Source organism: Giraffa tippelskirchi, chromosome X, assembly GCF_054371585.1.
Source record: "Giraffa tippelskirchi isolate mGirTip1 chromosome X, T2T-mGirTip1v1.2.pri, whole genome shotgun sequence".
Lineage (NCBI taxonomy): Eukaryota > Metazoa > Chordata > Mammalia > Artiodactyla > Giraffidae > Giraffa > Giraffa tippelskirchi.
In genome coordinates this window covers 36,434,463-36,578,641 of record NC_137289.1, presented here as the reverse complement: position 1 = coordinate 36,578,641, position 144,179 = coordinate 36,434,463, and the positions used below count along the sequence as shown (strand labels likewise).

At 39.9% G+C, this 144,179-nt stretch overlaps 1 protein-coding gene and 1 pseudogene across 2 annotated transcripts; one reads left to right on the top strand and one right to left on the bottom strand.

Moving 5' to 3' along the window:
• The first annotated feature begins 33,344 nt into the window (after positions 1–33,344).
• Positions 33,345–130,189, top strand: LOC145536418 (uncharacterized). Of its 2 annotated transcripts, XM_081565766.1 has the most exons (5): positions 33,345–33,717; positions 61,493–61,847; positions 102,593–102,641; positions 114,666–114,795; positions 128,778–130,189. In XM_081565766.1, the coding sequence occupies exons 1-2, from the start codon at positions 33,426–33,428 to the stop codon at positions 61,747–61,749; spliced, it is 549 nt and encodes a 182-aa protein (XP_081421892.1). In that variant the 5' UTR covers positions 33,345–33,425; the 3' UTR covers positions 61,750–61,847; positions 102,593–102,641; positions 114,666–114,795; positions 128,778–130,189. The 2 variants fall into 2 exon arrangements, with proteins under 2 accessions (XP_081421892.1, XP_081421893.1); XM_081565767.1 differs by lacking the exon at positions 114,666–114,795.
• Positions 130,190–132,084: 1,895 nt separating this feature from the next.
• On the bottom strand, positions 132,085–133,322 carry LOC145535604 (putative RNA-binding protein 15B; annotated as a pseudogene).
• Positions 133,323–144,179: the final 10,857 nt, after the last annotated feature.

The following is a 144,179-nucleotide window of genomic DNA, read 5'->3' as shown; positions in this document are numbered from 1 at the left end:
CAATAACTAAGAACCAGAAGTGCTTCCCTGGTAGCTCAGCTGGTAAAGAATCCACCTGCAATGCAGGAGACCCTGGTTCGATTCCTGGGTCTGGAAGGTCCCCTGGTGAAGGGATAGGCTACCCACTCCAATATTCATGAGCTTCCCTGGTGGCTCAGACAGTAAAGAATCTGCCTGCAATATGGGAGACCTGGATTTGATCCATGGGTTGGGAAGACCCTCTGGAGGAGGGCATGGCAACCTGCTCCAGTATTCTTGCCTGGAGAATCACCATGGACAGAGGAGCCTGGCAGGCTACAGTTCATGAGGTCGCAAAGAGTCAGACACAACTGAACGACTAAGCACAGCACAGCAAGAACCAGAAACATAACAAGAATAAAAGGAAGTGAATGGAGTTGAAATCTGCTGGTCTCTGGAGCATGTAGTAGCTGCCAGGAGTTTGGCTCTTTTGAAGTGTGTTCCACATGAGATGGGATCAATGCCAGTCTCTCACTATAAAGCCAGTGGTTGGGGATGAGGCACACTATTCACTAAAGGGAGGAGAGACAAGTACCCTCACCAAACATGTTTAAATACATGCATGTACTTTGTTAAATGAATTAGCAGCTCAGGGGGAAGAATATTTTTTAGATGGAGCTGAAAATATTTGCTATCTACTTTCCCAAAACTAAATCACATAGCTATGCCTCATCTTATAGGTAAATAAATGTCAACTGGATTAAGAATTTAAAAGTCCAAGACTCAACTTTATTTTTTTTAACTTTTTATTTTGTATTGGGGTACCGCTGATTAACAATGTTGTCATAGTTCCAGGTGGACAGCAAAGGGGATCAGCCATACATATACATGTATCCATTCTTCCCCAAACTCCCTTCCCATCCAGGCTGCCAAAGCACAACTTTAAAGAATAAGATACAGGTGAATATCTCTCTAACCTTGAGTATAAGGGAGGCTTTCTAAAACAAGCCATACTTAACACCAGAATTAAATAGTTTGATAAATTTGAGTATATTAAAACAATGAACTTCTGTCCATTAAAAGACAATCTAGATACAGAGAAGGTATTACAGCACAAACAGATGACAAAGGATTATCTGAGAATACAGCAAGAATTCTTGTAAACTCAAAAGAAAATAAGAAAAAGAAAACATACCAAATCATGAACAAATATTTTGTAGAGGAGAAACATTTGTGAGGATATATTTAAACATTAAATATATGTTTAACTTAACAAAGAATGGACTATAAACCAAGACCAAATTGTGATAACAGTATGTACCCACTTCGATTAGTAAAGAGTCAAAATTACTGAAGAGGATATAGTGTTGAATGAACAGAATCTCTCATATATCACTGTTGAGAGTATAAACTAGTACAACTATTTAGGAAAACAAGTTGCCATTTTTGTGAAGATGAATATTCATACACTCTACAAAACAAAAATGACATGAAAACTCTGGCACACATTTATAAGAATGTTGATAGCAGTACTGTTACGTGTAAAAAAAACTAAAATGACAAACAAAATATTCAAATACTTAGTGACTGAAGAATGGATAAATTATAGTATACTCATATAAATACATCCTAGAGTTGCATGTACAGAATAGACGACCTTTAGTAGCATACTGTTGAGTGATAAAACAACATTTTGTGTACTATTATACCTTTGAAAATGTACCAAAAATCCAAATATGTAAAATGTTACACGTTTAAGCATACATACACATACAAATTAAATTTTAAAATGGCATTCAGGATAGTAACTAGCTTTGGTGGGACAGAAATAGGATAGAGAAGTAGTACATAGTGTACATTACAACTGACAGATGGGCAGATAATAATAAAACAACTTATTGCTTTTATACTAGCAAATGAAGGGAAAAAGGAGCTCATACAAAACATTTTCAATCTAAGCTATGGTGAGAATACATACAAAAAAGTATGTACAAAAAAGATCTTCATGACCCAGATAATCATGATGGTGTGATCACTCAGCTAGAGCCAGACATCCTGGAATGTGAAGTCAAAGGGGCCTTAGGAAGCATTACTATTAACAAAGCTAGTGGAGGTGATGGAATTCCAGTTGAGCTATTTCAAATCCTAAAAGATGATGCTGTGAAAGTGCTGCGCTCAATATGACAGCAACAACGCATGAAACACAAAGAGATATAGGTTCAATTCCTGGGTCAGGAAGAAGCTCTGGAGTAGGAAACGGCAACCCATTCCAGTATTCTTGCCTAGAAAATTCCATGGACAGAGGAACCTGGCAGGCTACAGTCAATGGTATAGCAAAGAGTCAGACACAACTGAGCAACTGTACACACACATGATTTTTCCTGGAGTCATGTATGGACATGAGAGTTGCAAAATAAAGAAGGCTGAGTGTCAAAGAATTGATGCTTTTGAATTGTGGTGCTGGAGAAGATGCTTAAGAATCCCTTGGACAGCAAAAAACTCAAACCAGTCAATCCTAAAGGAAATCAACCCTGAATATTCATTGGAAGGGTTGATGCTAAAGCAGAAGTTCGAATACTTTGCCCACCTGATGCAAGGAGCCAACTCATTGGAAAAGACCCTGTTGCTGGGAAAGATTGAGGGCAGGAGGAGAAGGGAACAACAGAGGATGAGATGGTTGGATGGCATCACCAACTCGATGGACATGAATTTGAGCAAACTCCAGGAAATTGTGGAGGACAGAGGAACCTGGTGTGTTGCAATCCATGGGGTTGCAAGGAGTAGGACACAACTCAGCTACTGAACAACAACAACAAACAAACTGTCACAGGAAGTTTAAAATTAAGAATAACACACAAAAATGTTATGGTAAGCAAATACTGGGACTTCCCTATAGTTCAGATGGTAAAGAATCTGCCTGCAATGCAGAAGACCTGGGTTTGATCCCTGGGTCAGGAAGATCCACTGGAGAAGGAAATGGCAATCCACTCCAGTATTCTTGCCTGGAGAATCCCATGGACAGAGGAGCCTGGCAGGCTACAGTCCATGGGGTCACAGAGTCAGACACAACTAAGTGACTAACACAAAGCAAATACTAACCCCACTGGTTCCAAATTGGAAAAGGAGTATGTCAAGGCTGTATTCTGTCATCCTACTTACTTAACTTATATATAGAGAACATCATGCGAAATGCTGGGTTAAATGAAACACAAGCTGGAATCACGATTGCTGAGAGAAATATCAATAACCTCAGATATGCAGATGACACCACACTTATGGCAGAAAGCACAGAACTAAGAGCCTCTTGATGAAAGTGAAAGAGGAGAGTGAAAAAGTTGGCTTAAAACTCAACATTCAGAAAACTAAGATCTTGGCATCTGGTCCCATCACTTCATGGCAAATAGATGGGGAAACAATGGAAACAGTGACAGATTCTCTTTTCTTGGTCTCCAAAATCACTGCAGAGGGTGACTGTAACCATGAAATTAAAAGATGCTTGCTCCTTAGAAGAAAAGCTATGACAAACCTAGACAGCATGGTAAAAAGCAGAGACATTACTTTGCCAACAAAGGTCCATCTAGTCAAAGCTATGGTTTTTCCAGTAGTCATGTATGGATGTGAGAGTTGGACTATAAAGAAAGCTGAGCACTGAATAATTGATGCCTTTGAACTGTGGTGTTGGAGAAGACTCTTGAGAGTCCCTTGGACTGCAAGGAGATCCAACCAGTCAATCCTAAAGGAAATCAGTCCTGAATATTCATTGGAAGGACTGATGTTGAATCTGAAACTCTAATACTTTGGCCACCTGATGTGAAGAACTGAATCATTGGGAAAAAAACCCTGATGCTGGGAACAATTGAAGGTGGAAGGAGAAGGGGACGACAGAGGATGAGATGGTTGAATGGCATCGCTGACTCGATTGACATGAGTTTGAGTTGGTGATGGATAGGGAAGCCTGGCAGGCTGTAGTCCATGGGGTGGCAAAGAGTCAGATATGACTGAGCGACCGAACTGAACTGAACTGAAGGCTGACATTTCAAAAAGATTCATAAAGTGAACAAAATTTTCAAACAAGATTTGAAAAAAAAATCTTGTAAGCTGAAAACCTAAGAGAAGTTGCTATATCTAATTAGAAAAGATACTCAGGTAACCCCTGAATGCTTGAGAGTAACTTTTACCCTTAGAACTAATGAGACTTGAGAGTGAGCTATAATTTTTAAAAAAAAAAAAATGTTCAGTATTCTAATAAAGCCATCATAGTGTCACTTCACACCTTCAATATATTTAGCACCTTTAACAGTTCACATAGATGATCTCATTTCTGGAAATTAAGAAGAACAGGATGTGCACCTGTCATGGGTGTGAAAATGCTCACAGGGTACTTGAAAGAGAATTACTGTCAGATGTCACGTTCTTGCAGTCTTCTGAAGAAAAGGGCAGCAAGCCAATGTCCATAAATTGCTTCCTCTTGAAGAAACTACAGTTACATGATTAGATAGATAGATATACTCTTGGTATTAAGATGTCAAAAAAGAAAGTAAATTATATTCATAAATTCATTTTTACAATCATAAAATTCATCATAAAAACAATTAGCTGGAGATTTTCTGTTTACCTGCTGCATTAAAACTTAAGAGAATTTTACTTGCTCATTTGGAAAAATGTAAAGATAAAATTCAAGATTATATTGCTTTATTGAAGTGACTCACACATTCCAAACTAGCTATTTGGAATAGACTTATTATAACGCTTGGCTTTTATTTTTAACAAAATATTTTACTTTGTTACAATTTCATTTCCTTTCCTTATAGGTGACTTTGCAATCACAAAGAATTCTTGATACCATATATGAATGAAATCATTGCTTACACTTTCGTCTTCTACATGAAATATATTTTTACAAAAATAGAAAATGTTAACATAAATTAAAGAAAAGTCGTTCTGTCAAAGAAATAATATAAGATTGTTTCTAGTCAATGAATTTTCATGAGTGTAATTATTTTTTTGACCATAAAAGAGAATGCTCTTGCTTTCATATGATCTCGGCACACACACAAAAAAGAGTGGCTTTAAAACATCGTATCTGACAGCTGCTGTCACAGCCGCCTCTCCTGATGTCTTCTAAAATGCCTGAATACATTTTTTTTTAAAGTAAAACACACAACTTTTGAGAAAAATTATTTTACAGACAAACTTTGCCAAAATTAAGGAATTTGCACTAACTTTAATGTAATGGAATTTGATTAAATACACACACACACACCATGGTGTCCTTCCCGAAGCAGAGTAGTTGCATTTTAAAAATGGAAAAAGAAAAAATAAAGATAAAAATGGAAAAAGATTAATTGAAGACCCTGAAAAGCCTCAAAATATCATTTCACAGAATGTGAATAATTGGAGCAGTCCCTGCTTAATACAAGCTGAACAGAACCCCCTAATTTGGAGGATGTGGGCTGGAAGTTGGGTAAAAATGGGGACAAATGTAGAACAGGAACTTTGACCGAATTCATTACTGTGGATCCACACCACATGGAATCAGCTGCAAGTGGGCCACAAGGTCAAACCTAACAGAAAACCTAACAGTGCTGTGACTTTGCTTCTCCTGACTTCCACCTTAGCAGTAATGGACAGGAATACTAAGAAAATGCCCTGACTTAGCCACATTCTGTAACTGGAGGAGAGTTTAGACAGAGCAGAGAAAAACATCCACAACATTTTAAATCATGGAATAGCAATTCACTAAATGATGAAGAGGAAGTGTGCAGAGACAAATCTTCCCTGAAAGACAGACCCCAAACTCCAAATTCTTCCCCACTCAAGCTCAAGTGGCTTTTCTTGCCTGGGAAATCCCATGGACAGAGGATCCTGGTGGGCTGCAGTCCATGGGATCTCAAAGAAGTCAGGCATGACTTAGTGGCTAAACAACAGGCTTCAGTATCATTCGAATATTTGGTCATATAAAGACACATCAACCCACGCATCCTGCAAAACTTCTGAGTCATTAAGTCCAATAGTACTCAGACACAGTGAGGGAATCCAAGGGAAATTCTTATACACTAATTTAGGTCAATGACCAGTTTAGTATAGACTTGCCCCAATTAAAAGATACATACTTACTTTGAGAAGCCAGCATGTGACTTATGAAAATATTCTGCCAAATAAAAGAAAAAGGTGAACATGAGGTTTAAATAGATATAAAGAACAAAGAAAACATTCAACAGAGTGAAAAGGCAAAAATGAATAGCCCATTTTTTTATGTTTCATTTTGCTTTTATTTATTTTTAATTGGAGGATAATTGCTTTACAATATTGTGTTGGTTTCTGCCATACATCAACATGAATCAGCCACAGGTATATGTACGTCCCCTCCCTCTTGAACCTCTCTCTCACCTCCCACACCATCCCACCCCTCTAGGTTGCCACAGAGCACTAGATTTGTGCTGCCACATCATAAAACAAATGCCCGCCAGCTATCTAATTTTACATATAGCAATGTATATGTTGCAATGCCACTCTCCCAATTTGCTCTACCGTCTCCCTCGTGTGTCCACTAGTCTGTGCTGTATGTCTGCATCTCCATTAATAGCCCATTTTTGAATAGACATCCCCCCCAACTTTAAAAGAACCCTACGAATGGCCAGCAAGAGTATGAAAAGATGCTCAACATCACTGTCATCAGAGAAATGCAAATCAAAATCAAAATGAGCTATCACTTCATATCTGTTAGGATGGACATTATTCGAAAAAATAAATAGAAAATAACAAGCATTTGTGAGGATGTAGAAAAATCAGAACATTTATGCACTGTTGAGGGAATGTAAAGTAATGCAACTATTATGGGGAAAGGTACAGAAGCTCTTCAAAAAATTAAAAATGGAACTACCATATGATCCAAACAAATTTCTGGGTATATATTCAAAGGAAATAAAATCAGTATCTCGAAGACTCCCATCTTCAGTTGAGTTCAGTCGCTCAGTTGTGTCTGACCCTTTGCGACCCCATGGACTGCAGCATGCCAGGCCTCCCTGTCCATCACTAACTCCCTAAGCCCACCCAAAACTATGTCCATCGAGTCGCTGATGCCATTCAGCCATCTCATCCTCTGTCGTCCCCTTCTCCTCCTGCCCTCAATCTTTCCCAGCATCAGGGTCTTTTCAAATGAGTCATCTCTTCGCATCAGGTGGCCAAAGTATTGGAGTTTCAGCTTCAACATCAGTCCTTCCAATGAACACCCAGGACTGATCTCCTCTAGGATGGACTGGTTGGATCTCCTTGCAGTCCAAGGGACTCTCAAGAGTCTTCTCCAACACCACAGTTCAAAAGCATCAATTCTTCAGCGCTCAGGTTTCTTCACAGTCCAACACTCACATCCATACATGACCACTGGAAAAACCATAGCCTTCACTAGATGGACCTTTGCTGGCAAAGTAATGTCTCTGCTTTTTAATATGCTATCTAGGTTGGTCATAACTTTCCTTCCAAGGAATAAGCGTCTTTTAATTTCATGGCTGCAATCACCATCAGCAGTGATTTTGGGGCCCAAAAAACAAAGTCAGCCACTGTTTCCACTGTTTCCCCATCTATCTGCCATGAAGTGATGGGATCAGATGCCATGATATTAGTTTTCTGAATGTTGAGCTTTAAGCCAACTTTTTCACTCTCCTCTTTCACTTTCATCAAGAGACTCTTTAGTTCTTCTTCACTTTCTTCCATAAGGGTGGTGTCATCTGCATATCTGAGGTTATTGATATTTCTCCCAGCAATCTTTATTCCAGCTTGTGTTTCTTCCAGCCCAGCGTTTCTCATGATGTACTCTGCATAGAAGTTAAATAAGCAGGATGACAATATACAGCCTTGACGTAGTCCTTTTCCTATCTGGAACCAGTCTGTTGTTCCATGCCCAGTTCTAACTGTTGCTTCCTGACCTGCATACAGGTTTCTCAAGAGGCAGGTCAGGTGGTCTGGTATTCCCATCTCTTGAAGAATTTTCCACAGGTTATTGTGATCCACACAATCAAAGGCTTTGGCATAGTCAATAAAGCAGAAATAGATGTTTTTCTGGAACTCTCTTGGTTTTTCGATGATCCATCGGATGTTGGCAATTTGATCTCTGGTTCCTCTGCCTTTTCTAAAACCAGCTTGAACATCTGGAAGTTCACGGTTCACGTATTGCTGAAGCCTGGCTTGGAGAATTTTGAGCATTACTTTACTAGCATGTGAGATGAGTACAATTGTGCGGTAGTTTGAGCATTCTTTGGCATTTCCTTTCTTTGGGATTGGAATGAAAACTGACCTTTTCCAGTCCTGTGGCCACTGCTGAGTTTTCCAGATTTGCTGTGCAAATATTGAGTGCAGCACTTTCACAGCGTCATCTTTTAGGATTTGAAATAGCTCAAGTGGAACTCCATCACCTCCACTAGCTTTGTTCGTAGTGATGCTTCCTAAGGCCCATTTGACTTCACATTCCAGGATGTCTGGCTCTAGGTGAGTGATCACACCATTGTGATTGTCTGGGTCATGAAGAACTTTTTTGTACAATTCTTCTGTGTATTCTTGCCACCTCTTCTTAATATCTTCTGCTTCTGTTAGGTCCCTACCATTTCTGTCCTTTACTGGACCTATCTTTGCATGAAATGTTCCCTTGGTATCTCTAATTTTCTTGAAAAGATCTCTAGTCTTTCCCATTCTATTGTTTTCCTCTATTTCTTTGCATTGATCGCTGATGAAGGCTTTCTTATCTCTCCTTGCTATTCTTTGGAACTCTGCATTCAAATGGGCATATCTTTCCTTTTCTCCTTTGCTTTTTGCTTCTCTTCTTTTCACAGCTATTTGTAAGGCCTCCTCAGACAGCCATTTTGCTTTTTTGTATTTCTTTTTCTTGGCGATGGTCTTGATTCCTGTCTTCTGTACAATGTCACGAACTTCCATCCATAGTTCATCAGGTATTCTGTCTATCAGATCTAGTCCTTTAAATCTATTTCTCACTTCTACTGTATAGTCATAAGGGATTTGATTTAGGTCATACCTGAATGGTGTAGTGTTTTCTCCACTTTCTTCAATTTCAGTCTGAAACTGAAGACTGAAATTGTAGCATTATTCACAACAACCAGGAGGTGGAAGCAACCCAAATGTCCATCAAAGGTTGAATGGGTAAAGAAGATGCTGTATATGATACAATGAAATACTATTCAGCCATAAAATACAAGGAAATCTTGTCATAGGCAAAAACATAGATGGACCTTGAGCGCTTTAGGTTAAGTGATATAAGCTAGTCACAGAAGGACAGATAACTGCATGATTCCATTTATACAAACGAGGTATCTAAACACTCAAACTCATTGAAGCAGAAAGTAGAATGTTGGTTACTAGGGAGGAACTGGGAAGAAGAGTAAAAGGACAGTTGCTACCCAATGGGTATAAGGTTTTAATCATACAAGATGAATGAGTTGTATAGACCCATCACACATTGTGTTGTATAGATCCATCATACATTGTGCTTACTGTTAACAATACTGTGTTGTACACTTAAAACTTGTTAAGAGGGTAAGTCTCATGTTATCGGTTAGAGGCTTTTAGCTTGGTATAGTTGTAACTGACCTTTTTTTAAAAAAAAGTCTGTGAGTGAAATCCATATTTTGCAAGAGTATATTTTTGAAAATATTGTCAGATCCCAGAAACCAGTATTCATATCTGCCAATGGCAAACATGTGAAATATGTAAAAATTTAAAAGGCAGCTTTTAGGGGTATTTTTATTATTTGAAATGATCTGATGCAATTAATAAATTTTCACCTTATTTTTTAATCTGAAAAAATTTTAAAAGAGGACACTTTTAAAACTATTTAGTAGAGTAAGCAGAAATAATTTTTAGAAAATATCTGCTTCCTACTTTCAATAAAATTTAAATAAACAGTGAATCCATAAGAGAAATTTTGAATCTTGGAGAAATAATGCAACAGATTCATAGGAAAATGGAGATAGCAATGTTTTGGAATGAATATAATTAAATAAGTAATAACATGACACAGAATACAGTGTTTCTAGAAACACTAAACTACTAGAGAATCAATCAGTAAGAAAACATAAAAATATTCTTAAATGAAATGAAATGTAATGTAAAAAATACAACCCAAATAATATCCACAGAAATAGGAAAGATTGTGGTAAAGGAAGCAAAATACAGTAAATTTTTAATGAGCCCTACCATTTCCTCCTCCAGGGGATCTTCCTGACCCAGGGATGGAACCTGTGTCTCTTGACCTGGGTTCTTTACCGCTAGTGCCACCTGGGAAGTCCCTTTCAAAGAAGATTAGTACATATTAATAGTAAGAGACTCAGTGAATATTTTATACATGAAGAAATGAAAGACTGAGGAATGATTAATCTAACCCTAAGTAGTACAAGTACATAACTTAAGGTTAAAAATGAAGCAATACATATGCATCTAAAAATGTATTTTCTTTGTTTGAACCTCAAGTAAAGAGGTTTCAGTTACTGTAGTCTTGTTTCTTAATTTATAATGCATTATCATTATTTGTGAGAGAAGTCTTTATTTATTTTTCCTTGTTTAAGCTTCATACTCCACTTCCTTTCCCTTCTACCTCATAAGCAAGTATGTTAGTAAGTTAAATGTATATCTGCATATTTGAAAGAGTGTTTTGCAAAACGTGTATTTGTGTATGTTTTTCTAATTTGTGTAAATGGTACTATCTTATATCATTCTGTTTTTTATTTATTTTATTTGAACCAAGTATTGTGTTTTTAAGATCCATTCATGTTGCTCTGTGTATATCTGAAGCATGCATCTAACTGTTGCATAATAAATACTCCACGTGTACACTGACCACATTTAACCAGTGATCAGGATTGGGTTGCCTCTTATTCTCCTCCTTAACAATATATTTCAATAAATATCTTTGAATATATCCCCTTATGAAGCTATATTATAATTATTTGGGGATATATATCTAGGAAAGGAATTGGTGGGCCATAGGATACACATATATGTAATTTACCTATATGAATATTGCTAGATTTCCCTAAAGAAAGGCTGCACAGTTACATTCCTACATGCAGGATATGATGGTGAATATCTTAGCTAAAGTTCCCTAAAAGAATGAGACAAGGATTTATGTACAGATAATTTATGGGGGAGGTGATCTCAGAAAGCAGCATAAGCCACTGGGGAGACAGAGACAGAGAAGGAAGGAAAGCCAGTAATGTGTGTATTAATGACTTAGTTCTGATAGGGACAAAGAGGACTCAGTTTTGCTAGGAATATCTGAAAGCATACAGAATCACCCCCGGTTATGTTTGACAGAAAGACCAAAGGCAGAAGCATTTGTCAGTTTATGACATTCACAGGTCAGTGTTTGTTCCTGGTGGTGTTAACCCCACCTCTCCTTCTCTGGCCCCTGCACTTCTGATCTGTGCATGCCCTTGGGACTAGTGAGCTTCTATAGCTGTCCAAACATTGAAAGAGCCCAGCATGGAAAGCGGAGACACGGATGTGCATGAGATGAGCTGAGCTGCAAGTGTTCATAGATGTGTACCAAGAGGATTAAAATCAGAAGTGAGGCAGAAAGGTGTGAGTCAAGACACCAGAGCATCTGGCATAGTTCCCGCATCGCTATTTCCTTACCAACATGGCTTATCCAGTCTCCTAATTTTTGCTGTTACGTTGTGTTAGTCGCTCAGTCGTGTCCAACTCTGCGACCCCATGGGCTGTAGCCTGCCAGGCTTCTCTGTCCATTGGATTTCCCAGGCAAGAATACTGGAGTGGGTTGCCATTTCCTCCTCCAGGGGATCTTCCTGACTCAGGGGAACTTCCTGACGCAGAGTCTCCTGCATTACAGGCAGATTCTTAACTGTTTGAGCCACCAGGTTAGATTTAAAGTGATAGCTCTTCATTATTTTAATTTGTATTTCTCTCATTTCTAATGAGCACGAGCATCTCTTCATACACTTGCTAACCTTTGATGTTTCCATTTCTGTTAACTGCTTGTTTGTATTCATTGATCATTTTTCTACTTAGGTTCCTGTCTTTATCTTATTTTATATAAATTAACTATTTGTGCAGTTTTGAGAGAGTCAGTTTCTAGGCAGGTTGATAACAAGTCTGGAGGAGAAAGAGGTCTGGGGTTCTCAAGGAGGAGATAGGGGTCTGGAATTCTCAAGAAGGAGGAAAGGACAAATTTTTTTTTCTATACTCCTTAGCAAAGATTATACAACAACAATGTATCTTGCTTGAGGACATGTTTCTCCTTCTTAAGAACCTTCTGACTAATCCTGTTATCTTAAAATGTAAATTGTGGGAGTGGATCTAGTAAGATTTTTACAACTTTGAGACATTCTTTTGATTTATTGTAATAACCAATTGAAAAAGTATATAACTCCCTTTTCTAAGACTAGCAAGTTGGGCACTCTCCATCCCCCTTCTGATGTCTATGCCAGAAGCCTTCTCTGTCCCTCTTTCACTTTAATAAAACCCTGCTACACAAAAGCTCTTGAGTGATCAAGCCTGGTCCCTGGTCCTGAAGCTAAATCTTCTGAGATCAGGAATCCAACATCCTTCACCATGAGCTATCAGTTTTAAACACTAAATATATTTATTTCTACTGTTATTGTCACTTATCTTTGTCTATTGTGTCTTTTGTTGAACATAAACCTTGAATTTTAATTTAATTGGGTCATTTTTCTGCTTTATGAAGTATAGTGGTAAAATATCATTTTAACAGTCCTTTCACAAACTTCCCTGGTGGAATCCTCCTGCCAATGCAGGAGACCAGGGTACAATCCCTGGGTCAGGAAGATCCCTCGGAGAAGGAAATGCCAACCCACTCCAGTATTCTTGCCTGAGAAATCCCATGGACAGAGGAACCTGGCGGGCTACAGAGTCCATGGGGTCGCAAAAGAGTCAGACACGTCTTACCGAACAAACACAAAACCGTCCTTTCTTTGCCTGCCCCTGGGACACACAAATATCTCCTTCATTCCCATCTACTAACATTATAGTTTTATCTTTCATGTTTATGTCAATAATTCATCTAGAGTCCAAATTTTTTTATGTTTTGTTAGCTAATTTCATCTTTCTTCATAAAGTGATCCAGTTTTCCCAAGATTATTAATTAAATAGTCTTTCGTGTGTTCATTGATTTATGGTAACCATTTAGACAATATGAATTTTGGGCTCTCTTCTGCTCCAGTGGTCTACTTACTCACCAACACCACACTGGTGTTACTGCTGTGATTTCATTATGTCAGTAACTGGTGCGACAATCCTGACTTTTCTTTTTAAAGATTGATTCAGCTCCTTACAGTACATTATTCCTTCATATGAATTTTGGAGTAATTAATAAAGCCCCTCAAGAAATAAAATTGAAATATTTGTTTTGAATGCACTGAATTTAGTGGTCATTTTAAGAAAGAATTAACATCTTTATAGCTACTAAACCATATCATCAAAGAACATAAAATATCTCTCCATTTGTTTAAATGATCATACGCAATTTTTTCCAGTTTCATTAAGGTATACTTGACAAATAAACAGTTTTATATATTTAACATGTGCAACATTTTGACATATCATTGTGAAATGATTACCACAATCAGTCCATTTAACATTTCCATCATGTCACATACTAACTGTTTTTTGTGTGTGTGGTGAGAATGTTTAAGATCTACTCTCTTAGAAAGTTTCAAGTATACAAAAATGTATTATTAAATATAGTCACCTTGTTGTACATTAGATTTCCAAAACTTATGTACCCTGCATAACTGAGACTTTGTAGATTTTGACCAACATCTATTTACCCCCACCCCTTACTACCACTATTCTATCCTCTCTTTCTGTAAGTCGGTATATTTAATCTACCATAGATATGAAATTTACAGACATGCCTTTATCCAATTTCAATAAAGGCCAGGTTTTAAACTTCAGGGGCTTTCAAAGCAAGAAACATTCCAGAAACTGTTTGCTGCTCTTTACCATCTGTCTTTTCATGACAATATCATCCATTCACAGGGTGGGAGACTTTCCAGTTTTGCTCTTGACATCTGGTCACATAATTTAGGTCTACAAATGGAAATCAAAATGCAGAATTGAGCCTATTATCAAAATTATTCTGCCTTCAGTCTCTCTGCACCCCAAGACCTAAATAAAATCCAGAAAAAATGCATGAAATATTCACAAATACAAAGCAGAAGTATTTGATAAGCTTTCATCAAAATAGTGAAAATAATTGCCCTTCAATTCATACTAAAAGCTTTTTTCCTCGATGTATAGTTCTGTTTCAGGTGGTTTGAATATATTAAAAAAATAGCTCATGAAGAAAGACAAAATATATCAGGAGAAATGCTACATGTTTAGTGCTGAAGGAATGTTGATTAAAAGGTCTCCTGGGAGATTAAAAGATCTCCTAATAACTGGGCACAGAATAAAGTCAGTGAAGCAGAATTTCATAATGGTTGATGATTATAATTCTGATATTAACCAAACTGATGTAAATTGATTGAGAAAAATAAAGATTCCAAACAGTGGCAGTGGCATTAATAAAGACATGGTGGCAGGAGGCAACAAGATGTATTAATGATAGTGATTTGACTGAAGAGATGGGCGATATTATGAGAAATGAAAAATACATTTATGGAGATGATAAGAGTGATAGAATAAACTGATTGAGAACTTTACATGTTTGGCTAAGGATGTATAACCTCCATTTCCAGAGGTAAAGTGAAGTAGGACAGTTTTACCAACCCTCTTACTCTGAAAACAATCAACCCAGAAATATGGTTTTAAAAGAAACAAAACAACCCTCTGATGTAGGACACAATGGCATAAACACATCTCTTTTGGCAGCTCTCTACTAAGTACAAGTGAAAATACTGGTAATACTATTGTAAAATAGACAGTCATGGAGAATCCTAACAAGTTAAAAAGAGAAAAGAGACTGCCCAGGGGACTGCAGAACTTGAGGGAAAATACAGCTACTCAGCATTTGACCACCCACCTGGGGAAGAAGCAAAACCAGGCCCAAAGTCTCTTGGCTCTACAACAGACAGAAAGCATGCCAGGTTCAGTGTCTTGATGGAGTGGTAGCCCCACTGGCATCATATAGTCAAAAGAACAGGACCTGGGAAGCACTCTCAGTTCCACAGACCTAGCTGCTCCCAGTAGGACCTGGAGGCACCCAGTAGGCCAATGAAGTATTGGACTGGCCAAAAAATTCATCCAGGTTTTTTTTTTTTGGTAATATCTTGGCCAATCCAATATATCCTATGCTTTCAGGCAGCACTAGGAAGGATCAGAGGGAGCTCCACCAGCACCAAGTGACCTGGCAAAGTGTGGTCCACGTGTCCCATCAGGCCCGATGTCTCCCATCTCCACTAGGGGCATCATGCCTGGGGAAACACATTGAAAGAATAATTGGCATGACATTTTACACATTCTTTTTCAGAAAGCAACCAGAAGTGGATAGAATACTTTTAAGCTTATTGAAGAACTAAAGATCCTCTTGATGAAAGTGAAAGAGGAGAGTGAAAAAGTTGGCTTAAATCTCAACATTCAGAAAACTAAGATCATGGCATCCGGTCCCATCATTTCATGGCAAATAGATGTGGAAACAGTGGCTGACTTTATTTTTCTGGGCTCCAAAATCACTGCAGAGGGTGACTGCAGCCATGAAATTTAAAGACGCTCACCCCTTGGAAGGAAAGTTATGACCAACCTAGACAGCATATTAAAAAGCAGAGACACTACTTTGTCAACAAAGGTCCATCTAGTCAAGGCTATGGTTTTTCCAGTGGTCATGTATGGATGTGAGAGTTGGACTATAAAGAAAGCTGAGCACCAAAGAATTGATGCTTTTGAACTGTGGTGTTGGAGAAGACTCTTGGTCCCTTGGACTGCAAGGAGATCCAACCAGTCCATCCTAAAGGAGATCAGTCCTGAGTGTTCATTGGAAGGACTGATGTTGAAGCTGAAACTCCAATACTTTGGCCACCTGATGCGAAGAGCTGACTCATTTGAAAAGACCCTGATGCTGGGAAAGATTGAGGGCAGGAGAAGGGGACAACAGAGGATGAGATGGTTGGATGGCATCACTGACTCAGTGGACATGGGTTTGGGTGGACTCCGGGAGTTAGTGATGGACAGGGAGGCCTGGCGTGCTGCTGTTCATGAGATGGCAAAGAGTCGGACACGACTGAGTGACTAAACTGACTGGATACCAAAATCACATAATGGCAGTACGAAAAATGAAAACTTCAGACTAATAGGTGTCATAAACTTAAACTCAAAATATTTCAACAAAATATTAGCAAGACATTATGTAAAAGTAAGTTATTCATTCTTCTTAAACTGTTTGATAAAATTCTCCAGGGAAACCATCTGGACCTGGAGATTTCTTTTTCAAGATCTTTTTAATTGCACATTCAGTTTCTTTAATGGTTAGAGGGCTATTCAGATTGTTTATCTTGTTGAGTTCGGTACTTTGTGATTTTTAAGAAATTGGTTCATTTCTTCTGAGCTGTTGAAATTATGACCCTTCAGTTGTTTACAAAATCATCTTATTATCTTTTTAATGGATGCAAGATCTGTAGTTATATCTTCTAGTTTATTTCTGATATTGGGAGCTTTGTTCTTTTTTTCCCCCAATCTTGCTTAAGTTTTACCAATATTATTAATTTTTTCATAAAACCAACTTTCTCAGATTTCCTTCATTGTTTTTCTGGTTTTTTTTTCATTGATTTCTATTCTTATGGTTATTTCCTTCCTTCTCTTTGCGTTGGTCTTACTTTACTCTTTCTAGTTTCTTTAGTGAAAACTCATTAAGGATTTGAGGACTTATGTCACATAATTTCATAACATTTTTTAAATCCACAAACAAAAAACTAAAAATATTAGGGGATAATATCTCCAATGGGAGGCAAATGAACCAGTCCAAATGAGCCACATGAAGTGATTAGCAAATTATTTGTACAGATAACTCAGACCAATAAAATCTTTCACAAGAATTTGTTGCAAAAGTAAATATTCCCTTGAATTATCCTAATGTTTTTCTCAATTGTCCAATTTATATTGACAGCAAAGAACTTAAAATAATATAGAATTTAAAGTAACATAAAAGGCAAATAGTCTTTAAAAATACTGTATACTGAGAAAAAGGACAGAGACAAGTGAATAGAGAACACAAAAGAATATCTCATGGTATTTGCACCCAACGCAGCAGAGAGGATTTCAAGGGCGAAAAGAATCACCAAGAATGAAAAAATCAACAAGTCTAAGCAGAAATGAGATTGATAAAGAAACTTAGGAGCACCAAAGTTAAGAAATGAGATTCAGTTTACATAACAGAAGATAAGAAAACATGAATAAGAAAGAGGAATTAAGAGTAATTATAAAGATGAGGAGCTTTAATTAAGAATGATGGTAGGGGCTTCCCTGGTGGGTAAAGAAGCTTCCTGCCAGTGCAGCAGACATGGGTGTGATCCCTGATCTGGGATGATTCCACATCCCAAACAGCAACTAAGCTGGTGCGCCACAACTATTGAGCCTGTGCTCTAGAGCCTGGGAGCTGCAACTACTGAGCCCATGTGCTCTAGAGCTCTAGAGCCTAGAGAAGTCACCACAATGAGAAACCTGTGCACTGCAACTAGAGAATAGCTCGCCACAATTAGAGAAAAGCCCGCTCAACAAAGAAGACTCAGCACAACCAAAAATAAATAAATAAAATTATTAAATTAAAAAAAAGAATGTTGGTGAGGCAGTGAAGTCTAGTAGTTGATAAAGCTTGCCAGGAAGCTAGACTCACAATTTGCCATTTACTAGATGTGAGAATTAAGACAAATTATTTATCTTCTTTCAGCCTTTGTTTCTTCATCTGTAAAACAGGGAATGATAAAAGTTAAAACTTGACAGGGTTGTTGTGAGGATTAAATGAGATAATGTATAGTCATTTAACTTGATGTTTACACATAGTAAACAAGGAATATTAGCTATAATTATAATTCTGTCCACATCTTTATATGTCCTCAGTACATATATTGAGTATCTACTAGATCTTTACAGTTCCCCAAATGTTTTTATTGTTTTCAGGGTCATCGTCCAACATGTCTCTACCACAGTCTCTTTTCCTGACCATAACTTTACATGTGCTAGTTTGCTTGTTCAGCAGTTTCTACTATGGCCATTTTACAGGAAAAGAAACTGAGGCCCAGGGAAATCAGTAAGTTGTCCAAAGGCATCCGGATGACACTGGGTGCAACTTTGTAGAGATTTATTACCTGGTGAGAAAATAGATGGAGGAAAGTAAAGAATTAAAATCTTTTACAGCTTTAAAAGTTTAACTATGATAAGATAAATGGGGAAAGCTGCACATCCATAAGGAGGAAAATGTCAAACATGACTCAGAAAAAAGTATTGGCTGATTCCTTAATAGTCTTTGTAACCCTGAATTTCCTTAGGATTTTGTTAGCTAACATTGTGAAATGTCTTGACTGTTAGTTCAGAAAACTGAGAATCTATAAGAAGATAAACAGCATCTCTTAAGACTGGAAAAATATTGGCTGATTGAATTAGTTGACTTAAGATGGTATCAGTACAGTGATTTTTTCCATTAGAGGATTGGATAGTATGGGTGGGGCTTATCATTATTAACTAAAGCATTATTTTTCAGATTACATATATATCTATATATCTGTATCTATATCTATCGATCTATCTATCTATCTCTATATATATATCAAGGGATTTGGATACCAAACAGCTTAAAATGTCATTCAATATGCAACTTAGATGTGCAAAAGGACTTTTATGTGTCTATAATTGTTATTCATGTTCAACTTGAACCTTTGTTTTGCCCTATGGGGATAGACTCAATCTAGTGAATTCAGAGTAAACTCAGATAATTTGTGATTTTCTCATCTGTTTTAGGGTAAATGCATTACATTCATGATTTGTCTGTCTTTTTTTTTCTTAATATGCATTTTCTTAGCTTGATTTCTTTGCACTTTTATGTTTTAAAAATCAAAAGCCAGAAAGTTTGAGATTAACAAACTTGTTCTTGTAAGTTGCTACCTCTCTGATGAACTTCAAAGCCTATTTTGAAATCTCTTTTGAAACTCAAAAGCTGAGAATTGATTCTTTCCTGTTTGAATTTCTGTCATAATTGTACCTTGAAGGCGGTGAGTACAGAATGATACCCTTGCCTTTGCATTGATGGGATGGAGTTGGGAGAGCAAAATGCATACTATGTCATATTTTACAAATTTACCAAATAAAATTAAAATATTTGTCTCAAGTCCTTCCAACCAATAAGGTGTTCTACATGTAAACTTGAACAAAGCTAGTGGAGGTGATGGAATTCCAGTTGAGCTATTCTAAATCCTAAAAGATGATGCTGTTAAAGGGCTGCACTCAACAGGCCAGCAAATTTGGAAAACTCAGCAGTGGCCACAGAACTGGGAAAGGTCAGTTATCATTCCAATCCCAAAGAAAGAAAATGCCACAGAATACTCAAACTACCTCACAATTGCACTCATCTCACACGCTAGCAAAGTAATGCTCAAAATTCTCCAAGCCAGGCTTCAACAGTACATGAACTGTGAACTTCCAGATGTTCAAGCTGGATTTAGAAAAGGCAGAGGAACCAGAGATCAAACTGCCAACATCTGTTGGATCATTGAAAAAGCAAGAGAGTTTCAGAAAAACATCTACTTCTTTCTTATTGACTATGCCAAAGCCTTTGACTGTGTGGACCACAACAAACTGTGGAAAATTCTGAAAGAGATGGGAATACCAGACCACCTGACCTGCCTCCTCAGAAATCTATATTCAGGTCAGGAAGCAACAGTTACAACTGGACATAGAACACAGACTGGTTCCAAATCGGGAAAGGAATACGTTAAGGCTGTATATTGTCACCCTGCTTATTTAACTTATATGCAGAGTACATCATGAGAAATGCTGGGCTGGAGGAAGCACAAGCTGGAATCAAGATTGCCAGGAGAAATATCAATAACCTCAGATATGCAGACGACACCACCCTTATGGCAGAAAGTGAAGAAGAACTAAAGAGCCTCTTGATGAAGGTGAAAGAGGAGAGTGAAAAATTTGGCTCAAAGCTCAACATTCAGAAAACTAAGATCATGGCATCTGGTCCCATCACTTCATGGCAAATAGATGGGGAAACAATGGAAACAGTGAAAGACTTTCTTTTCTTGGGCTCCAAAATCACTACAGAGGGTGACTGCATCCATGAAATTAAAAGATGCTTACTCCTTGGAAGGAAAGTTATGACCAACCTAGACAGCATATTAAAAAGCAGAGACATTACTTTGCCAACAAAGATCCATCTAGTCAAAGCTATGGTCTTTCCAGTAGTCATGTATGGATGTGAGAGTTGGACTATTAAGAAAGCTGAGTGCTGAAGAATTGATGCTTTTGAACTGTGGTGTTGGAGAAGACTCTTAAGAGTCCCTTGAACTGCAAGGAGATCCAACCAGTCAATCCTAAAGGAAATCAGTCCTGAATATTCATTAGAAGAACTGATGCTAAAGCTCAAGCTTCAATACCTTGGCCACCTGATGCAAAGAACTGACTCATTGGAAAAGACCCTGATGCTGGGAAAGATTGAAGGGGGAGGAAAAGGGGACGACAGAGGATGAGATGGTTGGATGGCATCACCGACTCAATGGTCATGAGTTTGAGTAAGCTCCAGGTGTTGGTGGTGGACAGGGAAGCCTGGCATACTGCAGTCCATGGGGTTGCAAAGAGTCGGACATGACTGAGCAACTGAACTGAACACGTAAACTTGAACTGGACCGACAGCCAGCAAGCTAGCTAAGTTGCTTCAGTCACGTCTGACTCGTTGTGACCCTGTAGACCGTAGCCCGCCAGGCTCCTCTGTCCATGGGATTCTCCAGGCAAGAATACTGGAGTGTGTTGCCATTTCTTCCTCCAGGGGATCTTCCCAACTCAAGGATCAAACCCATGTGTCTTGTCTCCTGCTTTGTCAGGCGGGTTCTTTACTGTTAGTGCCACCTGGGAAGCCCCTAAGCTTTCTTAACAATTACATTTATATAGCAGCAAGCCTGGTCAGCCCAGAGGTGGATGGGATAAGAAAAGCAGAGAAATTAATAGAATAGATAATAATAGATAATAAAAGCATGGCAATACACTCCAGTATTCTCGCCTGGAGAATCCCATGGACAGAGGAGCCTGGCGGGCTACAGTCTACGGGGTTGCAACGAGTCAGACGTGACTGAAGCAACTTAGCTAGCTTGCTCGCTGATGGTCCAGTTCAAGTTTACATGTTCAGTTCAGTTCAGTTGCTCAGTTATCTATCATCTATAATAACAGATAATAAAGGATTCAAGCAAGAGGTAAGTGGTAAGGGTAAGAGTGGAAGTCAGCCGCAGCAACTCTGTTTTAGAGACAGGCCATCAGATACCAAAATTTCTACTGAAGAGATAGTCCTTTCCTTACTCAATTATTGTGAAATCCATTTCTTGTTCAAGGTGTAATTTATTTTGGACTCTTCTAGAAAATCGTTGATATGAGTGTTACTGATGTTTAGCCAAATACCTAATTCTGTTTATAATATCTCAGAGCTGAGCATGACTTAAGTGTCATTTCCACAGAATGTAATCATTTATTTTCATTTCCCAATTGCCTTGAGTAGTAATTATTGTTGAAGTGGTTATTGTCAAAACAGTACATAAATTATGTCAGTTGCTGTATAGATATTCAGATAAATAGAGATGTACATAATTTCTTTTATCATACTTATGTTATTGGTTAGGACAAATGATCATAACATGCCATTCTCCCTGCTAACCCAAGGAAGAATAACTTTCCTGGAGAGCCATAGACCCAGTTGAAGATTTAGCACTGGAGCTGGCAAATTTGTCCTAGTTTTTGTGACTTGCAGGAAACTATATATCCTGTTTGTTGGCAAATCTAATCTTTGCATTAACCTAGCAGAAAAAAGAAATCCACAAGTAGCTGAGAATCTGATTGATATGCAGCTGCATTAAAATAAGGGAAAATGTAGTGCTGTTTGCTGATGGTTTCCTTCAGTCACCATAGGGTAATAAAAGCAACATATTTTTTAATTACCATTTCTTACTAGAATGTGAAAATATTAGCCTCCAGATACCCATTTAAAAGCCTGAAACCAGATGGTGGAAAAGATCCAACTGAATCGAAGCTGAGGGGAGAACAATCTGAGTAAAGTGATTTGGAGACATCTGATACATGGAAAGGGGGCATATAAAGATTCTGAGAGAAAGAAAAGGAAGGCAGAACTAAACCTCTAAAACCTCTGAAAGTGTCAGACATATTTGAGAAAATCATATCAAGTCAATAATGACCAAATTCACATCTTATTTCAGGGAATGGCTGGAAATCATAGGCTGTAATTTCTAGCATCAGATGTGAAATTGCTCCTTTAAGTGAAAGTAATTTTGATACCTTAAATTTCCATGATGTCTTTCCTTTCAAAGAAAGTTTCTCACACTGAAGCTTGCAAGTACACAGAGTTAGTTGTCAGCAGAAATTTGCAAAGAAGAAAATGTCCTGAGCCATGTTGTCCTTTTTCTTCTTTCTTCTGGCTCCGCTTCACAACCTTCACCACATATTACCCCAAGCTCAACTTCCATATACCAAAAGACAAACACAAAATATATGCTATTATACATATAAACACTGCTTCTGGAGTAGAGGAACAAATTGTTCCCAGAATCAACTCTTTGTTCTCAGGGATCCTACGATATCCATTCATTGAGTAAAAACATATATTGAGCAGCCATGTTTTGCCAGATACTTAAAAGCCCTATAGGATAAAAACATGAGCAAGGTATATGGTTGGCCCTCTCTATCTGTAGATGCCATATCCACTGACTCAAGAAACTGTGGATTTTAAAAATTTGGAAAAAAAAATTCTAGAAAGTTCCAAAATCAAAACTTGAATTTGCCTATGTGGCAACTATCTACATGTCATTTACATTGTATTTACATCTATTTACATAGCATTTACATTGTATTAAGTATAGTGCTTATGGCAAAGAATACACACATGAAAAAACTCAGACGATTTTGACACACTGAACAAAATCAAGTATGGTTAAAGTATTTCAAGAATGAAAGTGTGAAAGATGAGGTATTAGATTAGGCAGAAATCAAAGCCACCTTTCTTTTTTTTTTCAAAGCACCTTTCTGTGCCTTGAACATACCAAGCAAGCTCCAGCCTCCTTCAAAACTCCACCTGGCTCTCTCTCTCTCTCACACTTCATTGTAGCCTATGCTCAAATGTTGCTTAATCAGAGAGGCCTTCCTTAGCCTACCAGTCTAAGAGAACTTCCTTCCTTGTCATTTTCTGTCTGTTGATTTGCTTCATTTTTCTTCAATGCTCTTACCACCATCTGATATTTTATTTATCATCTTTCTTCCTACAGTAGAATACAAGGAACTTGAGAGGACTTTTATTTGTTCTTTTCATTGCTATATCCCCGGTACCTAAAATTATTCCTGGCATATGCAGTTGTTCAATAAATATCTGATAAGTGAAGATATGAAAAGCACTTAGAAAAGTGCCTGACAGATAATGAGTGCTTAAAAGTGTTATTAGCTATTTTTATTACGAAGTGTAGATGAGGTAGAGGAGATCATAAAAAGATAAAATAAAACTTGAGTATTTGAGTATCACAGTATCTCTGACTGGAAACCTGGGTTTGAGTTTCTGCTTGAAAGCTCCCATAAACGGAGAGACTTTGTTATTTCCTGCAGCAAACTATCTCACCAATCAGACCAAAGGTCTATTCATTCAAAGGTTTTCTCTTAGATTGACCTGAAATCTGTGTTTGTAGCTTCTTCCATCTCTTCCAACCTTCTTGAAAAACACAAAGCAAATTTCTTCCACAGAGTTTAAGTCTGCTATTACATGTTTCTTTACATTTAATGAGAGCAAAAATATTCAATTCCTTGAACTTCATGAATTTCTGTTAGACTTTTAAAATATTCAGACATATGATCTGACTTTCATTGGTCCCTGGGTTGTCATTATTAATGCAATTTCTGATTCTATAAGCATTTTAATAACTGTGTTTACTGAAGTAGTTATATAATTGTACATGAACACTGATTCATTTTAAAGTGTTTTCTCTAAAAGATGTATACTTTACTGATTCCCTGGTTGGCTCAGTCAGTAAAAGAGTCTGCCTGCAATGCGAGAGAGCTGGGTTCAATCCCTGGGTTGGGAAGATACCCTGGAGCAGGAAATGGCACTCCCCTCCAGTATTCTTACCTGGGAAATCCCATGGACAGAGGAACCTGGTGGGCTACAGCCCATGGGGTCACAAAGAGTTGGACACGACTGAGTGACTAAACACTGATTTAAATTTGTTAATTTAGCTGGTTAATACAGAATTCTATTTTTTGTACTTGAAACTAGAGAAAAACTAATCTCTTAATCCAATGCTTTCCCCTAAGCTAAGTAGAGCAAATCTTTGAGGTTTGAGGATTTAAAATTCAAAGTTTCAAATATCCACAGAAGACCCAAATATTAATGGCATGTAACAGTCTGTGACTTTCCTGAGGCATGAGTTTTCCTGAGTCATGAACTGCACACCCTGCAAGGTTAGCACGTGGCAGTGAGTCTCTTAGCTTATGAGTCAGCCAAGGTATCTCCCAAGCTTATACATCTTAGCCCAACTCTGTTATTCTCTGGTCAAAATTGTTCATATATTTTATGGAATTGAAATATATGTTAGCATTGTTAGAGAATATGGGGAATATTTAGGGTTTTAGTAATTTTTCTTAGCAACTATTTAAAGTCTAATATTCAGTTCTTACTTGGTGGTCATAATACTCTACTGCCACCTGCTGACATCATGCTGTCCACTCAGCACAAATGCATGATCCAATCCCCTCCATCCAACTGTATGTAGGATTCCTTTGCCAGTTTGGAAGAGCTCTTGATCAGTTGTTGTTATTTAGTTGCTAAGTCATGTCTGGCTCTTTGCAACCCCATGGATCGTAGCTTTCCAGGCTCCTCTGTCTATGAGATTTCCCAGGCAAGAATACTGGATGCCATTTCCTTTTGTGCTCAATTCATTCTCAACTTACAGTAAGGAGACCAGGTTATATGTGAATGGTTCTAAGTGAAAAAAACCAGAGAATACTCACACTGCTGGAGCAGAGTTAAAAAATAAATAAATAACAACAATTTAAGAGAATTCAATTGATTCAGCTATGACTGAATATTTTTGGAACATAAGATTTTTCCATTTGAAATTATTATGACATTTAAATACTCTGTTGTATCTGGTTAAAACTAAAGTGTGATTAAACATAATGTTTTCAAGAAACTGTTCTACATTTTTAAAGAATCCTTTTAGTTTTCAAATTAGTGTTTTATTTTCTTAACTTCTTATTTTGAAATAATTACAGACTCACAGGAAGTTACAAAGATAGTAAAGAAAGGCCCAGGGTATCCTTCACTCAGTTCCCTAAGATGGTTTACATCTTAGATAATTATATTATAGTATCAAAACCACCCAGGTAGCACAGTGGTAATGAATCTGCTTGCCAATTCAGGAGATGCAGGTTTGATCCCTGAGTAGATCCCTTGGAGTAGGAAATGGCAACCCACTCCATTATTCTTGCCTGGTGAATCCCGTGGAAAGAGGAGTCTGGCAGGCTACAGTCCACAGGGTCGCAAAGAGTTGGACATGACTGAACAACTGAACACACATACACATCAAAAGCAGAAATGACATTGGTGATTTTATTAAATATAATCACCTCCAGAACCATGATACAGAATTAACCATTCCATCTTCACAAAGATTCTTCGTGCTACTCCTTTATAGTTACACACTGCTCCCCACACCATTCATTACCATAGCGAACTCCAAACAGCTGCTCATCTGTTCTCCATCTCTATAATTTTGTCATTTCAAGAATATTATATATATGAAATCATACAGGATACAACGTTTTGAGACTGACTTTTTTGGACACTAGGCATAATGCATTTGAAATCCATCCAAGTTACTGTGTACTATAAATAGCCTTTTCTTTTTATTGCTGAGTAGAATTTCATGGTGTGGATGTACCAGAGCTTGCTTAACCGCTTATCCATGATGGGACATTTGTTTGTTCCCAGTTTGGGGCTATTACCAATAAAGCTTCTCTGAACATGTACATGCAAATTTTTGTGTGTCTAAGGATTTTTAGAGACTGGGTGCCTCTGTCTCTCCTTTGTCATTTCCTGGTGGTTTTACGCAAAGAAAAAAGTATAAAAGACTTAGCATCTACTAGTAACTTTGTTAAAAGGAAAGTCCCAAATCAGTTCCAATGAAAGACTTGAGTTGTAGAAAATAATCTGTAAAAAAGTTGGTCACTACTACTATTACCACAATTCTGCCCTGATGTGTATAAGTGCTTATATCATTTGGACCTTACATTTAGTGTTTTTTAAATATCTTAGATGAAGATATCAACCAGGAAATGTTAGCAACTATTAAACAACCACCATATATGACTTGGTATCTCTTACACCAGGGAAAAGTAATCAGTGATCCTATATTGACCAAATCCAATATAGATTAAAGATCATGTGTTGAGTGAATATGTGTGAAAGGGGAATTTATAGTGGACAAAAAGAAAAAGAAACTTATTTTAAAATATTTCTTGTATGGGGTCACCAAATGTCAGAGGATTTACAAATTGGCAAATATGAAACTATCTCCTATCTCCAACATAAAGAACGAATTGTCAAGAACAGTGCAGAGTGAAGGGAACAATGCTTTTGGCTGGAGCTTCATATTGTCTCAGCAACATCTTCTGAGGCCTGATCTTGCTCTGGAATCCCTCCTCCCAGATGAATAAATGTGAAGCTCTTATGATAGATCAGCCATTTAAGATGGGTTCAAAAAGAGTTTATTCTATCACATTCAGTATTTCTCCATCCAGGAATCCACAAGTAGGTTTAAGCTCCACTTTCCAGAAGCCTCTTACAGATGAATGATTGCCAGAGGTAGAGGGTTGGGGGGAGTGGGCATGAGGCAAAATGGTGAAGGGAGTTAAAAGGCACAAACTTCCAGTTATAAGTTGAATAAGTTCTGGGGATATAACGTACAGCATGGTGACTATAGTTAATAATATTTTATTGTATACTTGAAAGTTGCTAAGAGAGTAGATCTTAAAAATTCTTATCACAAGAAAAATCATTGTAATTGTGTGACGTGATGGATGTTTTGTCTGACCTTGCAGTGCAGCATGTGGGATCTTAGTTGTCCCACCAGGGATCAAACCCAGGTCCCCTGCATTGGAAGCTCGGAGTTTTAACCACTGGACCACCAGGAAAGCTTCTGAAATGATGGAGGTTAATTAAAATTATCGTGCTAATCATTTGTCAGTAAATACATATACCTAATCATTATGTTGTACATCTGAAAGTAATGCAATATGTTAATTATATCTCAATAAAACTGTGGGAAAAAGAAGTCCTTATTTCTCAGATAAAGAAGTAAGCATTTTTTTGCTCTCTATACTCAGCTGTAGACAGGTCAAATAAGTTTAAACATCATTTGAGCATACCCTCCAGCTTCTCCTTATGGGAAATGAGGTCCATAAAACTTCTTTCTTGTCCATAGATTTTATTATGAAGGTAAATTAAAGAATGAGAATGTCAAGGAGGAAGAAAATTTTTCCTCTCCCAGGTGGTGCTAGTGATAAAGAATCCTCCTGCCAATGCAGGAAATGCAAGAGATGCAGGTTTGATCCCTGGGTCAGGAAGCTCTCCTGGGGAAGGAAATGGACAGAGGACCTTTGTGGGCTATAGTCCATGGGGTCGACTGAAGTGACTTAGTACTACTCTTCCAGGATTTTCTGAGTGGTGGAAGAATTAAATTGACATGAGAAAGATAAACGGGAGAAAATCAAACAGAAGTTTAATAACGTGTACACATGGGAGAGACCCAGGAAAACCAAGTAATTCATCAAAATGGCCAAAGCCTTTACCTTAAATATCATCCTCAGTTAAAGACAAAAGAGAATATTGGGGGTTGTGGTTTGGGACTTCAAAGATGAGGAAGACAAGCGACATTGAGACGGAAAAGCGAATGTTTGGTAAATAAATGGGTGCTGGGCCAGGCAGAGACAACAGGACATGGAGAGGAATTTTAATAAGCAGAGTTTGCTGGATTTCTTCCTGTCAACACAGCTACTTAGCTATGGTGATAACGCTTCCTGGAACAGCTCTTCTGTCTACATTCTTTTAGGCTTCAGGGGGAAGATCAAAGGTTATTCCTGAGTCTTTTGGGCCTTAAAATTAATCAGCTGAAATGAATCCTCTTCTCAAAGAGACATATAATATTAGGGTGGCAAATATTGCTCCCTTACAGAGGAGAAATGTTTTGAGTTTTTCATTAAAAATATGCAACATAAATTTAAAACACTAATATTTTCGGTTCAGTTGTTACAAATGTGAACAGGCTGTTCAGTTCAAGAGGTGAGGGAAGACACCGCCCCCAAAATGCAGTGACAAATAATCTTTGGGTTGAGTCCTCAGCTTATTGAACTGTCAGTGCTGAATTGTCAGTAAATCAAGAAGGATGTTAATGAGCATCTGTGCTTCAGCTTTCATTGCCATTTGGCAAACAGTAGCACAAAAAGAAAATGGTAATTAGCAATAAAGGTGTGTTTATTGGTTTGTGCAACTGACAGAGGCTGTATGTCTCTTCGGCACAGTATGTGTCTTTTATAAAACTGCCAGACGATGGAAGCAAAACCTGTTCTCTTTTCCTTTAGGCTAGAACTTTAGAACCTTGAAGTGCCACTAGAAGAGAATCAATTATTGTGGGAATGAGAATTTATTGTTTTCATTGAAAAACAAAACAAAGAGATTTAGCGAAGTGGGGATACATTTGAGTAGCCCTCAGTTCAATTCAGTTCAGTCGCTCAGTCGTGTCCGACTCTTTGCGACCCCATGAATCGCAGCACGCCAGGCCTCCCTGTCCATCACCAACTCCCGGAGTTTACCCAAACTTATGTCCATTGAGTCGGTGATGCCATCCAGCCATCTCATCCTCTGTCAGCCCCTTCTCCTCCTGCCCCCAATCCTTCCCAGCATCAGGGTCTTTTCAAATGGTCAACTCTTCATATGAGGTGGCCAAAGTATTGGAGTTTCAGCTTCAACATCAGTCCTTCCAATGAACACCCAGGACTGATCTCCTTTAGGATGGACTGGTTGGATCTCCTTGCAGTCCAAGGGGCTCTCAAGAGTCTTCTCCAACACCACAGTTCAAAAGCATCAGTTCTTCGGCGCTCAGCTTTCTTTATAGTCCAACTCTCACATCCATACATGACTACTGGAAAAACCATAGACTTGACTAGACGGATCTTTGAGTAGCCCTCAGTCCCTTCCTATTCCAAAGGCCTTTTCTAAAGCCTGCCTTCCCACCCCAATCCATTCTCCATGTTGGCTCCTGTCATCTTTCTTAAGGGAAAATTGATCAGGACATTCTCCTGATGAAAACCTTTCAATGGGTTCTCAGAATAGGATCCAGCTTCCTAGAGTGTTTGGCAAGTCTGGTGATGTAGCCCTTTCCAACTCTCTAGTTTCTCCTTACTCCTCAGGCCACTATTCACCATCCCCTCGAAGTCTGCACTCTGAGAAGGGAAGTTATGAGGAGAGGGAAGCAGGCATGTTTATACTCTTCTGGAGAAAGAGTACATTGGCACAGTCAGGGTGGAGAACAAGGTGGCAACCTGTAATAAAGCAGGAAGTGTTTGCTCTTGGCAGTCTTGTTATTTCCCTTCCAGGTACGCAATTGAAAACTTCAGGAAGTGCACTGGTATGTTCTTTGCAGTGTTTCTGACAACAGAGAAGAAGCAAAAAAACCCCACATAAATAAAAGAATGAATAAATACACTGTAGTATCCTCACATAATGGAATCATACACAGAGTAACAATTAAAGAGGTAGTGGTATACTACATTGACAAATGTCCAAAACTTAATGTTGAATTAAAAAATATATTCCCAAATGATAGATACAACATGATGCAACTTGTGTAAAATTTTTAAGTGAATGAAAAATTATGTATAGTTTATGGGCACATACATGGTGGTTTAGTCACCAAGTTGTGCCTGATTTTTGTGACCTTGTGTACTGTAGCCCACCAGGCTCCTTTGTCCATGGGATTTTCCAGGCAAGAATACTGGAGTGGGTTGTCATTTCCTCCTCCAGGGGATCTTCCCAACCAAGGGATCAAACCCTGGTCTCCTGCATTGCAGGCAGATTCTTTACCTACTAAGCCACCAGGGAACCCCAGGCACATATATATGTGCCTAAAAATAAAAAGAAGAGACATGCAACAACTTCTAGGAGAGAGGTTACTTCGGGGGAAAAGAGGGAGGGGAAGGAGAATGGATAGGAGAGGATTATAAAGGGGCTTCACTTTTAAGGAAATATTTTATTTCATATCCACCTGTGATATTGTGACTTCTAATAATAAATATATATTTGGTGTTTGTTTCAGTCACCCAGCTCCTAAAACCCTTGGAATTTTCTAAGCAATGAGAACAATAAAGGTATCTTCGGTTTGTTAATGAAGCGACTTTTGGGAAGCAGCTAAGGATGGGGGTTGGTTGCCAGTGGAGCCAATCTCATGAATAGAGGGTTAAAACTTTCAGTTTCTCTAGGGTGTAGAGAAGGACTAGATATTGAATTCAGTCACCAATGACCAACGATTTAATCAAGCTTGCTTATGTAGCAGTCTCCATAAAAGCTCAAAAGGACAGGGTTTAGAGAGCTTCTAGGTTGGTGAACATGTGGAGGTCTGGGGAGAGTGGCGCCTTAGGAGCTTGCCCCCTCACACCTTGCCTGGTACATCTCTTCTACCCGGTTTTGAAATAGGTAGTTTAGTAAGTAAAATGTTTCTCTGAGATCTGTGAGCTGCTCCACCAAATTAATCAAACCCAAATCCTGCAGCATTAGAGAGGTTGGAACAGCCAATCTGTAGCCAGTAGGCCAGAAGTACATGTGACAATCTGGACTTGAAATTGGCATCTGATGTGGGGTGAGGGGGCAGTCTTGCAGGACAGAGCCATTAACCTGTGGGATCTAATCCTATCTCCCAGTAGCTAGCTTCAGCATTGACTTGAATGGTAGGAAACTCTCCTTCAAGTCAGAATTGGTAATAGAATCATTTTACTATTATCTATCTAAGAAAATGTGTGAAATGTTGTAACAAATGTTAACATTTGTTAAATCTAGGTGGTGAATATACAGGTGTTCAATCTATTGTTTTTGTGTAGTTTGTTTGAAAATTTTTCATTAAAAATCATTATCTACACATTCAAATTTTTTTTTGTCATAAATGAGAAACACACAAATAAAAACTCAAGCAGTGGAGTGGATGGAACACAATGGTGGGGTGTTGTATTTACCTTCTTCTCAGTCATCTGCCTTTTTTCTTCTTCCTTTTCAGGGTTATAGTGCATAACATAAATCATGCAGTTTCAAGGGCTTTTGTACTGTGTATTTTTCTGATGATGGAATATTTCCTGAAGCTGTAGCCATGAGCTATAAAACTAGATAGAGTGTGGACTTAAACATCTAAATGAATGAGGCTTGTGGTCTACTTTACTGATAAATGGGGCTATTGGGTAGTATAATTACCACTGGTTGAATTTGTTTTCCACAAAGACTCCTCTGAACTTAGTTCTTCACACTGTAATGGAGTGTAAGTTGGTACAATCACTGTGGAAAACCATTTGGCATTACATAGTAGAGTTGTACCTACACTCAGCATATGACCTACCAATTACACTTCTATTTTAGACTCTAAAACAAACCTGCACCAGGAATCATATCCATAGAAGTTGTTATGATAGCTAAAAAACAGTCAAACAAGCATACGGAAGTGTCACATCCAAACACTGGAGAATAAATAAAGCAGAGAAAATGAATGAGACTGAACTACAACAGGTCATGTAAGAATACACACAGGATGATTCTGTTTATATAAAATCAAATATATGAAAAGATTAAACTGTATTTTAAGAGGTACATGCATGCGAGCTCAGTCACTTCAGTCCTGTCTGACTCTTGATGACCCCATGGACTATAGACCACCAGGCTCCTCTGTCTATGGGATTCTCCAGGCAAGAATACTGGAGTGGGTTGTCATATCCTCCTCCAGGGGCTCAGGGATCGAACCCACATCTCTTACATCTCTGGCATTGGCAGGTGGGTTCTTTACTACTAGCACCACCTGGGAAGCCCAAGAGGTACATACATATATGGAAAAACTGTGATGGAAAGTATTGGAATGATGAACACATAATTCAGGATATTAGGTTTCTTTCTTGGGAGGGAAGGAAAACTATTAGCCAAGGACTTACAAAAGACATCACAGAAACTGGGCATTTTTTTTTTTTTTTTTTTTTTTAGCGGAGGGGAAGTCAGGATTTATTAAGAACATCAGTGTCCAGGGCATTTTTTAAAAAAAACCATATACCTTTAAAGGGCTTCCCTGGTGGCTCAGCTGGTAAAGAATCCGCCTGCAATGCGGGAGTCCTGGGTTCAATCCCTGGGTTGGGAAGGTCCCCTGGAGAAGGCAAAGGCTACCCACTCCAGTATTCTGGCCTGGAGAATTCCATGGACTATGTAATCCATTGGCCACCTGATGCGAAGAGCTGACTGATTTGACTCACGTAATATCCTGAATTATGTATTCATCATTCCAATACTTTCCACTCTTTTTGCTCTGTTTGCTTGGAGGCACAGCTTTGCCTCCACCCCCGGTGGAGGGGGCGCAACACCCGCTGAGGAATAAGCATCTGTTGCTGTAAGCCGATGGCAGGAGACTGAGTGTATGTGTCTGAGCTTTGCGACCCCATGGGATTTCCCAGGCAATACTGGAGTGGGTTGCCATTTCCTCCTCCAAGGGATCGTCCCTACCCAGGGATCGAACGTGCCTCACCTGCCTCTCCTGCATTGCAGGCAGATTCTTTACAGCTGCACCACCTGGGAAGCCCGAACCCGAGTATGGATGACACATACCGTTTACGCTCTACTGTTCTGCTGCTATGGTGGGGGGTGGTTTAGTCGCTAAGTGGTGTCCGACTCTTGCGACCCCATGGACTGTAGCCTACCAGGCTCCTCTGTCCATGGGATTCTCCAGGCAAGAACACTGGAATGGGTTGCTGTTTCCCTCTCATTTGGGCAGGTGGCGCTAATGATAAATCACCCGCCTGCCAATGCAGGAGACGTAAAAGACCAGGTTCCATCCTTGGGTGGGGAAAATTCCCTGAAGAAGAAAATGGCAACCCACTCCAGTATTCTTGCCTGAAGAATCCCATGGACAGAGGAGCCTACAGTCCATAGGGTAGCACAGAGACGGGCACGACTGAAGCAACTTAGCACGCACGCAAGCACACCCTTGTCAACACAGAATATGCAGAATAAGGACAAGGTGAACAATGGCTTCCACACTACACTGCCCAGAAACCTCCACGCGCAGCTGCGCCACCAGCCCGCCCGCCCCCAGGCGGACTCCACTCCAAGCGGCTCCACCCACCGCGGCAGGATCCGACCCAGGCCTTGCAGCCACGAGTCAGGGAGGAGGAGCAATGGTTATAAAACCGGAAACTCGCTGCCTCCGCCGGTTCCTGCGACGCTGTCGCCATCTGCTTCCCGTCCTCGCCAGGGCCGCGCCGAAACTGAGTGTTTTGTTCTGCTGGTTATAGGTATGTTTCTTTTATTTTTATTATTTTAAATATATGAAGGGAATTCCCAGGCAGTCCAGTGGTTCACTGCCAAGGGGGCAGGTTCAGTCCCTGGTGGGGGAAGTAAAATCCCACAAGCCGCGAGGTGTGGCCAAAACATGTGCGTGGATTCTTAGTTGCTCAGTCGTCTCCGACTGTTTACTACCCCATGGACTGTAGCCCGCTACGCTTCTCTGTCCATGGGATTTCCCAGGCAAGAATACTGTAGTGGGTTGACATTCCCTATTCCCTCCTCCAGGGAATCTTCCTGACTCAAGGATCAAACCTGTCTCCTGCATTGGTAGGCGGAATCCTTACCATCTGCGTCACCAGGGAAGCCTCCCTTTTATGCATGTGTTGTACTTACTAATAAAAACAAGACATTTCTAATTTTAAAGACAGGTCTAGAAATAATGCACAAGGGAAGTCTCTTGTCAGTAGAGGTCAGCGATCTATCCACAGGGCCCAGTTACAGACTTGTTGAAGTCATGGTCTGACTATCTCCTTTTACTTGTTGGTCTTTGGACACCTGCTTCAGTGTTTTGTCAGAGTGCTGAAAGCTGCTGAGCCTTTGTATTGCGATTTGTGAAATAGTTGGACAGCACCCGTCCGTAATTACCTCATCTCCTCATGGATGAAATTCTCCTACTAAATATGTGTTCTGTCTCTTGCTGCTGCTGCTGCTAAGTCGCTTCAGTCATGTCTGACTCTGTGCGACCCCATTAGACGGCAGCCCGCCAGGCTCCCCCGTCCCTGGGATTCTTCCCTACAGTTTTTTCAAAACGCAAAGCTACCTAAAAGAAACGTCATATAAGTCTCCATTATCTGAATGTGAATGAAACTATACTTTGCCTGCTTGGGAAAGGAGAAGTAGCTCTGAGTAGGAACCAAGGTGGGAAGGAATGGGGTCCAGAATGACGAGTGGGAGAATCTCACTGAGAACCTTTGTGGACAGCCGCCATCTTGCCTGTAAGTGGTATAGGAAGAATTGGAAGAAAATTTCAGTGCTTATTCCTTGAGTGGGGTATTTATTAGCCTTCAGGTCTTAATGGAGGAGATAGGTTTTGAAAGGGCCCGCCTGTGGTATACACATTGTTCAACCAAGAGCAGTGCTGCTGGCCTAAACTGGAAAAATGTTTGAGGGTCAGTGTCTAAAGGAAACCAGTTAGAATGCCCAGTGAGTTGGGGCAATATGGGGGGCAAAAATCATACGGTTGCTGAAGGGTATAAATCCCCAATTACAGCAAACAAGCAGGAGGTGGGGACCCTCGGGAATGATGGCAACAACAAATATTAGGAATGTGTAGGGTTTTTACTGTTCAGAAGCTTAAAGCCGCTTCTAAAGGAAGCAGCTAAAGGGTAGCAGGCAAGCAATATGACTTCCTGCATCTATTTTTGCTAGCTGCAGCATGCCCACATGAGCACACAGACAAAAATCTGGCTTTATTTATTCAATAGTAAAGTTGACTCAAGAGCTTTAGACAGAAGGCCCAGGATCCAGCGATTTTTGAGAAAAGGAAGGCTGGAGCTAGTAGCTTCAGTTCTGGCACGCAAGCTAGCATGAGAATCAATCCTCAGCTAAGGGCCAAGCTTGACAAAATCAACTTCAGTTGTTTTAATTGTCACGCAGCTGGACTAGAATTGCTTGCTTGTTACCATGCCATTAGCCTTTCAACTAAATATGTGCATTCATAATTGTTTGACAAAGGTATAAAGTCATGAAAATACACTACTGAAATATTAAATCTGACTCATTTAAATTTTAAAAGGCAGTTCCTGGCACACAGTAGGTGCTCCATAAATGTTGTTGAATGAGTTGAAATCAGGAAATTAAAAGAGATTGTTCAGCTTTCCAACAGTGCATTAAACTGAGTACACCATTTCTCAAGCTGAAAGGAAGCTAAATGAAAGGAAATGGGTTTATTTGATTGTCCCATGCACATAATGACGTGAAGTAATAAGGAAATTATTCAGATTATTCATCCCAAATTTTGCCTGACGTAGACAGATGATTAAGGCTTGTGTTTTTTTGTAAATCTGCATTATTCAGACAGCTTCTTCCCTGTTCCCCTTCCCTTTATAAATGAGAAAACAAAGGGCTCTAAACCAAGTCCCGGATTTGTAAACATAGTGTACCATCTATTTGGCTTATCTCCTCAGAGGAGGTAAGTATAAAGTCATTGCAAAAGACTCAGGTTGGAGATATGACAAGCTAAGTGGCTTCCTGATGTCCCAGCACCTGCTTTCCTGTCTGTTTCTGATTTAGCTGGTGATACCCTAGAGATTCCTTTAAAAAAAAAAAAAAAAAGACTTGCATTCTTTCCAGCCACAGTATTGCATTCTGGTGGTCCAAGAGCTAATTTTTATCAGAATAAAACCTTGACCTTAGAAAATATCACTTCTTGGTTGATAAATGGGCTTGCCTCAAAGGAGATGATTTGAGAAGAGAGGAAAGATCACCAGGTGCAGCATCGTAGAGCCATCTGGGATCCCCAGTGACCACTTCAGCCTCTCAGAGTAGATTTCCCCTAAATCCACTCAATCCGTGAGCAGTTTGAGGGAGTCCATGGAAATGACTGAAAGCACAAAATAATCAAATGCCTCTAACCAGATGCTTTCCATAGAAAACTTGCGGAAGATCTAGTCCTGTTCTGACCTGAGATGGCATAGCTTTCCTCTGTCTTCATTTGAAGATCAGCATATGCTTTAAATTGATCAGTATCAGGTGGAACCTCAGTAGTTTTACCTCAGTAGGTAGAGTGCCTATGTATTGGGTATGTAAACAAACTCATGCACAGAAATCTCACACTCAAATCAGGCTACATAAATAAAACTCTCTTCACTGTGATGGAAAGCTAAATATGCACACTTGCAACTCACTTTTTAGTTAAAGATTTTGTTTTTTAGTGCAGTTTTAGGTTCATAGCAAAATTTCCCTTATAATCACATCACAATTTTATTTGTGTGATTCTTTTTATTTTTATTGTGTTATTATCTAGAAGATAAGCTTTCTAGGGCATGGGGCCATGTCTGCCTTGTTTGTAACTTTACAGCAATGCCCAGCACCAGGCCCAGCACAAACTTTGGTTCAATCAATGAGCAAATAAGTGGATGAATGTAGGTTTCAGCCAATTTAGTTGTCATTCTCTCACCACTTGAAGAGATCTGGACAGCCTTTCTGTCTTCTGAATATTCTAAGTGCCATACTCTGGAATCCTAGTACTGGCAGAACTGAACAGAGACCCGTAAAAAGGAGATGGTAAGAAAAAGCAAAAAAGGTGATGCCCACTGGCTTTTGCTAAAAATGCCAAGAGTCTGATACATAAACACTCATTCAATAACTTTGCTCATAACATCATTACTAAGATAAAATGGTAGGACTGGCTCTTTCTATCCATGGTTCTCCCCACCCAATCCATAATGTGTCTGTCTGTTTCTGACTTTTTCCTCAGACCTGTTATTAATGCTCATTTTAATCTGATTTCCTTGGTTTCCAATATATGTTTTGTTCAGGATGGGCGGTAGTGTTGATGGTGGATAGATAGTTTGTCTGGACACCCCTCTACAGGCAGTCACTTGAAATCATTCCTTTCTTTCCATCTACCAGAGAAGGAGCAGCAGAGTTGAGATCTTGAGTCCCATTTCCTTTCAAACTTGGCCACATTCATCCAAAGAAAATTTTGTTGTTTTAACTATTGTGTTCTGGGAAATACACTTGTAATGAATGAAACTTCATTCTGCTTATTTATATACTAATATATCTTTGGTAAATATGTTGCCCCTGAAAAGCAGCAATCTCTAATTCTTTTGGGTCAGTTATATAGCTGTTCATCTGAGACAATGTAATGGGGCTTCACTTATGTGAATGTAAGTGGTATTAATCACCACGGTCCAAGTTAGCATCCTCTCTGTCATTTGAACCAGGCAAACTGTAATTTGATGCTGCGTCATTTCCACCATAGAATTACAGAATATTGGATCTGGAAGGGACTGCAAATAGCCACTAGTACAGTCCTCTTATTTTACAGTTGAAGAGACTGAGGCCAATATGACACACATACTCTGAGCCAAGTAATACTAAGATCGTGCCATCACAGAAGATTACTGCCCATGGCTATTGTATTCGTTACTTTAAAATGTTTATCTTCTCCATATAACTCAACAAATGTCCACTTCTCTCTTTAAATTCTCTCTTCCCTACCCTCTCCGCAACTATTCTTATTTCCCACTCTTTCCTGTCTTTGACCCATTTCAGCAAGCCAGAGCAACATTACCTTTCCCCTTCCCCAGCTTGCTCAAGAGAAGTGGGCTATGAACAAAGTCAGTCCCTTCCAGCACCAGGCCAGAGCTCCTTAGCTAGTTCTATAGAAGTCCTGTGGCCAGCTTGATCCCCCCCTTAACATCTGACCATTTTGGTCTTTTGCACAAGCACAGAATTTCAGTACCTTTTTCATACAGACATTTGATGGTCTTTTTGACAGCCACTTTATAGACATTGTATCCTAAGCTGTCAAAAGCCTAGTTCCAAATTTGCTTTAAACAACTTTATGCACAGAGGCAGAATGGGATCCACCGTTGTCGGAAAATAACTTTTCTGGGACACAATGCCTAGAATGACCTGAGCCTGAGGGAGATTATGAGGCAGTTAGGATTTTATAGAGAATACTGGCTTGGTTTATCAACACAGGCTTAAAAGATACTTGGAAAGTCATCTCTTTTTTTTTCTCTTAAATCCAAGACCTGTTTGTAAGACAATGAATTCATGACTACACAAGTGATCACGTGCTAATGTTCAGTTTTTGATTTTGCCATCACTACAAAGAGACCAACTCACCTCTTAATCATATATTTCATTGTGTGTGAAAGTTGCTCAGTAGTATCCGACTCTTTGCGACCCCATAGACTGTAGCCTGCCAGACTCCTCTGTCCATGGGACTCTCACTGCCCCACCCCACCCCCCCAAAAAAGCATGGAGTCCTTCCTGCTCTTGATCCATCCATTCATGTAACAGGCCATGAACACTCAGTGACTCATGTAATATGATAGGTATTGTGTGAGGTTCTGGGGACATAACAGTCATTTAGATCATACTTTATCTCCTGGAGCTTACTTTACAGGACTGTACCCTGCCAGGCTCCTCTGTCTATGGAATTCTCCAGGCCAGAATACTGGAGTAGGTTGCCATTTCCTTCTCCAGGGGATCTTCCTGACCCAGGGATTGAACCTGGGTCTCCTGCATTGCAGGTGGATTCTTTACTGCCTGAGCCACCAGGAAAGCCTAATGTTCATGTAATAAGGATATCTATCCTGACCAGGGAAAACAAGCTTGCTGGATCTAAGGAGGCGTGGCTGCACTAGTCATGTCTGGAAAGAGGATGATAAAAGAGAGGCCAACAGGCAAGTGTGGAGGAGAATTTAAACTTTCCCTATTTCACAGTGTTGTCTAGGCCTACCCTTGACTAAAAGATACCCCTCGGAATAGTTATCATTCTCAAAATCTTATGTTACTCTCCTGCTTATAAACTTCTGTGGGCTCCTTGTTATTCTCAGGGTTAGATTTGAACTCCTTACTCCAACATGATAAAAAACTCTTCACAACTTAGAGTAAATCTGTTTCTCTATTTTTATATTCTCTCATATATACTTGTACATTCTGTCCAATGAAACCACACCATTTCTAGTCCTCCATACTTGTAAGCATGCTGTTTGCTAGAATACTGCCCACCGCCAATTTCCTCCTACCTAGTGAACTCTTTTTAATCCATCACAACTCAGTTGAAATGTAAAATCCTGATTAAAGTCTTTACTGGCTTTCCTAGTCTCCCTCCCCCATCCCATCCCATTCCATCTAATGAACTCTGTCCCCTCCTTTATTTGTTTTTGTTAGCAATAATAAGTTATAAACTTAATAATAAAGCATCTTTTGAGTACTTATTATATGTTCAATAATATATTGGACATTTTCACATATGCTTTCTAATATCATATATCCTGTGAGGTAGGTAGGTACTATTATTATTGCCATTAACAGATGGGGAAAACAATTTAAAAAAATTAACTTGTGCAAAGTCACATAGCATAGTAGATTTGAGATTCAGCCTCAGGGTGTTTGATTCCTGAGACCATATCCTTAGCCATTTATTTATTCTATTTATTCATTAATTCTACTTTTTCCTTCATTTGACTTTGTGTGTTAGTAAGTATATAAAGTCGGAGAAGGAAATGGCAACCCACTCCAGTACTCTTACCTGGAAAATCCCATGGACAGAGGAGCCTGGTAGGCTACAGTCCATGGGGTCGCAGAGAGTCAGACACGACTGAGCATGCACGCAAGTATATAAATGGAAAAAAATGTTACTTCATAGAGAGCTTTCACTGCCTTCCAAAGAGAAAGCAAACAGAGAAATGGGCAAGGAATCAAACTGAAATGCCCCTGCCCCAGAGTGGGCAAGATTTCTACTACTGTTTGTATGACTGAGCATGAGATTTTATTCATATTTCCTTTGACAAAGGTAGTTTTTCAATGAGTAAAAGCAAATAAAGCAGGAACTTCTTACCATGGCCTCAAAACACTACATTGATTGGCGGTTGTCTATCTCTACAACCACTGTCTCCTGACACTCTGTGTGTGTGTGTTAAGTCGCTTCAGTCGTGTCCAACTCTGTGGCCCCATGGACTGTAGTCCGCCAGGCTCCTTTGTCCATGGGATTCTCCAGGCAAGAATACTGGAGTGGGTTGCCATGCCCTCCTCCAGGGTATCTTCCCGACCCAGGGATAGAACCCAAGTCTCCTGCATTGGCAGGTGGGTTCTTTACCACTACCAACACCTAGGAAGCTCCATCCCTCTTTAATTGTGTTCTAATCACGCTTCTATATTTATAAGCCTTGAAAAGCTTTTTTCCATCTCAGAACCTTTGTTTATTATTATTATCACCACAATTTTAATAAAAAGTAAAATATCCCACTTGAATGGATACTCATGTTTACTTCAGACTTTTTTAAAGAAATAAAACATTACAAAGTTGAATTTCCCTGTGCTCTACTCTGCAGTCCCAAATCCCTTCCTCAGAGGCAGTCCCCATCATGAATTTGCTTTCTCTGCAGTCCATGTTTTCTAATTTTTTCAACATGTATGCATATGTGTTCATTTCTCAATATATAAGAATGATTTCATATGTATATAGATTTCTGGAACTTAGTTGTCTCATTATGTTTATGATGTTCATCCATGTTGACGTGTAGATTCAGTTCATTAATTTTTACTGCTGTATTTTCCACTGTAATATACCAAAATTAATTCATTATTAATTAATATATGTTATAAACAATGATAGGGGAATATAATGTTAATTGTATCATTATATATTACTTCAGATATTAATAATTTAATTATAATATTAATCTGGAGAATTCTCTGGATTATGGACATCTGTTATTTTCACAATTAAATGCAATGTTTTACTCAGCATCCTTGGAAATTATTGAGGGCATTATGCTAAATTTTTTTTTTTTTTTTGCTTTGGCTCCATCCCTTCATTGTTTCTGAAGTTATTTCTCCACTGATCTCCAGTAGCATATTGGGCACCTACCGACCTGGGGAGTTCATCTTTCAATGTCCTATCTTTTTGCCTTTTCATACTGTTCATGGGGTTCTCAAGGCAAGAATACTGAAGTGGTTTGCCATTCCCTTCTCCAGTGGACCACATGCTATCAGACATCTGCACCATGACCCATCAGTCTTGGGTGGCCCCACACGGCATGGCTTAGTTTCATTGAGTTAGACAAGGCTGTGGTCCGTGTGATCAGATGGGCTAGTTGTCTGTGATTGTGGTTTCAGTCTGTCTGTCCTCTAATGCCCTCTCTCAGTGCCTACCGTCTTACTTGGGTTTCTCTTACCTTGGACATGGGGTATCTCTTCACATCTATTTCTGCTTTATTGACTATGCCAAAGCCTTTGACTGTGTGGATCACAATAAACTGTGGAAAACTCTGAAGGAGATGGGAATACCAGACCACCTGACCTGCCTCTTGAGAAACCTATATGCAGGTCAGGAAGCAACAGTTAGAAATGGACATGGAACAACAGACTGGTTCCAAATAGGAAAAGGAGTACGTCAAGGCTGTATATTGTCACCCTGCTTATTTAACTTATATGCAGAGTACATCATGAGAAATTCTGGGCTGGAGGAAGCACAAGCTGGAATCAAGATTGCCAGGAGAAATATCAATAACCTCAGATATGCAGATGACACCACCCTTATGGCAGAACGTGAAGAAGAACTAAAGAGCCTCATGATGAAAGTGAAAGAGGAGAGTGAAAAAGTTGGCTTAAAGCTCAACATTCAGAAAACTAAGATCATGGCATCTGGTCCTATCACTACATGGCAAATAGATGGGGAAACAGTGGCTGTATTTATCTTTTTGGGCTCCAAAATCACTGCAGATGGTGATTGCAGCCATGAAATTTAAAGATGCTTACTCCTTGTAAGGAAAGTTATGACCAATCTAGACAGCATATTAAAAAGCAGACACATTACTTTGCCAACAAAGGTCCATCTAGTTAAGGCTATGGTTTTTCCAATAGTAATGTAGGGATGTGAGAGTTGGACTATAAAGAAAGCTGAGCACCGAAGAATTGATGCTTTTGAACTGTGGTGTTGGAGAAGACTCTTGAGAGTCCCTTGGACTGCAAGGAGATCCAACCAGTCCATCCTAAAGGAGATCAGCCCTGGGTGTTCATTGGAAGGACTGATGTTGAAGCTGAAACTCCAGTATCTTGGCCACCTGATGCGAAGAGCTGACTCATTTGAAAAGACCCTGATGCTGGGAAAGATTGAGGGCAGGAGGAGAAGGGGACGACAGAGGATGAGATGGTTGGATGGCATCACATCACTAAATGGACATAGATTTGGGAAGACTCCAGCAGTTAGTGATGGATAGGGAGGCCTGGCGTGCTGCGGTTCATGGGGTCGCAAAGAGTCAGACATGACTGAGCAACTGAACTGAACTGTGCTAAGTGATATATTGATAAGAGACAGAGAAAGGAAAATACCATGACATAATTTATATGTGGGATCTAAAACAGCCAAACTCACAGAAACAGAGTAGAATAGCAGTTACCAGGTACTAAGGGGTGGGGGAAATGGGAGCATGTCAATCAAAGGGTAAAAACTTCCTCCAGTTACAAGATGAATAAATTCTGGGGATTTAATGTAAATCATGGGCCCAAGTTCATGTCCATTGAATCGGTGATACTATCCAACCATGGTGACTATAGTTAACAATACTGTAATATATTCTTGAAACTTGCTAAGAGGATAAATCTTAAATGTTCTCACCACACACAGAAAAAATGGTAATTATGTGTTGGAGGTGTTAGCTAAAGTTATGGTGGTAATCATTTTGCAGTATATGTCTATCAAATCACCACACTGTACATCTTAAACTTACATAATGTTGCATGTCAATTATATTCCAATGAAGCTAGAATAAATGACAAGAGGATAATTACGAATATCTTTATACCAATAAATTTGAAAACCTAAGTAAAATAGACAAGTACCTAGAAATCTGTAGCTTACTTAATTAATTCAAGAAGATATATTCCTGGATATTCCTATAATCTGACTTTAAGAATCACAATTAATGATTTAAAAATTTACCATATATGAAAAAAAACCTGATACAGTTTTATGAGAAAGCATTACCAAATTCAACAATGTATGAGAAAGATAATACATCATGACTGAGTTGCATTCATTTCTACAAATTTGCATACCATTTCTACAATGGTCATCTGTCATCCTGCCAAATTTACTTAAGTACATGAACATATTTCAGGGCACTAGTGTGTTCCTTTAGTCATTTGTCTATCTCTGTGCCAATACATCAATTTTTAAATTATTACAGCTTTAAAATATATCTTGAAATCTTATAGCACCTGTTCCCCTATCATAGTCTTCTTTTCCCATTTGTCTTATTTATTGGATTTTATTCTTCTAGATGAATTTTGGAATCAATTTTTTTACTCCAAAAAAAATGATATTGGATATCTTTTAAAATTGCATTTAATTTACAGATTAATTTGGTGGAGAACTGACATTTTTATAATGAGTATAGCAGGTCTTTCCAGTTGCTATGTCCTCAATAACTTCTAGACAATGATCTTGATTTATTTTTAAAATTTACTTATAGGTGCTTTAAAAGTTCATTGCTATTTTGAATGAATTTTTTTGTCTTATTATGTTTCCTAGTTGGTTATCACTACTGCATAAAGGCAGTAGAGATGTTGATTTTCATTGATCTCTGATGTCCTCCAAGTTTATCTGAAAATAAAAGCATAATGAAGATCCAAATATATAAGAAGAAAGTTTAACTAAGCACTCATTCTGAATGGTTCTGTATTGCATGATTTAACTATTCATGTAGTTGCCTGTTTGTGTATTAGTATTCTTGCCTGGAGAATCCCATGGACAGGGGAGCCTGGTGGGCTACAGTCCGTAGCATTGCAAAGAGTCAGACACAACTGAAGCAGCTTAACATGCACGCAGATGCCGCCCAATAAAAACAGAAATAAATGTGTATTTAAAGAATATTTTTTTAATTTTTATTTATTTTAATTGGAGGATAATTACTTTACAATATTGTAGTAGTTTTTGCCATACATTCACATGAATGAGCCATGGGTGTACATGGTGTACATGTGTGCCCCATCCTGAACCTCCCTCCCACATCCCTCCCCATCCCATCCCTCAGGGTCATCCCAGTGCACCAGCCCTGAGCACCCTGTCTCATGCATCAAACCTGGGCGGGCGATCTGTTTCACATATGATAATATACATGTTTCAATGCTATTCTCTCAAATCATCCCACCCTTGCCTTCTCCCACAGAGTCCAAAAGTCTGTTATTTACATTTGTGTCTCTTTTGCTATCTCACATATAGGGTCATCATTACCATCTTTCTAAATTCCATATATATGCATGAATATACTGTATTTGTGTTTTTCTTTCTGACTTACTTCGCTCTGTGTAATAGGCTCCAGTTTCATCTGCTTCATTAGAACTGATTCAAATGCATTCTTTTAATGGCTGAGTAATATTCCATTGTGTATATGTACCACAGCTTTCTTATCCATTCGTCTGCTGATGGACATCTAGGTTGCTTCTATGTCCTAGCTATTGTAAACAGTGCTGCGATGAACTTGGGGGTACATGTGTCTCTTTCAATTCTGGTTTGGTGTGTATGCCCAGCAGTGGGATTGCTGGGTCATATGACAGTTCTATTTCCATTTTTTAAGGAACCTCCACCCTGTTCTCCATCATGGCTGTACTAGTTTGCATTCCCACCAACAGTGTAAGAGGGTTCCCTTTTCTCCACACCCTCTCCAGCATTTATTGTTTGTAGATTTTTGGATAGCAGCCATTCTGACTGGCGTGAAATGGTACCTCATTGTGGTTTTGATTTGCATTTCTCTGAGAATGAGTGATGTTGAGCATCTTTTCATGTGTTTGTTAGCCATCTGTATGTCTTCTTTGGAGAAATGTCTGTTTGGTTCTTTGGCCCACTTTTTGATTGGGTTGCTTATTCTGGAATTGAGCGGCAGAAGCTGCTTGTATATTTTTGAGATTAATTCTTTGTCAGTTGCTTTATTTACTATTATTTTCTCCCATTCGGAAGGCTGTCTTTTCACCTCGCTTATAGTTTCCTTCATTGTGCAGAAGCCTTTAAGTTTAATTAGGTCCCATTTGTTTATTTTTGCTTTTATTTCCATTACTCTGGGAGGTGGGTCATAGAGGATCCTGCTATGATTTATGTCAGAGAGTGTTTTGCCTATGTTTTCCTCTAGGAGCTTTATAATTTCTGGGCTTACATTTAGATCTTTAATCCATTTTGAGTTTATTTTGGGGTACGGTGTTAGAAAGTGTTCTAGTTTCATTCTTTTACAAGTGGTTGAGCACCACTTGTTAAAGAGATTGTCTTTTCTCCATTGTATATTCTTGCCTCCTTTGTCAAAGATAAGGTGTCCATAGGTGCGTGGATTTATCTCTGGGCTTTCTATTTTGTTCCATTGATCTATGTTTCTGTCTTTGTGCCAGCACCATACTGTCTTGATGACTGTGGCTTTGTAGTATAGTCTGAAGTCAGGCAGGTTGATTCCTCCAGTTCCGTTCTTCTTTCTCAAGATTGCTTTGGCTATTCGAGGGTTTTTGTATTTCCATACAAATTGTGAAATGATTTGTTCTAGTTCTCTGAAAAATACTGTTGGTAGCTTGATAGGGATTGCATTGAATCTATAGATTGCTTTGGGTAGCATATTCATTTTCACTATATTGATTTTTCCAATCCATGAACATGATATATTTCTCCATCTATTTGTGTCATCTTTGATTTCTTTCAATCAGTGTTTTATAGTTGTCTATGTATAGGTCTTTTCTTTTGGTAGATATATTCCTAAGTATTCTTTTCGTTGCAATGGTGAATGGAATTGTTTCCTTAATTTCTCTTTCTGTTTTCTCATTGTTAGTGTATAGGAATGCAAGGGATTTCTGTGTGTTAATTGTATATCCTGAAACTTTACTATATTCGTTGATTAGCTCTAGTAATTTTCTGGTGGTGTCTTGAGGGTTTTCTATGTAGAGGATCATGTCATCTGCAAACAGTGAGAGTTTTACTTCTTCTTTTCCAATCTGGATTCCTTTTCTTTCTTTTTCTGCTCTGATTGCTGTGGCCAAAACTTCCAAAACTATGTTGAATAGTAGTGGTGAGAGTGGGCATCCTTGTCTTGTTCCTGACTTTAGGGGAAATGCTTTCAATTTTCACCATTGAGGATAATGTTTGCTCTAGGTTTATCATATATGGCTTTTATTATGTTGAGGTGTGTTCCTTCTATTCCTGCTTTTTGGAGGGTTTTTATCATAAATGGATGTTGAAATTTGTCAAGGCTTTCTCTGCATCTATTGAAATAATCATATGGTTTTAATCTTTCAATTGGTTAATGTGGTGTATCACGTTGATTGATTTGTGAATATTGAAGAATCCTTGCATTTGTGGGATAAAGCCCAGTTGGTCATGATGTATGATCTTTTTAATATGTTGTTGGATTCTGTTTGCTAGAATTTTGTTGAAGATTTTTGCATCCGTGTTCATCAGTGATATTGGCCTGTAGTTTTCTTTTTTTGTGGCATCTTTGTCAGGTTCTGGTATTAGGGTGATGGTGGCCTCATAGAATGAGTGGCAGTTTACCTTCCTGTGCAATTTTCTGGAAGAGTTTGAGTAGGGTGGGTGTTAGCTCTTCTCTAAATTTTTGGTTGAATTCAGCTGTGAAGCCATCTGATCCTGGGCTTTTGTTTGTTGGAAGATTTCTGATTACAGTTTTGATTTGTGTGCTTGTGATGGGTCTGTTAAAATTTTGTATTTCTTCCTGGTTCAGTTTTGGAAAGTTATACTTTTCTAAGAATTTGTCCATTTTATCCAAGGTGTCCATTTCATTGGCATATAGCTGCTGATAGTAGTCTCTTATGATCCTTTGTATTTCTGTGTTGTCTGTTGTGATTTCTCCATTTTCATTTCCAATTTTGTTAATTTGATTCCTCCCCCCCCTTTTTTTTCTTGATGAGTCTGGCTAATGGTTTTTCTATTTTATTTATCTTCTCAAAGAACCAGGTTTTTGCTTTGTTGATTTTGGCTATGGTCTCCTTTGTTTCTTTTGCATTTATTTCTACCCTAATTTTTATTATTTCTTTCCTTCTACTAACCCTGGGGTGCTTCACTTCTTCCTTTTCTTGTTGCTTTAGGTGAAGAGTTATTTTATTTATTTGATTTCTCTTCTGTTTCTTGAGGTAGGCTTGTATTGCTGTGAACCTTCCCCTTAGCAATGCTTTTACTGAATCCCATAGGTTTTGGGTTGTTGTGTTTTCATTTTTATTAGTTTCTATGCATATTTTGATTTCTTTTTTGATTTCTTCTGTGATTTGTTGCTTATTCAGAAGCGTGTTGTTTAGCCTTCATACGTTTGTGTTTTTAATAGTTTTTTTTTCCTGTAGTTGACATCTAATCTTACCACATTGTGATCAGAGAAGATGCTTGAGATGATTTCAGTTTTTTTGAATTTACCAAGGCTAGATTTATGGCCCAGGATGTGATCTGTCCTGGAGAATGTTCGTTTGCACTTGAGAAAAAGGTGAAATTGATTTTTTTGGGGTGAAATGTCCTATAGATATCAATTAGGTCTAACTGGTCCATTGTATCATTTAAAGTTTTTGTTTCCTTGCTCTTTTTCTGTTTAGTTGATCTACCCATAGGTGTGAGTGGGGTATTAAAGTCTCCCACTATTATTGTGTTACTGTTAATTTCCCCTTTCATTCTTGTTAGCATTTGCCTTGCATATTGTGGTGCTCCTATGCTAGGTGCATATATATTTATAATTGTTATCTCTTCTTTTGGGATTGACTCTTTGATCATTATGTAGTGTCCTTCTTTGTCTCTTTTCACGGCCTTTACTTCAAAGTCTGTTTTATCTGATATGAGTATTGCTACTTTTGCTTTCTTTTTGGTCTCCATTTGTGTGACATATCTTTTTCCAGCCCTTTACTTTCAGTCTGTATGTGTCCGTAGGTTTGAGGTGGGTCTCTTGTAGACAGCATATATAGAGGTCTTGTTTTTGTATCCATTCTGCCAGTCATTGTCTTTTGGTTGGGGCATTTAGCCCATTTACATTTAAGGTAATTATTGATAAGTATGATCCCATTGCCATTTACTTTGTTGTTTTGGGTTCGACTTTATAAACCTTTTCTGTGTTTCCTGTCTAGAGAAGATCCTTTAGCATTTGTTGAAGAGCTGGTTTGGTGGTGCTGAATTCTCTGAGCTTTTGCTTGTCTGTAAAGCTTTTGATTTCTCCTTCATATTTGAATGAGATCCTTGCTGGGTAAAGTAATCTGGGTTGTAGGTTTTTCTCTTTCATCACTTAAAGTATGTTCTGCCATTCCCTTCTGGCTTGAAGAGTTTCTGTTGAAATATCAGCTGTTATCCTTTTGGGGATCCCCTTGTGAGTTATTTGTTGTTTTTCCCTTGCTGCTTTTAATATTTGTTCTTTGTGTTTGATCTTCGTTAATTTGACTAATACGTGTCTTGGTGTGTTTTGCCTTGGGTTTATCCTGTTTGGGACTCTCTGGGTTTCTTGGACTTGGGTGACTATTTTCTTACCCATTTTAGGGAAGTTTTCAACTATTATCTCCTCAAGTATTTTCTCATGATCTTTCTTTTTGTCTTCTTCTTCTGGGACTCCTATGATTCGACTGTTGGGTCGTTTAACATTGTCCCAGAGGTTTCTGAGGTTGTCCTCATTTCTTTTGATTCTTTTTTCTTTTTTCCTTTCTGCTTCATTTATTTCCACCATTCTATCTTCCACCTCACTTATCCTATCTTCTGCCTCAGTTATTCTACTGTTAGTTCCATCCAGAGTGCTTTTGATCTCAGTTATTGCATTATTCATTATTGACTGACTTTTTTATTTCTTCTAGGTCCTTGTTAAACTTTCCTTGCATCTTCTCAATCCTTGTCTCCAGACTATTTATCTGTAACTCCATTTTGTTTTCAAGATTTTGTATCAGTTTTACTATCACTATTCTAAATTCTTTTTCAGGTAGACTCCGTATCTCCTCCTCTTTTGTTTGGTTTGGTGGGCTTTTATCATGTTCCTTTACCTGCTCAATATTTCTCTGCCTTTTCATCTTGTCTAGATTGCTGTGTTTGGGGTGGCCTTTCTGTGTGCTAGAAGTTTGTGGTTCCTCTTTATTGTGGAGGTTCCTCACTGTGGGTGGGGTTGGACGAGTGGCTTGTCAAGGTTTCCTGGTTAGGGGAGCTTGTGTTGGTGTTCTGGTGGGTGGAGCTGGATCTCTTCTCTCTGGAGTGCAATGAAGTGTCCAGTAGTGAGTTTTGAAGTATCTATGGGTTTGGTGTGACTTTTGGCTGCCTGTATTTTTGTGCTCAGGTTTATGTTCCTGTGTTGTTGGAGAATTAGCTTGGTTGTCTTGCTCTGAAACTTGTTGGTTCTTGGGTGGAGCTTGGTTTCAGTGTAGGTATGGAGGCTTTTGGATGAGCTCTTATTGATTAATGTTCCCTGGAGTCAGGAATTTTCTGGTGTTCTCAAGTTTTGTATTTAAGCCTCCTGCCTCTGGCTTTCAGTCTTATTCTTGCAGTAGCCTCAAGACTTCTCCATCCATACAGCACCAATTGTAAAACATCTAGGTTAATGGTGAAAAGATTCTCCACAGTGAGTGACATCCAGAGAGGTTCACAGAGTTCCGTAGAGAAGAGAAGAGGGTGGAAGGAGATAGAGGTAACCAGGAGGAGAGGAGAGGGAGTCAAAAGAGGCGAGACTAGCCTAGCCAGTGATCAGTTCCCTAAGTGTTCTCTACAGCCTGGAACACCCAAAGAGATTCACAGAGTTAGGTGGAGAAGAGAAAGGGGAGGGAGGAGATAGAGGTGACCTGGGGGAGAAAAAGGAGAGTCAAAAGGGGAAAGACCAATGAAGCCAGTAATCACACTGCTAAGTAAAAATGAGTACCGAAGATCGGATTATTAAACGTACAAAATTGATAACAAATACCAAAAAGCAAAGATTAAAAATCTAGAGTAGAGGTTAGACTTTCAAAAATACAATATTAAAAAAACAAAACAAAATTGCAAAAGTTATAAAATATATAATATATGAAATGTGCTTTAAAAATAGGGTCTTTTTTTTTTTTTGCAAGGTAATAGGTTTTAAAAACGAAAATTGAAGGAGTAGTGAAAAGCTTAAAAATTAAAAAATGATAATAGTAAAATATATCTAGGAATTTCTTTGGAGCTGTTGAGGGCGGTGTTGTGTCAGTTCAGATTCAGCTAGTTCCTTGTTCCAGCTAATACGTCTTCTCAAGATCTGTAGGTCCTTTCCAATGTAGTCAGTGCTGACTACAGGGTTTTAATCTGTTGCACCTGTCACTTCCAAAGTGGTTCCCTTTTCTTTGTTTATTTTGGCTTCCTCCGTTTGCAAGTCTCTTCAGTATCTAACTTCCACCCTGGCACAAGTGGGTGAAGGTGGTCATTTATTTAGGCTCACTTGTTCAATTGTGCTGTGGGGAAGGAGGAACACTGCAGACAAATATCACTGGCATGTGTGGGGAGTGCTCGCAGTGTCTGGGCCACACTGGGTTTGCCCCCATTCACGGCATGTGTGCTTTCCCGGTCTACACTGCTCAGGCTCCAGGTTGCTCTGCAGGAGAACTGTCTAAGGCGGGCCCTGGGTTGCGTGCACTTCCCAGGTCTAAGCCACTCAGGTTCAGGTTCTTGGGTACTCCACAAAGGCACAGACTTGGTTGGGCCTGCGTTTTGTGCCCATTCTAGATCCGAGCAGCTGAGGCAACCAGGTGCTTGGCGAGTGCACTCTCCCCAGGTGGGGTGGTGCATCTTATCACCTCCCTCATCCCAGCCGCTCGGTTTCCCGGGTGCGCAGCAGGAGTGCCATCTCAGGTGTGCCGTGTGTCTCCTCTGGGGAGCTGATCTCTGGCTGCGACCCTCCTGGCATCCATCCAGGATCCCAGGAAGACTTGGTTGGCAAGTGGGAGCCTGCTCACAGTTTGGTCGAGGATGCCGTCTCTGGGGCCGAGTTTGCTCCTTGCCTTCTGGCTCTGGCTGTTGCCCGCCTGCCTCCCTGTCTCCAGCGGGGGATGGGCCTGTCTGCTGCCGGCTAGCTCTCCTCTGGTATTCACTCAGTCCTTTGTTCTGTGAGCAGGCCAGCAGTGCCTTAGGTTAGAGCTTTTTTGCAGGAAAGTTCTCTCTCTCTCCTTTTTTTTTTCTCTCTCTGGCTACCCCACGGTTTGGGTTGTCTTACATTAGCTCCCTCAGATTTCCCTCAGAGCATTCAGGCTTGGTCCCTACCCTAAGCAATGCACCACATGCCTCCCTGTTCAGCCCCCGCTTGCTGGTGGCAGACACGAGCATCTGGGCTACTTCTCCGCTGGGAGTTGCAGTTAGGTGCATAATCTGTGGATTTTATTTATTTATTTTTTCCTCCCAGTTATGTTGACCTCTGAGGTTCCAAAACTCCCCACAGACCCGCCAGTGAGAGGGTTTCCTGGTGTTTGGAAACTTCTCCTCTTTTACGACTCCCTCCCTGGGATGGGTCTCTGTCCCTAACTCTTTTGTCTCTCTATCTTTTATATTTTGTCTTACCTCCCTTTGAAGACAATGGGCTGCCTTTCTGGGCACCTGGTGTCCTCTGCCAGCATTCAGAAGTTGTTTTGTGGTGTTTGCTCAGCGTTCAAATGATCTTTCGATGAATTTGTGGGGGAGAAAGTGGTCTCCCCGTCCTATTCCTCTGCCATCTTAGGACTGCCCCTTAAAAGAATAATTTTTTTAAAACACCATATTTTCCATTACCTCTTTATGGTTCTACCCAAACTGACCAAGTACTGAAAATTATCATGATCAAAAAAGTACCAAACCATAAGACATGAGAGCATCAAGTCATCAAATATCATACATTTATGTATTCATTCAAATATTTTAAGCAGCTACTATATGTACTGAACACATACTGTGTGACTGGCACTGTGTTAGAGGCAATCAAGAAAGCCAAGGTCTCTGTCCTTTTATATAGCTTATCATCTAGTGGGAGAATCAATCACACTTATTATTTTTGTGAGGCTAATTTTTTTTTCATATTATATGTCATTTGAGTGCTCTCTTTCCTTCTAAAGTTTTGACCAAGATGGTTTAACAATAGCTCCAAGAACAGTGTCTTGTATATAGACAACATTGTAGACTAGCAGAGGTAGAAGAAAACTAAGAGATCTCCAGTTCAACCTACACCCAATGCAAGAATTTCTCTGATAGCATTATCATGACAAGTTTTAGCTTCTCCTTGGCCAAGTTCAATAACAAAGGACTAACTAGAAGACCATAGATCACCCTGAAAAGAATGTGCTTTACATTATTGTTAGATCAGTTTGTAAATTTATTCACTATGTCAACAAATATTCATAGAGTTTTATAATAAGAAATAGCCCAGTCTCTTCATTTTAAGGATGAGTAACAGAGGCTGACAGTTTAAATGATTTTTTCTAGTTTCTAGGGATGAGAGAATAACAAATCAAGGACAAGAATAGGGTTGTTGTAATCCAAGTTCACCATACTTTTCACTCTCAGGTGATAATTTCCCCAGAATATTAAGGAAAAAGAAAAATATACCTCCACAAAGGAGTAGACCTAAAAGTACTTTCTTGTCACTTTATGGTTAAGGTCTTTATAAGTTTCAGTGTTATCATTTTAAGGTTCTTGCAAGAGGTAAAATAAGAAAATGTAATAGGCCCATGTTGGGCTTCCCTGATAACTCAGTTGGTAAAGAATCCACCTGCAATGCAGGAGACCCCAGTTTGATTCCTGGGCTGGGAAGATCTGCTGGAGAAGGGATAGGCTACCCACTCCAGTATTCTTGGGCTTCCCTGTGGTTCAGCTGGTAAAGAATCCGCCTGTAATGTGGGAGACCTGGGTTTGATCCCTGGGTTGGAAAGATCCTCTGGAGAAGGGAAAGGTAGGCTACAAGAATTCCATGGTCCATGGTGTTATGAAGAGTCGGCCGGGACTTTCACTTTCACTTTTCAATAGGCCTATGTTACATACTCGGAGGAATCTATCATGATGCATAGCCAAGGTACATACTTAGGTTTAGAAGCATTTTTGTTTTCTAGATTCTAGTGCTTTAATCATGTGTGTGTGCTTAGTCTCAGCCATGTCTGACTTTTTGCCACCCTATGGACAGTAGCCTGCCAAGCTCTTCTGCCCATGGGATTCTCCAGGCAAGAATACTGGAGTGGGTAGTCATTCCCATCCCCTTCTCTAGGGGATCTTCCCTATCCAGGGATTGAACCCGTGTCTCCTGCATTGCAGGCAGATTCTTTATAGTCTGAGCCACCAGGGAAGACCCCTTTAATCATAAATATGACAGATATCAAGAATTTGATAATAAAAGCTGTGTGGGAAAAAAATCATGTGGCTTTGTCTCTGTTTAAAAATGTGTCTCTAACAGTTTGATCTTCTAACATGCCTATCAAAATAGTTAAGCACTTAACTCCTAGCTTAGAGCACTGGTGCTAATATTATTTCGCTTTTAATAATCAAGCAAGAGAAATTAAGAACTCAGGGAAAGAGCCTAAAATTTGCATAAGGACAACACCCACCAATCCTCCACAGTGTGTTTAATTATTCTAGTCAGTCAGTGTCTGAGGTGTGTGGACAGTGAATGGAGCTGTTTTTAGCACTGTAGGGTGACAGCTTAGCTTTAGAACCAAAAGCGAAAATAGATAAGTACTTGGCTGATAGGAAACAGCATGAGATAGTGATCACCATATTATTTCAGTCAAAGCACTGATGGAAAATATGTGATATAACTTTATTATCTATTTTATGCAATTGTATGGTGACAAGTACAGAATATTGTTGAATCACGCAAAATCGTTCCATGGTTAAAACCTGAGCTTTTTGTTATGCTACATTCACCTTAAAAATAGATCTGAAATGCTAATCGGTAATTATTATGCTGTAAAACATTAATGAATTGACACTGAATCCTATTAGACATTTGGATTTATTTTATTCATACTAAGCATTATTGAGTCCCAAATCAAGTTCTCTAGCTTACTGAATGCCATCTTTTCAAACAACTATTTTCATGCTCAGAACAGAAAGCTTCCTGTTGCTGTAAGTGAAATTATCAGAAGACATACTTTAGTAACCAATTGCAGCCCAATTGACTGAGGTATGATGGATGTTTAATAGTTCGAGTACTCAGTGTTACACTGTGTTCTTGACATCAAAAGTCCTTATCATTGATTAGGATCAACTTTGATTAGTGCTCAGCAGAACCCAGACCAAATGGAAACAGACCCCTGGCCTGGCATCATGCCACACTATGGAGCTGTTAGGTGAACTTATTTAAACCAGTATGATGTATATTTAAAGAAGAGGAAGAATTCATAATCAAACTCTCCCTTAAGCCCCCTAAATCAGTCAATACATACTCAAATCTGGCTGAATTGCTACAGCTCTGAGTAATCATATCAACGTAATAAAGTATTTCATTAGGTGGTCTAGTTGCACCATTATTGTTATTATCTGGGCCTCTGGTATTCCTTTTTTTCTCCAGTTCAACAGTTACCCTTTATCGTACGCTTATAGTTTAGACTTTTAAATAAAGTTCCATTAAATGCATTCATAATATTTTTCATTTGTCAAACATTTAACAGAATGTATACATGTGCCGGGCTTCCCAAGTGGCTCAGTGGATAAAGAATCTGCCTGCGATACAAGAGATACAGGAGACGTGGGTTCGATCCCTGGGTGGGGAAGGTCCCCTAGAGGAGGAAATAACAACCCATTCCAATATTCCTCCTTGGACAATACCATGGACAGAGGAGCCTGTCAGGCTATAGTCCATAGTGTCGTAAAGAGTCGAAAACGACTGAAACAACTGAGCAAGCATGAGCATACGCACATACATGTGCCAGGAAGTCTTTTATGTATTGCAGAAATAGAGATGAAGAGAATGTTTATCCTTCCTTCAAGGATAAAAAGTCATCTAGACAGTTATCCTGTTAACATGTTAAGTGCTAAGAAAAAGATAAGCTCCAGGTACTATAGTAATTCAGTAGAGGGAAATCGACATTTAGCTGGAAGGGGCAGTCATGGAAGGCTTCTTGGTGGTCAGGCAGTCAGTTCAATCGCTCAGTCGTGTCTGACTCTTAGCGACCCCATGAACTGCAGCACGCCAGGCCTCCCTGTCCATCACCAACTCCCTGAGTCCACCAAACCCATGTCCATCAAGTCGGTGATGCCATCCAACCATCTCATTCTCTGTTGTCCCCTTCTTTTCCTGCCCTCAATCTTTCCCAGCAGCAAGGTCTTTTCAAATGAGTCAGCTTTTTGCATCAGGTGGCCAAAGTATTGGAGTTTCAGCTTCAACATCAGTCCTTCCAGTGAACACCCAGGACTGCTCTCCTTTAGGATGGACTGGTTGGATCTCCTTGCAGTCCAAGGGACTCTCAAGAGTCTTCTGCAACACCACAGTTCAAAAGCATCAATTCTGCGGTGCTCAGCTTTCTTCACTTTTGTTGGCAAAGTAATGTCTCTGCTTTTAAATATGCTATCTAGGTTGGCCATAACCTTCCTTCCAAGGAGTAAGCGTCTTTTAATTTCATGGCTGCAATCACCATCAGCAGTGATTTTAGAGCCCCCAAAAATAAAGTCTGACACAGTTTGCACTGTTTCCCCATCTATTTCCCATGAAGTGATGGGACCAGATGCCATGATCTTACTTTTCTGAACGTTGAGCTTTAGCCAACTTTTTCACTCTCCTCTTTCACTTTCATCAGGAGGCTCTTTAGTTCTTCTTCACTTTCTGCCATAAGGGTGGTGTCATCTGCATATCTGAGGTTATTGATGTTTCTCCCGGCAATCTTGATTCCAGCTTGTGTTTCTTCCAGCCCAGCGTTTCTCATGATGTACTCTGCATATAAGTTAAATAATCAGGGTGACAATATACAGCCTTGACGTACTCCTTTTCCTATTTGGAACCAGTCTGTTGTTCCATGTCCAGTTCTAACTGTTGCTTCCTGACCTGCATACAGGTTTCTCAAGAGGCAGGTCAGGTGGTCTGGTATTCCCATCTCTTGAAGAATTTTCCACAGTTTATTGTGATCCACACAGTCAAAGGCTTTGGCATAGTCAATAAAGCAGAAAGAGATGTTTTTCTGGTACTCTCTTGCTTTTTCGATGATCCAGTGGATATTGGCAATTTGATCTCTGGTTCCTCTGCCTTTTCTAAAACCAGCTTGAACATCTGGAAGTTCATGGTTCACGTATTGCTGAAGCCTGGCTTGGAGAATTTTGAGCATTACTTTACTAGCATGTGAGATGAGTGCAGTTGTGCGGTAGTTTGAGCATTCTTTGGCATTGCCTTTCTTTGGGATTGGAATGAAAACTGACCTTTTCCAGTCCTGTGGCCACTGCTGAGTTTTGCTAAGTGAAACAAGTGAAAGGCAAATACTGTATAATGCTAGTCATATGCAGAATCTGCTGCTGCTGCTGCTGCTGCTATGTCAATTCAGTAGTGTCCGACTCTGTGCGACCCCATAGATGGCAGCCCACCAGGCTCCCCTGTCCCTGGGATTCTCCAGGCAAGAATACTGGAGTGGGTTGCCATTTCCTTCTCCAGTACATGAAAGTGAAAAGTGAAAGTGAAGATGCTCAGTCGTGTCCGACTCTTAGTGATCCCATCGACTGCAGCCAACCGGGCTCCACCATGCATGGGATTGTCCAGGCAAGAGTACTGGAGTGGGTTGCCATTGCCTTCTCTGTATGCAGAATCTAAAAAATTCTAAAACATTAAAGAAGCAGACTTACAGAGAGCAAACTAGTGGTTACCAGTGGGGAGAGGGAAGGGGGGAGGGGCAACATAGGGGTAAGGGGGGAAAAAGGGTATTATGAGATTATATGAAAGTATGTGTGTGAAGCTTTTGATAAGTAGAAAACACTATAGTATTTTAAGAATATTTCGTTCAATTAAAAAAAAGCATTTTCATCAAGGGAATGACAGTGTTTATATCTGGGTGAAAAGTTCACAAGGACACTTTGCTTTTTCTTAGTGCCTTTCACAATAAGAAATGAGGACATCAGGAAATGAATTTGTTAGAATTCAGTGAGGGCCCTAATTGGGTCAGAGCCTCTACCTTCCTTTGTGTGCTGGGAGTTTTTACATTTAAAGCACATATTTCACCATGAGAAATTCATCAAACGACATTGGGCACAGTCCCAGTCTCCCATTCTGCACCTGATGCTGAGTCTTGCCGAGTAAGATAAGCCAGGGTATTGCTTAAACCTTTCTGGCAGGAAGTTCCTAATTGGGTGATGTTCCCCCTTACACTTACTTTTGGAGTCTTTCACAGAAGAACATGCTGCAGCTTCAGCTGCTGCTCCTGGGGGAGAAAGTGTAGCTAGGGATAAACAAGAGGAGTGAGAGAGATCGACGGCTGGCAACTGAGACCTGAGAACAAGAAAGAATAGTTACCTCCTTGTCGTTCCAGGGCTGAGAAACCTCTTTGTCCTTCTTCACCTCTCCCTCTCTGGCAGAGGTACCAGAAGCAGTAGTGATCCTCTGGCCTGACCCCTTCCTTGACTCCCCCCTCTTAAGAGTGACTGGATGGGCTGTGAGGGTGGCTCAGTGTCCCTGATGTCCCTTTTTGCTTCTCTCCCTGAGTTTTTAGCCTGCTTGCAAGCCTGAATGCTTACTCTACGCTCACTCCTGAGTAAATTTCGCTCTTCGGGTACTCCACAAAGCACTTTGAGACTTTGTTGCCGATGGGACCCGGCTTTCTCCTTTTCCTTCTCTTGCTTCCCTCCTAAGTCTACTCACCCTTCCCAACAAGGTACCTGTGAGGAGCTTCTGCTCCTCCAGCTGATCTTGGAGCTTTTTTATCTTTTCTGCATCCTCCCGCTTCTGCTTCTCAGCAAACCGCACGGCGAGGGCCAGGATAGTCCAGGCACAAGCCTCCTTCATGCCTCCTGGTATCGCTGGGTTATTCAGAACGTCCTTCAGCTTCATCTCCACATCCCCCCAGGACTTGAACATGTGCATCACATAGAAATAGGGACTGACTCCATTTTGAATTATCTGCTCATTTAGAAAATCTACAACTTCTTTCTGGTAGAAGCCACAGGCTGGGTCGTTAAGATTTATAGCCATTCTAAGCAAAGCTCTCTCTGATTTGTCTTACCTCGGAAAGCAATCGGTCACAGGATGTGGCCTTTGACTTGACCTTGATCTTTCCACTCAAGAGTCACCCTATCTTCATAGGAAGTTGAATGTCTCCTGGTGGTGTGAGGGTCTAGCCAAGGATAGAGTCAGCTACTTCAGCTGCTGCTGCTGCTAAGTCGCTTCAGTCGTGTCCGACTCTGTGCGACCCCATAGACTCTGGCAGCCCACCAGGCTCCGCCGTCCCTGGGATTCTCCAGGCAAGAACACTGGAGTGGGTTGCCATTTCCTTCTCCAATGCTACTTCAGAGCTCTGCCTAAAGCCTAAAGTGAGCAAGTCAGTTATCAGTAAGGTGGAGTTCCCTTTTAGAAGTGGATACAAAGATTACAAAACAAAACAACAGGCTTGTTTATCTCAGGCTTCTCACTCTAGCAGTGAATACAGACACATACTTAACATTTACTGAACTGAACAGGGCAATATGTATTTGTTAAGTACGTTGTGTTCCATCATGCTACAACCAGTTTTCAAAATCTTTGAGAGCATGGATAACCTTTTACCATTAGTATCTATTATACACAAAGGCTTTTTTTTTTTGAGTATAATTGCTTTACAATGTTGTGTTTGCTTCTGCTGTACAATGAGGTGAATCAGCTGTATGCATACATATATCCTCTCCCTCTTGGACCTCCCTCCCATCTCCCCCGCCCCACCCCTCTAGGTTATCATAGAGTACTGAGCTGAAGGTCTGATGTTGAAGCTGAAGCTCCAATACTTTGGCCATCTCATGCGAAGGGTTGACTCATTGGAAAAGACTCTAATGCCGGGTAGGATTGGGGGCGGAAGGAGAAGAGGACGACAGAGGATGAGATGGTTGGATGGCATCACCGACTCGATGAACATAGGTTTGGGTAGACTCCGGGAGTTGGTGATGGACAGAGAGGCCTGGCGTGCTGCAATTCATGGGGTCGTGGAGAGTCAGACACGACTGAGCGACTGAACTGAACTGAACTGAAGTGAGCTGAGCTTCCTGTGCTTTATAGCAGGTTCCCACTAGCTATCTGTTTTACACATGGTCATGTATGTGTATCAATCCTCCTCTCCCAATTCACCTCACCCTCTCTTTCCCCTCTTGTGTTCACATGTCTGTGTCTCTATTTCTGCCCTGGAAGTAGGCTCGTCTGTTCAGTTTTCTAGATTCCACATATATGTGTTAGTATACGATATTTATTTTTCTCCTTCTGACTTCCTTAACTCTGTACGACAGACTCTATTGTATATAATAGTTTATATAAACTTGATCACTGTACAAATTCTTGTTTTACCAAGATTTCATTCATGTAATGTAGAATTTGAACTTTATAATATATAATAATAATAAATTTATTAACTGTCTTTTTAGAACCAGGCATTGTGTCATTTTGAACACTCAAGTTCAGATAAGCCTGTGGCAAATAAAATTCAAAACTCAGAAAACAGCTCTTCAACATTATTATTAAGAATGACTATTTCTCCCATTGACAGATCTGCTTCATATATGAGATACATAGATTTTTTATCCTCTGGTTACCTAAGTACCATGAGGAATTGCCTGGGCCATGAGATACTCTAAATACAGTGAAGAACTGAACCACATTTCAAAACAAAGATGATTCCTACCAGCATAATTTTTCCTGGAAAAAAAAAAAAAGCAAAAGCAATAATTTGTTTATATAGGAATCCAGCTTTTGACTATAAATTTTTTTATTTTATTTTATTTTTGATTGTGCTGAGTTTTTGTTGCTATGTGTGGGCTTTCTCTAGTTGTGGCAAGCAGGGGCTACTCTCTAGTTGCAGTGCTCAGGCTTCTCATTGCAGTGGCTTTTCTTGTTGTAGAGCATAGGCTCTAGGCACATGGGCTTCAGTAATTGTGGCACACGGGCTCAGTAGTTGGAGCTTGAGGACTGTAGAGTGTAGTAGGCTCAGTAGTTGTGATGCATGGGTTCAGTTGCTCCAGGGCATGTGGAATCTTCCCAGACCAGGGATCGAACCTGTGTCCCCTGCATTGGCAGTCAGATTCCTATCAGATTTTATAGTTAGGACTAGGGAAGTCCAACGGAGAAGGCAATGGCACCCCACTCCAGTACTCTTGCCTGGAAAATCCCGTGGACGGAGGAGCCTGGTAGGCTGCAGTCCATGGGGTCACGAAGAGTCGGACACGACTGAGCGACTTCACTTTCACTTTTCACTTTCGTGCATTGGAGAAGGAAATGGCAACCCACTCCAGTGTTCTTGCCTGGAGAATCCCAGGGATGGCGGAGCCTGGTGGGCTGCCGTCTATGGGGTCGCGCAGAGTCGGACACGACTGAAGTGACTTAGCAGCAGCAGCAGCAGCAGGGAAGTCCAGACTTTAAAAATTGTAATCCTTCGTCATGGGTGGCATGATGCAGAAGTTGGTGCTGAGTTGAAGTTGGGAATGTAAGATGTTTAGGTCAACACCTTTGAAGGGAAAGGGGCAGGATTGAGCAGGGCAGGAGTCAAACTTCATGGCTTGCAGCCCAATACAGTCTCATCAAACCCTTGGCCAACCTGTCTCAGCTTCTTGGAAGTGAGCATTGGCCATCAGAATCATCACCCAACAAGGTAACATGGTCAGGCTTTGACACCTTCACTTTGTAGTCACTGAATGTGAGTAGCCTTGGAAATGGTTTACCTTGGATGAGATGCCTCTTGGAAGCGGATTTGCTGACTGCTGATCCCACTCCCCACAGCTATGCAGTAAATCATGCCCTAAAGAAGGGACTTGCCAGTGCATTTCTGTGTTTATCAGAAACTACATTTCTTTGAAACATTATTTCCATGTATGTTTAGGAAACAGCTCCTCCAGGATTCTGGCTGGCCTCTTTTCCTGAGCAGATGTTTAGAAGGGGGAGGTTAGTGGGATGATATATACCTCCTGCCATAATCACTTCTTGTTTCTTTCCTTCCTAGAGTCTTCTCACCTTCAGCTACCACCTCTGCTGAAATCAGTGGCTTACTTGACAGCAAGGCCCAGGCCACCAGGGATCCACTCATATCCTGCCCTGCTCCATTGTGTAACAACAGGTCTACCTCAAGCTGATGATCAGGGTCAGTTATCCCAAGATGGTGACTCTTCTTCTGCACTCTGGACTAGAAGAACCCAAAGTTCCCAGGTGGCAGTTACAGCTTATAACTTGCTGGGACTTTCGCTGTGCCTTCTGGAGTAAAAGTATACCCCCGTTGGAAATCAAGACTTCCACCCTTTAGATTCCAGAGCTGTGAATACTGCAGCACAACGTCCTCCAGTGAATTACTGGGAATGATGGTAAGTGGAATCACTTCTGTTTCCATAGTTCCGTTCCCAGACCCATGTATGCTTCCTACTGTGGACACAGTATCATGTAAATGCCTTTGATTCAATACAGACACTAAGTCCTGGAGGATGACACAGCCATCCTTGCAGAATATTGCTTCAGAATTGATGCTTTAGCTACATCTTCAATATGCCACCCCTACATTTTCTAAAGCTAGCAGCTCCTGTGTCATGTACTATGTCATATGACCAATGGATACTGTGGTCCTGGGCCATTCTCTTACTTCTTTTGCTGTGAAATAGGTTTCCTGGTATGATGTGATGTTATGTACGGTCCCATACTGGTGTATGAAACATTCTATAAGTCCCTGGATAAGGGTGCTCACTGAGGTCCTGCAGGTAGGAATGACAAACCATGCATGGAATGGAAATTGTTGACTCTGGAGAGAGTTCAGTGTACCAAAGGGTGGCCAACTGATTTCCAGGGAATGGTGTCCTCTCAGGGGTTAACTTTTTTATCTTTTTTTTTTTTTTTTTGGCCACACTTGGTCTTAGTTGTGGCACACAGAATCTTTGATCTTTATTGTGGCACGTGGGGTCTTTAGTTGCAGCATGTGGGATCTACTTCCCTGCCCAAGGATTGAACCCATGCCCTCTGCATTGAGAGCACAGAACCTTAGCCACTGGAGCATCATTGAAGTCCCAGGGGTCAGTTTTGATCTCCACTGCAAAACAGTTGAATATTCACCAGTGGCAATAGATAGACTAATTTTAGTGTGAGTTGAAGCTGATGGGCTCATGTGTAGCCTCTATCTTCGTCACCATGACTACTTTGCTCATGTGCCCATAGTGACAGCACTGGAGTGATAAATTCAGTCAGCAACATCCTTTTCTCTACTTGGTTGTTTAGTGCTTCTTTCAAGTCAGATGCTCTTTGGTGGATATGTGATATTAAAACCTTTATATTTCTTGTCCACTTGTACATGTATCTACATCCAAGTATGTCAGACATTCTTCTTCTTTTTTTTTTTTTTTTGAGTTCTTGGCTGTGCTGAGTTTTTGTTGCTGTGCTCAGGCTTTCTCTGGTTGTGAGGAGTAGGGGCTACTTTCTAGTTGTGATATGCAGGCTTCTCATTGTGGTCGCTTCTCTTGTTGCAGAGCACGGGCTCTAGAGCAGGTGCCCTTCAGTAGTTGTGGCACACAGGCTCTAGAGCGTGGGCTCAGTAGTTGTGGTGCACTGGCTTCAGTAGTTATTGCCTCGCGCATGTGGAATCTTCCCAGATCAAGGATGGAACCTGTGTCTTGTGCATTGGCGCGCAGATTCATAACCACTGGACCACCAGAGAAGTCCTTTCAGACGTTCTTATCTCCAGTCTTCCGCCATTTTTTCTTTCAGACTACTGATCATTTGGATATAGTTTAACCTCACACCACTTCTATTTCCACACGAAATGAATGGCCAAACACAATCCCCAAAGCTCTGCCAACTGGGAGACTTTTTCTTCACCACTGTCTTTCAAGGGCATTCTGATTGAAGGTAAAATATAATAGTCATCCATATACCCATATATAGGGCTGCCTTATCTGTAAACCAATTTGAGGCCTTTTTTTTCCCTCCTTCAGCTGGTCATATGGTAACCCCCTAACTGTGACCTGAGGGAGGGAGAGGTACCAGTGTAACCGTGGTTCTGTGCTTGGAGGTCTGGGCTGGCCACTTATGGGTACGTGCTGGTCCTCTTTGTGTTTCACCTCAGATATACTATTTCTGTCTTATAAAGGATTGTTGCTGGACCCACTCCAACATTTGATTTGGAAGGTCTAAAGGACTTGTGTCACCAGGGGTCAGTTCTAGCCACGTGGCCAAGCATTCCATTTCCCAGTAAAACACCTGGGCCTGGTAGAACAGTAGGAGCTACTTTTCAAGAGTTTTTGCCCTTACTTCAGGACCTCAGAGCCCTGGGTTGTGATTTTCCCACTAGGGATTGCCACAAATGCCACATGGCATCTTTCCTCACAATTAATACTTCATGCATCATAGGATCTACTTGATGTGGCTCAGGTAGAAAGGCTTTTGGCCCCATAACCTGGACCAGGTACAGAGTCTTTTCGTGCTCTGGGCCCCTCTCAAAGCTGACATCATTTCATACCACTCAGCACTCCCTTGTGGGCTTCCCGTGTGGCTCAGTTGTTAAAGAATCCACCTGCGATGAGGGAGACCTGGATTCGATCCCTGGGTTGGCAAGATCCCCTGGAGAAGGGAAAGGCTACTCAGTCTAGTATTCTGGTCTGGAGACTCCCATGGATTGTATAGTCCATGGGGTCGCAAAGAGTTGGACACAACTGAGCGACTTTCACTTCACTTCACTTCAGCATAGGACAAGAGTAATATTTCAAGGCATATGCTACCTCCAGAACTCAAACAGGTTTTGGGCCTCCTTTTGTTGTGGTAGGAGGTACAAGTTGCCAGCGTATGCCTTTTACTTTGAAGGGGATATATTGGTCTGTGCTGTGCTTGGTTGCTCAGTCATGTCCCAACTTTTTGCGACCCCATGGACGGTAGCCCACCAGGCTCCTCTGTCCATAGGGATTCTCCAGGCAAGAATACTGGTGTGGGTTGCCATGCCCTCCTCCCAGGGATCTTCCCAACCCAGGGATCAAACCCAGGTCTCCTGCATTGCAAGTGGATTCTTTACTACCTGAGCTACCAGGAAGGCCCAGGAATACTGGAGTGGGTAGCCTATCCCTTCTCCAGGGGATCTTCCCGATCCAGGAATCAAACCGGGGTCTCCTGCATTGCGGGCAGATTCTTTACCAGCTGAGCTACTAGGGAAGCCCATATATTGGCCTACTCCTGACCATTTCCAAAAATTGTGTGGATGTGGCATGTTCCTAAAATTTTGCAGGTTTATCTCTCACCATCTGGAGCATATATGTTGTATCAAGGTCTCTAACATGCTAGCCACTTTTTGTTCACCCAGCCTAAACAGCATAATACCATCAATGAAATGGATCTATATGATGTTCTTAGGGGATATCCATATTATCTAGAACTCTTACTACATTACCATATGTAAAATAGATAGCCAAAAGGAATTTGCTGTATGGCTCAGGAAACTCAAACAGGGGCTCTGTATCAACCTAGAGGGGTGGGATGGAGAGGGAGATGGGAGGGAGGTTCAAAGTGAGTGAGTGAAGTCGCTCAGTCATGTCTGACTCTTTGCGACCCCATGGACTATGGCCTGCCAGGCTCCTCCGTCCATGGGATTTTCCAGGCAAGGATACTGGAGTGGGTTGCCATTTCCTTCTCCAGGAGACCTTCCTGACCCAGGGATTGAACCCAGGTCTCCTGCACTGCAGGTAGATTCTTTACTGTCTGAGCTACCAGGGAAGCTCAAAAGGGAGGGGATATATGTATATTCATGGCTGATTCATGTTGAGATTTGACAGAAAACAACAAAATTCTGTAAAGCAATTATCCTTCAATAAAAAAAAAAACTATGTATGGCTGTACATGTAGATATACTATGATTAACTGTATAAAAGTACATTGTTTCCACTCAAAGAGCAAATGGACAGTGTGCAACTGAGACAGAAAAGAATGCATTTTCCCAAATCATACTGTGTAAATGAGGTATTATTGATCTTCTCTAGAAAAATACCACATGCTACATGGCAGCTATGACTGGAACTATTACTTGGGTGAGCTGTGGTTGTTAACTGATATTATCAAGTATCTATCCAGTCATAAGAAGGAACTGAAAAAGATAAACTGGAGACATTCACTGTGCCAGACCAGGAAACTCCTATGGTCTAACGGGGTCATGTCAAAGAATACATAGGGTCAAGTAAAGGGGCTCCCACTAGCTAAAGATGTAAAAAATCAGAGCATCAAAAATGCTTGAAATTGATTAAAACATATCAGTTTTACATATGCTTAGAGTGATATTTTAAAAACAAAGACTTCGTTGGTCAACAATATAAGTTACAATATCAACTCATTATTCTGAACATTGATACAGTTTTAAAAAATCTACCCCTTAGCCTGTCTTTCTTGTATAAACTGCATTTTAGAGTAATCAAATAGTCAAAGGGGGAATTCTTCCTTTTATAAAAATTCCAGCTAATAAATGCAGAAGGAATGACAAGATCAGAAAATCACAAATTTGCAAGCTCTAATTAAATAACAGATTTAGGCAAAATTACCCAATATATGCCAGAACCAGTCGGTGAAAGTCGAAGGAGGGAAATTTTTATCGGAAAGACCAGATTGACACCAGCTAAGCACATTAATCAAGCTTCACATTATTAAAAATGAGAAATACAGATGTTATGTACCTCATAATAGTATGTAATAAGAAGCACACGATAGCATCTCTGAAGTGTTGTGTCAAAGAAAATCGATACTGAATTGAAATAGAATCTAATCATAACTAGGAGTTCACAGGAAACAGAGGAGGATGAAGTTAAGCATGAAGATGAGGAAGCAGTAAGTCAAATGCTGAATGTAAGTTATTTCATAGGTAAACTACCCAGTTTTTCCAACAAATCAATGACATAAGAATAGAATGGGGAAGAGTGACTTTGACAAAAACCCACAAAGGCATATGTGGACCTTGACCTCATTTGAATCCTAAATCTGAGTAAATAAAAAATAGAAGAAATTTTGAGATAATCTGGAAATTTAAATACATAGGATTCAATACACAGGATTGAATATGGATTCAATATTGGATGATATTAAAATAGCAATAATGCTGTTGTTTTTCATCTACAATGCCATTGTTGCTATGTTTTAAAAATGTCTTCAGCTAGAGATGCATGAAAGACATAATGCCTGTAATTTGCCTTAAAATATTCCAGCGTTCTCTTCTGAATCATGGGGATATAGGTGAAAAAGAATTGTCGAATTATTGATAATTGTGGATACTATGTGATGAGTTCAGTTCAGTTCAGTCGCTCAGTCGTGTCCGACTCTTTGCAACCCCATGAATTGCAGCACGCCAGGCCTCTCTGTCCATCACCAACTCCTGGAGTCTACCCAAACCCATGTCCATCGAATCAGTGATGCCATCCAACCATCTCATCCTGTGATGAGTACATGTATGTTAATTTAGGTTCATTTACGTTTTAAAAATTAGATTCCTACCTTATACCTGACACAGAGAAGAATGTCAAAATCAAAACTCTGAAAGCTATCGAAGAAAACAGAGTAGAAAATAACTGTAACTGGGTAAGAACTCTTAAGATATAAAAAGCAAGAGCTATGAAGGAAAAGTTTCATAAAGTTTACTAGGTCAATATGTTTTTAAAATCTGTGTTAGAAAACACAACAAAAACAAGCTAGAGATTAGAAAATGATATTTGCAACCAGTATAACTTAAAACTAGACTAGACTACAGATGAGATACCAAGGGAACATTCAGGCTTCCAAGGTATTGCTAGTGGTAAAGAGCCCTCCTGCCAGTTGAGGAGATGCAAGAGACACGGGTTTTATCCCTGGGTGGGAAGATCCCCTGGAGGAGGGCATGGCAACCCACTCCAGTATTCTTGCCTGAAGAATCCCATAGACAGAGGAGCCTGGCAGGCTATAGTCCATAGCGCCACAAAGAGATGGACACAGCTGAAGTGAATTAACACATATGCATGCACGCACACAAGGGAACAATTCATGCAAAAATGGGGACAATAAAGGACAGAAATGGAAGGACTTAACAGAAGCAGAAGAGAATAAGAAGAGGTGGCAAGAATACACAGAAGAATGACACAAGGAAGGTCTTAATGGCCCAAATAAACATGATGGTGTGGTCACTCACCTAGAGCCAGACATCTTGGAGTGTGACGTTAAGTGAGCCTTAGGAAGCATTACTACAAACAAAGCTAGTGGAGGTGATGGAATTCCAGCTGAACTGTTTCAAATCCTAAAAGATGATGCTGTTAAAGTGCTGCACCCAATATGTCAGTAAATTTGCAAAACTCAGCAGTGGGCTCCCCAGGTGGTGCTAGTGGTAAAGAAGCCGCCTGCCAATACATAAGAGATGTCAGTTCGATCCCTGGGTTGGGAAGATCCCCTGGAAGAGGGCATGGCAATCCACTCCAGTATTCTTGCCTGGAGAATCCCATGGACAGAGGAGCCTGGTGGGCTACAGCCCAAGGGGTTGCAAAAGAGTCGGACATGACTTAGCGACTGAGCACGTGTGCGCACACACATATATATATTCCAAGAATACAAAGGTAATGTATAAAAGTATTTTTAAAAAACCATGAAGGATACATAATAAATTATTAATACTTTCTTCTTTTGTGTAGGAAGCAGAAAATTAGAATTGGAGATGGCAAAGGGGGTCTCAAGTGTTCTTGAGATTGTTCTTGAGACATGTTCTGTCATTAAAATCATAAGTTTAAATAAACGTGAAAATACTTGATAATTACCAGATCTTGATGATGGGCACATGGATGTTTTGATATTCTTTGTAGAATTTTGCATTTTTTTAATTTATAAAAACAGAAGAAAAGAAGACTGATTAAAAGGCCACCTATGGGAAATTGAATAATAAAATTAATAGGCTAAACTTTGAAAGGCATATTAAACTTTGCATATTACCATTGAGAATACATATTCAGTTCAAATGCAAATATGGTATTTCAAATAGATAACTCAAGCTCTTCAGTGTAGCTGATATTATATTAGTTGGCCTATGGTCATAGAGGTCTGTGACCACAGTACAAAAAAAACTGGAAATTAATGAGTATTAAAGAACCACAAAACAAACAACGTTGAAAAAAGTTGTAAGTTGATCTTTAGAAAATATGGAGTCAAAAAGCAAATCAAAACTTTCAGTTTGTGTTATTAGAAAATAATGGCAATAAGTTTTGTGATGCAACAAAACACTATATTCAGAAGATTTTGGTATAATTCCTTTGTGATAAAACAAGAAACTATACATAAATTACCTAAACTTTAAGAAAAAAACAATAAAATAAAATCACCCACTATATCAATTCCAAACTCTTCCTGGAATTTCAAATCAATTCATAATTTATCAAACAATGAAGAGGCAAACAGATAAGCAGAAGTAAACTGTGAAGAGTTTTAGCAGACATCCTTTTATATAAATAGCTAAAAGTTGCAAGAAAGTAAGTGAGGTGGGAGGGAGTAGGGGCTGGCAATACAAAAAACAAACCTGGAAAAAGAAATGATACAAGCAGAAGTCAAGCTTTTGCTGCTCATGGTGAGGTACTGTGAGGAGAAAGGTCCATCTGCTTTTCTTTTTTTTTTTAATATTTATTATTTTATTGTTTTTTGCCTGTGGTGGGTCTTTGTTGCTGCACGCAGGCTTTCTCTAGTTGCGGCAAGTGGGGGCTCCTCTTCATTGTGGTGTCTTCTCTTTGTTGTGGAGCACTGTCTGTAGAGTGCCAGCTTCTGTAATTGCAGCATGTTGGCTCAGTAGTTGCGGCTCGCTGACTCCAGAGCACTGGTTCAGTAGTTGTGGCACATGGGCTTAGTTGCTCCAAGGCATGTGAGATCTTCCCGGAGCAAAGATCAAATGGGTGTTCCTTGCACTGCAAGGTGGATTCTTAACCACTTGGCCACCATGATATCCCCATCTGCTTTTTTAAATGGCTTGGATTTAAAAAATTACTACTTGGGGGCAGGAGAGAAAATCTTGGAACTGAGGAAGACAGAATTTAGGACTAAAATCCATGAAGAAAGCTAGAACAATTGAAGGGCTACCTTGTTTTGAGAGCAGAAGAGAAAAAAAAAAAGTCTTATCTGCAAATAATATAATATATCTGAAAGAAAAGTATGTGTATCCAAAATATATAAAAACTCAAAATTCAGTAATAAATAAACACCCCAATTAACAAATGGAAAAATATTTGAACACTTTACCAAGTAAGATGTTTGGAAGATGAGCATATACAAAGATATTTAACATCGTTATCATTAGGGAAATGCAAATCAAAACCAGAATGAGATTCTAGCTTCACATGTATTAAAATGGATAAAATAATAAGACTAAGCATACAAACTATTGGAGAGAGTTGGAGGGACAAGAACTCTCATACACTCTGTGGGAAAACAGTTTGGTAGTTTCTTAAAAGTTAAACATGCACCAGGGTTTCCCTGGTAGTCCAATGGCTAAGACTGTGCTCCCAATGCAGGGAACCTAGGTTCTATCCCTGGTCAGGGAACTAGATCTCACATGCCGCAACTAAGAATTTACATGCTGCAACTAAGAGAGTCTGCGTGCCACAACTAAGACCTGACACATCCAAATAGATATTTCTTTAAAAAAAAGTTAAACATACACCTATTAAATGATCCAGCCATTCCAATGCCAGATATTTATGTAAGAGGAAGATATATGCCTATGCAAAGACTTGTCCATGAATATTTACAATAGCATTATTTGTGATAGCTAAAACTGAAAACAACCCAAATATCCCATCAATAGGTGAACACATTAACTGTAGTCCATCCATACCGTGGAATACTACTGAGTAATAAAAAGGAATGAAGTTATGCTACAGTATGATATTCATAATAACATGGGTAGATCTCAAAATTATGATGCTCAATGATAAGAAGCCAGAAAGAGAGTTAATACTGAATTATTCCATTTATGTAAAATTTGAGAAAATGAAACCTAATCTATAGTAGCAGAAGGCAAATCAGTGGAGGTAAGAACAGAGACGTACTAGAGGAAAATATTATAAAAATATACAAAGAGTCTTTGGGGGTAGAAAAAATGTTCATTATCTTGACTGTGGTAATGGTTTCTTGAGTGTAAACATATGCCATATGCTTTGACTAAATGAGTATTTAGGTATACATACGTTGGCAATCAAACTATAAAGGAAAGCAAGGAGACTATTAATACAAAAGTCAAAAGAGTTTGTCAGGGGAAGAGATGGAGCTCTGATGAGAGGGGAACATGCACAGGCCTTCAGGAATGCTGGAAAATTTCTGTTTCTTGACCTGTGGTGGTTTCTTGGATGTTCATTTTCTAACTATTCATTAAACTGTAAATGTATATTTCATGTACTTTTCTATGAAACATAGATTTATGTTTCATTTCACAATAAAAAGAAAATAAGCAATGATTAATAAAAATTGGTGAATATTATTAAATAATAAATTTAAGTAACTTGAGAATATAAAAAATTTGTGAAGGTTTAAAAGCAGATTAGGATAAAAGGTAGCTAACAGTTATCTAACCTTGGAATGCTTCGATTTCTTTTTTTCTCTATTTAAACTTATTGCCTAGGGAATCTCATCAAGGCTTCCGATACCTGTAGTTTACTTCCCCCTTAATTTCCAGATGCATATATCCAAATGCCCACTCACATTGTTACTCGAAAGTCAAAAAGAAATCTAAAAATAATGTCCTAACATCATATTGACAAAATTTTAGAAACATTTCTGCTAAATGATGAATGACATAATATTACCTATTTTCAATGCTGTTATTTAACAACATGGATCTTCTAGTTAATGAAATAAAACAAGAAATGAGAAAGGAGGCAAGAAGGGGAAAGAGAGGAGAAAAGGCATAAAGGAATGGTAATGAGGAGAAAGACAATGATTTGGAGGTAAACTGATTACATAATAATATAAGTGAGCTGGACCCTACAGGTCAATCTCATCTGTCTAGTGTTGGGTGTCATGTGGTCAGCCATTCCCATAATCCTAGGGTAGGAATCTTTCCCTCCCTAATAGGGTGAAAAGGAGATTAAAACAGCATCTCAAGCCACCTGGAGTTATTCCAGGTTCTTCCTGTACTCTTTTAACTTGCAGAAGTGGTTGATTCTTTGTCTGGACAGTGAAAATGCAGAGTAAACCTCGAGCATTTTGTAGTACCAGTAAGAAAATATTCCTTTGCATTTTAAAAAAGAACCACACAACTGAAGTTTTTTGGTTTGGTTGGCTTTTGTTTTCCCCCCACAGAATATTGCAGTTTCCAAAGTTGTAGCCAGAGTAATTCTCCACCCACCCTAATTGTTTTCCCTTAAAGTGAAAGTGAAAGTGTTAGTCGCTCAGTGGTGTTGATCTTTGCGACCCCATGGATTGCAGCCACCAAGCTCCTCTGTCCATGGGATTCTCCAGACAAGAATACTGGAGTGGGTAGCCATTCCCTTCTCCAGGGGATCTTCCTGATCCAGGGATCGAACCCGGGTCTCCTGCATTGCAGGCAGATTCTTTACTGTGTGAGCCACCAGGGAAGTCTTATCTTAGTTTATTTATAATTCTAAAAGTAATTTTGTAACCATAATACTAAGTCTTAGCTTCCAAGTGTGTACCAGACTTTGTCTTTGCATGGAGTCTACTAACAGTTGTGTTTATAACACAACATTAGAAATTTCCTTTGTTCTTCCGTTAAATTGCCAGATTCTCCACATATGTTGCTTCCGCATGGAGAGCTCTGTTATGCTCCTTGGTAAATCACATGAAGTCACATACAGGATGAAGTCCGGGGTATCTACAAGACCCCAGCAGGGACAATCCTTTACCATGCTCATTTAGACATCGAGAGCTTCACCATGGACCGGAAAATGCGCAAAATCAAACAAGGCCTGGGTTTGAAATTCGGCTGACCTGATGTACACGGGTGCATAGACCCTGCAACTGCTCCCTTCCCCTCCCTAAGCCCGGGTTGGGGGGTGGGTGGGACACTCCTCCAGTCCTGCCTAGCCCGTTGCCACCTGCGCGAGAGCCTGGACGATGCAGGTTGAAGGGGGTGGAGAGAGGGCAGGGGACAAGGCAGCAAGGGGGGACAGTGGGACCTGCCTTCTTCGCAAGTCATTGAGGGAAACGTGCCAGTTCCCCAGGGCGTCTTGCCGCTCCGCCACCTGCGACCCACAAAACTGCAGAGGGGCCAGAGCAGCATCCTGTGTCATCCCTAAGGCTGCCAAGTTTTATCCAGCATGTGCCAGGTATCTGGCACTGAGTGGGGACACGAGACATCCCAGGGGGCCTCCCCAAGTTCCTAAGAGAGCTGCAGCCAGAAGCCTAGGCTTCAAGCAAACCGGACTTATGGAGAATTACACAACCGGAAGTGGCCAAGCTGGGTGGGACCCCAGGTCAGCCTGTCTGTGGGCAGAGCCCAGAGCCCACTCCATGAACTGCCTCAAGCAAGGGAAAGCCTACCTTGACCAAGAACAGGGCCCCAGGCCTGAGCATTGCATGGGCCAGGTCCCCATTGGACAGCTGCCAGGACGGCCACGTACCCATTTCACAGGTGAGGAGACTGAGTTTCCATACCTTATCCACCGTCACAGAGTTGAAATCCAGGCCTTCTGACTCCAGATCCATCCCAGACGTTACAACAGGAGTGACCAAATCCAGCCTGTTGCCTGTTTTTGTTCAGCCCATGAGCTGAGACTAGCTTTTGCGTTTTTCAATGGTTGGGAAAATTATTTTAAGTAATACTATTTCATGGCACATGAAAATTATAGGAAATTCAAATTTCAGTGTCCATAAATAGTTTTTTTGGAGAAGGAAATGGCAACCCATTCCAATATTCTTGCCTTGAAAATCCCATGGACAGAAGTGCCTGGTGGGCTATGGTCCATGGGGTTGCAACAGATTCGGACACCACTTAGCAACTCAACAACAACAACATACACAGTGCAGTCCTCATTTAACTAGCTACTGTCTCTGCAAGCAGCAGTTACTCCTGGGAAGCTGGAACTCATAGCAGGAAACAAAAGAGAGCCTGAGCATAGCTACTTCAAAGGTGCATGTCTGAAACTTTCAAACAAGAAGAGCTACCTGAAGCACTTTGAGCAACTTGGCATTTGTTAATTGCATCCAAAAAGTCAGCAAGTCAAGGATAGTCTTTCCAGCTTAAAACAAACATTCTATTCTATTCTATTTTTGGTTTGTCTATTTTTTTATCTGGGGCTTCAGATGACTGAAGATGTATATCTCAAAATAAAATTCCATCTTATATATATGAATACTAACACATAATGAAAAGCTACTATTGTATAACAAAACATAACATAAAAACATTAATTTTGTGAGAATGGTGGGGTCACAGGCATAATTTTTCTCTAGTTTTAATAATGGGCTTAACATGTTATTAAATGTGATTAAAAGCACAAGCATAAAAACATAAAAATGTGTACTTCAGTGAAAGTTCTTCCCTTAAAACTGTCATCTTAGAAAAATACACACTTTCCAACAATTATGTTATACCTCCAAGACCCTTGTAGAATTCTGTTCTGAAAAGTGTCTTTGGAGTAAGTTTATAAACCCCATAAGAAAAAATGTGGTCACTATTTTAATAATCGCAACCTATTTGTTTAAATGAAAAGCATGTTCCCTAGTTTAATCACCAACAGCTTATTCACAGCTTTGGCTCCAAATTTTGGCTGCTTCTAAAAAATAATAGAAATTCCACACAAATTGTGTTACCACTCAGTCTATTTAAATAACCTCAAGCAGACTTGGTAAGTAAGGTTCACCTAGCTTCTAAGATCATCCAAGTTTCCCTTATCATCTGGTATCTAAAAATCTGCATACCATTGTCCTCTTAATCATCACATCCAAGATTGGGCTTCCCTTGTAGCTCAGCTGGTAAAGAATCCGCCTGCAGTTCAAGAGACCCCGGTTTGATTCCTGGGTCAGGAAGATCCCCTGGAGAAAGGGATAAGTTACCCACTCCAGTATTCTTGGGCTTCCCTGGTGGCTCAGCTGGTAAAGAATCCGCTTGCAATGCGGGAGACCTGGGTTCGATCCCTGTGTTGGGAAAATCCCTTGGAGAAAAGAATGGCTGCCCAATCTAGTATTCTGGCCTGAAGAATGCCATGGACTGTATATCCATGGAGTCACAAAGAGTCAGACACGACTGAGCGGCTTTCACTTTCAAGACTGGACCACTTTCCTTCCTAATGTACAGTGGTAAAAAGGAAGCTCACCTTCGCTTTCCAAGAATATGAGTTCATTAAAACTGAGATAGTTAAAAGTTATTAATCTTTCCTCAACCCTTAGCATAGTGCTTGACACGTAGTATATGTTGATTAAACGTTTAATCTAAAAGGCAATAATTGTGTGAATGAATGATCATATTGATTTCCACCATTATCAAGAGCTCAAAATGAGGGTTGTCTAAATGAGCACGGTAAAGGATCGTCCCTGCGGGGGTCTTGTAGCTACCCTGGGACTTCATCTGTATGTGACTTCATGTGATTTACCAAGGAGCATAACAGAGCTCTCCATGCGGAAGCAACTTATGTAGAGGATCTGGCAATTTAATGGAATAACAGAGGAAATTCCTAATGTTGTGTTATAAACACAATTGTTAGTAGACTCCATGCAAAGACAAAGTCTGGTACATACTTGGAAGCTAGAACTTAGTATTACAGTTACAAAATTCTTGTCAGAAACAGAAGTCTTCTATTTTTTATCCCATTGGTCTAATGGTCACTTACCCAAACTAAATGAAAATTTTTTATTATGTTTTACAGTGTAAAATTTCACTTGCATTGTTTAATTTTATTTTTCTCACAGCCTCTGAGGTAGTTACTTTTGCTATTCTGTGTGAAAGATGATGAAACTAAAATATGGGATGATCACACAAACCTCATTGTTAATATCGGGTAGAAGGGGGTTTCAACCAAGCCTCTCTCTGTGTGTACAAAGAGATCTCTTCTGCTACTCCAGCTACCCAAAACAGTGGGCAGTCACCTTCCAAGCAAACTGGATTGCTCTCTGTTAGCAAGATAGATTTCAATATTCATGTCCCCGAATCCAAAATACCAGTAAGGACCCTTACTCACTAGTTTTCTTTGGAAATTTTCAGAGTTGAGGGATCTCTTTATTTTAGGTCTTCCATTCCCCTTCTACTTTCATCCCTAACAGGCACTGTGAGGACACAATTCATATGAATAATACTCACATTCAAAGTTTTGCCCTTGATCTGGTTTGTATTAGGGATAAGAAAGCAAGAAGATGCATTAAGTATCTCCTGGTGTTTCTAAAAGTGGGAGTCTGGCTGCTTGCTGCTCAAAAGCCAATAAACAGACAAGGTTGGTGGAAAGGAAAGTTTGCTCTATTTTGGAGGCCTGAAATCTGGGAGGGAGCGCAGACTCCTGTCCAAAGGCTGACTCCCCCTCTCCCCACTGACAATCAGTGGGCAAGAGCTTTTATAGGCAGAGGGAGGGGGCTACATGAGAAACAGCAGTAATCTTGAAATTAGTCATTGGTGGTCTGATCAGCATCATCTTGGTTGTTTTAGGTACAGTTAATCTTCAGTTCCAGGGTTGGTTCATTTCCATTTCTTTGAGGCCAGTTCTCGGAATTGTGGCAGCTTATGTCATGGCTACAAATCTGGTCATCATGTAGTTAATTAACTTCTTCCACCTGATGGGAGTTTCAGTATCTATAAGACAGCTGACGAGGTATGGCTCAGAATATTATCTATGGTCCTTGAGAAGGAACTGAAGATCCTTGACTATACTTAATAATTACCTTATTATTATTATTTGGTCTCCTTTGACTGTTTTCCTTTGTTTTTACAAAAGGCAGGCTGAGGACATGGTGGGCAAGGACCATAGGATCCTGCTACATTTCACTAGGATGACCAACCATCTGGTTTGCCTGGGACTGAGCGATTTCCCAGGACATGAGACTTCCAGTGCTAAAACTGAGACAATCCCAGGCCATCCAGGATGGTTGATAACCACCATCCATATACAAACCCAGAAATCTGAACCAGATTGCAAATTTCTCAAAGGCTGCAGCTATGTCATATAGGCCTACTTCAGCACCCAGTATGTATTATTTGGTCGACAGGTTGAAGAATGTAAAAGGTTTTGGAATAGCCAGTGGGAATTTGCTGTACGATGCAGAGAGCTCAAACCAGTGCTCTGTGACAACCTGGAGGGGTGGGATGGGGTGGGAGGTGGGAGCAGTTTCAAAAGGAAGAGGGTATATGTATACTTATGACTGATTCATGTTGATGTGTGGCAGAAACCAACACAATATTGTAAAGCAATTATCCTCCAATTAAAAATAATTTTTAAAAAAGGTTTTGGAGAACAGAAACTATTCATCAATTGTCAAAAGTAAATTCTTGCACTCTAACTGATTACCTGGGAGGATGGGTCTGAAAACAAACAGACCATAGAAGATGCTACTCAGATTCTGTCCTATCGCTCTTGGAGTTATTAAGGACCACAGTGATCTATCCACATTGACCATGCAGGCACTGAATATTTATTATATACTAAATTCCTGATAAGCAAAGGAGAAGTCTCTGTCTTCAAGGAACTTGTGGTCTATGATAGAAGGCATATAAATAAACAGTCTCCAATGCATTGTAATGAATGCAGCAATAACAATATGCACAAGTAACAGTGGCAGCACAGGGTAATATTTCTCCATGAGGTGGAGGAAGTCTCAGAGATCATGGTAGATAATGTGGGAATAGTGCAGAATAGTGCAGAATCAGCATTCCAGAGAAGGATCAGGATATGCAGAAATGAGGAACATGCCATTCATAGAGTATGTGCAGGAAATTAGAAGCTTTCTGATATTTACAGAGCATAAAATACATGAGTGGGGGCAGTTTCAGAAAGACAAAAAGCTGAAGATATTTGTGGGATCAGATCACAAAATACCTGCTAAGCTTATCATGCTCATTGAAGGTTTTCAAATAGGGAAAAGACAGGCTCAGATTTACCTTTAAGGAAAGTCAGGGTGCAGGATGGAAAGATGACAAGGGCCAGGTTAAAACAAATGAAGGGGATCAGGACAGAGCTGAATTAATGAATGAGAGGGTATAATGTTCATTTTTCACATTATACTATCAACTTTTTATTTCACATGAAGTTATTAATTATGCATGTGTGCTAAGTTGCTTCAGTTGTGTCCAACTCTTCACAACCCTATGGACCAAAACCTACCAGATTCCTCTGTCCATGGGATTCTTCAGGCAAGAATACTGGAGTAGGTTGCTATGCCCTCCTCCAGGGGATCTTCCCCACCCAGGAATCAAACCCACATCTCTTATGTTTCCTGCTTTGGCAGGCAGGTTCTTTACCACTAGTGCTCCCTGGAAAGCCTGTTATTAATTATACCCTCCATTATATATATACCATTAATAATAACTTAGTAGCTTGGCAAAATATGAAGCAAATTTAAAATATGACCACAATTATATAAGCTTTTTTAAAATATCTTCATAAATTACACATAAATTTTAGCAGTAGAGCATCAAGATGTATACATTTTTCCAGTTTAATTTTTGAAATATTTTTTAAAACTACAGAGTTCATGTTTGTCAACATTTTTGATAGTTATTTACAAGTGCACATTTAAGAATAAAATGTACTTTTGTCTTTCTGCCAACCAGAAGCATATTTATTTTTTAAAATGTATTGGAGCTTCTGTTTTCAGCCCAGAGATGTAGAGATATGCCTTCCATTTTATATATATATATATACATATATGTATATATATATACACACATGGGCTTCCCAGGTGACTCAGTGGTAAAAAATCTGCCTGCCAGTGCAGGAGATGCAGGAGATGTGGGTTCAGTCCCTGGGTTGGGAAGATCCCCTGGAGAAGGAAATGGCAACCCACTCCAGTATTCTTGCCTGGGAAATCCCATGGCCAGAGGAGCCTGATGGGTTACGTCCTTGGGTCAGAAAGAGTCAGACATGACTGAGCATGTGGGAGAATGAGTAGGTATATATATATATATATATATATATATATATATATACACTATAAATATTGCACACAATATGTATGATAAATAAAATACTCCTGATAAACTGCCTGAATGCCAGTTTCTGGATACAGTAGAAAATTGATCAGGTTAATTGCCAATTTATGAGCACTGTCTAGAGAGCCAACCAGGTTCTCCCCCTGACTCCTTGCTCACCTTTTTAAAAATCCTAAACTTCTTTCACAGAATGCGTTTCCTCTTTCCTCCTGTAAAAGACTAGTGCAAATGTTAACTTCCCCATAAAATTTTCCCCATTGTTTCATCTCAAATAAATCATTCCCTCCGTTGTACTCTTAAAACACTTTTTCTCAGTTCTTATAATAGATTCGTCTATGAATCCTCACAGATCCTGGAAAGAACTCAAATAATTTCAATGAGCGATTAATGCATGTCATTTATATACATTCATTTTTTTTTTTTTTTTTTTTTTTTTTTATAAATTTATTTATTTTAGTTGGGGGCTAATTACTTTACAATATTGTAATAGTTTTTGCCATACATTGACAAGAATCAGCCATGGGTTTACATGTGTTCCCCTTCCCGAACCCCCCACCCACCTCCCTCCCCCTCTCATCCTTCTGGATCATCCCATTGCCCCGGCCCTGAGCCCTTGTCACATGCATCGAACATGGAATGGTGCTCTGTTTCACATATGACAATACACATGTCTCAATGCCATTCTCCCAGAACGTCCCACCCTCACCTTCTCCCTCAGAGTCCATAAAATTGTTCCATGCATCTGTGTCTCTTATTCTGTCTCGCATATAGGGTTATCGTTACCATCTTTCAGATTCCATATATATGCATTAGTATACTGTATTGTTGTTTTTCTTTCTGGCTTACTTCACTCTGTATAATGGGCTCCAGTTTCATCCATCTCAGTAGAACCGGTTCAAATGTATTTTTTTTAATGGCTGAGTAATATTCCATTGTGTATATGTACCACAGCTTCCTTATCCATTCATCTGCTGATGGACATCTAGGTTGCTTCCATGTCCTGGCTATTGTAAACAGTGCTGCGATGAACATTGGGGTACACGCGTCTCTTTCAATTCTGGTTTCCTCGGTGTATATGCCCAGCAGTGGGATTGCTGGGTCATATGGCAGTTCTATTCCCAGTTTTTTAAGGAATCTCCACACTCTTCTCCATAGTGGCTGTACTAGTTTGCATTCCCACCAACAGTGTAAGAGGGTTCCCTTTTCTCCACACCCTCTCCAGCATTTATTGCTTGTAGACTTTTGGATAGCAGCCATTCTGACTGGTGTGAAATGATACCTCATTGTGGTTTTGATTTGCATTTCTCTAATAATGAGTGATGTTGAGCATCTTTTCATGTGTTTGTTAGCCATCTGTATGTCTTCTTTGGAGAAATGTCTGTTTAGTTCTTTGGCCCATTTTTTCATTGGGTCGTTTATTTTTCGGGAATTCAGCTGCAGAAGTTGCTTGTATATTTTTGAGATTAATTGTTTGTCTGTTGCTTCATTTGCTATTATTTTCTCCCATTCTGAAGGCTGTCTTTTCACCTTGTTTATAGTTTCCTTTGTTGTGCAAAAGCTTTTAATTTTAATTAGGTCCCATTTGTTTATTTTTGCTTTTATTTCCAATATTCTGGGAGGTGGGTCATGGAGGATCCTGCTGTGATTTATGTCGGAGAGTGTTTTGCCTATGTTTTCCTCTAGGAGTTTTATTGTTTCTGGTCTTACGTTTAGATCTTTAATCCATTTTGAGTTTATTTTTGTGTACGGTGTTAGGAAGTGTTCTAGTTTCATTCTTTTACAAGTGGTTGACCAGTTTTCCCAGCACCACTTGTTAAAGAGATTGTCTTTTCTCCATTGTATATTCTTGCCTCCTTTGTCGAAGATAAGGTGTCCATATGTGCGTGGGTTTATCTCTGGGCTTTCTATTTTGTTCCATTGATCTATATTTCTATCTTTGTGCCAGTACCATACTGTCTTGATGACTGTGGCTTTGTAGTAGAGCCTGAAGTCAGGTAGGTTGATTCCTCCAGTTCCATTCTTCTTCCTCAAGATTGCTTTGGCTATTCGAGGTTTCTTATATTTCCATACAAATTGTGAGATGATTTGTTCTAGTTCTGTGAAAAATACCATTGGTAGCTTGATAGGGATTGCATTGAATCTGTAGATTGCTTTGGGTAGAATACTCATTTTCACTATATTAATTCTTCCAATCCATGAACACGGTATATTTCTCCATCTGTTTGTGTCCTCTTTGATTTCTTTCATCAGTGTTTTATAGTTTTCTATATATAAGTCTTTTGTTTCTTTAGGTAGATATATTCCTAAGTATTTTATTCTTTTTGATGCAATGGTGAATGGTATTGTTTCCTTAATTTCTCTTTCTGTTTTCTCATTATTGGAGTATAGGAATGCAAGGGATTTCTGTGTGTTAATTTTATATCCTGCAACTTTACTATATTCATTGATCAACTCTAGTAATTTTCTAGTAGAGTCTTTAGGGTTTTCTATGTAGAGGATCATGTCATCTGCAAACAGTGAGAGTTTTACTTCTTCTTTTCCTATCTGGATTCCTTTTATTTCTTTTTCAGCTCTGATTGCTGTGGCCAAAACTTCCAAAACTATGTTGAATAGTAGTGGTGAAAGTGGGCATCCTTGCCTTGTTCCTGACTTTAGGGGAAATGCTTTCAATTTTTCACCATTGAGGATAATGTTTGCTGTGGGTTTGTCATATATAGCTTTTATTATGTTGAGATATGTTCCTTCTATTCCTGCTTTCTGGAGGGTTTTAATCATAAATGGATGCTGAATTTTGTCAAAGGCTTTTTCTGCATCTATTGAGATAACCATATGGTTTTTTTCTTTCAATTTGTTAATGTGGTGTATTACATTGATTGATTTGCGGATGTTAAAAAAACCTTGCATTCCTGGGATAAAGCCCACTTGGTCATGATGTATGATCTTTTTAATATGATGTTGGATTCTGTTTGCTAGAATTTTATTAAGGATTTTTGCATCTATGTTCATCAGTGATATTGGCCTGTAGTTTTCCTTTTTTGTGACATCTTTGTCTAGTTTTGGAATTAGGGTGATGGTGGCCTCATAGAATGAGTTTGGAAGTTTACCATCTTCTGCAATTTTCTGGAAGAGTTTGAGTAGGATAGGTGTTAGCTCTTCTCTAAATTTTTGGTAGAATTCCGCTGTGAAGCCGTCTGGTCCTGGGCTTTTGTTTGCTGGAAGATTTCTGATTACACTTTCGATTTCCGTGCTTGTGATGGGTCTGTTAAGATCTTCTATTTCTTCCTGGTTCAGTTTTGGAAAGTTATACTTTTCTAAGAATTTGTCCATTTCTTCCAAGTTGTCCATTTTATTGGCATATAGCTGTTGGTAGTATTCTCTTATGATCCTTTGTATTTCTGTGGAATCTGTTGTGATCTCTCCATTTTCATTTCTAATTTTGTTGATCTGATTCTTCTCCCTTTGTTTCTTGATGAGTCTGGCTAATGGCTTATCAATTTTGTTTATCTTCTCGAAAAACCAGCTTTTAGTTTTGTTGATTTTTGCTATGGTCTCTTTTGTTTCTTTTGCATTTATTTCTGCCCTAATTTTTAAGATTTCTTTCCTTCTACTGACCCTGGGGTTTTTCATTTCTTCCTTCTCTAGTTGCTTTAGGTGTAGAGTTAGTTGATTTATTTGATTTTTTTCTTGTTTCTTGAGGTACGCCTGTATTGTTATGAACCTTCCCCTTAGTATTGCTTTTACAGTGTCCCATAGGTTTTGGGTTGTTGTGTTTTCATTTTCATTCGTTTCTATGCATAATTTTATTTCTTTTTTGATTTCTTCTGTGATTTGTTGGTTATTCAGAAGCGTGTTGTTTAGCCTCCATATGTTGGAACTTTTAATAGTTTTTTTCCTGTAATTGAGGTCTAATCTTACTGCATTGTGGTCAGAGAAGATGGCTGGGATGATTTCAATTTTTTTGAATTTACCAAGGCTAGATTTATGGCCCAGGATGTGATCTATCCTGGAGAAAGTTCCATGTGCACTTGAGAAAAAGGTAAAATTGATTGTTTTGGGGTGGAAACTCCTGTAAATATCAATTAAATCTAATTTGTCTATTGTATCATTTAAAGTTTGTGTTTCCTTGTTAATTTTCTGTTTAGTTGATCTATCCATATGCGTGAGTGGAGTATTAAAGTCTCCCACTATTATTGTGTTATTGTTAATTTCCCCTTTCATACTTGTTAGTATTTGCCTTATATATTGTGGTGCTCCTATGTTGGGTGCATATATATTTATGATTGTTACGTCTTCTTCTTGAATTGATCCTTTGATCTTTATGTAGTGTCCTTCTTTGTCCCTTTTCACATCCTTTATTTTAAAGTCTATTTTATCTGAAATGAGTATTGCGACTCCTGCTTTCTTTTGGTCTCCGTTTGCATGGAATATGTTTTTCCATCCTTTCACTTTCAGCCTGTGTGTGTCCCTAGTTTTGAGGTGGGTCTCTTGTAGACAGCATATATAGGGGTCTTGTTTTTGTATCCATTCAGCAACCCTTTGCCTTTTGGTTGGGGCATTCAACCCATTTACATTTAAGGTAATTATTGATAAGTATGATCCCGTTGCCATTTACTTTGTTGTTTTGAGTTCGTGTTGAAACATCCTTTCTGTGTTTCCTGTTTAGAGAAGATCCTTTAGCATTTGCTGGAGAGCTGGTTTGGTGGTGCTGAATTCCCTCAGCTCTTGCTTGTCTGTAAAGCTTTTGAATTCTCCTTCATATCTGAATGAGATCCTTGCTGGGTACAGTAATCTGGGTTGTAGATTATTCTCTTTCATTACTTTAAGTATGTCCTGCCATTCCCTTCTAGCCTGAAGGGTTTCTATTGAAAGATCAGCTGTTATCCTTATGGGGATCCCCTTGTGTGTTATTTGTTGTTTTTCCCTTGCTGCTTTTAATATTTGTTCTTTGTGTTTGATCTTTGTTAATTTGATTAATATGTGTCTTGGGGTGTTTCGCCTTGGGTTTATCCTGTTTGGAACTCTCTGGGTTTCTTGGACTTCTGTGACTATTTCTTTCCTCAATTTAGGGAAATTCTCAACTATTATCTCCTCGAGTATTTTTTCATGGCCTTTCCTTTTATCTTCTTCTTCTGGGACTCCTATGATTCGAATGTTGGGGCGTTTCATATTGTCCCAGAGGTCCCGGAGGTTTTCCTCATTTCTTTTGATTCTTTTTTCTTTTTTCCTCTCTGCTTCGTTTATTTCCATCATTCTATCTTCTACCTCACTTATCCTATCTTCTGCCTCCGTTATTCTACTGTTGGTTCCCTCCAGAGTGTCTTTTATCTCCTTTATTTCATTATTCATTCTATATTGATTCCTTTTTATTTCTTCTAAGTCCTTGATAAACATTTCTTGCATCTTCTCAATCTTTGTCTCCAGGCTATTTATCTGTAACTCCATTTTGCTTTCAAGATTTTGGATCATTTTTATTATCCTTATTCTAAATTCTTTTTCGGATAGATTCCCTATCTCCTCCTCTTTTGTTTGGCTTTGTGGGCATTTCTCATTTTCCTTTACTTGCTGAGTATTTCTCTGCCTTTTCATCTTGTTTAGATTGCTGTGTTAGGCGTGGCCCTTCTGTATTCTGGTAGTATGAAGTTCCTCTTTGTTGTGGAGGTTCCTCACTGCGGTTGGGGTTGGACAGGTGGCTTGTCAAGGTTTCCTGGTTGGGGGAGCTTGTGTCGGTGTTCTGGTGGGTGGAGCTGGATTTCTGCTCTCTTGAGTGTAATGGAGTGACCAGTATTAATTTTTGAGATGTCTATGGATTTGCTGTGCCTCTGGGCAGCCTGTATATTGATGCTCAGGTCTATGTTCCTGCGTTGCTGGAGAATTTGCGTGGTATGTCTTGCTCTGGAACTTATTATCTCTTGGGTGGAGCTTGGTTTCAGTGAATTTATGGAGGCTATTGGATGGTCTCTTATTAATTAATGTTTCCCCTGGCTTTCAGTCTTATTCTTGCAGTAGCCTCAAGACTTCTCCTTCCATACAGCCTCAATAATAAAACTTTTAGGTTAATGGTGAAAAGATTCTCCACAGTGAGGGATACCCAGAAAGGTTCACTGAGTTACATGGAGAGATGAGGTGGGGGGGGGTGTGTTGAGGTGACCAGGAGGGGAAGAGGGGAATTCAAATGTGGAGAGAGCAATCTAGCCAGTAAGCACTTCCCTCTGTGCTTTCCACAGTTTGGAACCCTCAGAGTGATTCACAGAGATACATAGAGAGGGGGGAGGAAGGTAACAGAGGTGAGCATGAGTAGAAAGGGAGGAATTAAGAGGGGAGAGAGAGATCTGGGCAGTATGCTGTTCCTGAAGTGTTCTCCGGTACCCAGAACACCCTCAGAGATTCACAGAATTGGGTTGAGAAGAGAAGGAGGAGGGTGGGAGATAGAGGTTCCCTGGGGGAGAAGAAAGAGCATCAATAGGGGGAGAGAGTGATCAGGCCAGTGATCACACTCCTGAGTAAAAATGGGTCCTAAAGATTGGGTTCTTAAATGTACAAAGTTGATATCAAATATGTAAAACACAGATTAAAAATCTAGAGTAGAGGTTAGACTCTTATAAAACTTACAATCTAAAAAAAAAAAAAAGAAAAAAGGGAACAGTGTAAAAAGAAAAAAACCAGTAAAACAGTAAAACAAGAAACAGTAAAAAAATGTAGAACAGGAAAAAAACATTAAAAAAAAAAAGAAAACACAAAAGGTATAAGATATATGTATGTAGTTTGCTTCAAAAATAGGGTTTTTTTTTTTTTTTTTTTTGCAAGTTAATAGTGGGTTATGAAAATGAAAGTTAAAGGTGTAATAGAGGACTTGAAGAAAAAGGAAAGAAGAGAAAAAAAATTTTTTTTAATTAAAAAAAAATTTAAAAAAAAATTAAAAAAAAAAAAAATAATAATAGTAAAAAATATATATATCCCGGACTTTCTCTGGAGCTGTTGTGAGCAGTGTGGGATCTGCTCAGTTTTAGATAGATCCTTATTCCTGCTTATACTTTTCAAGATCTGTAGGTCCTTTTTAATGCAGTCGGTATTAACTACAGGGATCTTAATCTGTTGGCCTGTCCCTTCCAAAGCACTTCCCTCTGTTTATTTGGCTTCTGTTTGGAGATCTCTTCAGTATCTAATTTCCGCCCTGCAACAAAGCGGTGGAGGTGATCTCTTTAGGTTCGCTTGTTCAATCGTGCTGTGGGGAGGAAGGAACGCTGCAATTCTGGCGTGTGTGTGGTAAGCTCGCAGTGTCTCGGCCGCACTGGGTTCGCCCCCGCTCACGGCGTGTGTGCTTTCCCCGTCTACCCTGCTCAGGCTTCAGGTTACTCGGCCGGGGAGCGGGCCCTGAGCTGCGTGCACTTCCCAGGTCTAAGCCGCTCCCGGTTACTCCACAAAGGCACAGACTCGATTTTGCCCGCGGCTTGTGCCGTTCCCGGTCGGAGCTGCCCAGGCGGCCAGGAGTTTGGCGAGGGCGCTGTCCCCTGTTGGGGCGGTGCGGCTTATCACCTCCCTGGTCCCCGCCTCGGTTTACGGGCGCGCCCGGCTCCGGTGTGCTTTGTGTCGGTTCTGGGGAGCTGGTCTCTGGCTGCGACCCTCCCGGCTGCTGTCGACCCTCCGGGATCTCAGGCAGTCTTTGCTTAAAAAACTGGGAGCCTGTTTGCAGTTTGGTAGGGGGTGCCCTCTCTGGAGCCGAGTTTGCCCCTTTCCGGCTCTGGCGGGCCCCGCCTGCCCGCTGTGTCCGGCGGGGGATGGCGCGGTCCGCAGCCGGCTAGCTCTCCTCTGGTATCGCTCAGTCCTTTGTTCTGTGAGCGGGCCGGCAGTGCCTTAGAGTTGGGCTTTTCGCGGGATAGTTCTCTCTCTCGCTGTCCCACAGTTTAGGTTACTATCTCACGTTAGCTCCCTCAGATTGCCCTCGGGGCACTCGGGCCCGGTCCTTACCCTAGGCAATGCCGCCCGCTCCTCTCCGTTCAGCCCCCACTTGCTGGTGGCGGATGATGCGAGCGTCTGGGGTTCTTTGCTGGGAGTTGCTTTAGGCACGTAATCTGTGGATTTTATTTATTTTTTCCTCCCAGTTACGTTGCCCTCCGAGATAAAAAATCCTCCCCCACACCCGCCGGTGAGAGGGTTTCCTGGTGCTTGGAAATTCCTCCTCTTTTACGACTCCCTCCCCGGGACGGGTCTCCGTCCCTAACTCTTTTGTCTCTCTTTTTATCTTTTATAATTTCTCCTACCTCTTTTGAAGATAATGCGCAGTTTTTGTGAAAGCCTGACGTCCTCAGCCAGCCTTCAGAAGTAGTTTTGTGAAGTTTGGTCAGCGTTCAGATGTTCTTTCGATAAATTTGTGGAGGAGAGAGTGGTCTCCCCGTCCTATTCCTCCGCCATCTTCTGCCGCGTCTCTATACATTCATTTTTAAAGAACGTCATGCGGGATATAAAGTAGTACTTCTACAGATCTCAGTTGCAGGTGAGATGCTGCTTAGAGAATTAAAAACATTATTTACATCCACAAATAATAAATGCAGTAAATAAATTTTAAAATTTCAACACTTCCGTATACCTTGTGTTCATTACACATGATGATATATGCATGATATGATGATATACTGCCTTAGTAATTGGCATAGAAACTTGTCTATTAGTGTTATTTGGAAAATTGGATCATAAAATTGTATGTATAATACTGTTAAGTGCATAATTTATAGCAATCATTATAATATTTACTAGTACATATGTATAATTCTGGCAGAATAGATACCAAAATACAGCATTCATTTTGCCCAGGTAGCTGATTTATAGATACTTTTTACATATTCTTCATATTTTTCTATGTGTGTGCTTAGTCACTCAGTCATGTCCAGCTCTTTGCAATCCTTTGTAGCCCACCAGCCTCCTCTGCCTATGGGATTTTTCAGAGAAAAATACTGGAGTGGGTTGCCATTTTCTTCTCCAGGGGATCTTCCCCAGGGATCGAACTTGTGTCTCCTGTGTCTCCTTCATTGTAGATAGATTCTTTACCTGCTGAGCATATTTTTCTATATTACATGAATATTTTATAGTGAATGTCTGTTGTTTATACAGTAACAGAAACACCAAAAAATTATTTCAATATTAGGAAAAGCCATGGAGAAATAACATTAGGGGATAAAAATCTTGAGTGAACTAATGAAAGCTCTTAAACAGTAAATAAACAACAAAAACATTAAGTATGTGAAATGAGGGGATGAATGTTAATTATCAATCTTGGTAATCATTCCACAATGCATGTCAAATCATCACATTGTACAGTTCAAATATATGCAATTATATTTGTCAATTAATTCTCAATAAACTTAAAAACAACAAAAGAAGCACACTAAACAAAGACTGCACCAGTGATAGCCTACAAATCTTAAATTCTTAATAATGATATTTGTACAATTAATTTCCATTTACTATCCCTTGCTGCTAGAAACTTAAACCACACTGTTCTTCTGCTTTTTCAAGACAACAGTCATAAATGTATCTTTTAATTCATGTAACATACATGCTAAGAAAAATGCTTTTCTGTCTAGTTCTCAATCCAGATATCCCATGACTTTCTTTCCTTTTTTATCTTCATTCACAACATTCTTCTATTGAAAAAGTAATATATGCTTATGGTAAGTTTTTTCAACAAGGCAAAGAGTATACAATACAAGAGAGATCTCTCTACCACCCTGAACACCCAGATTCTTAAATTCTTTCCCTAGGGCAGGGGTCCCTAACCTCCAGGATCTAATGCCTGATGATCTGATGTGGAATTGATGTAATAATAATAGAAATACAGTGCACAATAAATGATACGTGCTTGAATCTTCCTGAAACCACCCACACCCCAGTCCGTGGAAAGAGTGTCTTCCACAAAACTGGTCCCTGGTGCCAAAAACATTGGGGACTGCTGTCCTAGAAGCACTCACTATTAACAGGGTCTTATATACTTTCATATAAAAGTGGTATCTGTTTTTCTTTTACACAAATTAGGGCATACTTTTCACACTGTTCTGTATTCTTCTTTGGCACAGGGAATCATATACAGGCATACCTCAGAGGTATTTCAGGTTCAGTTCCAAACTACCTCAATAAAGTGAATATTGCAATAAAGAGAATCAAGTAAGTCACATACAGTTTCCCAGTGTGTATAGCAGTTATGTTTACACTATATTGTACTGCGGTCTATTAATAGCATGTCTTAAGAAGGAATGCATATATCTTAATGGAAAAGTTCTTTATTGCTAAAAATGCTAATCGTCATCTGAGTCTCCAGCAAGTCAGAATCTTTTTGCAACAGTAATATCAAAGATTGCTGATCACAGATCACAATAACAAATATAATAATGATTTTTTAAAAGTTAAAAATATTGTGAAAAATACCAAAATGTGACACAGAGACACAAAGTGATAAATTCGGTTCGGTTCAGTTGAGTCACTCAGTCGTGTCCGACTCTTTGCGACCCCATGGACTGCAGCACGCCAGGCTTCCCTGTCCATCATGAACTCCCAGAGCTTGCTCAAACTCATGTCCATCGAGTCGGTGATGCCATCCAACCATCTCATCCTCTCTCATCCCCTTCTCCTCCCGCCTTCAATCTTTCCCAGCATCAGGGTCTTTTCTAATGAGTTAGCCCTTGGCATCAGGTGGCCAAAGTATTGGAGTTTCAGCTTCAGTATCGGTCATTCCAAAGAATATTCAGGACTGATTTCCTTTAGGATTGACTGGTTTGATTTCCTTGCAGTGAGAAATTACTGCTGTGGAAAATGGCTCAGTAGACTGGCTCCACTCAGTTACCACAAACCTTTAATTTGTATAAGGCAGTATCTTCAAAGTACAGTAAAGCAAAGTGCAATAAACAAGGTGTGCATGTAGCCGAGAAACTTTTTATTGGGTACATATAAATCAGGCACATTCTTTGAATAGCTTAACAATGCACAGAATTTTTTCAAACATTTACCTGAATGAAAGGCATGAAGAATGTTTCTACGTTTGCTATCATGAACAGATTTCTTCAGTAAAGATCCTTGTGTGTGGAGATATATATATATATGTGGAGATATATATATATATATATATATATATTAGCATGTATATCCAAGTAATATAGTTAATGGATCAAAGAATATGTGTATTTTTAATTTTGGTAAATGTTCGTAATTTGTCCTCCAAACTAATTTTTTCAATATATCCTTCAACCAACAATAAAAGAGAGTGCTTGTTAGCTCACAGCTTCCTCTACTCTGGGTAGGTGACTATTCTATGTGTGATTAGACAGTCGGATCTTTAGCAATTTGATAAGAGAAATAATGTGTACTTGTTTTCATTTAGGTTTTTTTAAAGTATGAGATTAAACATCTTTCCATATTTACAAGTCATTTATATATTTTTTTCTGTGATTTGCTTGTTAGTGCACTTTGTGTATCCATACTTTGGTTTGTCTTTTTCTTACTTAGAAAGATCTGGAAAATCTAGCTCCTTCTTTGTTATATGTGTTGTAAATATATTTTCCAGCTCTCATTTATCACTTGACTTTTTTTTTTTTTTGCTGAGAAAATTTGTAAATTTTTCATGTCTTTAAATGTAGCATTTTCCTTAAAGCTTCTGGGTCCTATGTGTTGCTTTAGGAAGGTTTTAACCAGTTCATGGATATTAACATTAACCATATTTTCTTCTAAGAAACATTTTCCAAATCTATTCTTTATGTGTAAAGCTATAAGCTATCTGGCATTTATTTTTAAGAGTGAGTTAAGAATCCAGGTTTATCTCTTTTTCTCTCAAAATAGATAGCCAGTTTTCCTAGTGTTATTTATTGAACAATTTATCTTTTCCACATTTAAAAAGATACCCTATCATATACTAAATTCCCATATTTATTTGGTTCTAATTTTGGACTCGTTTCTATGTCATTGGTCTGACTGTCTGTTCATGTACCAAACACTAATTTACCATGCCTGCACAATACATGTTAATATCTGGTCAAGTGAGAACCCTCTTGTTACTTTTCTTTTTCAGGAATTTTCTTTGCCTACTCTGTTTTTATTTATACATTAAAAGATAAGGTTATTGTGACAAATGGCAAAATTTCATTTTTTATGCCTGAATAATACTTATATATCACATCTTCTTTATCTATTTATGTCAGTGGACACTGGTTGCTTCCATATTCTTGGCAATTGTAAATAATGCTGAAATGAAAATTGAGGTGTGTTTATCTTTTCAAATTAACTTTTTCATTTTCTTCAAATAAATACCCAGGAGTATGACTGCTGGATCATATGGTAGTTCTAGGGCTTTCCTGGTAGCTCAGCTGATAAAGAATCTGCCTCTATTGCAGGAGACCCTGGTTCAATTCCTGGGTCGAGAAGATTCCCTGGAGAAGGGATAGTCTACCCACTCCAGTATACTTAGGCTTCTCTGATGGCTCAGACAGTAAAGAATCAGCCTGCAGTGGGGGAGACCTGGGTTCAGTCCCTGTGTTGGAAAGTTCCCCTGGAGGAGAGCATGGCAACTCACTCCAGTATTCTTGCCTGGAGAATCTCCATGGACAGATGAGCCTGGCAGGCTACAGTCCATGGGGTCGCAAAGAGTCAGACACGACTGAGCAACTAAGCACAGCACAGCACATGGTAGTTCTATTTTTAATTTTTTGAGGAAACTCCGTACTGTTTTCCACAGTGGCTGCACCAATTTACATTCCCACCAACAATGTACTAGTATTCCCTTTTTTTTCCATATGCTTATGAAGTCTTGTTATTTCTTGTCTTTTTGATGATAATCATTCTGACAGGTACGAAATGGTATCTTGTTGTGATTTCAATTTGCTTTTTCCTAATGATTAGTGATGTTGAGCATCTTTTCATGTGCCTATTGTCCAGTTTTCCTAATATTATTTATTGAACAATTTATCTTTTCCACATTTAAAAAGATACCCTATCATATATTAAATTCACATATTTATTTGGGTCTATTTTGGACTCTTGTATTTCATTGATCTGTCTGTTCATGTACCAAACACTTATTTACCATGCCTGCATAGTACATTTTAATGTATGTCTTCTTTGGAAAAATGTTTATCCAGGTCCTCTGCCCATTTTGTAGTAAGTTTTTTTTATATTTAGTTGTTTTGCCATTTGACAACATGGATAGACCTGGACAGTATTATGCTTAGTGAAATAAGTATGACAGATAAAGACAAATACTGTATGTTTCCACTTATACGTGGAATCTAAAAAAAAAAAGCAAATGAACAAAAACAACAAAACAGAAACAGATCCATAGATAAAGAGAACAAACTAGTGGTTGCCAGAGAAGAGATGGATAGAGGAATTGGTGAAAAAGCTAACAGGGCTAAATGATACAAACCTCCAGTTATAAAATAAATAAGTCATGAGGAGGTAATATACAGCACCGGGTATATAGTCAATAAATTGTAACAATTTTTATTGTGTAAAATGTATAAAAATATTGAATCACTATGTTGTACACCTAAAACTAATATAATGTTGTAAGTCAACTATTAAAAAGAAAGTTAATGCCTGGGACTACTCCTGGTGGTCCAGTGCTTAGGACTCTGTGCTTCCACTGCAGGGGGTGCAAGTTTGATTCCTGGTTGGGGGACTAAGATCCCACATGCCACACAGTGTGACCAAAAAGAAAAAGTTTAATGCCTACTTTCTTGATTCTCAGGTACTCAGTGTTTTAGTCACCTCCATTTCATCTTGTTGGGGAGGGAGGGAGTCCTGCTCTAGTGTTACAAGGTTAGCCGAACACATGACAAACACTTGATACATGAAATGACAGCAGTTTATTAGTCAGATATATTCCCAACCTGAGGAAGGAAAACATCATGTGCTGCATTCAGGTGCAGAATGGACCAGTAGGAATTGTGGGAGGCAGGCTTTCTAGGAAACAAGAGAATGAGGTGCCCCCTGGTTCCTATGGGAGCATGTACTTGGTTTGTATAAGTAATTCCACTGGGCTGGAAGGGACCTGAAACCTGCATAAGCAGGCACTATGCCTGGTCCCTGTGATGAGGAGTGTTGTTTGACCAGGGGACCGCATTCAGGTGAGCACAATGGGAAGGGAAGCTTGCAATCAGGCTACTTGAGACCCTTCTAGTTTTCTCAAGATACCAAGTCTCCCCGTAGTATTAAGCCTTATTCTGTAGGTTCCCCTTGATGCCTTGACATCAGTTTTAAGCCTTAAAGATGGTTAAGGCCTCTAGGGAGTAAAAGTACCTCCTTAGAAAGCAAAGTAGTTACATTGACCAGGTGGAAAAGGGCTTGGTGAGGTTGTTGTAAAAAATATAAACTTTATAAGTGGCCAATAGAGGATATCAAGGGAATTGTGTGGCATTGTGGTAGAGAGTTCATGCCCCCAGGGGGGACCCATTTAAATTAATCAATGTCTGTGACAAAGGTAACAACCAGCCTGGGATCCATTTGACATGTTTTAACTTAAATCGGAGTTTTTTTTTTTTTTGAGAAACCCATTATGCCTCCCAATTAAGCCAGCTGCCAGGGACCTGTAGGGGAGGTGGAAGTTCCTTTGAATACCTTCTTCAAGAGCTCAACATTGTATATTTTTAGAAGTGCAACTAGTGCTTTGGTCACTATCAGTGATGCTTGAAATTCCAAAGGGCATGAGAAATGTCATGGTGAGGCTATGTGTTGTTGCTTTAGTACATGTAGAGACATCTATTACCTGACATTTTGGTATCTGTGAGGCAAGAGCTTCTCAGAGTTCTTTACCCCAATGGGGACAAATCTTAGGTAATGGCCCAGGAATCTGTAAACTTGTTCAGATAGGGACATTTTTTCAGCCAGGGTATCCAGTGCTACAATGAGTGCCTGACAGGTGATCAGTTGTGCTGACCCTTGGGTTTGATCCATTTTCATTATCAGGCATAACACATGCTTTACAGGTTTAAGACCAGACCAAAATGAGATGCTAAATGGGGAACAGCTAAGCTAATTACCCCTTCACCCACTAGGTACCTGGGCCACAGGCTGCAGTCAGGAATGGATTTGCACCTCAACAGCTTTAGGAGTCTGGAGAATGTTTGACAGCACAAAGGAGCAGCACAGGCAACAAGCGAAGTTGCCATCCTTACCTAAACAACCATGACTGTTAGGCAGTTGGGATGCCATGCTTAACTCTCCCTGTGGTGATAGTGGTCTCCTTCTCTGAAACTTCACAAAAGAGCTCTCCCTAGGCCAATCACAGGAGTGGCCAATCATAATGTCCTTATGGCTGCCCCAAATGGCCAGTGATGGTCAGCAGCCCAAACCTTGTTAAGCAAGACTCAGTCCCAGTAGGTTAGGTTAGGACACTGTGTTGTTACTGCCGTTACAGATGGAAGCCTCAGAGACCACTGTCAAACATAGAATGTACCCAGTGGCATGCCACCTTGGGGTATAACCAGTTAACAACATGTCTTGTCTTTTGGATGAGAGGACTTAGGGTGGATGGGAAGATATGGAAACACATGACATGAGAGACAACCAAGTGCTCTACAAGCCAAAGAGCACGCCCACCAGCAGTTGGCAGTTCTGTCTCAGGCAGTTGCTGCTGTATCATAGAACCGATTAACCAAGAACCATTAAAGCTGACCAGGTGTCATTGTTGAACCACCTTGTTCATGATGCCACAGTTGTTTTATTCACTTTCTCTTTACTTCATTGGTGAGAGAGTGATTCCCTTTCTAGGTTTATGTGGATGTCTGAACACATAACACTGAAACTCAACAGATGAGATTGACAGCAGTTTCTCAGTCATATAGATTCACAACATGCCACTCAGAGCCATGCTAGGGTTGCACTTGGAAATAGAGCAAACAGTGGTTAAAAATCCCCCTGCAATGCAAGAGACACAGGAGACCCGGGTTCAGTCCCTGGGTTGGGAAGATCCCCTGGAGAAGGAAATGGCACCCTATTGCAGTAATCTTGCCTGGAAAATCCCATGAACAGAGGAGCATAGTGGGCTACAGTCCATGGGGTCACAAGAGGTCAGACATGACTTAGTGACCAAACCACCACCACAAAGGGATACGCAGGTACTTGTGCCTGGTCCCCTTGATAAGAAGGGTTATTTGGCTAGAGGACCCTATGTATGGAAGCACAAAAGGAAAGAGAACTTGTAGTTAATCCCATTTGAGGCCCTCCCAGTTTTCCCCAGAGGTCAAAACATATATTATATGGAAACAATTTTAGGTGGTATACTGCAGTCAAAGAGACATCTGGATATTTGAAACATTTTATGGAATTTTTATGCTAATCACAATGGAATTTTTATTTTTCAGCCCTCCCCAGTAGAGTTAGGGCTAGTTATTTCTAGGATAATTTCTGTCTAAAGCATCTACTGTCAGCTCCTGTTTTACAAGTCTCACCTCCAGTGATGCCTTCAGAATTTCTATATAAAAGGATGCACTAAACATGAGGGTGCATATATCCCTTCCATATCCTGTTTTTATTTCCTTCTCATGTATACCCAGAAGTGTGATTGCTGGATCATATGGTAGATTTATTTTTAATTTTTTGAGGAACTTTCATACCATTTTCCATAGTGGCTACACCAATTTACATTCCCACCAACAGTCTACAAGTATTCCTCACTCTGCATCCTCACCAACACTTATGTGGTTTTGATTTGCATTTAGTAATGCTAAATTAGTGAATATTAGTGATGCTGAGCATCTTTGCATGTGTCTGTCGGCCATCTATATGCCATGTTTGGGAAAATGTCTGTTTGGATCCTCTGCACATTTCTTAATTGGATTTCTTTTTTTTTTTTCTGCCAATAAGTTGTATGAGTTTCTTATATAGCGTTGACCCTTAAGCTATATGAATTTTAATTACATGGGTCCACTTATACATAACTCTTTTTCAATAGGTATGTACTGTACAATCTGTGGTTGGGTGAAGATGAAGATGCAGAAATGCAGATACTGAAGGTTGATTGTAAAGTTATACATGGGATTTTTGTGGTGCTGGGGGTCAGCACCTAACCACCACATTGTTCAAGGGTCAACTGTATATTTGATATTAATCCCTTATCAGATATATGATTTGCAGTATTATTTCTCATCCAGTAGGTTGCCTTTCTTTCATTGATGGTTTATGTTGCTGTGCAACTTTTTAGTTTGACATAGTGCTACTTGTTTGTTTTCACTTTTGTTGCCTTTGCTTTTAGTATCAGGTCCAAAAAAGCACCAAGACCAATAATTTATCACATATGTCACTTATGTTTTCTTCTAGGAGTTCTGTAGCTTCAGGTTTTACTTTCAAGTCTTTAATCCATTTTAAGTTAATTTTTGTGTGTGGTGTAAGATGGTGGTTTAGTTTCACTCTTTTGCATGTGGCTGTCCAGTTTTCCCAACACCATTTATTGCAGAGACTGTCTTTCCTTGTTGTATATTCTTGGCTCCTTGGTCATATATGTGGAGGCTTATTTCTGGGCTCTCTATTTTAGTTCATTGATCTATATGTCTGCTTTGATGCCAATACCATACTGTTTTCATTACCATAGCTTTATATAATAGTCGGAAATCAGAGAGCATGGTGCTTTTGCTTTATTCTTCTTTCTCAAGATTATTTTGGCTATTGGGGGCCTTTTGTAGTCTTATACTCTTTTTAGGACTGTTTGTTCTATTACTGTGGAAAATGTCATTGAGATTTTCATAGGGATTGCATTGAATCTGTAGATTGTTTGGGTAGTATGGACATTTTAAAAGTATTAATTAGGAGGGAGGTGGGAGGGGGGTTCAGGATGGGGAACACATGTAAACCCATGGCTGATTCATGTCAATGTATGGCAAAAACTACTACAATATTGTAAAGTAATTAGCCCCCAACTAAAATAAATAAATTTATTAAAAATAAAAAAATAAAATAAAAGTATTAATTATTCTAATTCATGAGCAGAACATATCTTTCTACTTATTTGTTCCTTCTTCAATTTCTTTCATGAATGTTTTATAGTTTTCAGTGTACAGGTCTTTTACCTTCCTGGTCATTCTTTTTCCTTGGTATTTTATTCTTGTTGATGCAATTATAAATGAGATTATTGTCTTAATTTTACTTTCTGCCAGTTTGTTGTTTATAGAAACACAACAGCTTTTTTATCTTGCAGCTTTACTGAATTTGTTTATTAGATCTAACAGTTCCTTTAGTGGAGTCTTTAGGGTTTTCTGTATATAATATCATGTCATCGTCAAATAGTGACAATTTTACTTCTTCCTTTCCTATTTAGAGGCATTTTATTTCTTTTTCTTGCCTAATTGCCGTAACTGGGACTTCCAATCCTATGCGGAATAAAAGTGACAAGAGTGGACATCCTTATCTTATTCCTGATCTTAGAGGAAAAGTTTTCAGTTTTTTACTGTTGAGTATGATATTAGCTGTGGGCTTGTCATATATGCCCTTTATTATGTTGAGATATATTCCCTCTATATCCACTTTGTTGAGAGTTGTATCATAAATGGATGTTGAATTTTAGCAAATGGTTTTTCTGAATTTGTTGAGATGATCTGATGAGATTCTTTAAAAATTTTATTGAAGTATACTTGATTTACAGTGTTTCAGACCATATGATTTTTACTCTTCATTTTGTTAGTGCAGTGTATCACAGTGATTGATTTCTGAATGGTAAACCATGCATGTGTGGTGGATTAAATCCCACTTGATCATGGTGTATGATCCTTTTAATATATTGCTGATTTCAGTTTGCTAATATTTTGTAGGATTTGTGCATCTATATTCATTAGGGATATTGGCTTATAACTTTCTTTTCTTATGGCTTCCTTGTCTGGTTTAGGTACCAGAGTAATTCTGGCCTTTTTTAATGAATTGGAAAGTGTTCTCTTCTCTTCTGTTTTCTTGAAGGGTTTGAAAGAGATTGAAATAAATTCTTTTTAGAATTTTTGTTAGAATTCACCAGTGAAGACATCTGGTTCTGGACTTCTGCTGGTTGGGATGTTTTTGATTACTGATTCAGTCTTCTTACTAGTAATTTTTCTATTTAGATTTTCTGTGTCTTCCTTATTCAGTCTTGGTAGGTTGCATATTTGTAGAAATTATTCCACTTCTTCCAGGTTGTCAAGTTTGTTGATATATAATTGTTTATATTCTCTTACAATAATCTGTACCTCTGCGATGTCAATTGTAACATCTCCTCTTTCATTTCTAATTTTATTTGAGTCCGTTCTTTTTTTCCCTTGGTGAGTCAGCTGAAAATTTGTCAATTTTGTGTATATTTTTCTATGAATGAGATATTAGTTTCATTGATAGTTTCTATTGTTTTTATGTCTCCATTTCATTTATTTCTGCTCTGATCTCTGTTATTTCTTTCTTGCTACTAACTTTGGACTTTGTTCTTCTTTTTCTAGTTCCTGAAAGTGTAGAGTTAGATTGTTTATTTGAGATTTTTCTTGTTTCTCAATATAGACGTTTATTGCTATAAACTTCACTCTTAAAACTACTCTTACTGTCTCCTGTAAGTTTTGGTGTATTGTATTTCCATTTTAATTTGTTTCAAGGTGTTTTTTGAATTCTGTTTTGGTTTTGTCTTAAAGACCAATTGGTTGTTCAGTAGCATGTTGTTTAATCTCCATGTATTTGTGAATCTTCCAATTTTCTTGTAATTGATTTCTGGTTTCAGGCCATTGTATTTAGAAAAGTTGATTTCAATTTTCTTAGAAATATTAAGAATTGCTTTGTGGCTTACCATATGAACAATACTGGAGAATGTTTTATGTACACTTGAAAGAATGTGTATTTTGTAGCTTTTGGATGGAATGTTCTATATATATTTGTTAACTCTGTTTAATCCACTATGTCATTTAAGGCCAATGCTTTCTTATTGATTTTCTGTCTGGATGATCTATCCGTTGATGTAAGTGGGCAATTAAAATCCCCTCCTATTATTGTATTGCTGTCTATTTCTCCCTTTAGTCCTGTTCAGTGGTGATGAACTCCTTTACCTTTTGCTTATCTGAAAAACTTTTTATCTCTACTTCAATTCTGAATGATAACTACCAGGTAGGATATCCTTTGTTGGAAGTTGTTTTTTATTTTTCTTTTAGCACTTTGAATATATCATGCAATTTTCTTCTGGCCTGCAAAGTTTCTGCTAAAAAAATCTGCTGATAGTCTTATGGAGGTTCCCTTGTACATTAATTGTTTTTCTCTCACTGCTTTCTCTTCCTGCTTGTCTTTAACGTTTGAAATTTTCATTATAATGTGTACTGATGTGGGTTTCTTTGGAACTTTCTGATCTTCTTGGATCTGAACATCTGTTTTCTTTCCAAGTTAAGGAAGTCCTTAGCCATTATTTCTTCAAATACATCTTCTTCTGTGCCCCCTTCTTCTGAAGCCCCTATATTAGTTTGCCTGGTAATATCTCATAAATTCCTTAAGCTATCTTTACATGTTTTTTCATTCTTTGCCCTTCCTGTGGGTTTCCCAGGTGACACAGTGGAAAAGAATCCACCTGCCAATGCAGTAGACACAAGAGACATGGGTTCAATCCCTGGGTTGGGAAGATCCCCTGCTGGAGGAGGAAATGACAACCCATTCCAGCATTCTTGCCTGGGAAATCCCATGGACAAAGGAGCCTGGCAGGCCACAGACTATGTGGTCAGAAAGAGTAAAACACGACTGAGTGACTGAGCATACACGCATGCCTTCTTGCTGCTCTGATTGACTAAGTTCTCCTGCTTCTCTTTGAGTTCATTGATCCTTTACTTGTTTTATCTAGTCTGCTATTGAACCCCTCTAGTGTAGCTTTCAGTTCAATTGTTCTATTCTTGAGCTGTGATTTCTCTTTGGTTCAGTTCAGTTCAGTTCAATCACTCAGTCATGTCCGACTCTTTGCGACCCCATGAATTGCAGCACGCCAGGCCTCTCTGTCCATCACCAACTCCCGGGAGTCTACCCAAACCCATGTCCATCGAGTCGGTGATGCCATCCAGCCATCTCATCCTCTGTCGTCCCCTTTTCCTCCTGCCCCCAATCCTACCCAGCATTAGGGTCTTTTCCAATGAGTCAACCCTTCGCATGAGGTGGCCAAAGTATTGGAGTTTCAGCTTCAACATCAGACCTTCCAGTGAACACCCAGGATTGATCTCTTTTAGGATGGATTGATTGGATCTCCTTGCAGTCCAAGGGACTCTTAAGAGTCTTCTCCAACACCATAGTTCAAAAGCATCAATTCTGCAGCACTCAGCTTTCTTCACCGTCCAACTCTCACATCCATACATGACCACTGGAAAAACCATAGCCTTGACTAGACGTACTTTTGTTGGCCAGGTAATGTCTCTGCTTTTAAATATGCTATCTAGGTTGGCCATAACCTTCCTTCCAAGGAGTAAGCGTCTTTTAATTTCATGGCTGCAATCACCATCAGCAGTGATTTTGGAGCCCAAAAAAATAAAGTCTGACACTGTTTCCACTGTTTCCCCGTCTATTTCCCATGAAGTGATGGGACCAGATGCCATGATCTTAGTTTTCTGAATGTTGAGCTTTAAGCCAACTTTTTCACTCTCCTCTTTCACCTTCATCAAGAGGCTCTTTAGTTCTTCTTCACTTTCTGCCATAAGGGTGGTGTCATCCACATATCTGAGGTTATTGATATTTCTCCCGGCAATCTTTATTCCAGCTTGTGTTTCTTCCAGCCCAGCGTTTCTCATGATGTACTCTGCATAGAAGTTAAATAAGCAGGGTGACAATATACAGCCTTGACGTACTCCTTTTCCTATTTGGAACCAGTCTGTTGTTCCATGTCCAGTTCTAACTGTTTCTTCCTGACCTGCATACAGATTTCTCAAGAGACAGATCAGATGGTCTGGTATTCCCATCTCTTTCAGAATTTTCCACAGTTTATTGTGATCCACACAGTCAAAGGCTTTGGCATAGTCAATAAAGCAGAAGTAGATGTTTTTATGGAACTCTCTTGCTTTTTCAATGATCCAGCGGATATTGGCAATTTGATCTCTGGTTCCTCTGCCTTTTCTAAAACCAGCTTGAACATCTGGAAGTTCATGGTTCACGTATTGCTGAAGCCTGGCTTGGAGAATTTTGAGCATTACTTTACTAGCATGTGAGATGAGTGCAATTGTTTGGTAGTTTGAGCATTCTTTGGCATTGCCTTTCTTTGGGATTGGAATGAAAACTGACCTTTTCCAGTCCTGTGGCCACTGCTGAGTTTTCCAAATTTGCTGGCATATCGAGTGCAGCACCTTCACAGCATCACCTTTGAGGATTTGAAATAGCTCAACTGGAATTCCATCACCTCCACTAGCTTTGTTTGTAGTGATGCTTTCTAAGGCTTTGGTACTTTCTTACATTTTCTATTTGTTTGGTGAATTTCTCACTGTGTTTATTTATTCTATTCCCAAGTTCAGGAAGCACTTTTGTGACTGTCACTTTGAACTCTGTCAGGTACTTATCTCTGTTTCATTGAGGTTTTCCTTTGAGGTTTTATGTTGTTCTATTATTTGGAACATATTCTTCTGTCTCTTTGTTTTGCTAGACTTCCTTTTTTTTTCTTTCTATGTTACAGGTAAAACAGTCATTTTTCTCCCAGTGTTGGAGGTATGGCCTTGTGTAGGAGATAAAACATATTGTTCCACCCTGCTCTAACTTTTGGTTGTCCCTGTCAAACCTTTGTGATTGTCTAAGCAACCTATTTTATTTTTGAAAGCTCCCAGTAGTTAACAGCGCTTCCCAGGTGTCTCAGAGGTAAAGAATCCACCTGCCAATGCAGAAGATGTAGGAGACATGGGTTCGATCTTTGGGTCAGGAAGATCCCCTGGAGGAGGAAATGGCAACCCACTCTAGCATGCTTGCCTGGGAAATCCCATGAACAGAGGAGCCTGGCGGGGGCCACAGTCCATGGGGTCACAAACAATCTGTCATGACTGAACGACTGAGCACTCACACACGTGCTAGTTAACAGCATGCCAAGGCTTTTTGGTGTTCCAAGGGGGAGAATCTCAGTTGGCACCTAGATTCAGGTTGATTGAAAGCCAGAACCTCAGGCAGCAGATTTTAAAGTATGTAAATATATATATAGTCCTGTGGATCATCAAGTATAAGACCTGCTGTCCATTAGAGCCCGGCAATCTGGAGGTGTCCCTGGGCAGCAGTTGCAAAAATCAAAGGCTCTAGACAAGTGTATAAACACCTTTCTGAGATATAGGAGTGAGCAGTGAGCAGTGGTGAAGTAGACAGGAAGTACAAAGATAGCATCCACCAGCCTGTGTGCCCTGAGAGAGTCTCTATAGGCGTCTGTATGTGTGCAAAATCTGAAGCCTGCCCCTTAGGCCAAGGCTCCAGGACAAGCCAATAGGCCTTTTTCACAAAAAAAGACTGAGGGTGTGTTTCAGTCTGTTGTCTGTGCCGTGCCCTAGGGAGTATAGTCTACTAGAAATTCATTCTGATGGTTGTAGTCCCATAGGACCCAGGAAGGCAAGACCTCTTGGCTTCCACATGTAACTGATCAAGGACATCCTCTGGATGCAGCCATAAAGACTGGGGCATGAGAAGCAGAGTAAAAACTACCCCCCAGGAGATACTTCTACTCTGGAGTGTGGCAGAGGGAGAGCACAGAGATGATGTAAACCAGGAAAAAAGATGGTACCCACTGGCTGAAACAAGGCAAAAGGAAAGCGTAAAGATGCCGCTCACCAGCCTCCATCCTCAGAGGATGGGATGTTTTCATATTTAACTAATGAGGCAACATTGGCCTGTTTCTGAAAGTGTCTGGTAGCCCAGATAGTTAATTTAGTTTGTGTACTTCTTCAAAAGAAAGATCTTACACACCAACAAATGGGTGTGAAAATATATTGGTCATTGCAACCTTTGGAAGCTTTTAGAAATAATTTAGCATAAGTTCAAGAAATCATTTGGTAAATTGTCACCTAAATGAATATTGTATTTGCCTGCATACTTTTGTTCCTAAAATAGTTTCTTCTTTCTATTTAGACAAAGAAGAAGGGGGAAGGAGGTAAAGGAAGAGAGAAGAAGAAAATGTGTAAGTCACAGGATTTTTCTCCCCACCTATTTTTCCTGTTTTTAAATATCAACTTATGCTGCAGTGCAGATTTCTCTAAGCAGAATGAATTTTGTCTTTGAATATCTGTGAAACTAAAGATTTACCAATATTTGCAATTGTGTGGAGGGGTGAATAGAATGGGAAGTGGGAGTTGGATAACACTAGCTGTGCCTCACCTCTCTTACTTAAAAAAAAAAAAAAAACAACTATTTCTGTCTTCCATGTTATAAGAATAGAAAAGTCATGTCTTCTTCCTGCCCTTGTAATACTCTGTATTGAAGAATTACTAGATTGTCTTCACCAATACAAGATTCACATCTTGTTTGATCAGAGCACTTATAGGTATCTGCAGTGGGTGATGATATAGAGGAAAAAAAAATGTTACAAAAGGAATGCAAAGAAGGAAGATATTCATCTTTTGACTCTCTAAATCTGATCATGCACACATTTTAAAACACTAGCTCGTACATTTTATCCCTGCCTTGGCCAAAGGTCATTAGCTGACTTCTAGCTGTCCCTATGGAGAAGCATAGATCTGTGCTGTGCTGTGCAAGTCACTCAGTTGTGTCCCCATGGACTGTAGCCCATCAGGCTCCTCTGTTCATGGGATTCTCCAGGCAAGAATACTGGAGTGGGTTGCCATACCCTTCTCCAGGGGATCTTTTCGAACCAGGGATTGAACCCGTGTCTCTTATGTCTCTTGCGTTGGCAGGAAGGTTGTTTACCACTAGCGCCACCTGGGAAGCCTAGCACTAGCAGAGACCCATCACAGGTTAACCTTGTCTTACACAGATTATTTATGATTTCAATAATCTTTTTGTTATTTCATTTTTAAAAATAAATATAGTTGAATAAGAGACTATTGTCTATATGATTGATTTTCTAAAATATTTTCAGACTTGCTTTACTAGAAATTGTTTTACTTTCAATGTTTCTTGTATGCCTGAGAAGCATATCAATTCTGTAATTCCTAGTGTTAGTCACTCAGTCGTGTCCAACACTTTGCGACCCCATGAACTGTAGTATGCCAGGCTCCTCTATCCATGGGATTCTCCAGGCAAAAATACTGGAGTGGGTGGCCATTTCCTTCTCTAAGCAATCATCCCGACTCAGGGATTGAACCAGGGTCTCCTGAATTTTAGGCAGATTCTTTACCATCTTAACCACAAGGAAACCCCCAAAATAATCTAAATAGAATTCTCCAGGCAAGAAGACTGGAGTCAGTAGCCATTCCCTTCTCCAGGGGAACTTCCCGACCCAGGGATCGAACCCAGGTCTCCTGCATTGCAGGCAGATTCTTTACTGTCTGAGCCACCAGGGAAGCCCCATAATTGCTAGAACTGGATAATAATCAAATATATATCTTTTAAACCAATTTGTCAATTTAGTTTATCAAGCCTTTCAAAACCTTGTTAATTATTTTGTCCACTTCACTCATCAGTTAGTGAGATAGATTTATTAGAAGAATTTTTATCATGCTGGATTTGTTCATTTGCACATGTAATCCTGTCGATTTTTTCTTAATTATTTTTAGGATAGGTTATTAGTGCTCACCCAGGTTTTAGAGTTTTATGTCATCTTGATGCATTTAAGTGTTTTAAGTGGTTTTCACCATGCTATTACTATTTTCCCCTAATATCATTTTATGTGATAGTGCTTTCAGTACATTTTTAAGTTGTTTTTGTTCTGGTATGTGGTTCCTAATCTTTTATTTTTAACATTTCTGAGTTCTTGCATTTAAGTTTATTTTTTATAAAATTATATAGCTGTATATTTAAAAAGTCAATATTGGAATATCTGACTTTTAGTTGGTGATTTTAGGTAACTTTACATTTATTGTGATTACTTATTTGTTTGAATAATACCTCCTATATACTTTTCTGCTTTCTATTTATCCTTATCCTTATTTTCTTTCCTTTTCTTTACTGTATTCTTTTTGACTGTTAAATGTTTTTCCATTATTGTTTTGGAAGTTACATACATAGTGCGTATTCTTTTTTTTTTTTAATGCAAGCTTTAAAGAAAGAAAAAAGTTAATCAAAAAATTTAAAAAATCTTATCATGCAGGCAAAAAAGCCTTGTAATCCAAGCGTTGTCTTGTACATTCCTTCTTTTCCTCTTCAGTATATTAAGGGCCAAGCTAGGACACAGTTGTATAGTGGGGATAAGCGAATATGAAAAAGAAAGGAAGATTTACATTTTTCTTGACCCCAGGGGATTATGACAAGGATCATTAATGAAATTTAATAAGCAAATGACAGCCAAATCTTGGGTCCCAATTAGTGTGTCAAAATAGTAAAGGTAATCCTGAGAGCAGAGGGTTCTTCCTCCTCATTGCCCACTTAGGCCTCTAGACAGTGATACCCTCTTAGACTGTCCCTGTATTGACCTGAGTACCTCCATATTAGTTTAGCTGTGCAAACTGAACTCCTAGGGTTTGGCTTTACTGAGTTAACTTATTCTTGACTGGATTCAATGTTAGATTAAGAGTCAGTGGCACTGCCCATGGATCCTCCAAGGCAGAAAAGGTGATCCAGAAGCCCAGGCTAGGCCTGGAGTGTTGGGCAAGTAGCTCAGTGGTAGATGGGAGAATGATGAGTAAACAAGTAGTGGGAATTGAGATGACTTTGACTTAGTCAAGAATGCCACTAGCTCTGAAAAAACCACCAGCCATATCTTTGGCTCTGAATGACAGCACAGCAACATACAAGCAAGTGAGCAACAGATATATTAATAACCACAAAGACCACAGGGGGTCAGGGACCTAACATGCAAGGTCCCCACATTCTCTCTGCCCAGGAGCCAGCTAAGCCATATCACTCTCTGTGATACAACTATACTTCGACCTAGGAGAGAGGTAAGGAGAAGGGGGAAGGTGTCTTAGAGACTAAGCCATTTTACCAAGAGAAACTGAACACTCCCTGAAGAGACCAGTTAATTTATTAGATCAGACTAAGATTTAAAATGGATTTGACATTAAATTAATTATTTTCGCTCACCAAACAGAGAGTGGGAAACTCAATAGGAAGCCCAAATTAGTTATAGACAAAATAAATAAATTACATTTTCTCTGCACAATGAAAATTTGTAATATTGCTTTTGAAACCTGAAAAGGATGGAAACCCTAGATGTAAACCATGTCTCTCAGTGATTTTCAGATACTTATTTTTGCTTCTAAGCAGAAGAAAACTGCTGAACAAGGAGGAAGATGATAGGGGATTTCAATTCCAGTTACACTGACCCCTAATTCCTGTATAAATCTGAGTGAATCACTAATTCTTAGCAAATGGTATAGAGAATAAACAATTTAACAAAAATTTCCATAGTTGCATTGAGACTCAACTTCTTATACAATCTTCTCTTCCTTTTTTGGAATAAAGGGAACACAAACCAGACCAATGTATATGGTACATCAATATCATTACATATAGAGTAAAAGAGAGAGGCAGTCAAAGAAATATTCTGATTTTAAAAAAGAGTATGATTTGGGTACAAACATATTGACACTGAAGATAGAAGGAAGTTTAGTAATAGATTGCATGAATTTAGCAATAGATTTGGATGAATGTTACGAATCCTTTTATTTACTTAATGCAGAATGTTTCAAGAAATAATCTTAAGAATATAATATAGATTAAAAAATTTTTTTATATCTTGATTTCCAAAATTTTTTTGTTATTAGTAACCTACTTATATATCATACTTTACAGTTTGCAATGCTCTTTCACATTCATTTAGAAGTCATACAGTTGATTTAAAAAAATCATACAGTTGATTTAAAAAATTTGTATATTTGTAAATATACAAATAAAAATAATTTACCAAAACATTTCAAGTAAATTTACTATAAAATATATTGAAAAGACAGATCTAATATTTAAATATGCTACATAAATCAAGTTACATTTCTAGACTTAATTGATTTAATTTAAACTGATTATGAATTTTTTACTTCTATATACAATAGTATCTTTTAAATATATTGATTCTTCTGGGAAAAATGAGGCTCAGAGATCTTTTTCTCATGTGTTTCTCTCATTTTATTCATAACAAAAATAAACAGTTTGTATTCTCTGTAAGTTAATTCAAACCTTTGGATATCTGACACATTTAGCTATATAACTTTGAGCAAGGCAGTTCCTAAAGCAAGATGATGTTTCCTCATTGCAAATTGAGTAGATTGAATTAGATGCTAAGACTGTTTACAATGTTGACATTCTATATTCTGTGAAATACTTACCTCGTGTTTGTACCATAAGTACATCCAGGACTTCTCATCACTTAACTATACTCCTCCTTTTTTGTTACCTGTCACTATCTTGGGGACTTTATCCACATGCTCAGTGAGCATGCTATCAATCAAATGGAAAATAAAATGACAATGGCTGCTAGTAGTCTCTGGATTTGAAATCTTCACTCTTCATCCATGTCCTAAGCATGATTTCATCCAAGAGTCACTGAGCACCAAAGACCACTTATCTTTCAGAGACCCAAATGACTACACTGTAGAAACTTCAGAGGCCTGATTAGAGCAACAATTTGGGATAGAGTACCTGTTGTACTATTTCTGCTTTTTCAGCTGGATCATTGACAGAAATAGGTTGCTTCATTCATATTCTGGTTCCTTCATGTGTATAATAAAGTCTATAGACTAGAACCTTCACATGGCTTCAATTCAGTTGCTCATTCATGTCAAAAACTTTGTGATCCCATGGACTGCAACATGCCAGGCTTCCCTATCACCAACTCCTGAAGCTTACTCAAACTCATGTCCATTGAGTCGTTGATACCTTGCAACCATCTAGTCCTCTGTCGTCCCCTTCTCCTGCCTTCAATCTTTCCCAGCATCGGGGTCTTTTCCAATGAGTCATTTCTTTATATCAGGTGGCCAAAGTATTGGAGTTTCAGCTTCAGCATCAGTCCTTCCAATGAATATTCAGGACTGATTTCCTTTAGGATGGACTGGTTGGATCTCCTTGCAGTTCAAGGGACTCTCAAGAGTCTTCTCCAACACCACAGTTCAAAAGCATCAACTCAAAAGTGATTTCATGGTATGGAACTTAAATGGCTCATAGGCAATAGACTATTGCTCTCTTTTGAGGTGTTATAAACAAAAACAGAATTATCTGGCCACCTCAGATGTCATAACCCCATTAAAGATAGGACCATAGTGGTCTACAGGAGCTACTAGAATGACATTCTGTGAAATACAGTGTGTGTGGGGATGGGGTTATAAAGAAAACTTAAACCTTCTTGGATTATATTGGTCTTCCTGTAAATGCATATGCTTCCTTGAGTCACAGCTGCTGCTGTTGCTAACAACAGGAATGATATTTATCATTTTTTGAGTGCTCACTGTATCAGGAATTGTACATGCATTATGGTATATGATTCTTAAAATGTTAATAAAAAGATGTTTTGTTGTTGTTCAGTCGCTAAGTCATGTCCAACTCTTTGCAACTCCATGGACTGCAGCATGCCAGGCTTCCCTGTCTCACTATCTCCTGGAGTTTGCTCAATCTCACGTCTGTTGAGTTGGTGATGCCATCCAACCATCTCATCCTCTGTCGCCCCCTACTCCTCCTGTCCTCAATCTTTCCCAGCATCAGGGTCTTTTCCAATGAGTCGGCTCTTCACATCAGGTGGCCAAATTATTGGTGCTTCAACTTCAGCATCAGTCCTTCCAATGAATATTCAGGGTTGATTTCCTTTAGGAAAGACTGGTTGGATCTCCTTGCAGTCCAAGGGACTCTCAAGAGTCTTCTCCAACACCACAGTTCAAAAGCATCAGTTCTTTGATGCTCAGCCTTCTTTATGGCCCAACTCTCACATCCATACGTGACTACTGGAAAAACCATAGCTTTGACTATACAGACCTTTGTTGCAAAGTGATGCCTCTGCTTTTTAATGTGCTATCTAGATTTGTCAAAACTTTTCTTCCAAGGAGCAAGCTTCTTTTAATTTCATGGCTGCAGTCATCATCCACAGTGATTTTGGATTCCAAGAAACCAAAATCTGTCACTGTTTCCACTTTTTCCCCATGTTTGCCATGAAGTAATGGGACTAGATGCCATGATCTTAGTTTTTTGAATGTTGAGTTTTAAGCCATCTTTTTCATTCTCCTCTTTCACCTTCATCAAGAGGCTTTTTAGTTCCTCTTTGCTTTCTGCCATAAAAAACCTCAGGTATGCAGATGCCATAAGTCATCTGCATTTCTGCAACCTCAGGTATGCAGATGCCATAAGTCATCTGCATACCTGAGGTTGTTGATATTTCTCCTGGCAATCTTGATTCCAGCTTATGATTCATCAAGCCCAGCATTTTGCATGATGTACTCTGCATATAAGTTAAATAAGCAGGGTGACTATATACAGCCTTGACGTACTCCTTTCCCAAGTTTGAACCAGTCCATTGTTCCATGTCCGGTTCTAACTATTGCTTCTTGGCCTGCATACAGATTTATCAGGAGACAGGTAAAGTGGTCTGGTATTCCCATCTCTTTAAGAATTTTCCACAGTTTGTTGTGATCCACACAGTCAGGCATTAGCATAGTCAATAAAGCAGAAGTAGATGTTTATTTTTGGAATTCCCTTGGCTTTTCTGTGATCCAACAGATATTGGCAATTTGATCTCGGGTTCCTCTGCCTTTTCTAAACCCAGCTTGTACATCTGCAAGTTGTCTGTTCACATACTTTTGAACCCTAACTAAAAGGATTTTGAGCATTACCTTGTTCAGCATGTGAAATGAGCACAATTGTCCATTGTGCTTGAACATTCTTTGGCAATGCCCTTCTTTGGGATTGAAATGAAAACTAACCTTTTCCAGTCCTGTGGCCACTGCTGAATTTTCCAAGTTTGCTGGCATATTGAGTGCATCATCTTTTCGGATTTGAAATAGCTCAGCTGGAATTCCATCACCTCCAGTAGCTTTGTTCATAGTAATGCTTCCTAAGGCCCACTTGACTTCACACTCCAGAATGTCTGACTATAGGTAAGTGATCAAACCATGCATGTGAATATCCAGCTTTCCCAACACTATTTACTGAAGAGACTCTCTTTTCCCCCTTGAGTATTCTTGGCTCCCTTGTCAAATGTAAGTTGACCATACTTGCATGGGTTCATTTTTGTCCTATTGATTTTGTTCCATTTGTCTGTGTGTCTGTTTTTATGGTAGTACCATACTGGTTTTGACTCCACACTTCCATTGCAGGGGGCACAGGTTCGACCCTTGGTCAAGGAACTAAGATTCCACATACTATGCAGCAGAGCCTAAGAAGAAAGAAAAAAAGAACAGAGTTGTTACAGAATACTTCACTCCCCTAAACCTCCTATGTGCCTCTGAGGGAAACTTAAAGGAGAAACAAGCTGCTCTTAAAACACTTGTACAAAGCCTGTTACTGTTTAGGAAATCATTCCTATTGTGATGTTTATAGAAAAATTGTCAAATTGTCAAATAATTTTTGAGTAAATTCTTTCTCTCCTCCTTTCATGCATACATCCAGATAGCAATATAGTTTGATTTCCTACAAGAAAGGGATAGAAAACCATTTGCCAGTGAGATAAGTTCAAAGAAGACATTGCACACATGTATTAGAATGGCAAAAACAAATAAATAACACCCTGACAATACCAACTTCTGGCAAGGATGCAAAGCAATAAGAACTCTCATTCGCTTATTGATAGTGGGGATGCAAAATGGTACAAAATGGTACAGCCACTTGGGTTGTTTTTTAAATTTATTTATTTATTTTTGGCTGTGCTGAGTCTTTGTTGCTGTGTACCAGCTTTCTCTAGTTGTACCGAGCAGAGGCTAATCTTCCTTGCAGTGTGCAGGCTTCTCATTGCAGTGATTTTTCTTGTTGCGGAGCACAGGCTCTGGGCGCTGGGGCTTTAGTTGGCACACAGGCTTAGTTGCTCCATAAAATGTGGTCTCCCTGGACCTGGCATCAAACCCATGTCCTCCATGGCAGGCAGATTCTTAACCGCTGGACCACCAGGGAAGTCCCTGGTATAGCCACTTTGGAAGATAATTTGGCAGTTTCTTACAAAGCTGAACATAGTCTTACCACACAACCCAGCAATCATACTCCTAGATATATTCCCACTTGATTTGAAAACTTATGCCCACAAAAAGTCTGTGAACAGATGTTTATAGCAGATTTATTATAATAATAATCACCCAAAACTAAAAGCCACAAAGATGTTTTTCAATAGGAAGATGTATCAAGAAATTGGGATATATCCAAAGATAAGACATAGATGAATGTTATGTATTCTTAAGTGATAGAGGGCAGTTTGAAAGGGGTATATACTATATAATGCCATTTATGTGACATTTTGCAAAAAGGCAAAACTATAGAGACAGCAAACTTATCACTGATTGCCTATAGGGGAAGGTGTTAGGTGAAACAGTTCAGTTCAGTTCAGTAGCTCAGTCGTGTCTGACTCTTTGCGACCCCATGGACCACAGCACACCAGGCTTCCCTGTCCATCACCAACTCCCGGAGTTTACTCATACTCACGTCCATCGAGTCGGTGATTCCATCCAGCCATCTCATCCTCTGTCGTCCCCTTCTCCTCCTGCCCTCAATCTTTCCCAGCATGAGGGTCTTTTCAAATGAGTCAGCTCTTCTCATCAGGTGGCCAAAGTATTGGAATTTCAGCTTCAACATCAGTCCTTCCAATGAACACCCAGGACTGATCTCCTTTAGGATGGACTGGTTGGATCTCCTTGCAGTCCAAGGGACTCTCAAGAGTCTTCTTCAACACCACAGTTCAAAAGCATCAGTTCTTCGGCGCTCAGCGTTCTTTATAGTCCAACTCTCACATCCATACATGACTACTGGAAAAACCATAGCCTTGACTAGATGGACCTTTGTTGGCAAAGTAATGTCTCTGCTTTTTAATATGCTGTCTCGTTTGGTCATTACTTTCCTTCCAAGGAATAAGCGTATTTTAATTTCATGGCTGCAATCACACTCTGCAGTGATTTTGGAGCCCCCAAAAATAAAGTCTGACACTGTTTCCACTGTTTTCCCATCTATTTGCCATGAAGTGATGGGACCAGATGCCATGATCTTAGTTTTCTGAATGTTGAGCTTTAAGCCAACTTTTTCACTCTCCTCTTTCACTTTCATCAAGAGGCTCTTTAGTTCTTCACTTTCTGCCATAAGGGTGGTGTCATCTGCATATCTGAGGTTATTGATATTTCTCCTGCCAATCTGGATTCCAGCTTGTGCTTCCTCCAGCCCAGCGTTTCTCATGATGTACTCTTCATATAAGTTAAATAAGCAGGGTGACAATATATAGCCCTGACGTACTCCTTTTCCTATTTGGAACCAGTCTGTTGTTCCATGTCCAGTTCTAACTGTTGCTTCATGACCTGCATACAGATTTCTCAAGAGGCAGGTCAGGTGGTCTGGTATTCCCATCTCTTGAAGAATTTTCCACAGTTTATTGTGATCTACACAGTCAAAGGATTTGGCATAGTCAGTAAAGCAGAAATAGATGTTTTTCTGGAACTCGCTTGCTTTTTCGATGATCCATCAGATGTTGGCAATTTGATCTCTGGTTCCTCTGCCTTTTCCAAAACCAGCTTGAACATCTGGAAGTTCACGGTTCACGTATTGCTGAAGCCTGGCTTGGAGAATTTTGAGCATTACTTTACTAGCATGTGAGATGAGTGCAATTGTGTGGTAGTTTGGGCATTCTTTGGCATTGCCTTTCTTTGGGATTAGAATGAAAACTGAGGGGATGTTTTAGGGCACTAAACTATTCCGTATGATACCGTAATGGTACGTATATGACATTTTGCGTTTGTCAAAACCCATAAAACTTTACAGTACAAAGAGTGAACCTTAATGTATGCAACAGTTTTAAAGTTTGTTAGGAAGTTAGGGGATCCCAGGATGAAATACAGAATATAACAAAAGAATACAACTAAGTAAAAAATGCATTAAGTAACCTCACTGAGGGGTTGGCGGAAGAAGATGCTGACCTAAATAACTTTGGACATGAGTGGACTCTTTAAAGTTAAAAGGAAGTGTACAGAAGTGCTGTATTCTACTTCATAAAAGCATTTTCCACGGGGGTGTGGGTTAACAATTTGGAAACTACCATACCTATATACTGGAAATGAACAATTAAGAAAGTGCATGGTAGGTGGTTTCTTGTTGAAATGTGAAGTTACAGATAAGCAAGAAGGATTCATATGGTGATACATTATTAGAGTTGTACATATTAGTATGAACTTGTATTTGCCTTGGGCTTCCCAGGTGCGCTAGTGGTAAAGAACCCACCTGCCAATGCAGGAGATGCTGGTTTGATCCCTGGGTTGGGAAAATCCCTTGGAGGAGGGCATGGCAATCCACTCTAGTATTCTTGCCTGGAGAATTCCTTGGACAGAGGAGCCTGGCAGGCTACAATCCGTGGGGTTGCAAAGAGTCAGACATGACTGACGTGACTTAGCATGCATGCATGCATTTGCCTTAATATAAGTAAAGATAGATACATGTAGAAATATTTATAGATATGTGTGTTTATTTGGGTTAGGATATGTATATAACTTCTTGCTCTGTCAGCCGAGAGGGGCTAACATAAATGATTCCACAGTAGCAATGAAGATGCCAAACACCCGGATCTTTTTCTAATACTATTTTCCAAGAAAAGGAACTGAGCATTCTCAGAGAAATGACTGATTCTAGGACAGTGACAGGAAGTATACATCTTACAATGCCAGAGCAACTTTATTTATTTGGCTGCACCGGGTCTTCACTGTGGCACAAAGGATCTTCGATCTTTTATTGAGGCATGCAGGATCTTGAGGTGCGGCATGTGGGATTTAGTTCCCTGATAAGGGATTGAATCCGGGCCCCCTGCATTGGGAGCGCAGAGCTTTAGCCACTGGACCACCAGGGAAGTCCCCAGAGCATCTTCTAATGTCCAAAATAAAGCAAATCTCAAACAAAACAAACTCTCAATAGTTGAGCTATGTCAAAGTGCCAGAGAAGCCAACTGAAAGAACTCTGAATAGCCAAAGCTGAAACAATTTGTGAAACAAAATAAAGTAGTATTAGAGTATAACACAAATTATAAATACCTGAATTTATGTTAATACTAATAAATGATTGTAAAAGGAGTAAATGGGGGTGAATAGACAAATCTCCTTATGCAAGATTTATCTGCATATTCTGTTCTCAAGGAGATGGAACGCAGTGGAGGTTGTGCATAGCGATTTCCTTCCAAAGTGTAGAGTATGGAAAGGGGATGAAACAGTAACTTTATAGTGGAGAAGCCTGACAAACACTACCTCAGCCAGGTGATCAAGGTTAACATCACCAGTGACAAGACATGTGGAGAGCATGAACCCTTGATGTGATCTGATGTGATGAGAATGGTTTACCTCTGTGATCTTCCTCCCTAAAGCCCCAAACCTCAGTCTAATCAGGAAAAAAACATCAGATAAACACCAACTAAGAGACGTCCTATGAAACACCTGGTCAGTACTTTTCAAAAGTGTCAAAGTGTAACTGAACAGAACCCTATGGGGCCTTCCTGGGAGAGACCTCTCCACCCCCATATCCTCTGCTGTAGCTTCTCTCTAAAGTACATAGATAATAGGATCTCATGTATATTTCCTGAACTTTTCAGATGCTAAAAACTCCCACCAGATGGAAGAAATTAACTACTTGATGATCAGAGGCATGCAGCACACAGACCTACAAGGCACCTGAGGACTGATAATGTTAACCTCTGTGACACTGCCCTATTACCTCACTGTCAGCCAATCAGAGAATTGTGCACAAGCTGATCACTTAACATGTGATGCCTCTCCCTCACCTGGTTTTTAAAAATGCTTTGCTGAAACCCTTCGCAGAGCTTGAAGTTTTGGGAGACATGAGCCAGTCACTCACCTTGCTTGCCCCCCCCCCCGCAATAAACCTCTCCCTCCTCCACACCTCTCCAATGTTTTGGCTTGTTTGACCTCTCTGTGCTTGCGCATAGGGCAACGAACTTACGTTTGGGAACAAAGATCTTCAAAAACAAAGAAAGTCTGAGAAACTGTCGTAGCCAAGAGAGCCTAAGGAGGCATGTCAACTCAATGCAACATGGAATCTGGAACAGAAAAAGAACAGTAGGTAGAAACTAAGAAAATCTCTTTAAAGTATGAACTTTAGTTAATAATAATGTATCAGTATTGGTTCGCAATTGTGGCATATATACCTTAGTAATGTAAGATGTTAAAATAGATAAAACTGTGGGAGGTGGTACTCAAGAACTTTGTACAAGCACTAATAATTCTGTAGCTCTAGAACTGTCCTAATATAAGAAGTGTTTTTATTTAAAATTTTATTAAGTTTTTTATTTATTTAAATTTATTAAATAAAAATAAAAAGACATTGCTACAATTGGGGGTTACTAAAACCAATTTATTCCTTTTTTAAAATTTTATTTATATTTTTTGGCTGTGCTGGGTCTTTGCTGCTGCATGCGGGCTTTCTCTAGTAGGGGCGAGTGGGGGCTACTCTCTAGTTGCAACGTGTGGGCTTCTCATTGCAGTGGCTTCTCTTGTTATGGAGCACAGGCTCTAGAGCAAGGGTTCAGTAGTTGCAGCACACAGGCTCAACAGTTGTGGAGCGCAAGTTCTACACTGCGGGCTCAGTAGCTGGGGTTCACGGGCTTAGTTGCTCCTTGGCCTGTGGAATCTTCCCAGACCAGGGATGGAACCTGTGTCCCCTGTATTGGCAGGCAGATTCTTTACCACTGGACCACCAGGAAGTTCAAAATCAATCTATTCTTAATCAATAAGGCATTCAACCAAGGCTCAAAATTTCTGACGTCTAATTGTTTCTAGATACCCTTCATCTGAGTCATTTTCTTAGTCACCTTTAAGGCTATTTTGGGCAGGTGTGCTTGAACTAGGAATAAAAAGTGTTTGGTTGTGAATGTAAGGCTTTTGCTGCAAGAAAGCAGCCTTAGGGCTTATTGTGGCTTCTATATGTTGCTTATGCTTAGCCTGATCTGGGAAATCACTGCAAACTCCAGATGGAGAAAGGAGGAGGCAAAGGAAGCCTGATATTTTGGGTTTTCTTTGAGCATTAGTCATTCTGAAGCCAATGTCAGACCTTAGCTAGTTGATGAGCATTGACTATATTCTGCCATTTCAGGGCGCTCCCTGGAGCAGCAACATGGTAAACTTCGATGAATTCTCAAACTTTGGGAACAGGTTTTCTGGCTCATTTTAAAGGATGATGTGAACGCTTTCAGTGTATATCGGGTTCACCTGCTCTCTGAAATCTCATCTAAAAAGGAACACCTAAGAAGTCCCAGCTTCTGTACTGACACTAATCTCACTCCAGGTCAGAGAGCACAGAATGGTGCTCGCCTTGTCAGAGAGAGAGAGAGAGAGCATTTCATGTCTCACGTGAAGAATAGCTCAAACCCCTTTAAGGAAAACCTCACTAGTTCTATGCATTGATTAAATCAGTAGAAGGGCTAACACTACAGGACTATTTGAACCAATATCAAAGTCAATGGCAGTGAGAGATGCGGTGTTTGGAGAAGCAAAACCCATTAAAGAATATTTAGGCCTCTCCCTCCCTGGATTCCCTGAAAGTCTCCGTGTGGAAATCTAAAGAACTATAGCGTTTAGCAAATGAGCTAATTAGGTTTTGCGAGGGGGAAATCAGTTCAGTTCAGTTGCTCAGTCGCGTCCGACTCTTTGCAACCCCATGAATTGCAGCACGCCAGGCCTCTCTGTCCATCACCAACTCCCGGAGTCTACCCAAACCCATGTCCATCGAGTCGGTGATGCCATCCAACTATCTCATCCTCTGTCGTCCCCTTCTCCTCCCACCCCCAATCCTACCCAGCATTAGGGTCTTTTCCAGTGAGTCAACTCTTCACATGAGGTGGCCAAAGTATTGGAGTTTCAGCTTCAACATCAGTCCTTCCAATGAACACCCAGGATTGATCTCTTTTAGGATGGATTGATTGGATCTCCTTGCAGTCCAAGGGACTCTCAAGAGTCTTCTCCAACACCGCAGTTCAAAAGCATCAATTCTGCAGCGCTCAGCTTTCTTCACCGTCCAACTCTCACATCCATACATGACCACTGGAAAAACCATAGCCTTGACTAGACGGACTTTTGTTGGCAAAGTAATGTCTCTGCTTTTAAATATGCTATCTAGGTCGGCCATAACTTCCTTCCAAGGAGTAAGCGTCTTTTAATTTCATGGCTGCAATCACCATCAGCAGTGATTTTGGAGCCCCAAAAAATAAAGTCTGACACTGTGACACTTTTTCCACTGTTTCCCCATCTATTTCCCACGAAGTGATGGGACCAGATGCCATGATCTTAGTTTTCTGAACGTTGAGCTTTAAGCCAACTTTTTCACTCTCCTCTTTCACTTTCATCAGGAGGGGGAAATACATCCTGCTAAATGGAACCTTGATAAAGAAATATCAGAATTTTACAGTATCTCAAATTCAGAGCTTGATAAAATATATCGTATACTCTGGTAATTTATAGGATGTATTCTTCCTTTTATCATAGGCTCTTTCAATCCCTAGCACCACTTCTTAACCTCCTGCCATTACCCATTTAATACTTCTGTTTCACAAGAATTGTCCTTTCCTTTTTCTTTATGGATTGTTGATTCTGCTGGTTCCTTACCTCTTTCGTGTTTGCCTCGTCTCTGTTTGGTCCAATGTTTATATTTAGAAATAAGCTAGTATCATCTACAAAGCAACACAACTCCAAAATCCACATGCTTTTGTTACCGAAAGGTATATGTGGCGGGTCCAGCTCTGGCTGCTCAAAAGCCAGTAAATAGCCCAGGTTGGTGGAAAGGAAAGTTTGCTTTATTTTAGATACTGGCAGCTGGGGGAAGGGAGGGTGGCGGACATCTGTCCAAAGGCCGAGTCCCCCTGCTGACAAGCAGTGGGTGAGAGCATTTATAGACAGAGTGAGGTGGGAGTTACATGCAGAGACAACACAGTCATCTCTAACAGTCATCTTCAATTGGTCATCAGTGGTCTGACTAGCATCATCTTGGTTGTTTTAGGTATAGTTAGTCTTCAGTTCCGGGGTGCACTTGTTCCATTCCTTCTCAGTCAGTTCTTGGAATTGTGGCAGCTCAAGTCCTGGGTACAGTCTGGTCATCATGTAGTTAAATGCTCCACCTGCTGCTGCTGCTGCTAAGTTGCTTCAGTCGTGTCCGACTCTGTGCGACCCCATAGACGGCAGCCCACCAGGCTCCCCCGTCCCTGGGATTCTCCAGGCAAGAACACTGGAGTGGGTTGCCATTTCCTTCTCCAATGCATACAAGTGAAAGTGAAGTCGCTCAGTCGTGTCTGACTCATAGAGACCCCATGGACTGCAGCCTACCAGACTCCTCCGTCCATGGGATTTTCCAGGCAAGAGTACTGGAGTGGGGTGCCATTGCCTTCTCCGAAATTCTCCACCTGGTATTTCAGTATCTATAAGGCAGCTCACAGGATATGGCTCAGAATATTATTTACAGCCCTTGAGAAAGAACTAAAGGTCCTTGACTGTGCTTAATGACTACATTATTATTATTTAGTCTCCTTAGACTGTTTCCCTTTGTTCCACATTTCTCACTTCTCTGATTAAACTTACTATTTGACTAAAGTTTTCCACAGGCAAAAGGCAGGCATAGGACATGGTTGGGGGGCAGGGGCCAAATGGTCCTGCTCTGTTTCACATCGACCCTCAGAACTTGAGAAGAGTTGGTTGATATGAGTTGGGTACATTTTTTTTCCTAGTGGATTTAATGAAGCTGTCACGTTTTTGTTTTATATCTCTAGAAATTCTAAATTTTTCTGTTGACTATGAATAAATTTAAGCACCATATTTTAATAGTATTAGCATTTTGTCAGAAAATTAGCATATTTCCTTAAATACACAGTTTCAAATCATACAAAATGCTGCTCTTTATTCTCTTCTGTGATCCTTGTGTTTTATTTATTTTCATTTTATCTTTTCCAAGGAGCACCTCTCTTATGTTATCATGAAAGTTAAGGGAAAAAGTGATTCAAAACACATACATTCAACTGCAGGAAATGCAATGTGAATTAACTCTGTCCTGCCAACACCATGGAAGAACTAGCAAAGTCTGTTACACCAGTGTATTGTCGGGCACAACTGAGTGACCAGCACTTCTCCTCTAAAAGTGCTGCAGTTTAACTCCAACACCTAGAGGTTTAGAGATATACCAAGACTATGTTTATCTGGCAGAAGTAGAACAGCATGATTGAGTCAGTGTTTTGGATAACTAGTCCTTTTTTTTTTCTTTTTAAATTAGTAGATTTACAATGTTGTGTTAATTTCTGCTGTACAGCAAAGTGATTCAGTTATGCATACGTGTGTATATATATATATATATGCATTCTTTGTAAAATATTCTTTTCCATTATGCTTTATCGTAAGATACTGAATCTAGTTCTCTGTGCTGTACAAAAGCACCTTGTTGTTTATCCATTCCATATATAATAGCTTACATCTGCTAACCCCAACCTCCTCCTCCATCCTTCCCCTAACCTCCTCCCCTTGGCAACCACCAGTCTGTTCTCTCTGTCCATGAGTGTGTTTCTGTTTTGTTATTGTTGTGTTGCTAAGTCATGTCTGACTTCTTTTTCAACCCCGCCAAGCTCCCCTCTGTCCATAGGATTCCCCAGGCAAGAATACTGGAGTGGGTTGTTATTTCTTTCTCCAAGAGATCTTCCCAACCTAGGAATCGAACTCTCATCTCCTGCATTGCAGACGATTCTTTACCACACCACCTGGGAAGCTTATATATGTAACACATCTTTTTTTTTTTTTTAATGATGACGTCTTTCCTTCTTTCTTTTCTTTATTTATCGGCCACACTGTGTGCAGCATGTGGGGTCTTAGTTCTTGGACCAGGAATCAAACATACCCCCCCTACCTGCCTTGGGAGTTTGGAGTCTTAACCACTGGACCACCAGGGAAGTCCCTATTTTTAAAAAATTTTTATCAGCATATAATTGATTCAGTGTTGTGTTAGTTTCAGATGTACAGCAAAGTAAATCAGTATACATATACATATATCCACTCTTTTTTTTAGATCCATTACAGAGTATTGAGCAGAGTTCCCTATGCTATACAGGTTCTTATTAGTTATCTAATTTATATATAATTGTGTGTATATGTCCATCACAATCTCCCAGTTTATTGCTCCCCCCATCCCCTGGTAGCCATAAGTTTGTTTTCTATATCTCTGACTCTTCTTCTGTTTTGTAAATAAGTTCATTTGCACCTTATTTTTTTTTAAGATTCCACATATAAGCAATATATTTGTCCTTCTGTGTCTGACTTACTTCACTCAATATGGCAGTCTCTGGGTACATCCATGTTGCTGCAATGGCATTATTTTGTTCTTTTGTATTGCTGAGTAATATTCTTTTGTATATACGTATCATATCTTCTTTATCCATTCCTCTGTTGATGGACATTTAAGTTGTTTCCATGTCCTGGCTATTGTAAATAGTGCTGCAATGAACATTAAGGTGCATGTATCTTTTTGAGTTAATGATTTTCTCCAGGTATACACCCAGGAGTGGGATTACTGGGTCATATGGTCATTCTATTTTTAGTTTTATAAGGAACCTCCATAGTGGCTGTAGCTATTTACACTCCTATCAACAGTGTAGGAGGGTTCCTTTTTCTCCAAACCCTCTTGAGCATTTATTGTTTGTATATTTTTTGATTATGGCCATTCTGACTGGTGTGAGGTGATACTTCATTGTAGTTTTGATTTGCATTTCTCTAATGATTAGTGATTTTGAGCATCTTTTCATGTGTTTGTTGGCCATCTATGTGTCCATCTTCTTTGGAGAAATGTCTAATTAGATCCTCCACCCACTTTTTGATTGGGTCATTTGGTTTTTTGATTTTAAGCTGCATGAGCTGTTTGTATATTTTGGAGATTGATCCCTTGTTGGTTGCTTCATTTGTAAATATTTTCCCAGATTCTGAGAGTTGTCTTTTGTACCATATTTTCTTTATCTATTTGTATTTCTTCTTTTAGACAAATGTCTATTTAGGTTTTCTGCCCATTTTTTGATTGGGTTGTTTTTTGTTCTTGAGTTGTATGAGCTGTTTGTATATTTTAGGAATGAAACCCTTATTTGGTCTCATTGTTTGCAAATATTTTCTCCCATTATGTAGGTTGTCTTTTTGTTTTTGATAACTAGTCCTTTATATGGACAAGTATTATTAACATAATTAAAACCATTACATTAACGTTAATGACCAGTCTGTTGCTTCGACTGACTTGGTTAAATAATGGAGATTATGGAGTCATGTCCTAGGTAGTAGTAGTGGTTAATAAGAAAGAATTCTCAGGATCTTCTGTGGAATAGCATTCAGTTCCCTGATTGTAAAAAGACAGTAGACTCATTCCCTTTCTTTTCTTTTTGCCTCTTCTACTTGCCTTCTTTGCTTCTTTCCCATATATAAATATATACCATACACCTCCCTTAGGATAAATACCTGTTTCTTTTTAGTATACTAAATATATGTATTTATACAAATTTTATATGTAAATATGCCATACTCCTCTGTTGGGATGTGGAGATAGATGTAGACAATATAGTTGTAGATACAGATTTCCCAAGGGAAGAGTATAGTTGGGGTTAGGGGAAGGGAGGAAAGGAGGTAGAGAGGAATGGAGTTCTCAGGCATTTGAAAATTGATGGGAGAAATGATGAGCTTTACTTGATCAAAGCCTTAGTCCATTTTATAGATTTACATATATTGCCAGGACTATAGATCAAAGGTAGAGTTTTGTTGTTTTCATTTTTCATAGCCTCTTATAGGATAAGAGGTATTAGGCAATACTGGTTGTGTAAAAACTATAAGGAAATAACTTGGTTTATTTCTCTTATGATACTTTATACATTCTGGTTGATTGCACACAAACCTGGGTAAACGTTGTACCTCTCCTCCTACATTTTAAGCTCCTACATGGTAACGACAGTGTTTGGTTCTTGTTTTATCCCTCATGGTATGTAACATAGTACCTGGCACAAAGCAAGTACTTGTGTATGCTTTTGAATAAATGAATCCTAGAGATTGGAGAACTGTAAGACAACTTAACTTTGAACAAAACTATAGTCCTAGAGGTATATTACCTGGGTTCTGTATACATTTAAAAATTATTCAAAAAGGTGAAAACTTACCTAACATTAATCATAAAGGTTTATGTTGGCAACCACTTAGTTCCTATGGTTACATTTCCAAGAAATTATGAGATAGGTACTTCAGAGGTTTCGGAACAGGAACAAATTGGCTGTTATAGAATTCATGAATGCTAATAACTCATTTACTTATAATGCTTACAATTAATTGGTTTAAAATCATCTACTTCAGTCTTAAAATGAATAGAATATTTAAAGGTCACCGTTGCTCTTGGCTCTCATTTAAAACTCTAATTGAACAAAAATACATTGTGGATAACAATTAAAACATTTAAAATTATTCTCTAGCTAAACTTGGTCTAGAATAGTAAATGATGTACCCTCATGCTTTCTTTTAAGTGTTGTGATCTATACCCTAAGGCTAAGTTATTATAAAACAATTTCCAAGGTTTTGGATGATGGGGGATATGCCCATCATTTATGAAATGGAGTGAAGTAGAATGAATTATGTACACATGAATTTCTTCTTAAATGTTTAGCAATGAATCTTCATTTCTTTTTTTCTTCACTGGAAATGTCAATTGATACCATGTGCTAAACCATGTTTAATATTAAAGATATGAGATTCAATTAGGAAGTCCTTTTATCAATGGCAAATATAGCATCCAAAAATGAATCTCAACAAAAATGAAGGAACATATCTACATATAATGCTGACATAAGAAATAGCATTTCTTGTAATTTTTGACTAGAGATGTGTTAGCAGACATGTTGACACTATTAAAATGGGTCACTTGTTGGTGCTGGGAAAACTGGTCAACCACTTGTAAAAGAATGAAACTAGAACACTTTCTAACACTGTACACAAAAATAAACTCAAAATGGATTAAAGATCTAAATGTAAGCCCAGAAACTAGAAAACTCCTAGAGGAAAACATAGGCAAAACACTTTCCGACATAAACCAGAGCAGGATCCTCTATGACCCACCTCCCACAGTAATGGAAATAAAAGCAAAAATAAACAAATGGGACGTAATTAAACTTAAAAGCTTTTTGCACAATGAAGGAAACTATAAGCAAGGTGAAAAGACAGCCTTCAGAATGGGAGAAAATAATAGTAAATAAAGCAACTGACAAAGAATTAAACTCAAAAATATACAAGCAACTCCTGCAGCTCAATTCCAGAAAAATAAATGACCCAATCAAAAAATGGGCCAAAGAACTAGACAGACGTTTCTCCAAAAAAGACATACAGATGGCTAACAAACACATGAAAAGATGCTCAACATCACTCATTATCAGAGAAATGCAAATCAAAACCACAATGAGGTACCATCTCACGCCAGTCAGAATGGCTGCTATCCAAAATCTACAAACAATAATGCTGGAGAGGGTGTGGAGAAAAGGGAACCTTCTTACACTGTTGGTGGGAATGCAAACTAGTACAGCCACTATGGAGACAGTGTGGAGATTGCTTAAAAAACTTGAACTGCCCTATGACCCAGCAATCCCACTGCTGGGCATACACACTGAGGAAACCAGAATTGAAAGAGACACATGTACCCCAGTGTTCATCGCAGCACTGTTTCTAATAGCCAGGACATGGAAGCAACCTAGATGTCCATCAGCAGACGAAGCGATAAGAAAGCAGTGGTACATATACACAATGGAATATTACTCAGCCATTAAACACAACACATTTGAATCAGTTCTAATGAGGTGGATGAAACTGGAGCCTATTATACAGAGTGAAGTAAGCCAGAAAGAAAAACACCGATACAGTATACTAACACATATATATGGAATTTAGAAAGATGGTAATGATAACCCTATATGCGAGACAGCAAAAGAGACACAGATGTATAGAACAGTCTTTTGGACTCTGGGAGAAGGCAAAGGTGGGATGATCTGAGAGAATAGCATTGAAACATGTATATTATCATATGTGAAACAAATTGCCAGTCCAGATTTGATGCATGAGACAGGGTGCTCAGGGCTGGTGCACTGGGATGACCCAGAGGGATGGGATGGGGAGGGAGGTGGGAGGGGGGCTCAGGATGGGGAACACATGTAAACCCATGGCTGGTTCATGTCAATGTATGGCAAAACCACTACAATATTATAAAGTAATTAGCCTCCAATTAAACAAACAAAAAAACCTGGAAAAACCAGATATCCATAAGAGGAAAAAAAAAACTATAATACACCAAAAATACTAAGTAACTTAAGCTTTTTTACTGCTTGAAATTATGCTTTTTTTTTTTTTTTGGAGATTACGTTTCTTAATGTACTTCTATTGCGGTAGTTCAAGAACAACTCTTTTTCCCCATGGTTAAGATTTTAAATAATGTTATAATGCCAGCAACCATTTACTTACAAATTATAGCCAGAGATAAGATACCTCTAATTTTCCATTTGGTGGATTCCTGGGTAACATAAACATAATAAGGAATTCTGATTATATAGATCAACTTGACAGGAAATTGGAAATAGGTGATAAAGATTAAATGTATAGGTACACTGATGAGAAATGCAGGATACTGTAATCTATTGAACATGCCTTACCTAATAAATTTCCATGTCCTTCTTATCAAAAAAATAAAATGGGTCACTTGTAATTATGAAAATGATAAATCTTTAGAAAAATTTGTTATTGTTGGTTCACGGCAGAATTTTCAAACTGTATTCCATGGAATACTGTTTCAGGAAATGTTGACAGAAGTGTTACATAAAAAGGATTCCATGACCAAAAGAGTTTGGAGAGTTGTTAATGGTGGCTCTTTAACTATGTCTTCCTAATCTAAACAGATTTTTCTATTGTCCGGGATGAATGCAGGAAAGCTTATTTACCCATTTAACGATACCTTTTCTTATTTATTTTTTTTAACTTTACAATATTGTATTTGTTTTGCCATACATTGACATGAATCCTCCATGGGTGTACATGTTTTCCCCTTCCAGAACCCCCTTTCCACCTCCTTCCTCATCCCATCCCTCTGGGTCATCCCGGTGCACCAGCCCCGAGCACCCTGGATGATACCTTTTCTATGAAAACATTATCAAGACATCAAAAAACATTTTGTTTAAATATGATGCACAAATCAACAACATATAAAGAACTATCAGTGCCAAGTGTGAGAGATTGTATTTTCCAAAGATAACTACAACAATATCTTCCATCCCACGTAGTGTTACAAAGTCATGTCGACAATTCTCCATTGGAGAAGTGAGATTTATGTTGCCTCTCCTTCAATCTGGGTGAGCTTATAACTACATCACTTATAACTCCAGTGATGCAATGTGACTTCTGAGGCTAGGTCATGAAAAGTGACACAGTGTCTACCTGGTTCTTTTGAATACTTGATTGGAGTCACCATGTAAGCACTCCAAGTGTCTCGAGGGCCTCATGTAGCACCATGAGGAAGGCCAAATGGAGAGGACACGTGGAGAGGCCCTGAGGCTACTTGAAGGGACAAGAATGCCAAGTCAACCATTTGCTGCTTCAGTACCTCTGCAGTTCCTGCTCCAGTTACCGTCTGACAGCAGTCACATGTAGACTCTCACCCTGAACCACCCAGCTGAGCCCTTCCTGAAATTCCTGGTTCACAAAAACTCGTGAGAGAGAGTGAAATGATTTTTGTTATTTTAAACCATTAAGTTTTAAGGTGATCTTTAATGTAGCAGTAGTAACTTGAACATTGGGTACCATATTCAATATAATCTTTAGTAGTAATATTAACCAGATACACCACTCATAGCCTCTTTTACCTTCAGCCTTTGCCATTGTAAAGTGAAGATAATCTTTTGAATTTAAAAAAAGAATAACAGATAAAATATTTCACAGGTTCCAAATCTCAGGTTCTGTGGTAGACATGCTATGTGCTCACTGTCCAAAGTATTTCCGTAAACAAACCTTAGGGTTACTTAGTCACTAGGAATGTACAATTTAACTGTTCTTGAATAATTTAAATATAATATTAGAAATCTTGACACCTGTTTCTTTACTATTCATTGCCCACAAACACCTTACTGTGATTTAGTGATTAAACAGGAGTTGAGTGTTCTTAGAGACTTTTATCTAGACTTGGAAAACTCCTTCTCCTCACCATGAATACTTAAAAGTAATCAGAGGTCAACTTGAGGACAGTGATTGAAAAACTTGTTACAAGGTGATCTTCCCTCATATGAGGTAAAACTGAGAAGGCACTGCAAGTAGATTTCCTGAAGATAGGAGTCCAATATGCTTCATTCATTATAGTCACTTAATTGGTTTGGTTGCCAATGTTCTTCCTGAGAAGGGGAGGGGACACCTCATAGTCATAAATTAGCAAATTTTAAAAAGACCATTTGAAAGGAATGCTGATGATAATTGCATTTGAAGTAGGAAACAATATAGGTCTGGGGAAATAGTGTAAACTCTGAAATGAAATCTAGTATTTGTCTAGGAGTGTGAAATGTTCTCTATTTCTAGTCAAGACTTGAACTTTCTCTAAATACTGGCATATAATGTTGTCAATATGGAGGCTGATTTCTTCCTTATCATCTAACCAGTGAATGATTGGAGTTTATCATCTTCATTTAAACTCACTTAATACTGCCTAGCATTTATTTATCCCTTACCAAGCACCTAGTTTTGGAGAAGGCAGTGGCAACCCACTCCAGTACTCTTGCCTGGAAAATCCCATGGACGGAGGAGCCTGGTAGGCTGCAGTCCATGTATGGGGTCGCGAAGAGTCAGACACGACTGAGTGACTTCACTTTCACTTTTCACTTTCATGCACTGGAGAAGGAAATGGCAACCCACTCCAGTGTTCTTGCCTGGAGAATCCCAGGGACGGGGGAGCCTGGTGGGCTGCCATCTATGGGGTCGCACAGAGTCGGACACGACTGAAGCGACTTAGCAGCAGCAGCTTAGCAAGCACCTAGTTTATGTATTAACTCTTTTAATCCTCAAAATTCTGGGATAGGTACTACTGTTATCATCCCCATTTTACAGATGAAGAAACTGAGGCCCCAAAAGCTTGTCCAAGATTATACAGTCAGTATTTGATAGTTTGGATTCAGATTCTGTCAGTGTGGCTCTAGAGCCAGTACTGTTCAGTAACATGCTAGATTACCTCCCTTGGACATTTGCTTCAATATAGTACTAACCAAAGATAATACTGACTTAAAATCCTGGCTTTTTGAGATTACTGACTCTGACCTTAAATAAATTACTTAATTGTTCTGACCCTCTGTCCCTGCAACTGTGTGATGAGGTAATAATACAGTTCTTATTATAAGCATAAGAAAAGCTACGACCAACCTAGACAGCATATTAAAAAGCTGAGACTGCTTTGCCAAGCTGGAATCAAGATTGCTGGGAGAAACATCAATAACCTCAGATATGCAGATGACACCACCTTTATGGCAGAAAGCGAAGAAGAACTAAAGAGCCTCTTGATGAAAGTGAAAGAGGACAGTGAAAAAGTTGGCTTAAGGCTCAACATTCAGAAAACTAAGATCATGGCATCTGGTCCCATCACTTCATGGCAGATAGATGGGAAAACAGTGGAAACAGTGTCAGACTTTATATTTTTGGGCTCCCAAATCACTACTGATGGTGATTGCAGCCATGAAATTAAAAGATGCTTACTCCTTGAAAGGAAGGTTATGACCAACCTAGATAGCATATTTAAAAGCAGAGACGTTACTTTGCCAACAAAGGTCTGTCTAGTCAAGGCTATGGTTTTTCCAGTAGTCATGTATGGATGTGAGAATTGGACGGTGAAGAAAGCTGAGCGCCAAAGAACTGATGCTTTTGAACTGTGGTGTTGAAGAAGACTCTTCAGAGTCCCTTGGTCTGCAAGGAGATCCAACCAGTCCATCCTAAAGGACATCAGTCCTGGGTGTTCATTGGAAGGACTGATGTTGAAGCTGAAACTCCAATACTTGGCCACCTGATGTGAAGAGTTGACTCATTAGAAAAGACCCTAATGCTGGGAAGGATTGGGGGCAGGAGGAGAAGGGGACGACAGAGGATGAGATGGCTGGATGGCATCATCGACTCAATGGACATGGGTTTGGGTAGACTCCGGGAGTTGGTGATGGAGAGGGAGGCCTGGCGTGCTGTGATTTATGGGGTCACAAAGAGTCAGACGCGACTGAGCTGAACTGAAAAAGCACTTTAAATAATTAGGCCGTTATGGCAATCTTGCATCTTAGTACATTATGATGAGTAGGTTAATATGTTGATAAAACACCTGTGTGAAAAAAATCCAGTCGTAAAATACACATATGTTTAGCAGCACCCAGATATTCTGCTAAATTTGGCATTTGTTTTATGGTTTAAATGTCACAATGTGCTTTGTCCCAATGTCCTTCACACAAACTTACTTCTAGAAACTATTTTCATCTAGATAAGTCAAGAATTGGGAAAACTAAATATATACACATCCCCAACCACTAATCCTATCCTTTAGCAAAAATATTTTAATTATTTCAGAGAAAAACTGGCTGCATATATTTTATTTCTTTCATTCTTCTAGGGTGAATTTGTTAAAACTGTTTTGTTTTTTAACACTTTTATTTTGAAAATTTATTTTTATTTGAAGTATAGTTAATTTACAATATCATGTTAGTTTTGGATGTACAGCACAGAAATTTTGTTATTATATATGTATGTGTATATATAATATATTCTTCAGATTCTCCTCTCTTATAGGTTATTTAAAAATATTGAGTATAATTACCTGTGCTTATCAGTAAGTCCTTGTTGTATATACCAATTTTAGATATGATAATGTGTATATGTTAATTGCAACCTCCTAATTTTTCCCTACCCCCACCCCCCTTTCTCCTTTGGGTAACCATAGTTTGTTTTCTCTGTTTGTGACTCTGTTTCTGTTTCATAAATAAGTTCATTCATGTCATTTTTTTTTCTCTCTGACAAAGGCTTTACTGACAACTGATACCTTATGGTGAAGGAGGTCGGATTCGTGATATCTGAAGAAGAAGATTTAGCTTTGGATCCAGGGACCAGTCTCGATCACTCAATAGCTTTTGTGTAGCAGAGTTTTATTAATGTGAAAAAGGGACAAGAAAGCTTCTGACATAGACATCAGAAGGGGGACAGAGAATGCCCAACGCCCTAGTCTTAGCAAGGAAGCGATATACTTTTTAAATCGGTTTTTAGAATAAATCAGAATGTCTCAAGGTTGGAAAGATCTTACTAGACCCACTCCAACAAGTTACATTTGAAGATGACAGGGTTAAATAGAAAAATCTTACCAGACCCATTCCAATAATACACATTTTAAGATGACAAGATTAGTCAGAAGTTTCTCAAGAAGGAGAAACATGTCCTCAACCAGGATACATTGTTGTTATATAGTCATTGGTACAGAATTTAACTCAGATGACCATTATATCTACTACTGTGGGAAAGAATCCCTTAGAAGAAATGGAGTAGCCATCATAGTCAACAGGATAGTCCGAAATGTAGTACTTGGATGCAATCTCAAAAACGACAGAATGATCTCTGTTCGTTTCCAAGGCAAACCATTCAGTATGACAGTAATTCAAGTCTATGCCCCTACCAGTAACGCCAAAGAAGGTGAACAGTTCTGTGAAGACCTACAAGATCTTCTAGAATTAATACCTGAAAAAGGTGTCCTTTTCATTATAGGGGACTGGAATGCAAAAGTAGAAGTCAAGAAACACCTAGAGTAGCAGGCAAATTTGGCCTTGGAGTACAGAATGAAGCAGGGCAAAGGCTAATAGAGTTCTGCCAAGAGATTGCACTGGTCATAGCAAACACCCTCTTCCAACAACACAAGAGAAGACTCTATACATGGACATCACCAGATGGTCAACACCGAAATCAGATTGATTATATTCTTTGCAGCCAAAGATGGAGAACCTCTATACAGTCAGCAAAAACAAGACCAGAAGCTGAATGTGGCTCAGATCATGAACTCCTTATTGCCAAAATCAGACTTAAATTGGAGAAAGTAGGGAAAACAAAGACCATTCAGGTATGACCTAAATCAAATCCCTTTCAATTATACAGTGAAAGTGAGACATAGATTTAAAAGACTAGATCTGATAGAGCACCTGATGAACTATGGATGGAGGATCATGACATTGTACAGGAGAAAGGGATCAAGAGCATCCCCAAGAAACAGAAATACAAAACAAGCAATATGGCTGTCTGAGGAGGCCTTACAAATAGCTGTGAAAAGAAGAGAAGCAAATAGCAAAGGAGAAAAGAAAAGATATGCCCATCTGAATGCAGACTTCCAAAGAATAGCAAGGAAAGATAAGAAAGCCTTCCTCAGTGATCAGTGCAAAAAAATAAGGAAAAACAATAGAATGGGAAAGGCTAGAGATCTCTTCAAGAAAATTAGAGATACCAAGGGAACATTGCATGCAAGGACGGGCTCAATAAAGGACAGAAATGGTAGGGACCTAACAGAAGCAGAAGATATTAAGAAGAGGCGGCAAGAATACACAGAAGAACTCTACAAAAAAGATCTTCACTTCCCAGATAGTGACGATGGTCTGATCACTCACATAGAGCCAGACATCCTGGATGTGAAGTCAAGTGGGCCTTAGGAAGCATCACTATGAACAAAGCCAGTGAACGTAATGGAACTCCAGTTGAACTATTTCAAATCCTAAAAGATGATGCTATGATAGTGCTACACTCAATAGGCCAGCAATTCTGAAAAAGTCAGCAGTGGCCACAGGACTGGAAAAGGTCAGTTTTCATTGCACTCCTTAAGAAAGGCAATGCCAAAGGATGCTCAAACAACTGCACAATTGCACTCCTCTCATATGCTAGTAAAGTAATGCTCAAAATTCTCCAAGCAAGGCTTCAGCAATCCATGAACCGTGAAATTCCAGATGATCAAGCTGGTTTTAGAAAAGACAGAGGAACCAGAAATCAAATTGCCAACATCCACTGGATCATCGAAAAACCAAGAGAGTTCCAGAAGAATATCTCCTCCTGCTTTATTGATTAGGCCAAAGCCTTTGACTGTGGCGATCGCAGTAAATGGAAGAATTCTGAAAGAGATGGGAATACCAGACCACTTTACCTGTTTCCTGAGAAATGTGTATGCAAGCCGGAAGCAATACTTAGAACCGGACATGGACCAATGGACTCGTTCAAAATTAGGAAAACAGTATGTCAAGGCTGTATATGGTCACCCTGATTATTTAACTTAAATGCAGAGTACATCATGACAAACGCTGTGCTGGATGAATTACAAGCTGAAATCAAGATTGCCGGGAAAAAGATCAATAAACTCAGCTACGCAGATAAGACTAACCTTATGGCAGAAAGCGAAGAAAAACTAAGAGACCCTCTTGATGAAAGTGAAAGAGAGTGAAAAAGTTGGCTTGAAGCTCAACATTCAGAAAACTTAAGATCATGGCATCTGGTCCCATCACTTCATGGAAAATAGGTGGGGAAACAGTGGCTGATTTTATTTTGGGGGGCTCGAAAAACACGGCAGATCGTGACTGCAGCCATGAAATTAAAACACACTTACTATGTGGAAGGAAAGTTATAACCAACCTAGAGAGCATATTAAAAAGCAGACACATTACTTTGCCAACAAAGGTATGTCTAGTCAAGGCTGTGGTTTTTCCAGTAGTCACATATGGATGTGAGAGTTGGACTATAAAGAAAGCTGAGCACTGAAGAACTCATGCTTTTGAACTGTGTTGCTGGAGAAGATTCTTGAGAGTCCCTTGAACTGCAAGGAGATCCAGCCAGTCCATCCTAAAGGATATAAGTCCTGAGTGTTCGTTGGAAGGACTGATGTTGAAGCTGAAACTCCAATACTTTGGCCACCTTATACAAAGAGCTGACTCATTGGAAAAGAACCTGATGCTGGGAAAGAATGAAGGCGGGAGAAGAAGAGGACCACAGAGGATGAGATGGTGGGATGGCATCACCGACTCATTGGACCTAAGTGTGAGTAACCTCCGGGAGTCGGTGATGGACACGGAGGCCTGGCATGCTGCAGGCCATGGGGTCGCAAAGAGTCGGACACGACTGAGCGACTGAACTGAAGACCTTAGTTTTGGTGGGGGAACAGGACTTTGGTCCCTGGGAGATGAACCAGAATAACCCAGCAGAGAATACACATCTCAGGTGTAACATGGGGTGGGGTGCAGTTGCAGGGCGGCAGTGGTCAGATTTTTAAACAACTGCTTTAGTGACAGATGGGCTGGAAGGGACAGGTTTGGGCTAGGCTGCCTGTCTTACTATACCTCTCACTATGTGTTCTTCCTCTAGCACGCCCAGTGTCCTCAGTGCTGACGGGAGGTACTGCTGTGAAGAGTCACAGGTTGGAAGGCGTAGTAGAGCATGCCCGTGCTGTCTCTGCCCTTAGACCCACCCACTGGCAGGTTGATCACCGCTGCAGCCTGATTCTGTTTCAAGTAGGTTAACAGGTTCCTGAGAAGCCGCCTCTGTAGGCCGGGCTCCATGGTGGGCATCTCCTCAGTGGCCCACCGGGGTTCGCTTGCGTGGCCAGGAGCACTGAGTAGCCATTGGGTCTCCCGTGCGTGATGCGTCGTGTGACTTCCCCCACCTTGGGCCGGTCCAGGCGAAGGCGGTGGGTAATCTTCAGCTGGGTCAGCTTACTCCTGGAAGTGTGATCTTTTGAGGACTGCTGATCACCCCCCGATCTCCGTGTAGCATGTGCATTGATGTTGCGGAGCAGCTGTTTTTCAACACCAGAAGCCTGTTCCAACCCAGCTACGGCATCTGGGCATCCTCTGAAGGATTCTTGAGCTTTCTGGTCTCGTCTTCTGGCTCTTCCAGAGGCTTGAGCTCGGCCTCAGTGGTCCGAAGACTAGGCTTGCTCTCTCGCATCTTCTTCCCTGTGGGAAGAGTCGGTAGTCGTGGTAGGGGTAGCGGCTCTGCTCCTCCGCCCCGTGTCTGCAGTTGCTGAGGGAGTTGCTGCCGGATTCCTTGGTCCCTTCACTGGAATGATCTTCCTTGTGGCTGTGCTCGGGGGTGCGGTCAGAGCCTCGGTCTGCAGGCTGCACACCACCCTTGGTCTTGCTGCGTTCCTCGTAAGGGGAGTGGGTTGTCCTTCTGTGATCACCGGAGAGGCTCCGGTGCTTCCACCTGTCCTCCGAGGCCTGGGGCAGGATAGACCTCCTGGTCCCCAACTCCTCCCCAGTGCTCACCGCTCTGGCTGTGCACTGAGCAGCTATAGCCCTAGAGACTGGGCAGTCAGACCGTTTACTGGGGCTGGTCCAGTCCCCTTTCAAAAAGGTCCTCTCGGTTTGAGTACAGGAGGTGTGTGTGGGGGTCCTGTCCCGCACCTGCAGGTTGGCATCCAGGTTCCGGTGCTGGGTATACCCGTCTTGAAGTAGCTCATAGTGCACAGGCAGGCAGGGTAGGCCAGTTTGCATTGCAGCCTCAAAGAAAGGCAATGCCAAAGAATGCGCGACGTACCGCACAGTTGCACTCATCACACCCGCTAGTGGGCGTCCCTTATAGCTCAGTCGGTAAAGAATCTGCCTGCAGTGCAGGAGACCCGGGTTCGATCCCTGGGTTGGGAAGATCCCCTCGAGAGAGAAATGGCAACCCACTCCAGTATCCTTGCCTGGAAAATCTCATGGACAGGGGAGCCTGGTAGGCTGCGGTCCATGGGGTCGCGAAGAGTTGGGCACGACTGAGAAACAAACACTTCCTCACATACTTACTACACACACTAGTAAAGTAATGCTCAAAATTCTCCAAGCCAGGCTTCAACAGTATGTGAACAATGAACTTCCAGAACTTCAGGCTGGATTTAGAGAAGGCAGAGGAACCAGAGATCAAACTGCCAACATCCGTTGGATCATTGAAAACGCAAGAGAGTTCCAGAAAAGCATCTACTTCTGCTTTACTGACTATTCGCAAGTCTTTGACTGTGTGGGCCACAACAAACTGTGGAAAATTCTTAGCGATCAGATTACCAGACCGCCTGACCAGCGTCTTGATAAATCTGTATGCAGGTCAGGAAGCAACAGTTAGAACTGGACATGGAACAGCAGAGCGGTGCCAAATAGGGAAAGGAGAACATCAAGGCTGTATATGGTCACCCTGCTGATTTAACTTATATGCAGAGTACATCATGAGAAACACAGGGCTGGATGAAGCACAGGCTAGAATCCAGATTGCCGGGAGAAAGATCGATAACCTCAGATATGCAGATGACACCACCCTTATTGCAGAAAGTGAAGAAGAACTAAAGAGCCTCTTGATGAAAGTGAAAGAGGAGAGTGGAAAAGTTGGCTTGAAACTCAACATTCAGAAAACTTAAGATCATGGCCTCTGGTCCCATCACTTCATGGCAAATAGATGGGGAAACAGTGGAGGCAGTGACAGGCTTTATTTTTGGGAGCTCCAAAACCACTGCAGATGGCGACTGCAGCCTTGAAATTAAAAGACGCTTGCTCCTTGGAAGAAAAGCTATGACCGACCTGGACAGCATATTACAAAGCAGAGCCATTACTTTGCCAACACAGGTCCATGTAGTCAAGGCTTTGGTGTTTCCAGTACTCACGTATGGATGTAAGAGTTGGATTATAAAGAAAGCTGAGCACCGAAGAACTGATGCTTTTCAACTGTGGTGTTGGAGAAGACTCTTGAGAGTCTCTTGGACTGCAAGGAGATCCAACCAATGCGTTCTAAAGAAAATCAGTCTAGAATCCTTGTTGGAAGGACTGATGCTAAAGCTGAAAGTCCACTACTTTGGTCACCTAATAGGAAGAACTGACTGATCTGAAAAGACCCTGATGCTGGGAAAGGTTGAAGGCAGAAGGAGAAGGGGACAACACAGGATGAGATGGTTGGATGGCATCACTGACTCAATGGACGTGAGTTTGAGTAAGCTCCGGGAGTTGGTGACAGACATGGAGGCCTGGCATGCTTTAGTCCACGGGGTCGCAGAATTGACCCGACTTAGGAATTAAACAGTAGTGATCTAGAAACTTAAAATGTAATGAAGGCAGTGAAACAAATGTCTTTTTCATAGTGTATCAGATGATTGCGAGCCATATGTCTTATATTGTTGCACAGCCATCAGCGTATACACAAGTACTTTTACCTCGAGAGATAGACCCGTTCATGCAGTGCTTTTCAATTCTTATTGTGCATCAAAATCCTCTCTGGAATAAAATTTTAAAATATATAGAAATTGTACTTTTTAAGTGTAGAAATTCTGGTTCCGTTGGCCAGAGTTGGGACCTTGTACCTTGGAAAGCTCTTAAGGTGAATTCAATTTATAATTTGAATTGAAAGCCCTGTATTTGTTTAGAGTACAGTTAGGGGCCAAAAGTTAGTGATTGGAGAAACTACGAGCAAGTTGTTTTAGTCTCAGAAGAAATGAATGTTGAATATTTTTGATGGGAAACAGTGTCAGTGAATGAACTTAAACCATTTTAAAATACAGAATACAATTGTTTTTTTAAATCTTATTCAACAAAGTTTTTTGTGTGCCTGTTATGAGCCAAGCAGTGCTCCAAGCTCTAAAGACTTGAAGACAGTGTCCTTGCCTTCATGAGACAGTTTGACGTATGTTTCTTTGAGTCAAAAAATAATTACAGAAATAACTAATCACAAATATTTTGCATGCTATGAAAAATATCTCAAGATTATTTAGCCTAGTCTGGAAGCTCAAGGGAAGCCTTTCATAAGGGTTGTTTAAAGTTTACACTTGATGTATGACCCGAGTAAAGGTTTCTATGTGTCTAGGGGCTCTGAAACAAGAAAGAATGCTATTGTAGTGGTCCCTAAACCAGCAGCATCATCTGGGAACTTATAGAGATGCAAATAATCAAGTTCCACCTTAGACCTACTTAATGAGAAATTTTGGGGGTAGCGTCCAGCCATCTGTGTCTTAACAAGCCCTTCAGTGGATTGTGATCTAAATAAAGTGTGAGACTTTCCTGTTTGCCCAGTGGTCAAGACTCTGAGTTTGCAATGCGGGGGCCTGGGTTCAGTCCCTGATAAGGGAACTTGATCCCACATGCCACAGGTGGCCATTTCTTCCTGCCCAGCCCCCCCCGCACCCCCATCCCCAGGATCTTCCCAAGTTAGTGATCGAACCCGTGTCTCTTGCCTCTCCTGCATTGACAAGTGGATTCTTTACCACTCTGCCATCTGGGAAGCTCAAAGATCCTACATGCAGGAAGGAAGATGGAAGATCCTGCCCATGTGCCACAACTAAGATACCAGCACAGCCAAATTAAATAAATATTTAATAAATAAAAACAAAATGGTTAATTGTATGGGACTTCCATGGCAGTCCAGTGGTTAGGACTCCACGCTTCCACTGCAGGGGACGTGAGTTTGATCCCTGGTTGGGGAACTAAGATCCACAAGCTGCATGGTGCAGCCACAGAAAAGGTCACCTTGGAAGCTTGGAAGCTGTGAGGAGGGGGATATGGAGGTTGAAAGAAACAAGACCACTTATGAGACACATGTAGTGGTCTAGGCAAAGTATAAAGGAAGAATAGTAATAGTGTGGATGGAGAGATGGAAGTATATATAAGAAATAATAGGTGGTAGACTTGATCAGACTTCGTGATAGGATACTGAAGTGAGATACTGGATCCCATTGACTGAAATAAGAATAGCGAGGAAATTGAAAAGCTAAGCCAGTTTGAGGTGGCAAAAGTGTATGTTGGGGGGCATGGATCAGATAATCCTCATAATTCTTACAGTGTTGTGAGGATTGTGGAAGTGAATAAAGTAATTGCTCAGTCTCACACACATGATGAATAGCAGAAATGGATTGAAACCTGGGTCTGTCTGACTCCACAAGCTATGCTCTTTTTGTTTATACTAGATGGCGTTTTCATGGTAGTGACTCTTTAGTATTGTGTAAAGCAAAAAGCAATATAGTATGGCAGAAACGAATTAAAGAGGGCTCTTTGGGCCTCTCCTGGTCTGATGAACCATGTGGAGGTAGCGGAAAAGAACCTAGGTTTAGGAAAAGGAAATCACAATGAAGAACTGAATGAGAATGTGCAGAAAATAAGGCATAGGAAATCATGGAGTGGAGACTTTGAGTGCAGAGACTCAGAGTTGACTTATAAGCATAATTATTGTTTGGATTTGACATGCTATAGAGGTGATTACAGGCTTGAGAATAGGGGAGTCACATAATCTGAATATCAAATAGGGAATAGACTTGCTTTTGTGGTGGTGTTAGGGCCAAGGGCAGGCTTGCCCCAAGATGTGCCACTCTGGCATGAAGATTATTTTGAGCTGAAAACAACCAAGCCCCAAAAGACTAAGGAAAAACCTTTGAGCTTCCCCATAACTGCCTAAAAGAATTTTAAAAGGACTGTTCCAGGAAGAAGTTATGACCGTAGATAACTATAGTGAAGTATTAAGTATGGTAGAAAGAGAGGAACTTGACAAAGGCCATTTGATCAGTTGTCTCTGTGTGCCATGCATTTGGAGGGCCAAAAAAGTATTGTTTCCCAAATGTTAACTCTTTATCTTCTTGTGAATTACCTTACTTCCCCTTGATGCCTCAGACCCCTACCTCCTCGTCCTTAATCCAGAATAAGTATATCTCACCTTGTCTTGATGTCTTTGAAATTCTTCATACTTATGTGAATTCCTTGTGAACATGTAATAAATTTGATTTTCTCCTATTAGTCTGCCTCATGTCATTTTAATTGCCAGCCAAAAGATCTAAGAGCGGAAAGAAGGGAAATTTCTCCTCCCCCAACAATGGCATTAAGGAGACAAGCATTCATTCAGCTGATTGTGATTTGATTTGGGGTCTAGAGAGGAAGAGAAACATCCGAGACCTCTGAATTTTAGGAGCTCCTTGGAATTCTTGAGAGTTGTTTCTTAAGATCTTTGCAGATTTTCAAATCCATGAATACCGCTCTAGCATATAATGTCCCCATAAAATGTATTGAAGTATGACGGAAGATTTTAAGGGAACCCTTTGGGTCTTTAACAGTCTTATAAATACAGTCTAAAATAATTCATAAAGCTCTTAAATTCTACCAATATTATAAGTCACTGTGCTCTTAGATCGTTTCACTTTCAGCACCATTACTTGGAAATTGGCATTCTCTGTACAGCCTTTATACAAGAAAGTTACTTAGTCCCACCCTATTCCTAAACTGTGTCATCCATTTCCAATAGAGAACAAAGCTATGTTAAAAAGCAGGCACTTAAAGAAAATGAAGTCTGTGGTGGCCAGTCAGATAGTTTCACTTACTAGCTAAGTAACTCACCTCCACATAACCAGCTACAGAGAGGACATGGCCCAATTTCACGCCCCAGAACACTGACAAATGACTGTGTGTCATGAACCTTCAGAATCACTTGATAATAATTAGAACTGAGTTTCAAGCCTAGGAATACTTGGTCAAGGTTGAGTATACATTAACCCTTTTGTCACTTAAGACTATTGGCCGATGCCCTTACCTACCCACTAATCATAATTAATAACGCTCAAATCATTTGTCAAAAAGGGGCCGAGCATGGAACCAGCTCACTTATATGAGCACGAAAGTGTTGCCTTTTTTTTCCCCCAGCATGAAACCACCCTGTTATGAGCATGAAAGTGTTGCCCTTTTTTTTTTTTTAAACACGGCACTACTCTATTACATCTGTGAAAACTCAATGCCAGTGATTTTTGGCTCCCAGGCAACATTTGGTAAGATTTTGGTTGGTTCAGGGCTTCCTGGGTGGCTCAAATGGTAAAGAACTGCCAGCAATGCAGGAGACCGGGGTTCGATCCCTGGGTCGGGAAGATCCCCTGGAGAAGGGAATGGCAGTCCACTCCAGTATTCTTTTTTTTTTATTGAAGGATAATTGTTTTACAGAATTTTGTTGTTTTCTGTCAAACCTCAACATGAATCAGCCATAGGTATACGTACATACCCACCCTTTTGAACCTTCCTCCCATCTTCCTCCCCACTCCGGTATTCTTGCCTGGAGAATTTCATGGACAAAGGAGCCTGGTGGGCTACAGTCCATGGGGTTGCAAAGAGTTGGACACAACTTAGTGACTAACGCTTTCACTTATGGTCGGTACAACTTGATGAGTTGTGTTACTGTCATCTAGTGAGTAGAAGGCAGGGATTTGGCTAAACATCCCACAATACATATGACAGTCCCCTGCAACATAGAATTACCCAGCTCAAGATGTATGTAATGTTAAGGCTAAGAAACCCTGTCTTAGGTCAAGGGAATCATCTAATCAGGGAAAGGCCACTTAAAGTTTTTCCCAGTAAAAACTGTGTTTGGTTCCTACTTTGTTCTTTTTGGTTCTGTCAGTCCTATGATTAGGAGAATCTACAGTTCCTACAGTAAAGGATACAGATATTTTTTCTATTTACAAACACTTCTCTTGTAGCATTTGTCCCATGTATAAAAATTGCTGTGAACTGAATGTCCCCACCAAATTCATATGTTGAAAACTTAAACCTAGCATGATGGCATTGGGAAATGGGGCCTTTGGGAGGTAATTAGGTCATGAGAGTAGAGCCCTTTTCAGTTACATGGTGTCCTTATGAGAAGAGGCCAGAGGGCTGGCTCACTTCCTTTGCACCATGTGAAGATGGAAGTCAGTCTTCTGCCTCTGGGAAGAGGGTGCTCACCTAGAACTTGGCTCCAGTGGCACCCTGATTAGAACTTCCAGTCTCCAGAACTGTGAAAAATAAATGTTGCTTAAATCACCCAGTTTATGGTATTTTGTTACAGCAGACAAATATTTTGCATCAGTTGTGCTAGTTCTGAGTTATAGTAGAGAAAGTCGTCCCTTATAGTCCCATAGTATTTGCATTTTAGTGAGGAATACAAATCAGCAGATGATAACAATGCTGAATGGTAAGTGCTGTGATGGCAGAAGTTGAGGTTCTCAGGGAGCTTGATGTGGATTTGTTGAGACCAGGCATTTGAGAGCGACTCACCTTGGAAGTGTAACTCTTCTCTCATAGCATAGCTGAGCAGGAACCTATGAGGCCTTCCTGGGACAGGCCCCTCCCCATGTCTTCTGCTGTAGCTCCTCTGTTAAGTACCTAGATAACAGTATCTGATGCAAATTTCCTGAGCTATTTTGCAGATGCTAAAACCCCCAGCAAATGGAAGATGTTAACTACTTGATGACCTGATGACCTGATGACCCTGGGCACATAGCCCCAGGCCTCCTGGGGATTGATAATGATAACCCCTGTGACACTGCCCTGTTACCTCACCATCAGTCAATCAGACAATTGTGTATGAACTGATCACACACAAGGAAGGGGGGATTAATTTTGGGGTTTTCTGTAAGATGTGAAAACCCCGAAGAAACTTTTTGGTCAACCAATATATAAAAATGAGAGGCGAAAGTCCCTGTCAGCACCTGTCAATTTTCCTTCCCAAAGGAAGCCAACAGAGTTATAAATACCTTGCTGGCTTTATCTTCACTTCTTTGAATGTCTTTACGTTTACATGCTGTTTATAATCTTGAGGGTTTTAAAGCATAAATTGTATCATGATATAGATACAGGTGTAAGCTTCTCCTTTTCACTTTTGCAATATTTTCTGGAAATATTTAAATATCAGCCCATAATTTATTGGAGCTCTTATTTCACCAAAGTTCCCCCAATTCCTTTTCTGCAAAGTGGGCAGGGCAGTGGACTGCCCACTGAAGATGCAGTGGATTGTGGGATGATGGGGAAACTAATGAGAACTCCTTAGCTGAGGGTTACATACAGACCATCTACACCTGAGACCTCCTCCCCTAGACCACCATCTGCCACCCAAAGCATTTTTCCTTTCCAATTTTTACCCAAGCCCATTAGGCTGCACATTTTTGTCTTCTCCGCCCCTCAGGAATGCCTTTGATGTTTACCTTAATTGTGATTTCATTTAGATAAATGTACCAAAGGAGGAGAAAGGCAGGGAGCTCCCAGTGGGATTGGCCCCAGGACCTGCCCACTCCCTTTTGTCAGCTATGCTTTAGAGGAAACACAATTGGTTGCTTTTAGATGTAATTTAAATGATAATCAGGCTTTTAGAAAGAAGGCCAGGAAAGGAATTTGGGAAATTTTCAAAAAAGTAAAATGCAGTTAACAGGAAGCAGAGAGTGGAGGCACCTGGATGGGCAGGCCCACAGTAAAATAACATATGTTTGAAAAGCCCTAGGCACAGAGGGGATTTATTTGAATTAACTATATTATGGGTTTTTTTTTCTTCCTGTCTTTGAAGGTTTTATTAGTATATGTTTACAGGATCAAGAGAACAGGCAATCTGAATTACCATTTGAAAAATTATCTGCAATACCATGTTTTGCTTTACAATTTTTATAAAAGGTGGTATATCTTCATCCCTCCAGATGATCACAAAGCAGATATGGATATTGACTTTTGTTTGTTTTCAGCCAAAAATGGGGTGGACTAAGGCAGGTGTGATTGTTAGGGGAAGCGCACTGACTGAAACTGCCCACCCTGGCCAGGCACCATAGTAATTGTTTGCATGAGTTTTTTTATGACAGGAGGTCCTGGTAAGGAACACGGAACTAATAAGCCACCACCAACCAGAAAAGTTCAGGAAAGGTCAAAAAGAGACACCACGTATCTGACCACCTCCCAGAATCCTTCTCTCTGGCATCCATCTTGGCTGAACAAGGTGTGCACCACCAGAAAGGACTCTGAGTCAGAATGATTGGCTAAAGACAACCTGGAAACTAATCCCATCACCATAAAACCCGAGACTGTGAGCCACGTGGCAGAGCTGTTCTCCTGGGTTCCCTTACCCTACTGCTCTCCACCTGGGTGCCCTTTCCCAATAAAATCTCTTGCTTTGTCAGCACATGTGTCTCCTCGGACAATTTATTTCTGAGTGTTAGACAAGAGCCCAGTTTCAGACCCTGGGAGGGGTCCCCCTTCCTGCAACATGATCACTGGAGAGGGAGATGGTTCAAAGTGCCCTGGGAAATTCTGGGCATTCACAAAGGAGAGACAAGAACATGAAGAACAGTTCAGTTGCTCAGTGGTGTCCGACTCTTCATGACCCCATGGACTGTACCTTGCCAGGCTCCTCTGTCCATGGGGATTCTCCAGGCAAGAATATTGGAGTGGGTTGCCATGCTCTCCTTCAAGGGATCTTCCCAACCCAGGGGTCGAACCCAGGTCCCCCACATTGCAGGCGGATTCTTTACTGTCTGAGCTCCCAGAATGTAGGAGAAAGAAAAAAGGTAATTGGATCAAGCAACACAGGAGCTAGAACAGAAAATAGGCAAAAATTGAGAGGGCTCAGTCATTCTGCTCAGGGTCAGGAATACAGAAGCCTAAAGTGAAAGTTAAACTTGCTCAGTCGTGTCCGACTCTTTGCGACCCAGTCGACTGTACAGTCCATGCAATTCTCCAGGCCAGAATACTGGAGTGGCTAGCTGTTCCCTTCTCTACACCCTGTGACTCCCGCCCGTGGTGCATGCTAAGTCGCTCCAGTCGTGTCTCTTTGTGACTCCATGGACTATAGCCTATCAGGTTCCTCTGTACATGGGATTTCCCAGGCAAGAATATTGGAGTGGGTCGCTATTTCCTCTTCCAGGGGACCTCCTGACCCAGGGATCAAACCTGGATTTAAGTCGGCTGCATTGGCAGGCGAGTCTTTACCACTAGCGCCACCTGGTGACTGCCCTCCATCAAATAGACTGCCAGCATTACTGCACCAAACTTTGGTCCACTCACCCACGTGCAATAATACCAATCTTCTGACACCTGGTGGTGGTGCAGGAAAGTGCAATGTTTATCGTTGGATGTGCAAGGGCAGCTAATGCTCAATACACCCCAACTCCCCAGTGGGTTTCAGGGAATTTTTTTAAGGGTAAGGTGGTGGAGGGGAGTCACCAGGCGGCACTGGTGGAAAAGAACCCGCCTGCCAATGCAGGAGACTTAAGAGATGCGGGTTCCATCCCTGGGTCAGGAAGATACCCTGGAGATGGGAATGGCACCCCCCCCCCCCAGTATTTTGCCTGGGAAATCCCATGGACAGAAGAACCTGTCAGTCTTACAAATAGATGAGAAAAGAACAGAAGCTAAAGGCAAAGGAGAAAAGGAAAGATATACCCATCTGAATACAGAGTTGCAAAGAAAAGCAAGGAGAGATAAGAAAGCCTTCCTCAGTGATCAATGCAAAGAAATAGAGGGAAACAATAGAATGGGAAAGACTAGAGATCTCTTCAAGAAAATTAGAGCTACCAAGGGAACATTTCATGCAAAGATGGGCACAATAAAAGACAGGAATGGTACGGACCTAATAGAAGCGGAAGATATTAAGAGGTGGCAACAATACACAGAAAAACTATACAAAAAAGATCTTCACTTCCCAGATAGTGACGATGGTGTGATCACTCACCTAGAGGCAGGCATCCTGTAATGCAAAGTAAGGTGGGCCTTAGGAAGCATCACTACAAAGCTAGTGGAGGTGATGGAATTCCAGTTGAGCTATTTCAAATCCTAAAAGATGATGCTGTGAAAGTGCTGCACTCAATATGCCAGCAAATTTGGAAAACTCAGCAGTGGCTACAGGCCTGGAAAAGATCAGTTTTCATTCCAATCTCAAAGAAAAGCAATACCAAAAAATGTTCATACTACTTCACAATTGCACTCATCTCACACGCTAGCAAAGTAATGCTCAGAATTCTCCAAGCCAGACTTCAACAGTACGTGAACCGTGAACCTCCAGATGTTCAAGCTGGATTTAGAAAAGGCAGAGGAACCAGAGATCAAATTGCCAACATCTTATGGATCATCGAACAAGCAAGATTGTTCCCCCAAAAAATCTGCTTTATTGACTATGCCAAAGCCTTTGACTGTGTGGATCACAATAAACTGTGGAAAATTCTGAAAGAGATGGGAATACCAGACCACCTTACCTGCCTCCTGAGAAATCTGTATGCAGGTCAAGAAGCAACAGTTAGAACTGGACATGGAATGACAGACTGGTTCCAAATAGGGAAAGGAGTGCATCAAGGCTGTATGTTGCCACCTTGCTTGTTTAACTTATGTGCAGAGTACATCATGTGAAATGCCAGGCTGGATGAAACACAAGCTGGAATCAAGATTGCAGGAAGAAATATCAATAACCTCAGATATGCAGATGATACCACCCTTATGGCAGAAAGCAAAGAAGAACTAAAGAGCCTTTTGATGAAAGTGAAAGAGGAGAGTGAAAATGTTGGTATAAAACTCAACATTCAGAAAACTAAGATCCTGGCATCCAGTCCCATCACTTCATGGTAAATAGATGGGGAAACAGTGGAAACAGTGAGACTTTGTTTTGGGGGCCTCCAAAATCACTGCAAATGGTGACTGCAG

Bases quoted from the DNA above. Each gene is read 5' to 3' on its own strand.
- LOC145536418 (XM_081565767.1), top strand. From the start codon at position 33,426: ATGCAGAATAAGGACAAGGTGAACAATGGCTTCCACACTACACTGCCC. The intron at 33,718-61,492 runs GTATGTTTCTTT...TTTCCTTCCTAG, and splicing joins TTTTGTTCTGCTGGTTATAG to AGTCTTCTCACCTTCAGCTA.